General features: G+C 38.7%; 11 protein-coding genes across 25 annotated transcripts; 7 read left to right on the forward strand and 4 right to left on the reverse strand.

Moving 5' to 3' along the window:
* The first annotated feature begins 9,747 nt into the window (after positions 1-9,747).
* On the forward strand, positions 9,748-10,635 carry LOC108954473. The gene is made up of 3 exons (XM_039300189.1): positions 9,748-9,756; positions 9,950-10,132; positions 10,465-10,635. Exons 1-3 carry the CDS (start codon positions 9,748-9,750, stop codon positions 10,633-10,635), a joined length of 363 nt encoding a protein of 120 aa, XP_039156123.1.
* Positions 10,636-15,064: 4,429 nt separating this feature from the next.
* LOC104415360 lies at positions 15,065-16,922 on the reverse strand. The gene is made up of 3 exons (XM_010026639.3): positions 16,772-16,922; positions 16,584-16,666; positions 15,065-16,465 (listed from the first exon to the last, which is right to left on the reverse strand). Exons 1-3 carry the CDS (start codon positions 16,856-16,858, stop codon positions 15,451-15,453), a joined length of 1,185 nt encoding a protein of 394 aa, XP_010024941.2. The 5' UTR covers positions 16,859-16,922; the 3' UTR covers positions 15,065-15,450.
* A 1,019-nt stretch (positions 16,923-17,941) lies between these two features.
* Positions 17,942-22,025, reverse strand: LOC104415361 (ankyrin repeat domain-containing protein 13C). The gene is made up of 3 exons (XM_010026640.3): positions 21,620-22,025; positions 19,443-21,358; positions 17,942-18,689 (listed from the first exon to the last, which is right to left on the reverse strand). Exons 2-3 carry the CDS (start codon positions 21,030-21,032, stop codon positions 18,303-18,305), a joined length of 1,977 nt encoding a protein of 658 aa, XP_010024942.1. The 5' UTR covers positions 21,033-21,358; positions 21,620-22,025; the 3' UTR covers positions 17,942-18,302.
* A 4,086-nt stretch (positions 22,026-26,111) lies between these two features.
* On the reverse strand, positions 26,112-37,517 carry LOC104415362 (serine/threonine protein phosphatase 2A regulatory subunit B''beta). The gene is made up of 13 exons (XM_010026642.3): positions 36,850-37,517; positions 32,565-32,807; positions 32,369-32,474; positions 32,202-32,301; positions 31,957-32,062; positions 31,685-31,775; positions 29,770-29,911; positions 29,308-29,455; positions 29,030-29,139; positions 27,815-27,971; positions 27,448-27,573; positions 27,186-27,336; positions 26,112-26,651 (listed from the first exon to the last, which is right to left on the reverse strand). Exons 1-12 carry the CDS (start codon positions 37,000-37,002, stop codon positions 27,196-27,198), a joined length of 1,623 nt encoding a protein of 540 aa, XP_010024944.2. The 5' UTR covers positions 37,003-37,517; the 3' UTR covers positions 26,112-26,651; positions 27,186-27,195.
* Positions 37,518-40,171: 2,654 nt separating this feature from the next.
* Positions 40,172-45,461, forward strand: LOC104415363 (protein prenyltransferase alpha subunit repeat-containing protein 1). 2 transcript variants are annotated; one of them, XM_010026644.3, is made up of 10 exons: positions 40,172-40,366; positions 40,543-40,848; positions 41,540-41,650; positions 41,878-41,968; positions 42,843-42,911; positions 43,134-43,211; positions 43,742-43,831; positions 43,917-43,967; positions 44,380-44,616; positions 44,808-45,452. In XM_010026644.3, exons 1-10 carry the CDS (start codon positions 40,284-40,286, stop codon positions 44,934-44,936), a joined length of 1,245 nt encoding a protein of 414 aa, XP_010024946.2. In that variant the 5' UTR covers positions 40,172-40,283; the 3' UTR covers positions 44,937-45,452. The 2 variants fall into 2 exon arrangements, with proteins under 2 accessions (XP_010024946.2, XP_039157028.1); XM_039301094.1 differs by lacking the exon at positions 42,843-42,911 and having other exon boundaries at positions 44,808-45,461.
* Positions 45,462-46,349: 888 nt separating this feature from the next.
* On the forward strand, positions 46,350-48,842 carry LOC104415364 (pentatricopeptide repeat-containing protein At3g04760, chloroplastic). The gene has a single exon (XM_010026645.3). The coding sequence runs from the start codon at positions 46,582-46,584 to the stop codon at positions 48,334-48,336; it is 1,755 nt and encodes a 584-aa protein (XP_010024947.1). The 5' UTR covers positions 46,350-46,581; the 3' UTR covers positions 48,337-48,842.
* Positions 48,843-65,919: 17,077 nt separating this feature from the next.
* Positions 65,920-82,388, forward strand: LOC104415365 (exportin-4). 12 transcript variants are annotated; one of them, XM_010026646.3, is made up of 32 exons: positions 65,933-66,107; positions 66,747-66,834; positions 67,400-67,508; positions 67,736-67,834; positions 69,041-69,083; positions 70,363-70,434; positions 70,538-70,633; positions 70,784-71,017; positions 71,306-71,489; positions 72,273-72,384; positions 72,473-72,559; positions 72,692-72,830; positions 73,167-73,263; positions 73,338-73,400; positions 73,530-73,639; positions 74,408-74,512; positions 75,895-75,968; positions 77,097-77,172; positions 77,566-77,802; positions 78,767-78,838; positions 78,964-79,035; positions 79,114-79,178; positions 79,261-79,363; positions 79,478-79,609; positions 80,123-80,266; positions 80,505-80,612; positions 80,721-80,771; positions 80,836-80,913; positions 81,013-81,126; positions 81,351-81,547; positions 81,628-81,697; positions 81,812-82,388. In XM_010026646.3, exons 1-32 carry the CDS (start codon positions 65,997-65,999, stop codon positions 81,998-82,000), a joined length of 3,531 nt encoding a protein of 1,176 aa, XP_010024948.2. In that variant the 5' UTR covers positions 65,933-65,996; the 3' UTR covers positions 82,001-82,388. The 12 variants fall into 12 exon arrangements, 7 of the variants coding, with proteins under 7 accessions (XP_039157076.1, XP_039157075.1, XP_039157074.1 ...); XM_010026647.2 differs by lacking the exon at positions 65,933-66,107 and having other exon boundaries at positions 67,411-67,508; XM_018861412.2 differs by lacking the exons at positions 65,933-66,107; positions 66,747-66,834; positions 67,400-67,508; positions 67,736-67,834; positions 69,041-69,083 and having other exon boundaries at positions 70,360-70,434; positions 70,857-71,017.
* Positions 82,389-82,599: 211 nt separating this feature from the next.
* On the reverse strand, positions 82,600-86,987 carry LOC104415366 (RNA-binding protein 42). 2 transcript variants are annotated; one of them, XM_010026649.3, is made up of 6 exons: positions 86,548-86,987; positions 85,982-86,159; positions 85,119-85,216; positions 83,885-83,981; positions 83,007-83,092; positions 82,600-82,919 (listed from the first exon to the last, which is right to left on the reverse strand). In XM_010026649.3, exons 1-6 carry the CDS (start codon positions 86,818-86,820, stop codon positions 82,866-82,868), a joined length of 786 nt encoding a protein of 261 aa, XP_010024951.1. In that variant the 5' UTR covers positions 86,821-86,987; the 3' UTR covers positions 82,600-82,865. The 2 variants fall into 2 exon arrangements, 1 of the variants encoding a protein (XP_010024951.1); XR_005546054.1 differs by lacking the exon at positions 82,600-82,919 and adding an exon at positions 84,982-85,031 and having other exon boundaries at positions 83,047-83,092.
* Positions 86,988-101,601: 14,614 nt separating this feature from the next.
* On the forward strand, positions 101,602-105,225 carry LOC104415368 (cucurbitadienol 11-hydroxylase). 2 transcript variants are annotated; one of them, XR_005545422.1, is made up of 9 exons: positions 101,602-101,965; positions 103,103-103,430; positions 103,539-103,688; positions 103,773-104,021; positions 104,108-104,197; positions 104,285-104,363; positions 104,443-104,615; positions 104,704-104,782; positions 104,887-104,941. XR_005545422.1 is itself a non-coding variant. In XM_010026651.3 (9 exons), exons 1-9 carry the CDS (start codon positions 101,766-101,768, stop codon positions 104,978-104,980), a joined length of 1,425 nt encoding a protein of 474 aa, XP_010024953.3. In that variant the 5' UTR covers positions 101,602-101,765; the 3' UTR covers positions 104,981-105,225. The 2 variants fall into 2 exon arrangements, 1 of the variants encoding a protein (XP_010024953.3); XM_010026651.3 differs by having other exon boundaries at positions 104,443-104,549; positions 104,655-104,782; positions 104,887-105,225.
* Positions 105,226-132,995: 27,770 nt separating this feature from the next.
* Positions 132,996-134,691, forward strand: LOC120287404 (cucurbitadienol 11-hydroxylase-like). Its single transcript, XM_039300190.1, has 2 exons — positions 132,996-133,218; positions 134,421-134,691. The coding sequence occupies exons 1-2, from the start codon at positions 133,019-133,021 to the stop codon at positions 134,689-134,691; spliced, it is 471 nt and encodes a 156-aa protein (XP_039156124.1). The 5' UTR covers positions 132,996-133,018.
* Positions 134,692-134,834: 143 nt separating this feature from the next.
* Positions 134,835-136,348, forward strand: LOC104417598 (cucurbitadienol 11-hydroxylase). The gene is made up of 7 exons (XM_039300191.1): positions 134,835-135,048; positions 135,133-135,381; positions 135,468-135,557; positions 135,645-135,723; positions 135,811-135,917; positions 136,023-136,150; positions 136,255-136,348. The coding sequence occupies exons 2-7, from the start codon at positions 135,154-135,156 to the stop codon at positions 136,346-136,348; spliced, it is 726 nt and encodes a 241-aa protein (XP_039156125.1). The 5' UTR covers positions 134,835-135,048; positions 135,133-135,153.
* Positions 136,349-142,441: the final 6,093 nt, after the last annotated feature.

The raw sequence follows: 142,441 nt of genomic DNA on the forward strand, positions 1-142,441 counted from the left end.
TGAACTATCGTTCTTGATGTGGAATAACGACGATCCAAACTTAAGAACTTTTTCTCTATTATCTTTTGTATCACTTGCTCAATGAGATGACCATTCGCTCTTAGTGCTTAGTAAACGCTCATTTGTGAAGATAATTGTGTGTGTTAGGGTTAGAGGAGAGATTTGAGCACTTCTAATCATGCCATCTCATTATGGCCAGGCTCAACTCAGCCAATACTAATCAACCTCATATTAGACTAATTAAAAAACATTTTATCTCATCTTAAACCAATTTCGTAAAAATGTAAATTACAATATTAATTAATATAATATACATAAGAAAAACTCTTATAATATATATATATATCCATTAATCTATGAAATAAGCATATAAAACTTGCTTTTAATCATATCACGTGGCTCAACTTCAAGTGAACTTCTTATTAAGTTCTTTTCATTGTTTATGCTTTAGGGTATTCTAGAACAAACCTATGCCGATGAATTAGAATTCTTAAATATTTTATGGATTTAGATTTTTAAAGATAGTAACTATTTGGAGATATATGAATGACCATGGAGTTAACCGGGCCTCGAAAATATGCTAATATATAATTTGGTGCTTAATTTGATCTACAAGATGAAAAACTAAACCAACATAAACGAATACACATTTGACGCAGTTTTCTTTTCTTATTTTAAGGAAAAGGTTCTAATTCCTAAACGTCTCCGAAATTAATCGAGCACGTTCTCTTCAAGTCTATCCTCCCTCTTTTCCTTCCCGTTGCTCCATCTCTCGATTTCAGTTTCTGGTTCAAGCAGAAATTCTGCTCGAACATCTTCCTGAAGAAGGAAAGATCGGGGCCATCGTTCCGATGTGGAAACTGCTCGATTTCCTTGAAAGCGCTCGCACAATTTGAAACCTCGGAAGCGAAAGTCCTTACCAACGACCCCGCCTTCATTGTCCCCGAGCTTAGTGAAAAGTGAGTACACAACGAATTCAATGAACTCGGCTGGCAACTGCGCGAATGGCGGTTCCACGAGGAGGTCCGGCCCGATGACCTTGAACTACGCTCTTCTTGCTCCGCTGAAAAGATGTAGGGGTTACCTGGGAAGGCGAATCTGGAATTTTTATTTTTATGTGACATTTCGTCAGTGAAACGAACTAAGTTAGAATTTGAGAAGTTCTTTTGGATTATAGGGCACGCTATTACTAATCCTACAAGAAGTAAATAGTAATCAGTGTTGCTCTCACGGCCTCAAAAGGCTTCTAATCCAGTATCTTGTTAGTTCCTAGTCCTAATTAGTTTTAACAAAAACCTCAAATTTTCATTTTTATTCTTCAAAAAGTATATCTTCATTTAACTCCGCAATAACTGGATAAGCTTTGCATAGAGTATATCTTAACAAGCTGAAGTTATAAGATCACAACAAGGGTCGATCTTAGTAGCTTCAAGCAAGGTTGGCAAGGTGGAGCCTCATTTGAATCTAGTAAGGTTGCCCCTCATTAGATCCAAGCGAGGGGGAGCCTAGCTTGAAGCCAAAAAGGTCCACCCTCGTTGGCCTCTAGCAAGGGTAATCCTCACCACTCATTGCCATTGGCCAGTTGCCGGCCATTGTTGAGGCCTAGTGACTGACAAAGAAAGAATAAGAAAATAAAAGAAAAGGAAAAAAATGCAAAAAGTAATCTGAAAAATAATAAAATTCAATAAAAATAGTCAATGTCAATATCAATTATGCACATAGGATAATCAATATCCATATCAGCGATTTTCAGCTAAAATTGATGAAATTGACTATATTGATAAATTATCAAAATATTTAAGATTTAATTGGTCAAATTAAAAGATTTAGTACTAAATTAACACAAATATAAGAGGCTTATGACTTTTTTTGGTATTTTTCCAATTTTGTCCATTCATCGATTAAATCCAAAGCATTTTGATTAGTATGGAGAATAGCCCTTTGAAATAGGTTTGACCAGGTCCTAACATCACCGCCGAGGGCAATTTTTTCTTGGAGAGTCGTTCCACTTCAATTATCACAAGCATGATAACATATCAAAAGGATGAATTATCAAAATCTCCCATCTTTTCGTCTAACAAAACCGATATTTTTCAATAGATTAAATCGTATTCAAGTAATCTCCATTATGGCCGAAAGACCATATTAGCTAAATCTCTTTAGGAGAATCTTTCAAAAGGCCCCATTAATTATTGATATTGTGAATTTTCTAATCATGAGATAACATTTACATATGTTTCTCTAATAATGTTCCAGTTTCGAAGATATTACTAACCGTAATTATACAACTACGCTTCCGATTTTTGTCCTTAACTCTAAAGAATGAAAGCATCCAATGATGCAATTATTCAACAATGAAGCTATAGGGAGAATGGTAAAACTTGCTTGCTGGTCTCCTACGCCAGCAACCCCTTCCTTATGATGAGACCTTTTTGTCAATTTTCAGATTGAATCTTTAAATATTCTCTTTTGATGAATTATAATGCTTCGTTAGGATTCTTGACAATGCAGGTGAGAAGGGAAGAAAAAACAACACCGATCCGACAAATCATTATGAATCGAATCGAATTGAATGAGATCCGGACCAAAAAGACCCGAAAATTTCAGTTCGGCTATTTTTAACGCTCCTAAATAATAATGCTGATAGTAAATTGTCAACCTCCATATATAATGATTGTGATAAGCATACCGTTCGAATATTTCATTGTAAACAGATCATTTTTTCCATGTATGCGTATATGTGTGCATTTTTCTTTTATTAAAAGAATGTAGGCATTTATTTAGCTTTTTGCAAGCCGACACAATTGTGGGACGAGCACCAATGCATACTTTAGGTGAAATATAGCAGTTGCACAAATTTATATCGTTAATTCATTTGATATTCTCAAAGCCAAGAAACTATAACCTAAATTTGTGGTATCCAAATCATCAAATAATCAAACATGTGCACATATAGATAATAATTTACGGTTGCAACTTAACCCATGACACCCCTACCGCCTCTTTGGCAATCTTTGTCTTCACGGCATTTTTAAATTCTCAGCATGTGTTTAAATAAGGTAATTCAAACTGGTGTGCGCTTATGGAAACTGAAAAATGAAAGTTTTTCAGGGTGCAAATTATAAGGAGAACACGCTTTGCCTAGTACCAAGAAGAAGTCAAAGTGAAAATGCATAAACATTCTAAAGCTTGTAAAAAGTACCAAAAGTAAATGAGCACCGCCTCACTTCTTCCAGTCGTTATTTTGTGTCGGAAGGGATACGAATAAGATCAGATCTTCTAAATTCATGACTCTTTCAACTCTTCTGCAAGAAGAATCAATCTGTCATACTGGTAAATATAGTAGCAATCAAGTCATATCTAAACTGAAACGATGCTCTTCATGACAGTGACCATATCGCATGTCGTCGACAATGGAAGATTTGCAAATTGTCTCGTGATCGGATTCCAAGAAACTCGTCCTCCACCATCTATGTCCATGAAAAGCTCGCCATTTCTCATGAAGCCATGAAATCCCATCACTAATCCACAAGCCTCGAAAGTATATAACTTAGTCCAAGACTCAGGCACACCGTAGTCGCTCATGACCCAAACAGAACAAATGGAATGCAATTCGGGATGCAATTCAGGATGCAGAACTACATCCCTGCGATTAATTAACACAGCCAGCGAGTCATTCAACACTGCTACAGACACTCCTAAAATGACAGCCTCGTGCAAAAGTTCTTTCGCCTTGTGCAGAAGCTCTTTCGGCGGAGCCATTTCTTCGAATACCTCACTGGCCACATTGAACGTGACTATTGCTCCGTGTCCACCCTCTTCCCGCGGATCACCGATCCTAGAAACAAACCAGTGCATATTCCCATTCAAGAAGATTGCGGGTTTATGGTTGCAGAAAGTAGGAACCCTGCATTTTAAAGTCCTCCAGGAATCTGTATGGAGTGAATAGATCTCGACTTGAGGTTTTATCACGCCGAAGCATCGACCGCGAACATCTGGAAAATGGAGAATCCTTACAATCTTATAGTCATGAGACCTAGCGTCAAAGCCAAACCCTGAAACTACATGAGCAGGTCGATGCTCCGGACGCCGTGGTCGAACTGGCCTGTACTTTCTGGTGAACAAATTCCACAGATACATCGTCTGACTATGACCACTTTGGGAGATTTCTGTGATCCAGATCAATCCATTACACGAACCCATAAAACCGTAACAGTTGGGAGGAGCAACGAGGGGAATTTCGATTCGACACTTGGATGGCACAGTAAGGGACCCGTTGGAAAACAGCGAGCAGCACAGGCTCTGGACAGGATCGAACCGATCCAGACACACGAGATACCAATTGGCGGCATCGGAATGTTTCAAGTGGAGGGCCACGAAACAAGGGTGATTGATGATGGTATACCACATCCGGGAAACGCACCGGAATCGGAGGAGAGATTTCACCGGCAATCGCTTCATGATCTCGAGGACCACAATTTCTTCAGGAAGCGAACACGAACAGATGATCATGGTTAAGGCACCCATTCTGAAGCTCCAAAGAGTGTTCGCCCCAACAAATGTTTCCTTATAGATTACAGTTTCTCTAAAGTAAGGATAATATTTTAAAACTTAAGATTAACCTTGAAGATATGGACTTATCCGCACAATTAATTCGGACGGCCTAGAACGAATCTTCCTTTTATCCTTCCTTTTAAAAAAAAAAAAAAAAACCTTTAAAGGTAAAGACTAGGGCAACGAATGCGTATTTCCATTTTCAAATAAATTTTTAAAGAGTTCTTTAACAAAAGTAAAAAGCCTACAAGAACAACTTTTTGATATCTCAATCTATAGATGAATATTTAGTTTTGCTTCTGATATCTCAGTCTATAGATGAATATTTGGTTTTGCTATAATTTCTATATAGATAATAGAACGACAATGTAGAATAGTTACGGGGCCAAAAAATAAATATTTCAAAGCATCTAAATCAATCATGATTATTAATATATACATAGTACATTTGATTCGGTTATAGACAATAGTACTTATTATACAGTTCTTATATTAGGTCTATGTATCATGTTAGATTAATGTCTACCGTTTGAATTCAGATAATGATTTTACCAGCCGAATTTGTTAAGAAAGATTTTCTTAGACAGATTTAAATCTCATGCATGGAGGAAGTCTTTAACTAGAGATGAAACATTGGACGCTATAAGATAAAAGATTTGGGCTCATCTATTACAAATTTTATTATATTTTGTTTATGAAGGAAAAGAAAATTGTGTAAGAAAGTAAAACGAAGGTTTTCTTTTCCTTTCACTGCAAAGGTCAAATCCTTTCTGAAGAAGTGGGACCAGGGTCAAAATTGTTGAACTTGATCCACACATATGAAAGCAAAAAAACGAGGGTTTCTTCCTTGCTGAGCCCCACATGGGTTAAAATAGAAGGAAGCTACATGTCCAGAAGCCCACGCGATCAAGAAAGAAAGAACACGAGTAAAAAGTCAAACGCTGGAGTTCTTCTTATTCTTGTTTTTTTTTTTGGTGTATGTAGAGTGTTTTAATTTGAGGTTAAATGCGGAGTGATTTTATGCCGTGAGTTTACATTCGATTGTTTATTTATAAACACTGTTGGGTTTTGGCTTAAATCTAGATGCAAGAAACATTCGAGCGTTTAAACGATTGTAAACTCTGATTCTCCAATTATAATAGATTATTTGCTGTCGGCTTTCTCTGTGAATTTAGGTTATGAATTCTCGAGCATATGAATGATTATAAATTCTGATTCTCCGATTATAGTGAATTATTTATTACTAGCTCTGGTTCTCTCCATAAACGTAGGTACTGATATTTGGATTGAACCACATAAATCTAATTTCCTTATTATTTTTTATATAAAAGTATCCCCGTGTTAATGATCTCTGTAAGTTGATATGTTGAAGATGGATCGAGGAATTGATATCATTCCTATATCCTCTTGCTATTTATGTCCCCTGTGAAAGCAGATACAAGCATTTACATTCTATGACTTTTTATTTATTTATTATTATGTCAAATTATTCAAATATATATATATATATATATATATATGACATTTACTATTGCGGCTCCATAAATAATTTGATTAGATTCTTCCCTTTGTTTGATTTTTATTTTATTTTTTATATATAGTTTGAGAATATCGTTTCTATTCACTTGCAAATAGGGCTTGAGGTATTTTTTTCTTTTCTTCATCATCTCTACAATTGATCTAAGTATTTGCATCTCGATGATTGCATACCTATAGTACTTGGATAAGTTCATCTACTCTTCAAGCATGATGGAAAATATCCTTCGATTTTTCTTTTTTATCCATAAGTTGCAAAAGACTCGACATTTGTTACGTCCCTCTTTGATAGGTTTTCCAAAAAGGATTAACATGTGCCAAGGGATGTTATTTTCTTCTGCTTTATATACTCAAAGAACTATTGTTGCGATTATAGGTCCTCCCCATCATGTACTTTCTTTTGTGAAATATTCTCCCGTCGATATTGAGTAAGTTGAATCGTTAACCACACGAAAACAGGAAAAAAAATAATTTCAAATTCATACCTGCCTAATATTGCTTAAAATGGAATTCGCTAATTAAGCTAGAAAACGAGGACGACAAAGTATCAGTATATCAAAACCATCATCGCTTAGTTTTCTTTATTAATAGAAGTTTCCAAAAAGTGAAAAAATAATCTCACTTTAGTCTTGCTCAACTCACTCTATTAGCATATAAATATTTGATCAATGACTTTTCAAGCATTTAACAGTGTCAGCACTCTCATGTCGACTTCTTCGATAAAAAAGAAAAAGGAAAAAAATATGGCACAACTAAAATACTTGGCGTACCGACAATACATTTCAAGAGAAAAAAGATCATGAAACATATCTTATCTTATCTGTTTTTTTATTTTAATTTTAATCTAGAATATTTCAATGATTTCCCCGTTACAAAAAGCTAGTGGTGTGAAGTATATATTGCCAATAAGGAAAACTTTTAGTTGTGATACCCACGGTGGTGATTATGCTATCGGAGATTTATTTTGCTACTGTATATTTTGCTGATTTAAGAAAAAAACAGTGCAACATAGGGGATGATCAAGTTAACCGAATAGAAATCAACAGAAAAGATACGAGAGCGCAAAAATTAGACCTACACGTCCAAGCTTTCTCGGAAAATCTGACCTTTCATTTTCCATTGCCAAATCTTTATTTCCACATGAATATTCATCCAAGAAAATCGAGTTCACACGAAGGCTTATGCACGAAGAGAACCAACTAAGGAAGTGCTTAACAAAACTCTAAACGAAGAAAAAAGCCCGAGAAAAGAAACTAATCATCGTCCTTTGCGAGAGAGAATCCCAAGAACATACTGCATCATTGCTAAGGAGTTGGTGGTCTCTCTCTCTTCCGTCTCCTTTCTTCCTTCTTTTGCATCTTGGCTTTCTTCTTTTCCTTACCTTGCCGTGCTAATACCTCGAATGTTTGTTCCCATTTCGTCTCCCCCGATCCGCCGGCAGCACTCTCATGCGGGACAGCATCATCATCACCCCTCCGCGCCCACGATCTTTTCATCGATTCTTGACCTTGAATCGCTGCACTTCGATCTTCAGCTCCAGGGTTGGACCCGAGTAGTGGCCACTCCCTCGAACTCGTGTCAGTGTTCTCTACCGGTTGCACATCTTCCATCCTCGTAGCTTCACTCTTTACAACTTGATCAGAAACTTCTTCGGTCAATTGGGATGATCTTCCTGCTTCCGAAGCATTGGTGATTCCGCTCTTTTCGCCCGCGACAACACTGTCGCTTTCCATTCGAGGCGATCCCTCTGCCGACTCTTGACCTTCAACAGTCGCTTCTTGATCAGGAGGAACGACATTCTCTCGCTCTTGTCCAGAGTCAACCCTCGCCATTTGATCATCAACAACATGACCGCCGCGTTCCCTTTGATGCGATCCTTCAGTTGATTCTTGATCTTGGATTGTCGCCGTCTGATCATCAGGAACATTCTCTTCCTCTCGTTCAGGGTCGACCCTCACAGTCGAATCGCCTCCATCTGGATCAGCAGCGCCACCTCTTCGCAAGCCAAGAATGTTCTCTGAAGCTTGCGTATAGTAGGAAAACCCCGGTACTGAAAAATTAGGCTGTGGAGGTGACTGCGGCGGTGTTGACGTTCCTCCAGACTCGTCGCCACTCCCGCTTGCCCCTTGCGAATCTTGGGCTCTTTCCATGGGATCAGAAGTGGGAGGAGAACTCACTGGGTTCTCTAAGGAAGAGAAACTCGTGGGGCTCCTACGGCAAACTTACGCTCTGTGTAGTGGTTTCTCTCTGAAACTCTTGGGAGTATAAAATATAGAGAATGGCTTGCGGAGATTTAACGGGCAAAGTGTCGATCTCTTTATATAAGCGCCAAGTTCTTTGAAAAGCCGTTGGAAATACAGTTTTTTTCGTTCGTTTACAGTTAAAGAAAAAAACACGTTTTTCGTTCGTTTTCATTCATCAAGAAAAACGAAGCACATTTTACTCAAATTTGTCAAGAAAAGCACATAGTAATCATTATCTCTTGAATATTTACAATCTTAATACAAAACCCATATTTTTTTTTAATGAAAAATAAAGAGAGTTGGCTAATAATTTCTCGGTTTCACCAATGATTGAAACCCAAGTAATTGGGTGGTGTAAGTCACTAATAGTGTAAATTTGCTAATTTACTCAGTAAATTAAAAGACTCCAAATCCAAACTACATCTTAAACGATGTTCTTCCGAGTCCCGGGCGTCAGGTAGCTGCAAGCGAACAACAACAGCATGGATTAGATGGGATTTTTGGAACAACGTATCTCAGAAATAGGATCGACCTTATCTTTCAAGACCAATGCCCCATTTTTTGAATAATTTAAGCCAAATATTTCCAAGATTCCTTCAAATTTAAATCAACAACCCTCCAACCCAATCTTTTGAATAATTTATGCCAAACATTTCCAAGATTTTTTCATATTTCATTGCTACGCATCTGTCGTGCAGTTCTTCATGCATCAATAGTTAAATAACGAAAACATGAAAATAACTTCAATAATGAGTAAAATCGAACTACTTCAAAATTCCAAAGAAAGCATAAAAACAGATCAATAATCATCAAATTCCGAGTTATTCCTAAACACTTTGCAAATCAATTGGACAAGGGATCGACTTTTCCTCCTTCTCCTCGACTTTATGCTCCTTTCCTTCTGACGGCGCTGCTCCGTTGGTCGATTTTGGTTTCACGGTCAAGCCAAAATACTCCTCCGGTGATGTCATGAAGTAGGAAAAATTAGGGCCATCATCTCAATTGTGAATCTCCTTGATTATCTTGAGAGTAGTCTTTCCACTGAAAAGCTTGCAAGAACTCTCTCTCTCCGCTGTCGTAGTCTTTCCCATGTTTTCACGTCCCTTGTGCTCTTCAAACTTGCGCATATCTTGAGCAGGGAACAAGTATGACACTCGAAAATCTGATAGACGAGTCTGAGTTGACATTGCTCATGCACGGGGTTCCCGCCACTGCTTTTGCGATAGTTGTGGCAAGCATTGCCAGGGTCCAGTTTATCGATGCAATAACATTGTGCTCCACAAATCATGTGCTGAAGCGCTATCGAATTTAAACCCCTCTCACCATCAGCATCGACTTATTCTTGTCGGTGAACCTCCCTCGAGCGATTGCATTGTCTGTGGGGAATTAATGACAGGCAGGATCTGCTACCGCTATGAAGACTGTAGCTACCTCAAACTGCATCTTTCTTGTGTCCAAACGCCAACTCTAAAGCATCCACTCCATGCGCATGGTCTTACTTATTTTCAGAGAAACGCAACCCCAACTTACATTGCAAGGCCTGCGGCACGACATGCGCGGTTGACCTCTACTGTTGTGAGTTGTGCAATGTCCATATTCACTACGATTGCCTTCAGATACCACAAACCATCAAAAGCGACCATCACATTAATGTGTTGACCCACCACGAATCAATTGTTGAAGATGATTCTGGGGAGTACTACTGCGACATTTGCGAGCAAACAAGGGATCCGGAGCTATGGGCTTACTATTGCAAAGTGTGCGACTTGATTGCTCACGTTATATGTGCAGTATCTCCGGTAAGTTGATCCTCTGGGTATGCAATGCCGGAAATGGATATGATCAAAAAAGGTTGTAAGCAATAATCTAATGCATCAAATAATGGAAGATGAAAACAGATACATCTCCTAATCATTAGCTCATGTTGAATATAAGTTTATAAGAAATTAGGACCAAGGTCAGTCGAAGTTTTAGTGTATGAATAATTCAAAGTACATGGAATACGTATTATCTGCAGCATAGAAGTCAAGAGCACATGCACATAAACTATACTCTCTCGTAGGAGTCGCCGTTAACCATTTTACGATCATTTCAGATACAATAACTAAAGGAACTTAAGTCAATTTTTCAGGTGAAAGAGAAACCTGCCCTTGCAAAGCTGGATGAAAAAATTGAAGGCGTACAGCAAGAAGTGGACGTAATGAAAGCCAATGTGGAGGAACTGACGGTGAATCTGGAGCAACTGACAGCAAAACTGAAGGCATCGCGGGAAAAACTGAAGGCTTTGAAGAAAGAGAGCTGAATTAAGAAACATGTAACTTATTAAGTGTTTTAAGTATGCGTAGAAGCGTAGGCTGTCACAATCGTAAAAACATGGGACCATGTGTTGCATTGCCCATGTTCCTCCGGTGAACTCGAAGGTCCTGTGTTATGCTCTGCAGGTTACCGTGGCAGTCAGTGTCTAATTCATCAAATCAAGTTGACGCCTAAGCCTGAAGTTTACCATGGCATTTTGTATCTAATTCATCAAATCAAGGTAACACCTAAGCCGTCACTAAAGAAAGTTGTCCGAAGTTATAACTAAAGAACGTAAAGGGAAATTTGAATTTTTTTTATTTTTACTTCATATCTCTATTGATGTACCAGTTAAATAGATACACAGTTACATGATGAAGGCAAAATTGATTCATTAATTCAAGGAAAGTATCCTCAAATTGAAGAAAAAATTTTAAATTCAAAAATTAGAATTTTTGAGAAAGACGGAAGAGATCCAGTTACTAGGTTTTAGGATGATATGTTATCATCCCCCCACAAGTTGAGCACGGTAGACTGAAGGTGAAGCTTGGTCTGCAAAAATCTGATGCAATTAGAACTCGGAACCTTTTGTGAACAGATCTATAATTTGATATTTGCTGGAGATAAATTGAACAGTGAGTCTTATGCCCAACTAGTTCCCTGACATAATGAAAATCAACAGCAACATGTTTCATTCTTGAATGAAAAATTGGATTGTAAGCAAGCAAGGTTGCTGAAACATTATCACACCAAATAGTGACCGGCGTAAAGAATGGACTATGCAGTTCACGTAACAATGACCATAGCCAAACTAATTCAGCTGCAGCGTGAGATAGACATGGGTACTTAGCTTCAGATGAAGAACGGCTACCGCTGCCTATTCTTAGCACTCTAGGAAATGGGGTTGGAACTAAATAAAATACAGAAACCACCAACAAAGCATTGATCGATGGGGCAGCCTGCCTAATTGGCGTCGTGGTAGGTAGTGAGGTGGTGTTAGCCTGGACGAAAGTGAAGACGGTGAGTGATTGTACCTTTCGAATAACACAAAGTGCATTTGAACGCCACAAGGTGATCCTTAGTTGGAGACTTTAGGAACTGACAAACTTGATTGATGGTAAAAGAAATGTCAAGATGCGTCATGGTAACATACTGCAGCGCTCCAAGTGGGATCCCACTGATAAATAGTGGGATCCGATAGTGGAGGGCCATCACCTTGACCAAGTTTTTGAGACATTGTAAGCATTGGGACTAGTTTTTGTCCGTCCATGTTTGTATGCTCCAGAACATCCATAATTTACTTCACCTGATTAAGTTGTATGCCTTTGGAATTATGTGTCATTTGAACACCAAGAAAATAAGAAAGAGGTTCGAGGTCCTTCATGCGAAAATGATGGCCAAGATATGAGATTAACTGCTGCAACGCTGAAGTATCATTGCTAGTGAGTATGATGTCATCAACATACAAGAGGAGATATAAGAGTATATGCCTTTGGTGGAAGATGAACAATGATGGATCAGAGTTGGAGGCGACAAGTCCAAACTCATGGAGTTTTGAATTAAACTTTTCATATCAAGCTCGAAGGGCTTGACAGAGGCCACAAATGGATTTATTCATGTGACAAACATGATTAGGTTTGCTTGAATCAACATAGCTTGGAGGCTGGACATGAACATTGTTTCCTACAAATCAACAAGAAAAAATTCACACTTGACATCTAATCGTCGAAGTAGCCAATTGCAAGAGACCACAAGAGATAAAATAATTTGAATGGTGGTAGGTTTTACCATGGTACTGAAGGTCTCAACAAAGCCAACACCTAGCTATTGATGAAAACCCCTAGCAACAAGGCAAGCCCTGTAGCAACTGATGGAGTCTTCGAGATTTCGTTTAATTGGAAATTCCCATTTTCAGCCCACTACATTCATAGCAAGATCATAAGGGACCAAAGACCATGTTTATTGTTGTTGAAGAGAGGTAAATTCTTAATAAACGACATGACGCCATTAAGAGTCCTTAACCACTTGAGAGTAACATGATGGCTCAAAAATATGGTTGGTAGTAAGTACAAGCGGAAGTGGGTGAAGGATGTATTCAGACCTTGTTTGCATTGGGTGAATGGATGAAGGAGGGACAGGTTGATTGTCAATAGGTGGAGGAAGGGGTTGGCCAGTGGTCTAGAAGGTAGGTTCAGTAGTTGATGAAGAAGGCACCAAGGAAGTGTTATTAGATGTGAGAACGATCTGTGAAGTAGTGGAAGGATTGCAATGAACATGCTCGATTTGAATGACTCTAAAGAAATCGATACGATGAGGTGGAAGATGCGAGCAATGAGTGGGAGTGAGGTGGGAGTAATGAAACTTAGTTTCATGAAAGACAACATAATGAGAAATGTATGCTTGACCATATAAGAGATCCATACAATGATACTCTTTATGACTAGAGCTATAGCCTATAAAATAACAGGGGGTCAATCAAAGTTGCAATTTGTTAGTATTGTTAGGTCAGAGCCATGGGAAGCAAGAGAATCAAAGGTTTATAAGTGTGAATAATCAGGAGGGGTGTGAAATAAGGCTTGATATGGGGAAAAGTATGATGTTGAAGTATGGGCATACAATTAATTAAGTAAATGGCTGTGGTGAAGGCTTCTTACGAAAATTCAGAAGGTTTGTGAGCATAGGTCATCATAGCTAAGCCAATTTCAACGATGTGGTGGTGCTTGCACTCCACAGCACAATTTTATTTTGGTGGATGGAAGCAAGAATAATGCCATATAATTAAAGAAAATTGTTAAAGGTATTAATTGTGAATTCGGCACCACTGTCTAAGTGAAATGTGGTGATAGTGTGCAGCAAAAGATTTTCAACTTGCTTTTTAAAATTAAGAAATATGTCATAAAAATAATATTTTAATCTCATAGGAAATAACCATAAATATTTGGAAAAATCATTGACAAAGATAACATAATAGGATAACAAGAACAAGATAATTGGGAGCATGGCCCCATACATCACATTGTAATTATTCTAGAGGACGATTAGATGTAGAATGAGACTTGGAAAAAGAAAGCTTGTGACTCTTCGCTCGACTCTTCGCTCGCTAACATGAAGAGGAAATGCAAGAGCCCGATTTATTGGAAACAAAAATGATTGAGAAAATGACCCATTGAATGTCATGAGAGGGGTGACCAAGCTGAGCATGCCACTAGTTCGTGGTGATGGAGGAATTGTCATGAACCTTTAAAGCGGTAGATGATGGTGGAGTACGAAGTGGGTATAAGCCTTTCTCAACTAGCCCGTATTACAGTATCCTCCTCAAGTCATTGTCCATAATATAAAAACCGAAGGCATCGAAGTTAAAGAGACAATTGTTATCTTTGGAAAAATGGTAAATAGACAGTAAATTGTGTCAAGCTATGGGTAAAATATAGATTTGAGGTGAAACGGTGAAGAAGATGATGAGATGATGGTGGAACCAACATGTGCAATGACCATATCATGGCCTTTAACTATCTCAACAGTGTCCTTACTATCATAAGCAGTTGAAATTTGGAGATCTTCGAACTTCGGGGTGAGATGATGAATGGCTTGCAAAATTGTAAGGAAAAAGAGGTTGAGCAAAGCTCTTAATGAAGTCCATAGGCATTATTAGTAACGTATTAAACTATAGAATACACTTGATGAAATCATTTATGTAAGTATGGAGTGAGGCGGCTCCTATGAGAATTGTTGATGGTAATTTCTAAAGCACTCATGAATAAACTACGCACTCGCATAACCTATTTATGCAAAACTGTGCTAAATAACAAATTTTGTGGGAGCGTAATGTAATTGATGAAAATTATTATTCATAAAAAGCAATTCTTTCTATGATTGGTTTATAGCCTAACAAGCACTAGTTTTGACGCAATACTATCCAATAACCCAACATTATTTCTTTCATTTCTTTTCAAAACCCTTTTGAAAATTGTTGGATATTTCAATAGTTTTCATCATTTCTTTCATTTCTTTTCAAAACCTTTTGGAATATGTGAAAGATTGTTAGATATTTCAACAATTTTGAAATATAAGCCACTAACTCTATAACGATTTTTTACCATCATCAATTTGTAATAGGTTTTCTCCCACCATTAATGTAAAACGGCTTTGTAACGTTTTATAACGGCTTTATAATAATGGCTTCATAATGTTTGATTTATTTTCATAAACCCTCCATTATTTTGTAACGATTTTATAACGATCATCATTTTAATTATCAATTGATTATGGAAAATGGCTCTCTTTTTTTTACTTACAAATTATTATTTCGACGTACTTGGAAAGTAATATCGATATATTAAAATGAGAATACTTTTTTTTTTCGACTAAGTCTCCTAATTGGGCCATGAGTTTGCCGTTAGACCAACCAACTTCAAACAGATTTTACAAATTGAAAACAGTGTGAATACAAATATTCATTGAATTTCGCAGAAGTTGAGTTCATCGAAACTGCCACCAAAGAAGTTCACACAGATACATATGGGAATGAAGAATAAAGCAATCTGAGGTAAACTTCAACCGTGTCAATGCATCTAAATGTGAATTGAAATCAGGGAATACGTTGCCAGATGTTACATACAAAAATAATAAAGGATAGCCTCCCAGAAAGCGTGCCTCCTAGCTACATGCCATTCTACCTCCCCTCTAAAGTACTCTCCAACCCGGCTGCAATTGGAGTATTCTGCATAACAAGAAAGCTTGTTAACAAACACTGCCAATTATCCAAAATCCACAGGTACCTCTTGTTCACATAACAAGAAACCTTGCACGAAGAGCATGAGTCCTACTCCACGACTTGCCCAGTGTGGCTCCAATAACTCCCCACGGTACCTAAAACAGGCAGTTCGTCAGGAGTCCGGCCTCTCGACCACCTCGGAGATGCACAAACAGAGAACTGCCCGACGTCTTCTACCGTAGGCACTCCAACTGGCTGGCCTCTGTCACTCCTGGGCGTGCTAGCTCTTTCTGATGGTGAATTTCCGACCGAGTCATTGCTACATTTGGACTTGGGTGTGGCTTCGGAATCAACCAACCAGCTCGAAAGGCTTGTATCAACTGCAATTTCTAGGCCAGTGAACCTAGAATTGTTTGAACCTCGTTTACCAAGGTGATTGGCTGGCGTGAAAGTGGGCTTTGGTCCAGTGGACAAGAGAACCCCTTGCTCCTTGTGGACATTCTCCTTGTCCTGGTTCTTTGTTGGAGAATTTGCTCTTGCTTTGACAGCTTTCTGCCGAGGAAGATTTTCAACTGGTTTTAACACCGAATCGGCGTGCTCGCTCCCAAATGGAACACTCTGGTTGAAAGCAGGCGCCTCGAGTTCATTCCGGCATGAACTCTTCGCAGGGAATGGACTGTTAACCTCCTCCTTTTCCCCAGCTTCAGCGACAAAGAAATGTTTCCTAGAATCTATCGACAGAGAAAACAGAGACTCGGATGATTCTTCTTCTGCCTCAAGCTCTCCATCACAAACGCCAACTCCGTCGTCTTTGACGCCGTCCTCTTCTACATCGGTGTCTTCAAGGTCAGTGCCTCCAAGCTCATCGTCACTGCTTGCGCAATTCGTGTACCTATTGCTCAAAGCGCAAGACGACCCATTTGATTCTACTAAAGTCGAACGACGAACCGATTCGCTTTCTCTCTCTTTCGCCTCTTTTACACCAATCCAAACATCACCAACCCCAACTTCTTCTTCTTCTTCTTCAACAGCAGGCAAAACCTCATAAGTCTTGACATTCAAATCAAATGCAACTTTCTTCTTGCCATGGTTGGGCTGCTCCAACTGCTTCTCATCACTCACACTGCAAAAAAAAAAAAAACAAATGACCCCAACTCCTCAAAAGACCGAAGTGATATTCACCAAGTAAAACGCCAAGAAAAATCCCAAGATGAAATCCTACACCCCACCAAACCCATTACCTTGAATCTGTTTTGATCTCAATGAGAGCTTCGGTTTCTGTTTTCTCTATGGATCTAGCGGGCAAAAGAGCTTTGGCCTGGCTCTGCGATGCGAAACGAGCCAAAAAGATCAGAGCTTTATGGCCAAAACAGAAGGGAAAGTAAAGAAGACAGAGAAATTACAGAAGAAAATAGTGAAAGAACCATACTTGAGGCTTGGAAGGAGAGATTTGAGCTGATCTGGAGCGCCGGTGATGCTTGGAAGCATTAAAACAACCCAAAAGGCAACCCATCATAAAGGGTCGAGATTCAAACGGCTGGTTCGCAAGCGTTCATTGACTTCTGTGAGAGAGAGAAGGTGGAAAGTTTGAAGGAGGAGAAGTAGGCGGCCCAAAAAGTGACCGTTAGAGATGCAGAAGCTATTTTTTTTTTTTTTTTTTTTTATTCCATTTGATATCTTCTCCAGTTGTGACTAGTCAGAATAAATTACGATTTATTTTAATTTCGATGTAAATTGCCGTGGGACATTCTTACATTTGACATCTATTATTTGGGATCCAACAATTACTCGTAAAAACATAAATTCTCTCTTAATTTTGTGGATATGAAATTTGTCCGATTTATCTTTCCAACAAATAAGAACAAAATCCCCAATACCTACTCTCTCTCTCTCTCTCTAGTCTCCCCCCACTTTCCATCTCTTCAATTTTACTGAATTTCCTTCTCTTTATTGCCCTTTTGTAGTTCGCCTTGTCGTTTTGCTATTCCTCGAGTGACCTTATAGCTGGCGAGATGTCAGGGTTCAGTGCCAATTCCATGATGGGATTGGACTAGCCGTTTTTGAGCATTCTTAATACAAGTTGAGATTACTTCGTGGTGATCCAGGAGCTAATTGGTTCCTCTAATGACAACTTCAGGATGAATTGGAAAGACCCTTGACGAGGTGCGATCCAGCTAGCTACTCCTCTGAGCAAACCCAGTTTGGCAAATCCATACAATTTGGATAACATGAAAGTTATCAGTATAGCTAATGCATTATCATTTATTCAAAGCGAACTACTGAGTTGTAAAAGTTCATTATAAGCTGCCGAACATATAATTAGATTGAATATGGTTAGACAAACAGGAGCAGAAGACCTCTAAAAATATCTAAAAAATGTAGAGAGGATAATTGAATATAGAGAAGCCAAGTCACAACACTTCCTAATAAGCTGCAACCTTATCTTTGTACCTTTAGAACAATAGAGGACTTATGAAACTAAAGATATCCCCACTCTTTTGAATTAGATTTACTGTCAATTCCTGCAAAAACCGAAACTACCCCCGGTCATTTTTCTCAGATCGAAAAAAGAACACTAACAATCGGGTTTTGCCCAAAAGACAGTTCAAAAAGAATACTCATCAATCATCATGACATGTTTATGGGGAACAATGGAAGATTTAGATACAAAGATCGTTGTTTGGCAACTACAATAGAAACAGACAGTTAAAGCAATGTGAAGATCGAATTCCATCACCGGCTCCTCATCACAAGGGCCATACAACAATTAAAAAAGATCCTGCTCTTCTTCTCGAGCAACCACTGATCTTCAACTCTTCAGGCAGACACAATTGCCCCCCAGAAATCTCTCCCATAATCTCTGAGATGAATTCCAACCAGAAGAATGATGTTAGATTTCAGACGCCATGGCCTTTTGCTCTCATTCCACACTGAGTTTGAAGCTATGAGTAACAAAGAAGCTATTGTTCTTCCACGTGTTCACTCCTATGTTGCCCCGCGTCCCCACTTCTGGCAGCCGCTGGTTTCTTATGCTTCCTGGTCTTAGCTTTCTTTGCTTTCATGCGACGTTTCTTCTCATTCGCATCAACCCAGGTGTAGTCTGATGGAATGTGGAACGGCTCAAAGTCATCTTTGTAACGATGACTATCGCTGTCACTAGATTGCCCACCACGACTCCCTCTCATCCAAGAAATCCATGATGTGGACCCTTCAGATTCTTTCGATTTCGCATCCTGGAAATGCGCTGGGCTTGAGGGAGGGGTTGAAAATTCTTCCAGGGGTTGAAGTTCCTCAAACTTTGTAAATGTGACAAGAACTCTGATGGTGGGAACAATAGGTATAGCAAGCTGCAACAAATATGCCATATTCAGTTAGGTGATCATCTGATGATAGAATGCAAGTGCCAACACCGCAACCACTGCCTTTTCTAATTTGTTTCCAAGTAATTTTCCATGGCAAAGTTTCTAGTTGTTGTAACCACAAGTTGTAAATCTGTTTGTCAGACATTCTTTGATGTCTTTGGAAGTTACTCATAACTTTTCATCATATTGTTTTCGAGAACAGTGATCTCCAACAGCATTTTATAACCTTAATCCAGCAGAAAAGGACAACCATCTAAGAAAGAGCGCAAGTTACAAGAAAGACATGATAGTTTCTGAAATCACAACCCCACAAATGCCAAACCCAGTTATGTAACAAGCAACAACAACATACGTCTCTTTAGCTTGACCATGATAAGTCTGGAATACACCAATCTGCAAGGTTTCTTGACTTTTTTTCGATTACAAATACCATTTGAAAACCAATCGCACATTAAAACTCATGACATGCCCCAAAGCAGTTTTACCACATTACTATTATGTACTGAGTGCCTCAGCCTCATGCACATGTACATCACACACGTACACTAGCAGATAACTGTTCTTAGAGATATAAGATTGCAACATGGCAAACCATGAGTTTGGTGTAACTGAAACACAGAAAAACATAATAAACTGCACCAACCCAAGCCATGATAGATCTGCCCTACCAGCCAAAACAAAAGGCTGGAAAAGCCAGTACAACAATAAAATTAGAACCAACAGATGCAGAAAACTTACCTTGACAGGAAATGTGCCCGATGGAAGTTTTGTAGTCAGAAGCTCCCTGAGTCTCCTAATAGCCTTAACTTTGTTGGCCAAGATGTCAAGCAAAGGTAAGAGCTCATCTGTTTTCAGAGGGAAGTCTGGGGTCAAATAAAGAACAGGTCTCAGACCCTTTTTATACTCACTTTCATGCTTAAATTCACCATTGGCCACTTTCTTCTTCTTTTTCTTGGAAATTTTCTCCTTTCCCTTCTTAGAATCTACCAAGTCATCCTTAGCAAGCTCGGAGGATGCTTTTTGATGATCCATTGACTTCTGATTGCTACCTTCCGGAGCCAACTTCGAGAACTTCCTTAATATTTTTGTATCATCAGAATCATCAGTTCCACTCTTTGCCCCCTTCTTCCAACCAAACCAGCTCTTCTTTTCCTTAAGAGCACCATTGGATTCACAATTTTCATGAGCACCCGCTGAACCATTTTCATGACAGTCATCCATTGCATTATCGTCATCCTCTACACCATCAGCATTTCCCATGTGGAGCGCAGATTCTAACTGAGCCCTCTCCTCAGCGGTCAAGACATCATCATAATCATCATTTTCACCACCATTAACCATCCTTTCTTCATCTTCCACAGCAAAAAGCTCCTCATCTGTCATAGCACCAGGAACCCTTCTCGACTTCACACTGACCATCACATGGAGCATATCATAGACTTTAGCTTTCCAATTCCCAACCATCTCAGTCCTTTCTTGCCGCCTCCAATTTAAATGCGGGACAAGCTCTGCTTGAGTAACATCAATGCCTGGCCTATACATATTCGTTTGAGACATTAAGGCTACCTCATGTGCAACTTCTGCTTCACTTGGTTGGGCACCAGCTCCTTCCAAAGCATTTGTGATTTCTTTCTCCTTGTGTGCAAGAACAATTAAAGACCCCCTGGGCAAAGATATGTTACCATCCTCAGAAGAATAGCCATCCCCAAGAAACAGAAAAGTCTGATCCGATCTCTGGATTCGAAAACCATCAAAACCGGCCAGAGTCATATCAGCTCGAAGGTTGGAACCACGCTTCCAGATGCGATACGTATCCGATGGAGCAATGCGACCAATAAATGGAATCACAGAGCTCTCAAAATGGAAAGTTATCTCCATATAGAAATCACGTATACGAGCCGCTGAAGCAACTATACGAGGAAGTCTCCGGCACCATTTGGCCCAAGCTAGGGGCTGGTAGTGGCGTGCAATAATCATAGCGATTGATTCCTCTCTAGTGCATACGGCTTCTTGCAGAGCGCTCCAGCCATTCTCATTCTGGAGACTCCAATCTGCACCAGCTGCCATCAAAATCTCCGCAGATATCGGATCCCGGATACGCACCGCAAGGTGGAGTGGGGTCTCCCTCCCGGGAACATCACGCCGATCAATGATGGCTGAGACAGCATCAGCCCTCTGCTCGGCCTCGAGGGATTCGGCTTCAGTGTTAACCTCGCCAGCCTTCGCAAGCCGCGGGAGGGAGGAAATAATGCGCTTGAGGGAAGTGTGGTCACGACGCAAAACCGCCAAGTGAGCAGGACTGTGGGCATACTTCGAGTGATCTTCCATCGCCTCTCTAGAATCCTTTTCTCCCCGTTCTGATTACTTCTAACACACACACAGCACCATTTCCGCAACAACCCAAGCTGCAGAACTAAAATCTATCCACCCTCCTTCAGTTTCAATGCAAATTCTACGACTTCCTATTCACACATCTAGACTTACAATTAACCACTTCCCATTCATCTCGAAAGTTTCAGACTTTCAAATCACCAACAGCAAAAACTCGAGCTTTCGCCGAACGCAATCGACCGCTCCAGTTCTACCCATCTCAGATCCTTCGGAACCCAAATTACGCCTCCGAAAGACCGACCGGCAGCATCACCCGGCGAGCACTGTAATTAAAACGAAAAACAAGAAAAACCACAGCGTAAAGCTCGAATCGCGCAACAAAATCCGAATCTTTTTTCGTTAAAAAAAAAAAAAAAAAAGGAAGAAAGCCTCGACATCATCGCGCTCACTTCGAACCAGCAGCTCTCGCACTGACGACAGCAATCGACCCTCTAAACAAACCGCTTTCAAAATCGCCTCTTTCCGAATCAAATCGAGCCCCGGAAAAGGACCCGAAAAAGAAAACCAAAGAAAAGGGCGATCACCTGCGGACGCGAGGCCAAGAACTCCAATCGAAGAGTCCCCTTCCCCCCCACACCTTCCCCCCGCGCGCGATCGAATCACGCGGCGTGGCCACCACCGATGCTGCTGATGATGATGGGGGAGAAAAAAAGCACCCGCCAGTCAGGGCGGAGACAGAGAGAGAGAGAAAGAGAGAGGGGGGGGGGGCCGCGATCCGTGCGGGGGCAGATCCAACGGTGGGCACGCGCTCTCTTCCCCACGAGGACCCTGAAGAAAATCCCCCGGGGGCGACCTTTTCCCACTGTTCGGCGGTGGCCCCGCAGGCGGACTCGGTCGTCGACTCGCCCCGACTCGTCGTCCCGCGACTCAGATCTCTCTCGCTCTGCTCTGCTCCGCTCTGCTGCTACTGCCTCGCGTATTGTTCAGGTGTGGGGGATGTGAGTAGTTTGTAGAGAAGAAGGAGAGAGGGGGCACCGTTTTCGCCAGTACGCCCCTGGAGTTGGCCCCGAATCACGAGACTGCCATTCGGAACCCGCGTCCGGAAGTGGGGCTCGAGTTGGGGCGGAATTACGAGAGTGCCGTCCGGCGGATTTGAATTTTTTTTTGTTTTTTTTGTTTTTTTTTGGGGGTAGATGCAAGGTAACGTCTTAAGTCCACAATGTCAATTTAAGATAATTCTATAAAAAGGCTTCGGATTTGAATTTGTCTTTTGGGGAAAGTGACGCGAATGGTCCGGCACTTTGATCGACATGCAATGCGATTTTTGAAATTTTAATTTGTTCGACACAATCCTGAATTTTAGCTTAATATGCGAAATATTCACTATTGTTTCTGAATTTAATGAAATGACAACGTTGAATTATTTCATACATTTTAGGAGTAAAGTTAGCGTAAACAAATTAAAAATATAGAGATTGTATTAAATATTTGATCGAAATTCATAAATTATATTGAATAAATTAAAAATTCAAAGATTAAACTATACATTGGGTCAAAATTTGGGAAATATCTTAATCAATATCTCTTTGTTTTTTTCGCATTAATTAAATTAATCGATTCGATTGATCGGGGTCAATTTGACTTTTTGGATGGAGATGCCGGACCCACCAGCGGGAGATCCAACGGCGGTGGAGCGACTTAGGTGGGGTGCGCGGTCGCGACCCAAGCATAGAGAGGGGACAAAAATCAAAATTGGAAAAAACGAGCGTGGGGGCTTTGCCAAAAGACCCTTTTGGACGGTTCCAACTTAATTTCTTTTGGAATTCTTCACCAACCGAATAAGCAAACTCCCTAAGATATTTTTACCCGCCGCATGACACGATGATAGTTTATACCCAACAATGTCAGAATTATCATATATCGGCGATGTAACGTCAATGTGTCATTTCATCCGGATCTGCATTTGCCGACTTGCTATCAATGAGATTCGAGTGTTTAATATTGTACAGTTTATACCGACACCAAAGATTATCCATGCTCCGTGAGATCGAAATTTTCTTCCCTTTTGAAACGCCCAGCATTGAGCACGTTGGCAAAAATTAGATCTATGCTTGGAATCCTTGAGGAAAAGGTAGATCTCATTAGAGAGGGATTGGATGCTAATTAAAGCTCGTAATTAATTTCCCTGCTAGGCTGCTACCGACACTTCTGATGATGAGGGCTGCTTTGCTGTGGTTTGCTATCTCTACCTTGGCTTCGAACCAAAGCCAAACGTGGCCTTGAAGAGTCCACGAGAGCATCCAAAAGGACTTTATTTTATTGCCAATCTTCTTTGTCCTCGTCGAGACAGCTTTGAGGTTTTGAGGAGACCGAGAATCGATATAATCATAGGAGACGTCTAAATCCCCTTGTGGAATCTAATTGTTTTTTGAAGTTTACTAATAGGGATGATGTGCGCATCAATTTAGATAAATTTCATCGAAGGACAACGACACTGGGTTGACAAAACCCATCATTCATCATAATGTATCAAGATTCTCTTCTCTTTTCTCAAGTCGGATTAAATTCACTTAGATAGCCCATTTTGACGGTTTAGATTATTCATCGTAATCACGAGCTTTAGAGGGGATGACTTTAGACGATCACGGGATTAGGGCTTGCCGTTGTCTGTTTGTGAGGCATTTTGCATGAATCGGAAATTCAAAGTATTTCCTGATGATTACTTTACACTTGACCATAGAAAAATTCAACTTCCGAAATGTCAAAATTGAGCAAACTACGAGACAATTCCGTGCACTCTTAGAAAAATTATCTATATACGGAGCAAAATTGAAACTTCTTTATGGAACAAGGGCTATCGGATGAGCAATGCGGACATTTATTTGGAAAAGAAGGTGTCCGGCACTACAATCGATGGATGACACATTCCAACTCGTCGCAATATGTCGAGTCACCATCCTCGAATCAAAACGAGCAACGTTTATACTTTAATATCGCTTTGGTCGCTTAACGTCTAATTAGGTATATGATGAAATAAGGGACTTTGGTTGTCGAAGTAGATCTCGAGGAACAATGAAGATGGTACGGTGGATTTCTTTTGTAGCTTTCCTATGACTTGGATCGTACTGCACTCAGCGTGAAGGGGGGTCCCAGCAGGGACCACCCTACCCAACAATCTTGCAGTGCTTCCGCTTCCGATTCCCATTCGATGATTTCTCCATCTCGGATCAACCTCACAGAAAATTGGGAAAGAAGAAAGGGAAAAATCCTGAAGAAGTAGGAACGAGCGTGAGGCGGCTAATGCAATCCTCTGTTTTTCGTACGTGCGCGATGCATTTATTGTTCTCTCTCTAGACCGATTTATACAATCCGTTGACAACCGAAAACGATTACTTCTCTCCAAGCGGTAATTTTTTTTTTTATTTGCCAAAAAGGAAATATGGTCAATGGATGTGAAGATCTTCTATTTAAGGCACTCATATTTATTTATCATGACATAATTTTGTAATCACGATCACTCGATGTTATTAAAAAAAAATGTATGAATGTATCGATCAAATCTAGGATCCTAGGTTAAAAAAAAAAAAAAAAAGATACCATTTTCCCATTCAATGTGACACCCCATGATTACTCGGCCCGAAATTTCCCCTGGATACACAAATTTTCCCGGAAAGTTTAATTTTCGTATTAATGAACTGAGAATTTGAAATATCCATGAGCAAAATGAGGTGTGAGGGTAAGCATAAAGATGGCAGGGAAATATGCGATGAGGTGTCTTTGGGTCAACCATTAGAAAGATGTAAAAAAGTTGGGAGGGAGCAACATGTCAAGAATTGAAAGTACTACCCTACTCTCGAAATAATGGAGCGGGATTGTGCCAATGAGAGGTCACGTTAAACGCTCCCCAGCCATTACTGCAACTTGGGGGCATGTTGGCCTCTGAGAACACATGCCCTGTTCTTCACCGTCCCTGGTCCCCTCTGGCCTCGTCTGCCAAACACTACCGAAGCCCCTCTCTCTCTCTCTCTCTCTCTCTCTCCTGTATTCAAACATTTCTTTTTATTTTATTTTCTTTTCTTTTCTTTTGGGGTTTTGCTCCTAAGCTTTGTCAGAGGAAAAAGCTTCCAAAATTCGACCTGAAAAAGATGGGGGCTCCCCTCTGCTTCCGGTCCTTCGCTCTGTACCCAACGAGTTTTAAGTTCCTAATCTCATCATGTCGTGCTCATTCCTAGACGACGTTATCAGGTATCCCAGATTTCATTATAACTAGCGAATCCTGCGAAATGCTGCCGTCATGGAATGGGGAACGAAATCCTGCGTATCTTCCTCTGATACGCCTACAGTCCGTGTTCCCGAGTAACCTAATCTCGTCCCCGGTCGGCGTAGTTTCTGAGGCCAGACATGGCCTGTGTCTCTGCTTTCACAGAAATCCCATTCGAAATTTGGCCAACGTATTGTTATCAAATCCAATCTGGACGAGGCCCCTCGGGCGAACATCATTCGAAGCCATGTGTCCTCACAACCAGAGAAAGAAGTTGATGTCGATGATATGTCGGCTTTCTATTTCCAATTAAATTCGGCGGAATGTCATTGCTAGGCTTACGTGCTCAAATCTCCGAGTGAAGAAGCGCAATAGCTAGAGGTACTCGGTAGCTCGACATGCATTGAGCAAGAATTTGGTTCCGCCCGCATCCTGTATGATCGGGACTTGCGAGTGCCACTCAAAATGATTCAGAAGACGAAATAAAATCATGATGTCACGTGATGAGCATCGACAACTTGAGGACAGGTCTTCTAGTAGCACAAAGAATTTCGACAGCATGAAGACAGGTCTTCAAACTGTCTACCATGGTTCAAGACACGGGAGATTTCTCAGACACTAGATACGCACAAATGTTGCTTTGAACACAAGTTCGTCCAAAGGCAAACGATAACATGATTTTGCCTTATGATGGATGGATCAGGCGAAAATTTCGGTCGATCTGTTTCATCGGCACCAAGTCAGAAAAATCTCCTCACAGCCACTCCATTAAAAACCATCAAGAAATATATCACTCTGAACAAGAGCCGAGGCGATTCAATGAAAACTGTCACATCAACTATTAAGGTATAAGTTATCAATATATGAACAAAATTTGCTAAAAGATAGGGCTCTAAAAGAAGACAAAAATGTGCCTACACAGTTTTTCTTAAGGGACAACCTACACACACAGTTTTTCTTAAGGGACAACCTATGTTCAAGAAGGGATGACCAACCCGCTACCATAGGGGAAAAAATGACATACCATACACTTAAGAATAGAAACTCGATGTCTCCCGAACTGCCCCTTTTGGGCCTTGACGCACTTAAACTCTCTCTGCTTACACCTTCACAGAAACTTTGCCCTCATGCTACGGTGGCTCTGAAACATTCCACTGTTAGTCCCTCCCTATCAGTCAGCTAACGCAAACAAATAAAATCAAAGGCCATCTTCTGAAGGAAATCCAAGATAAGACCAAACAGCTGTCACCAAGTTTGAGTTCTGATGGATGCACAGCCACTTCTGGTCAAATTTCTCAAGGTGACTTCCAGCCCACCAGCTAGCACGGAGAATGATCAAAGCTTCTATTCATAATCTACAGGAGGAGAAAACAACTACTTATAGAAGAAATTCCATAAGAACAAGTTCAAGAAAGAAAAATGGGAGGCAAATTAGTTAGGATAGATGCATCTCGGACAAAGCTGTCCTGCTTTTTTTATTGGTCATTAAATATTAAAAACAACCGGACCAAGAAAGTGGAAGTGTAAGTATTCCACATTAACACTCTACAGATATGAGCGGGGCATATTGTTGAAACTTTGCTTCAGCAGAATCTCTCGAGAAGGCAGCATTGAGATCTAACGAGTAAGTTGCACAGAAAATGACATGTTTCAAGAATGAATCATAAACTTCTATCTCATTTTTTAATATTTTTTCCTGTCACAAACCTTTTCAAAGGGGGCTTTTCAAGGCAGTGAACTTAAAGTTTATCCTTGGATGAAGTTGCATTTATCTAACTAGCCACAGCCTTAAAGGGATCCATTAATTTATCAAATTTCAATGTTCCATTCCACAAACCTGAATGATGCCCATACTGGTATCTCAACATAATTGTAGGAAATCAACTCACCAAGGTGGTCTCAGAAGGGAGCCTCAAGTGATTCATCCCAAACTTCTGCACTTCCATTGGATGCATCTTCGACATCTTCTTCCATCGACAGCCTAATATATTCTCTGTGCGCAAAGCGATCCCATTCAGTCAAGGTAGGGTTCTCCCTCTCCTGTTTCATGTCAAGATAGGAAATTATCAAGCCGCAACAAACCTGGCCAAGAAGCATGGCACTGCAATTTTCCCATCATTGACATACATCAAAATGAAAATAAGCAAATACCTGACGAATCAGAAATGGATCACGAGTTTCAAAGGCCATAAATTTATTGAGGTTGAATAGGATATTGAAAACACTTCCAGAGAGTTTACAACCTTTGAGATCATGTAGTGTAATATAACTCTCATTCTGCAAGCAAGAAAATTTCAGGGGTTAATGCATGAATGCATTCAGAAACAAGCAAGAGATGGACTAGTGTCTCCATGCTGGGCAGGAAAAGACCAACTACAGCATGGTTCAAATAGTCTGCGGAAAGAATTATTATGAAATAAGGATGGAAAACCCACAGGCAGGGAGGGGGGAATTCCATATTTGATCAAGTCATATCCTTCGAGTAAACTCAGGAATTAAATAGAAGAAAAAGGTTAACCTCAGGTCCAATCATGTCAATGATCTGGCACAAAATATCCTCAAAAAGCACTGGTTCTTGTGCCATGCATTCCATTCGATGCAACTGCTCCTCATAAAAGAACTGCATTTCGTTCCTTGTCAGAACTCCATTCCCATCCAAATCTATGCACTTGAACCTACACAAGAAATTCAGCCTGTAAAGGTGTATTGAGGTAAACAAGATGGTTCACAAACAAATCACAATAAAGGATATAACTTGCTTTTTCCCAATTTATGTAGCTTACTCATGTTAGTAGCTACAAAGGATTACAAAAGGACAAAAAATGAAGTTTAAACATTGCACCATCTAATTAATGCTTTTTTGGTGATTAAGACATCTCAGCAGGAACCACTACTCTCACTGCAATAAATGAAATTAATTGAACCTAAGCACAAAGAAGTGAATAAGCATCAGGTGGAGAGATAAAGCATTCTATTTAGAATATTAGGGCCAGTGCACCAGCAAAAGGAACTGCCATTTGACCGGCTCTCTTTTTTTACAATCTAAGTTAAGTGCAGGAACCTCTAATTGTAGGATCGAAAAAGTAAACTTAAAGACAATGAAGTAGAAAGTGTCAACCAGGACATGGACCAGCCAGATATATTCTACAGTTGCCATATCCAAAGGTCAAATCTCTCAATAGAAATCAGAAAATAACACTTTGCTTTCAACATCTTCCATTTGATGATTCAACAGCTTCAACCTGTTGCTTCCCACAGCAATTTAAGGCAATCAGGCACTTTACAACCTCACCAATTTACATGAATCATTTTCATTATCTAATTTCAATTTTTTTAAAGCAATAGAACAAATAATTCCGTTGCATTGCGAAGAAGTCTTTAAGAAAATTCAAGCTCACAGCTACAAGTTACCTTGCTGCTAAACAAGTAATGGCCTTGAGAAAACCATAAGATTATCCAAACACCAGTTCGCAAAAGATAGCTTCTCAAATCCTCACCATAACATTAAAAGGTTACCATGATCTGAAATTTTTTATCCCCCACTGAATTTGGAGCCTTTACTAAAATGATTTTAGGATGATTACAATATTTTACAGACAAGTTAACATAGTAATATTTCCATCAGATGACCTGAGTGAATAGTAATAATTAGATCCCCAACATTATTACCAAGACCACAACTTTTTTATACTCAACCATGATATCTTATTCAAAGGAATTCCAGCCGCAATACCAATATTCGAGACTAGGCTCAGATGACTTATCCTCCTCAGATAATATGAAGTAAACAAAATCTTCATATCCCATTTTTCCTTCAACTTTGCTTGTAAACTTCCTTGGAACCTGAGAAGATAAAACAAAGCTATCAAAGAGAAAATCTATGATAGAGAGAACAAAAGAATACAAGTAAGAAAGCACAGGACTAAAAATCAATTGAAGAGCCATCTCCTTTGCGAGGATCAAATAACTTTTCTACAAAAGAAAAGGGCAAGTGATCCAGCTAACACAAACCTGAGAAAATATTCTGTCGACAATTCGGTAAGTCAATGCATGATTACCATATCTGATAAGGTTCTCCTTGTCTATTAAGAAATCATGATCCGTGTCCAGTTCCCACCACTTGCAGTATATTACATAGAAATGCTCATAAGAGAAGTACCTGATGTGAAGAATAATATAAGTACCAAACACCACAAAGATGCTATAACCAGAAAGTTTCACAACATCAACTGCTCTAACTTTTTAGTCACTACTTGAATTCATAGTTAAAGATGCCTGACTGAACATGACTAAAAAAAACTACTTCATTTCTGATGTAAACATATTAAATCTTTTGAGCACAACTTCAAAAAGTTATGTTTAGATGGTACTTCTCTGCATTTAATACAAAACTTGACAAATCATAAGCCCTGTGTATGAGGGAAGAATTATGACATCTTAATGGAATCATCTTTAGTTAAAAAATCAATCTACCTCAATACTTTGTTGATATCTTCTTCTTCATCAACATGTTGCGTTGCATCTATTAAGTTTCCACGTTTCAGCTCCCTCAAGGTAAGTTGCCCATTTCCAGACCTATTTATGTAGTAAAATATTCGGTATATTACAGTATCAGCTGCAAAGAAAATGAAGAGTTGCATCAGATAATGAGGAACGCCTTCAGTATATCTGAAAAAGTAATTGAGCTTTACAGTAATAGTCAATATCTGCATAGGGTTCTGTGTTCTATACGCCTCATGCAGTAGCTCATACATTAGACTAAGCAAATATATAAATGAGCAACTCAAATTCAGGTAAAGAATGACAGATACCAAGCAAATAGCAAAAGGTCATTACACTGAACGGAGAATGAAAGTGCTCTGATTGCGAAACCAAATTCCATACATATAAGTTTCTTCTTCAAGATATATAGACAGCTAGTTGCAATCACAAGGATGGAAAAGAAGAGTTCTGTCGCCAATCAAGCCAATTGAAAAGCGGAATAAAAGGATCAGTATCAGTTAACAGTACTGCCTTCTAAAGAAATATGGGGCAGAAACGTCAGTTCTACTTGTCTTTTCTTTGCCAACGCAGATATCACTATGCTGAATTTCTCAAAGTTGTTAGCTATATGTACCAAGTTACCTAAAAGAAAATCAGCAGACATATTAACCAAAACAGTCTCTTCGTTTATACAATTTCCACGGGCCAACTGAGCTTATATTAAGCATTATATCATTTATCTTACAAAACACATGAGACTAGAAAGTGTTCCATCGTCTTAACCAAGTGGATGAAGGCAATAATTAAAGGAAAGCCATCCTTTTTTTGTTTTTCGACCACCAAGGATAGCTGTTGATAAACACATAATTTAAAAGAACCAGATAACCAACCAAATATTGACTGTAAAAGGAGGAGAAATTTCGAGAGTGTGTGTATTGGCCATTAACCAAGAGGAGCTCCAGTATTGAGTTCAAGTAGTTCAAACGTCTACTGCGAACCTTGATCTTGAAAATAATTCAATTGAGTGAGCCTAATTGGTTAATTAAATTTTTCCACACTTTAGATATCTTAATAAGCTTCACATAATTATATTCAAATTATAATTGTCACTTGAAACTCGAGTTCCACTCCAGCTCGACTTCAATTATTTCTCAAGCTTAACATGAAACTAAGTTTTTGCTTATTGAGGCTGAGCGCATTACATGCTTTAGTGAGCCCATCTCAAGTCATGTTTTGAGCTTGGAAGTTTTGTCTCAAGAGAAGTTTGAGGAACAAATCGCGTCAACTCAATTTGGCCCAACTACATCAATATCATAAGAATGAAAACTTTAAATTAGAACCTGAAAAGAAATAAAAGACATAAGGAAAATCCACAAATATACAACCTATATTTCCACTTGACACATGACAGTTTAATTAATCATGCAACTTCATCCACAGAGCTTGAACTCATACCTTTTTTTTTTTTTTTTTTTTTTTGGGTCAAAGCTTGAACTCATACCTTTACTTGCTGGTAGACTGCACCTTTTCATTTCATTTCATTTCTTTTGTTTTTTTTTTCCTCATATGCTGTACTGAATTAAGGATCCTAAATTCATGGCTTTCACAGTTGAACACTTCTGTGCTTCAAGACCTCCATGAGTCAGTGAATGTCTAGTAATTACGCTTTACAACAACAAACTCACTCCAACAGGAAGGTATTTAGTGGATTCCTTAAGTACTGCATGCAGGAATCTTTTTTTCCCCCCGCAATAATTAGATAATATCCAAACATGCAACAGTGTTGCAGAAAAAGTTGAGCTCCAAATTTGGTCAAACACATTTCATTTGGCCAGTATATATTTATAACAGGAATTAACTTTGACCAAGGAACTAAGAAAGCTGATTGGATGGTTTTAGAACGAACCATATCTATCCTGAAACTCAGGCGTGCTCTGCAAAAACTCCAGACCTGGATGAGTGGCCAAAAGTTCTTGAAGCACAGGTCTAAAGTCATCCTGTTATAAAGAAGGAAAATTTTGTAAGCAACAATTTATGAGCCTAACAGTGTAACAAAAGTAAATTCACAGTAATCTCAAAGCAAATATTATATAATCACCAATATCAATCATAAAACACCTATTCTAATAGCCAACAAGGACTACAACATATAAGCAGGAAACAGACAGAGCAGCAAACCTGAGTAAGATATCTGAGCTCTGGTTGCTTCAAAATTGTATATATCTGAGAAGCTATATCCTTTGTCATCATATTGCCATTGACCCAATAATCAATAAATGCATCCCTGAAGAGCATTTAATAGAAAATTTATACCAAAAACATCTCACAAGTTTTGCTAACAAACCAATATCTTGCGTACTTCTGGTGAAGATCGTTTGGAAGGGCGTCAAATAATTTGTATTTGCCTGACTAGGAGTGCATACCTCGTCACAAATCCAGTACCGTTACAATCAATTTTCCGGAACAGAGATGTTGAGAAGAATGATGGCAGCTTGCATATTTCCCGAGTTACAAGCTTAAACTCTGTAAGACCAACAAACAATCAAAAGACCACTTCTATGCATGTCACATGGATTAAAGAAGGTCTCACCATTTATCTGCAATCCTTCTGAACGACCATAGAAAAAATGATTGATTCTATACAAACATTGTTCTCTCAATTCAACTGGAGGGGGTGGCCCATTCTGAAAGTAAAACTGCAAAGCAGAAGCACAAAAAAATGCATCATCAAAAGGAAAGAGAGGATTAAAAGCTTACACAATACAATTTATAAGAATAAGGAGAACCTGGGGGATTATTTCTCTGACTGGCTCACTCACTACTTTCAAGGGAGAGCCTAAATTAGAAGGGCCAGCCCTCTGTTTTATCGTGCGAGGAGAACCAGAAGTGCTTCTTGGAGAAAGTGGAGGCGTACTGCCAGCAGGAAATAGTGAAGGTAGTGAATTGCTTGCAGAAGTAGTTGCAGTAGAAGAGTTTCCAAGGGCATTCAGAGAATGACCTGCCTTTGCATCATTAAGCAATGATGTCACCTACATCCATCAAAATAGCAGCATCAATAAACACCTGATAAGGAGAGCTGGAAAATAAGCAAAGATGGATATCATTATTGTGTGGCACGCTAAAATAATATCAGTTCCATGCGGTTAACGGTCGATGGCTAGATCATAAACATAATTCTCAAAACAACTGACAGTCAAAACTAGAAGAAATTTGTAAAATTTATGCTTCAGACAAAAAAAAAAAAAAAAAATGAAATGCACTTATGCTTAATAGAAAAGTGAGATAAATTATCCCAGAACACTCATAGAGAATGAAGACCAATTGAGCAGTCCAAAAAGATGTTTTGGTTCACAAGATTCAAGAGGAAAGAAATAAAGAAAGCAAAAGCAGCACATTCCAGCACAAATACCACTCAAACTGAAACGAGAGTATAACAACTATGATAAATTTTACGGCGCTTTGTGTAATGGATTCTCCAAAAAGGCAGTTGGAAGTTAAACCCAAAGTAAAATTGGTTTATCTTAGATGAGAAGTTCTCATGGGGCATTGAAGGTAAGGCCGATTTAGATCTGAGTTGCCATGATAGAGGACAAGATACAGGATTTGTGTAGTCAGCTGCAACAGCCTACTATCGAAACTTAGTGTTTAGCGGTATGCAAAGTGATCAGACTAATATCCCCAACAACTCTAGTTCCCCTCCTACCAATGGCCATCATCTTGCAAAGTTTCCAAATTATCTCCTTAGGGAACAATCCTACGTCATTAAATGGAAACCATTTCCCCAACTTATCATTTAGCAGCGTGCAAAGTGATGTTCGAATATCCCCAACTCCAGTCCCACTCTTAAATATGACCATCACTTTGCAAATTCTCAAAATTATCTTCATACTCAAACAATTCCAGATCTTAGAACGGAAACCATTCCCCCACCCCCACCCCTCCAAAGAATTTGACGAGAATTTGACGATGAAAGTCAACATCAAACAGTTCAAATCCAGTTCTCTTTCAATTGCACAGTTCACATACCAATCCTTCCAATAATCAGAAAGGCAAGGAGAATATGCTTGCAATGATGAGCTTCAACAACCCTAAGAAACCAAACAAATGGAGATGGTAATCTTTTGTGCTGTTGAAAACTGACTCGGCAAGTATGTTGCACATCACTATTCAGTGCAGAATTTATATCTAGGAAAGTCAAAAATCTTAACTAAAGAGCATGAAGGGTTGCCCCCCTTTACCACATATTGAAAGAGATCCAAAAATTTCAAGAACTGAGCACCCAAAGGGCTAGTGCTGAAGACACAAATTTAAGGGTGCTTAGTTATCAATCTTTTACAGAAACCACAGGAACTTCTTTGTTTCAGGGAGACTTCCTATTTCTTTATCCAAATAACCCGAAAACATGATATTTCCACATTTACAAGAAGTCATCCTTGACCGCGCTGCAAGTTCCCCTCTCATAAATCCCAAAATGGCCCAACTGATGTGGAAAGAGTGGCATGGCTTGATTCCAAGATTATCAATCTCTTAGTAATGTTAAAGAAGATGAGATGTGAGTTGTAAATTCTGCTTATTGAAGGAATGCCTATTGGACAGCAGTAGCACCTGACCTGGTTTCTTTAAATTGTCTTTAGTCAGGAATCCAGGGCAAGCAATCTTTAAATTAGAAAGCTCATCCTTCCAGTGTTGTAATTTCCAAGAAATAATCTATGGAAAATGAAGATGGTCAGCTTCTGTTTTGTTTAGGAAATAGATCCCACAAGCCTATATTACTGTAGAGTTCCCATCCTACTGTGCAGCCATTAAGCATGTTCAGTTTCCCAATACTAAGCTTCCTGGAGAGGTCTAGGTCCCACGCCATCCCTCCATCTACATGTAATTTTTATTCGCCAAAGCATCCTCCAATCCTTCTAGCCAAAAAATAAAAAAATAACCAAAGAACTGCTATCCTTTTAATTTAATTTGATCCCTCTAGAAGAAATCATATACCCACAGTGCACTCTGAGTTCTGTATATGCCAGGGGCCCTCCCATTCCCTACTCAGACATCCATCTCAAATGGCTCAATTCAATGCTAACCCCCCTCAAGGACATCTGGCATCATAACAAGCACAAACTTTCATTGCCCAAAAAGTCCCTCCAGAGTGGCAGATCACCCTTTGCCATTAAGCAAGAACAGCATTTCTGGAACTTCCATGACTAAACCTCTTGGAAGTAATCAACAGTACTTCCTATATGGCCATTTCTTCATGGACAGTTTCTAGTCTGTAAACAGAATTTTTAAGCAAATTATTAAATGTAGGTCTCCCACCCTTTGAACTTAAGAATCCTTCTAATGGGCAAATCCTCTCGAGAACCTTTCCATTGATGAGTTCCCATGAGCTTTCTCCCTTCCCTTCGCATACAACAGAAGCGTATCAAGCACACCTGATGCACTAGCATGGACAACTTGATGGATACCAGTAGCCAGAGAGATGCACTCACCATTATACAAATTTATTTAATATCTGATCATACAATATCACCATAGACGAGCATCTGGTCTTGAGAAACTAGTTGAAACCCTTGCCCAAAGCAAATTATACATTTTAATCAATCACGGAACAGGAAGAGGAAAGACTTCACAAAAACCTCAAGTTGTTTAGTGAAATCTGACATGAAGCCCGTGTTTCTGGAGACCTCGGCTATACTCCCTTTTAAAAATATGGGTCCTACCTATTCAGCCTTAAGTATTTTTTTTTTTTTTAACAGAGCCTTAAGTATTAACTATACATGTACTTTAGCGAAATTCTTATTAAAGCAAGGGTTGTCAAATTTACTAACAAAATTTACATGATAGATTTTTCCTAAATGAATGGATAATCATATCAAATTTTGCCATTAGCATGTTTGCAAAACTAGCATATAAATAAGAATAAAGTGAGGTTAAATTCCATGAACATGTAATCACATCCTGTGTTTGCATAATCCAACCAAGGTGAATTGAGATCCCAGAATAAATACTGATATCTAGATCTAAAGTCTGAGATTTTCTTCTATTGTATGAAAGCAATCTTTTCATCCTTAGGTAAATATGTCGGAGAAGAGCTGCCCATCCGTACTCTGCAAAGTCAGCATACAGTCGAAGGGCGATATGGAAGTTAATTCCACATCAGTAAAGCAGGAGGTTTAATTGGCATTAGAAGCACAATTAGTCAGGGTGGGCACAACTTCTTGAATCGTCATGGCAGATACTTTTTCCCCTCGTTAATGTTCCTCCCATAGTCACACATGGTAATACCATAAGTGCTTTCCAAGCTTAAGAATCCTAAAGCCACCGTCTACCCACTATAAGAAAGCTCAACCATTCATCTTTTCTCCACAACCATAGACCCGCAGGATCTAAGGATTAGATTTATTACTATAAAAGCATGATCACTTTGCAATGTGCAGAATAAATCTGCCATTTTATCACTATTTCTACAAGGAAATTGATCATGTAAACCGTTGTACAATCACCCACCTTTGCAACCTTCAAATTACTCGATTAATACTCCCGTCTATTCTTGCCGGCATGCATTAGATTTGCTTAATGGCCATGGTTCTTCATACTCAAATGCATTATGTATTAACCTCAACATTACCATGCTGATGTCCAATTAATGAATCAAACACAAGTTCGAAGATTAAAACATTACGAAAACCTGACCCTATTTACATCAGGTGTCAAATAAATTCTCATGATACCAAAGAAATGCACGGTGGTTTAAATGCACAGAGCAACACCGTTTGCCCATTCAACCATCAGGTCCCCCACTATTGCTTCTCCGCTACCAAAACATGATGATCAATCAAAGAAACATTCAACTTCAGCAACAAGATTAACCACGCCATCAGTCATGACAGCCAAACAAACTAACAGTTTGCCAAAACTTAAAAATGAGCCAAATCCAGCTGGTCCCCGCAAAATCACCACGAACGAGGGCGGCGACAAAGACACACCAACCGAAGTAGAAGAAAAACGCGAAAGCAGCTACTTTAAACGCGCGCGCGAGAGCATACTCGAACGACAACAGCCACGAGACGCGCGTACCAGGCGATTGCTCTCGGGAAGCGAGAGCCACTGGTCGAAGATCCTCTCGACGAAGCTAGGGTTCGATTTGAGGGCCACGGGGGACAGCTCGCCGAGCTGCAGCAGGTCCGCGTCGAGGGACGCGACGTCGCCGACCGCGATGTCCATGTTCATCGAATCCGGCACCAAGCTCTCATCCACGGCGGCTCGCGCGGCGGCGCGAAATCACGCACAACACACCCGCTCGCCCGCAACGCGAGATCGCCAGCCAAACCCTAGAGATTCGAGAAAAAAGACGGAGGAGCTGCCTCGAAGTTGCACCCCTCCTCCCTCGAATCGAGCTTCGGCGGGCCGAGGTTTCTATATATGCGCGGGCGCGCGCGGGCGGAAGCGAGGTCGAGCGCTGCGAGGCGGACGAGAGGAGCGATCCGGAATGCGGCTGCCGCCGGCGGGGAGGGAATCTACGGAATCGAAGGATTCATCGGCTGTCGGAGGAAGGGACGGGGAGGGGGAGGGGGCGGTGGGAAAGTGAGCGAGAAAACGACGGGAAAGTGAGGGAAAGGGGAAGGAAAATCGCTGGCCGCGTCGGGATTGATGCGGTTTATTAGAGAGAGAAAGTTCCAATTTTGCCGAGAAAATTTATTTTTTCGGGAGAGCGAAAATCGTTTTGGTTTCGTAGAGATAGAGAGAGAAAGGGAGGGAGGAGTATGGCCGGGGAAGAAGATGAGCTCCGGCTCGCGCGTGACCCGTCACGTGCCGCGGCCACGTGGCGGGGATGGGGATGATGTTGATTTTTATTATTATTATTATTATTAATTATTATTTGCGTGATTTTCCTCGTATTTTGGAAGCAAGGAAAGTACCTGTGAACTTTCTAAATATGGGGTAGCTCCAGCCTTTGCCTCTTTCCCCGCCCCATGCTGCGGAACTTGCTAAGATTTTCGATAGGAATATTATTTATCCTGTCGATTTATATTTGAGAATCTAAATATGGTAAATTATGAAGCATTAAATGCTTATCCTATAAGGATCTAACTAATTAGGTGAATCGAATATGGGTGTAGGATAAGATTTGTTAAGTTAACCTTAATATGATGGACATTGTAGTATTGGTAGCCTTTCCATTTTTGTGCATGAATACCGATTTGATAACAATGTCTATGCCTTACAGAATGCGTGTCGATGGGCCTCGAGAACTTACTAAATGCTCAAGTTCTGTCGAGCTATTTCATATCACATTTTCTCTTGTTCAATTCACATTGTATGTGTAACGAGCCGAATCATTAGTCGCTATTTGTCAGTAATAGAGTATGACAAATCTGCAAAGCTTTTCTCTCTATATATGCCCCTTTTAGTTTTTCTTTTATTAGATTTCTAGTTCTTTTTAAGGGTACCGTCCCTCATTTTTTTTTCAACCGAAGAATAATATTAAGGCCCTACATGGAAACGTTTGTTTCCTCCTGTTTAGGAACAGAAATAAAAAAAAAAAGTGTTTCTATTCCAAGGAACAGTTTTTGAACAAAAGAATGCGTTTGGTAACGTTTGTTCCGGAAATAAAAAATGAATAGAAACACGCTTGGTAAATTTTTATTCTTTTTTTGTTTCTTTTAATTTTTTTATTCTTTTTATTTTATTTTCCATTTTTTCCTTTCTTTTTATTTCTTTCTTCTTTTGGTGAGCCTCGCCTGTACCACGATGAGGCTTAGGCCCTCGCGAGGCCGAGCCTCGCCGTGGTTGGGCGTGGCTCGACCTCGGGGGATCTAGGCGAGCCCGAGCTCGCCCGGCCCAAGGCGAGGCTCGGCGTCGCCGTGGCGGCGAGGTCGAGCCTCGCCACCCGCCGTCGGAGCCGAGCACCTGCGCCTCGAAGCCTGAAGCCCGCAGCTCGACGCCGTCCCAATCTCACCATGCCATTCGCGACGTCGTCCGCCAGTCTTTGTCTGCGTCGCCCCGTGTCGATCCCGAAGCCTCTAGTGCCGCGCCGCCATCGCACCGTCCTCCAAAGCCCCTCATTGGAACCCTAGCCGAAGATCTCCCCTCGAGCGAGGCTGAGCCTCGTCTTGGCTGGGCGAGGTCGCCGACCCTCGACGACGTCGCCGGCCATGGCCGAGGCTAGCGACCGGCCAAAGAAAAAAGAAGAAGAAAAGAAGAAGAAAAGAGAAGAGAGAGAAGAAGAGAAGCGTTTCTTTTTGGCTTTGAAGAAGTGTTTCTTTTCTCCATAAGCAACTTTTTGTGTTTTTTTTTTTTGCTCCAATTTTGTTAGAGAACAAAAACAAAAAAAGAATGCATAAACGCAACCGAACGTTTTTGTTCCTTTTTGTTCTAGAACAAAAAAAGTACAAAAGTATTCCAGAAACATTTTTTTGGAACGTTTCCATGCAGGGCCTAAATAGTTTGGACAATATGTTGTAGCAATTATTTCTTAAATGAAAGGAAAATGTCGCATTGATGGCAGTTGAGATTTATTTTCTAGTAGTTTAACTCCATTTATTAACAAAACGAGTAAATACTTGGAATGCGTTTGTCAATGCACACAAATAAAGAAGTAATATTAAACTTTGTCCAATTTAAACAATGGGAATTTGTGAATGGATTCAAGCGATAGTGAATTTCAATGTCCATGCGTTTTTACCAATTTGAAATGCTTTAAAATTACAAATAGAAAGTGAAAAAAAAACTGTAAATCTGCAATAAATTCATAATTTGTAATTACGAAAATGCCATAATTATTGTGTTTTTCACAGTTGATGATTTGGCTCGATGAAGTCTAAGTATGCAGTACACCATACATTGACTCTCAGAAGCAATTTGCAACCAGACAAATATATAATGATTACAATTTGTAACTAGATAAATATGGAATGATTGAACTTATGAAATGTAGTAATGTCATAATTGTACAAACTTCATTCATTTTTTAGCCATTAGTGATCACATGTCGCTAATCACGCCATGAGGTTGATTGATCAAGCATCGATAATTTCAATGGTCAGTTCATAATCATCAGTTTCTTTCCAAAATTCTTCACTTAACATTCTAGTCTAACCTAGTCTAATTATTAATTGTCAATGAGCTCAATTGGGTTGTAAAAGTCAATCCAGAATTCAAAAGGAAAAAAAGTAATTATTTTCTCATTGCCCGTCACGTTTTTAAATTCCACTAAGTAAGAATAAGCCGTATCTTAATTTTTTTTAGCAATTATCGAAAATTCTTAGACGACTCCGAATCATACTGCATAAATCTTTCTTTTCTTTCTTTCTTTCTTTTTTTTTTTAAATTAAAGGTCTTGGATATTCCAGATGGCAAATAAATACACCTCATTCATAATTTCCTATACGTATCGGAGATCCGATGCGAACTGTCCCGGAGCCCCACGCCCGGGTTGTCGGATCCATTCGGGTCAGTCGTTCCCAGCAAGTTCTTCGTCTCCGACTGAGAGAGAGAGAGAGGCACTGCAAATGGCCGACCACCGCCCCGTCGACGGCGCCGGCGAGAATCCATTGGCCGAGCTCGAGCTCATCCTGGAGTCCGATCCACTCATGTGAGCTCGCCAGTCGACACCCTTCTCTCCACCCATCGTTTCCTTCTGAAAACGCAAAGAAAAATTCAATCTTTTTTTTTTTCTCTTTTCCTCGCGATCCCGTCGATGGCGCGATCTTGATAATGGCTTTTTCTTGGTGATATCTCTTCTGGGTCTTGGGTCTCTCCCCGTTACAGCGACGAAGTTGGGTTTATTCACCCGACCCAGCTCGCGTCGCTCAGCGAGGAGGAGGGCGTTGATGCTCCGGGTCCCAAGAATCCGAGATTTTGGAGCAGGGACGGGAAGCTGGGAATCTCGACCGAGGTGCTCTTGCCGCTGTACAAAGAAGCGAGGCGGGCGTTTTTCGATGCGGTCCGAGATTTTAGGACGCGATGCGGCTCGGGCGGTGATGGTGGGGGTGGAGGGGTTGGATGCGAGGTGATGAAGCATAGCAGGGCTTTGTTGTTGGTGAGCTCGGATTTTGGTACAGCTTGGAATTCGAGGTCCGTTGCTGGTCTAATTGTACTTTGTCATTTTGCTCTCTTTGCTTGAGTTGATCTGTGCTTCGGAGTGGCGATGCCATACGATAGACTTCATGGTTGGAATTGCGATGCTTTCCTAGTCAGTCTGGTTTATGTATGTTATTGCGAAGGGGAATCTGTAATCCTTGTTGTATGTGGGTTTGTACCGTTAACATGGGTTTAGATCATTTTGGTGAATTTATGTAATGGGCAGGATAATCTTGCCTTTCCATTTCTAGAACGGACAAAAACTAGTACCCTTACAGTAAGTCATCGGAAGCAGTAGTTTGGTGAAAAACTGCTGATGAAGTGGATGCTACGTCATGTTTTGTGCTAGCGACATCTGCACCGGTGCATTTTTGCTTCCCGTGAATTTTTTAATCTGCAAATCCCTACAGAAATGGTTTAGCTGGGCAATTTGGTGATTAGTACGCTGCACCGAAGAACCCGTGAAGTTACGTGCGCCAAATTTTGTTTGATAGGATGTAGTCGAGGGCCTCGAGGCCTTATTGTGCTTCTTTCCTGCCTACTAATCTTGGTTTGGAGTGATTGAACACTATGATTATGTTGCTTTCCCTGGCTAGTTTCCATTATGATGCTGGTAATTCTTTGTCCTTGTCAAGCTGGTAACCTTTTCCTGATGCCTGGTTATAGTTTCTGATTTCTCAAGCAGAAAGCTAGTTGCATCAAAGGAGGAGTCCTTCTCAATGTACATGGATGAATTACGCTTATCAGAACTTATCCTTTCTTATTCTCCTAAAAGCGATCAAGCATGGAGCCATAGGTAATGTACCTGACTTTCTTTTTCCTATCATTTCACAAAGCAACAATATATGCCTGACACCTTCTTTTAAAAGATTCTATCCTTGAAGGAATGTTGGACTCTTGATGATATTGTCGGTCTACTATTTTCATAAAAGGATAGGTTTAGCCAGAGTTAGGTACAGTGATGCCTATGGTTTGCATTCTACATATATATAAACTCATTGTAGCATTCCACTTACTTGCCAGGCGTTGGGTGATCGAGAGGATTGCTGGACAAACTTCGTCTCTTCCGGAGATTATCATGAAAGAGTCTGAGCTAGTGGAGAAGATAGCCGAGGTTTAATCCGAGTCCAGGAACTGGATACTATTTGATAATAAAGGTTCAATAATATTCATATGCTGTGATTGTCGTTTTTGTTTTTGCCAAGTGATGTGATGGTCTTATTGCAGCTGTTTGTAACTTATTTGACGGTAGACAGGATATGACAAAATTTATACACACTGCATATGTCAAGGAGACAGCATGGTTATGCAATATAATAACTCTCTGCAGGTGTTCATGTGTTGCTTAGTATAGCTTCACTTTGTCTTTTGAAATGTCAAAATCATTAACGTCAGGGTAGAGGAATGCCATAGGGAGGAAATAGTGAATGTGTCAGCAGCAGACTGTCAGCTTTGTACTTGCCATGGTTCTTGCTTTCATTGTGATGCCTGTTGCTAAATTACTTGTGTTATTGTATCATTTCTTGTACTAACCTTACATATGTGGAAATGTTAGATGTGCCCTTTTTTTATGTCTTCTCCGTAGTGGATGCATGTTTGACATAAATTATGTTCAACTGGTTGGTCTTCTTTGTGTTTTGGATGTTTAAAATCTGCTCGGATGAATGTTTTTAAATTTTCAAAATATTTACCCAATTGTAGCAAAATAGACTTCACGATTTGACACGTGAGCCTTTGACATCAAATGACGAGACAATGATGGAATAGATATCCAGTGGAAGTTTTCTCATATTATTTCTGTGAATTCTTCTGTAGCCTTTCTTTATTCTTATTGTTTGAATCGGTGTGATGTAATACCTTGGGAGTTGAGACACACCTTATACTTTTTTTTCTTTGGTAAATTGATGGTCTTGTGCTTAGAAGTTCTATCATGTGAGATATTGATGGAAGTAGTTTCTTCTTATTATTTGTTACTTGTTCACGTACAGAGATCAAAGATGAATTACCGTGCCTGGAATCATCGCTGTTGGTTGGTTTCATACATGACAAAGGAACGAGTAAGCATATGGATATATCAATTAAATGAAACATGCAGTTGTTGTATGTTGAAGATTGAATAGAAATGCATTTGCATGATGGGGGAAGTTGACTGAGTTCAAAATAGTGTCTCTGCTTCTCATTGAGGAGCCGATGGTTTGATGACGCTTTCTTGGATTGACTTCAATGTTTTCAATTGCATGCAATTATTTACCTCTAAGGTGTTGCATGTTTACTCTCAGGTGATGTATGAATTGAAGGAATCCAAAACTTGGGCTGGATTGCATGTTGCTGATAGTTCATGCTTTAATTATCGCAGAGTGAGTTCTCTGTCAAAGTATATCATACTGTCATTTCACTTTACCTGATATGATAATTGATGACAGCAAGAATTTGAAGTATTTTCTTCACATATCAAACAGCATAGAAATATGTATGTATTAATTTGATTATGAGCGAATAATGAGCACTTCAGAATTGATTGTTGGACCAGTTGTTGATATTGCCTGCCCATGCTGAAGGTATTTTTAGCAAAGTGACATCCCAAACCATGGAGTACTCAATAGGGTTCCACTCAACGATATGTTTTTAGAACTCACTTTTATTCATTACTACAAGTCATGCCTGGAAGCTTCTATGTTGTTGCGACTCTTTAGTTCTTGCTGCTTTGCTGCAACCAATTCTGTTGGTTGGGTTTGTCAGATGGAAGGAATGTCTAGTTTTCTATTTTAATGATAAAGTGATAACAGCATGATGAAAGGCATTTTACAGTTTGACAATCACGCATAATTATCAATGTCTATATGCTGCAAAAGGTCATCAATGATCTTGAGTTTTGTATATGTGGTAGCGGCTTATGACGAGGATCCTGGAGGACCTCTGCTGCAAGGATGGAGTTTCTTCTGTCGATTACAGTTTTGAAGTTTATCAATGTTGGAAGGTGTGACTCTGTAAGTTGCTTTAAAGTTTGCATTATGTATGCATTTCAACCACGTTTTTAATTTCACTCACTCGAATTGTCACAGGATGAGCTTGACTGGGATGAAATTTTGATAAAGAGATACATTGGCAGAGAGGTAGAGTCTTCATTCCCTCCTTTTTATCATGTTTTATGTGTCTGTATTACCGAGGTTGGACTCAGAGAACAACTAGAGTTTCTACTTCTTTCTAATTGTTTTAGGAAAATGAATGCCCGACATCTGTCATGAAATCCAAGGTTTGGAAAGATCAAAGAAAGAATTACCCAACAAATATAGGCTATTTCATATCTAAAAGTAGTTGTGCAAGTCGTTTCTATGCACTTGTCTCGGATTAAACTAACGAGGGGCTTATTTTTGCTAGAAGGTTGATTATACTTGTCTCACACAAGCTAAAAGAATGAGGCCGGATCCAGAATGACATGCTCATAATTCATTTCTTTGTGCTTTAAGTTCAATGTTTAAAAAGATCCTTTGATTTCCTGAGATCGCAGTACTTAAACCTTTACAGGGTTTGTGGCTCTACCGTCGCTTCCTCTCCCTGTGCTGGATAAGACATTTCACGACTCATGCGCATTCTACATCCTGCAATTCCAATTACATTGCTGAACAGACCACGGACCCCAGCTTCTTTTTGGATAAGGAACTGGACCTTGTTGGCTCCAGTTTGGTTGTCCAAGATGATCACTTTGATGATTTCCAAGCGCAGGCACTATATTCCACTACTTACATCTTATGGTTGGCAAAGGTAATAGTCAGTTCACGTGCACAATGCTAGTTCATGCCAGGTTCTGTAGGAACTTTAATAATGAAATTTTGCTTTTCATACCAAGAGGAGAATTTTCTAGTATGCATTTTCTTCTTCATCTTCTTCTACTTCTTCCACTTCTTCTTGGTTACAAGACAACGGTTGTATGCTGATATTCCTTTCTTAATCAGCAAATGCCCAGTCCTCTTGAGATTGAACTGCGACAAAGGCTAACAGCAAGGAATATGAATGACTTGCTGAGTGAATTTTGCCCCAATAGTTCCTTCCTCTGTGGGTCTTCAGCAGAAGATGCAAAATAACTGGAGCTGCGCATGGGCAGAATCTGTAGGAGCCATAAGCAAAAGTCAAACTCAGCGCCATTGCTCTGCTCGTTTACTGTGTTAAGCTGTTTTACATATTCAAATATGGGCAAGACATTTTGCAGATATGGAGCTCCAATACTTCATCCCTCAGTATATGGAAGGCAACATCAGTGGTGACAAACATAACAATTGCGTTTTTTTTTTCCTTCTGTTGGGTCTTAACATATTTATCTGATGGAGAAGATGGCATTATGGCAGCTGCTGTTGCTTTCTTCGTAAATTTCACAAGTTAATTCTGCTACTGTGGTTTGGAGACTCACATGCTGTTAGTTAACTTTAAGTGAATTGGACATCTTGTAGTTCTGTATAATGAAGCCAATGGTTCTTCAAGCCATTAGGGGATGACGACTGAGTGATTACTTTAGCCGTTTGTTTTCAGTTATTTCAATTTTGCCAAGCAAATCATTTGCTCAAGTGATATCAGTGTATATATCCCAGTCTGAAATTGATGTGCGGATGCCACTTGTGCTTTGAATATTTGTCCAGCTTACGATGGTATCCGGTGAAATGACTGTGTGGAGAAGATCGAACTATTACTTTTTGAACTTCACACCAGCAGAGTAATCCATCAGAAATTCTGCTGTACTAATCCCATCAAATTAACCACTATAAACTTTGGAAAAAAATGTCACAGAATAATTTGGTATGGTGATTGTATGCGAAGTAACACATTAAGGATGCAGATTAGCTCACTAGGAACAAGTAGGAGCAAGTTTTCAATCATGTTGAGAATCAAATGAGTATGCACAAAACTGGGATGTCTGGCAATTGAAAAAGAAGAGTAGAGAATTGCCAGACATGAACAGGTAAAAGAGGAGAGTGGTTCTTATTGATCTAGGAACACAACAAGATCCCCCAAGAGGGATTAGACTCATTATAGAGTGGAAACCATATTTGGTCTCACAGAAACGCGCCCCGACATATTTTGTAAGTTGCAGTTAGAGCTTCCTACCACGTCAATCATGCGGTATATATGATACATTACACATCAAGATGAATATGTTTCTGGTTGTTTTTGCTTGTACTCAAACTCAAACATGCAGCATAAATCTAAAAATCTCGACCCAACCTCAAATTCGGAGAGGGCTTGACGGGTTACATTATGATATGGCCTGTTAAATCTGAAGAATTCCCTGTAATTATCGAGTTTCTCTTGGACATCGATCAAGAAAGGGGATACAAGGGAAGGAAAAACAAGGACAACAAACGTTAGTAAATAATTCGACCAACATTGAGAGTTCGGGTTCAGACAAGCAGCCATGTCCAGTCAAGCGACAGCGTTTTCGTTGCCACTTTTGTCCGCGTCTTCCCTTATCTCAATCGTCATCATCATGTCCGCTCCTCCAACGAGATTTCATTTTTGGGTCACCACCTCTCGACCGCCAAAACTCCTTCCTCTCTTTCCCTCTTCAGTTTCTTCATCCGCGGACGAGAAGGGAGAGCAGAGCACCAAACCCAAAACACCGAGGTAAGTAAGCTGTCTCGTTTCTCTGTCGTCGTCATCTCCTTCTTCCTCTAGATTATATGACACAGAAGTCATCACGTTAGAAGTGGGGAGGCCAAGAAGAAGCGTCATCACCTGATGGCGTCGCTTGGCTCGCTAGAGCTCTTGCCTCAGGCCCTCCCCTTCGCCTCCCAACCAAAACCCACTTCACGTTCGCACCAAGTTCGCACCTTTGTTAGGTGTGGACATCTCAATCAACCGAACGAAGCTAAACCCTCCTTGAACCCACCAAAGATCAGTGCTTTTGCCGACACCAGGCTGACCCATGTCCAGTCCCCTGATTCCAAGGACGCCCATTTGATCAAGCTCTTCGGTAGGTCCTGCAAAGTGGGCAAGTTCACTGAGGCCCTCTACTTTCTCGAGCGCATGGTGACAAGAGGGTATAAGCCTGATGTCATTCTTTGCACAAAGCTCATTAAAGGGTTGTTCAAGTTGAGGAACTTCGAGAAGGCGGTCCGGGTCATGGAGATTTTGGAGAAGTATGGCAAGCCGGATGTGTTCTCATATAATGCGGTCATCAGCGGCTTTTGCAAGGCGAATCGGGTCGAATCCGCCAATCGGGTCCTTCAGAGGATGAGCAGCCAGGGGTTCTCGCCAGATGTCGTCACGTATAATATCATGATTGGGAGTCTTTGTAGTAGGGGGAAGCTCGATTTGGCTCTCAAGTTGTTGGATCAGTTATTGAAGGACAATTGCCAGCCGAGTGTGATTACATTCACTATATTGATAGAGGCGACTATTATGGAGGGCGGGCTTGATAAATCTCTGAAACTTTTGGATGAGATGTTATCGAGAGGGCTGCGACCAGACATGTACACCTATAATGCAATAATTAGGGGATTGTGCAGAGAAGGGATGGTGGATCGAGCTCTTGAGTTTGTTAAAAGCTTGAATTCTCGGGGTTGCAAACCCGATGTTATATCTTATAATATCCTCCTGAGGGCACTTTTGAATCAAGGGAAATGGGATGATGGCGAGAAGTTGGTGGAAGAGATGATGGTGGAAGGGTGTGAACCGAATGTTGTAACCTACAGCATTTTCATCAGTTCTCTATGCCGTGAGGGGAAAATTGAGGACGCAATGAGTGTCTTAAAGGTTATGGTTGAGAATGAGTTGACTCCAGATGCTTATAGTTATGATCCGCTGATCGCTGCATTATGCAAGGAGAGAAAATTAGACATGGCGATAAAATTTCTAGATCAGATGATATCTAACGGATGCTTGCCAGATATTGTAAACTACAATACAATCCTTGCCACTCTTTGCAAGAATGGAAATCGTGACCAGGCTTTGGAGATCTTCGCAAAGTTAGATGAAGTTGGTTGTTCTCCTAATGTTAGTTCTTATAACACAATGTTTAGCGCACTTTGGAGCTCTGGAGATAGATATAGGGCTCTGGAAATGATATCGGAAATGGTAAGCAAAGGAATTGACCCCGACAATATCACCTATAATTCGCTCATATCTTGTTTGTGTAGAGATGGTATGGTGGATGAGGCTCTAAGTTTGTTGGTAGACATGGAAAGGAGCGGGTTCAGTTCAACGGTGATCAGTTATAACATTGTTATACTTGGGTTGAGCAAAGTGAGTAGGATAGATGATGCAATTGAAGTGCTTGCTGTCATGGTCGAAAAAGGAATCCGACCAAACGAAACCACTTTTATATTGTTGATTGAAGGGATAAGTTTTGCAGGATGGAGAGCCGAGGCGATGGAACTGGCCAATTCTCTTACTGCCATTGATGCTATTTCTGAAGATTCATTTAAGCGTTTGAAAAGGACGTTTCCCATGCTTGGTGTTTTCAAAGAGCTTAGTTACTTGGAAACTAAGTAGCAACATGAGGTCTAGGAGCAATTGTCCCATTTTTAACTGGTAGAATCCCCTGGATTACGGTTTAATTTTGTCTGGAGGACTTCGTGCTGTTCTGCAGTACAATTTTGTCAGAGAGTCAGGTCTTTAGACACACAGCAATACGGTTGAAGGTAAGAACTTCGTTGGAAAATCAGCAGGCACAAGACATGGCTATAATAGTATCTGCTGTGATAGGAGAACTGATTGGCAGTTCAACATGTGAACCACCGTATGCTCGATGCTTGATGAAAAATGAAACCTCATGCTGTTGCAGATAAACCTTAGTTTTTTCATTCAGACAGTACAGGCAAATTACAACAAAAATTGTTTTGCCATTTTCTTTTTCTGTGTTTCTTGTCATTCATTTTACCAAGAGAGAGCAACATGGCCTTGCAGCACACGAGCCTTTTCCAAGATTACTTTTGGTTCTGTAGCTGTAAATTGATTGGAATGAGTATTGGTTTTCTTGTACTTTGCAGTTTAGAACAGATCTCTATGCAATTTCTCTCTACGTCCCCTCAACCAAAAACGTTGTTTTGCGCAACCTCGAGTTTATCTGGGTTGCCTCGAGGCATCCGTGTTGTCAGTTGTGATGACTCCCTTAAATTTGCAAGTTTGGTATACAATAAACAGAATGAGGGAAAAAAAGTTGAGACCACCTTCTGTCTTTTGCTAAAGCCTCCTCAGGGAAGTCAGCATAGGGCAAAGGCCGAAAGCAGACAATGTCTTGTGTTGGAATTGTTCCTTGAGGTGCTAAATTCAGGATCTCAACATGTTTTCTTTGAGGGGCAAAAGTCACTCAATTGCCAGTTTCACGTCATTCCAGCTTTCAAATGACTATCTCCTATCTCCTCCTGAAGAAGGAGGATGTCAATTTTATGAAGTGAGTGTGGAAAAAGATTGAGGTTGGCCTGCTTTCGCTCTTTACATTATTGGGTACGAGGTTGGGCCTACGATGAACTTACAAAATACTTTTTTTTCCCTACTTGGTACTAGGCTCACAAGAGACAATAATGTTAAATGCATAAATATTTACAATTGGAATTTGTAATCAATTAATTAGGTTTATTTTAGGAGAGTTTTCATCACTGGTGCTCAGGAACTCTACAAAAAATGAAGGACAGGGTCTCACTGAATAAGATCATCTCGGCTCTGACTTATTGCATGGCAAGAAAATATCATGTGCAAATATTAGCGTCCGGACAGCACCATAAAAAATAACAACTTTCCATTGCATGATAACTTTTATCGAGACGACTTTCCATTGCATGGTAGCTTTCATCGGGGCATTATGATACCATTTTTTTGTAATGCAATACGGAGTAACAAATGTAATACTACCAAACATGCAAATTACAAATCTTCATAGCGCAACACCATCTCAATTAAAAAAATTATACGTAATCAACTATAAATTTCCATACATCAGTTAATAATTTACCTTCGTTTTATTGTGTTCCGCAATATTTGAAAAATTGAAGGCATCCCTCATGCGAGATTTTTTGAGTCACAAATGTATGTGTAATGGGTCGGTCGATTTCGAAAATCTACACCTGTGCGGATTTAGAATTTCTCCCACGTCAACCTTACACAAACTTGAACACAAGGATCATATGGAGTGAAGCAGCGTAGTGTTATTACTTGTGAACGAGGTGTTCCACTGAAAGGGGAGGATCCCCGGGGTTAATCCAGACCAGACCGTTGATCACCTCTTTGATCCAAAGGTGGTATTCAAACTCATAGAATCACTACGTAGCCGTACAAGAAGCTCAGGAGGGCCTAGAAGCGTGGAGAAGCTGGATTTTCAGAACACGAATGGCTAAGCTGGCAACTCAATTTTCTATTTTAGAAAACTCTCAGGTGGCAAATGCAAGGTTTCAAGCTGCTGGAGAAATACTAGATGCAGCTATCAGAGGATGGGCTTTTCTCACTGCTGAGGACAGGAGAAACTTGGTAAGGTATATTTCTTGCTAGATTTACTTTAAACCTCTGGAGAAATTCAAGATTGGTAGCGGTTCCCTTGTCAATTTTGTAACTATATTAGTATTACGTTTTCATTCGTCTCCTCTTCATAAACGCGGCACCTAGTGATATCATACTGTCATTCTTCTGATGTATTGTCCATTTTTCATCATTTCTCAACTTAGTTCTCCTCACATTGAGTTGCTACTTTATTTGTAGTTTTTATCTTGGCTTTGCCGTGCAACATGCTGGTTCACCCGAGGGCTATGTCCTAGCAAAGGTTTCTTCAGTGGCTGCTCAGTTGCTTAAAAGAGGCTGTTAAGTTGAACATGGTTCTTATTCAGAAGGAATATCTTGGGTTTGTGCTTGGAAGAAAATTAAGATGGTCACCTCTTTCTTGTTGGCTGACCACCTTAAATTTCTTCTTTCGGGTGTCGAGTAGAGTCCATTGCATGTGTAAAGTATAGGTAGCTAACTGCTTAATTTTTTTATTTTGGGTATTATGGTGGTAGGCCTTTGGATATTCTGTCCCTTCTGAACTTTTTAGGTCTTTAATGAAGTTACTTATCACAAAAAGGTAGAGCAAAGTGAACATCGCCTCGCAAATACAAATGTTGTCTTTTGCAAAAGCAAACTTAACCTGTTCATCTCACTATTCTCGTGGGCCACCTTAAACGCCGTTGGCCCATTACCCATTTGCTCCAGCATTACGTATGGCTGGATTGTTCACGTAGCACTCGGTCCTTAATCACCTATGTCAGGCTTGACTGTCGGTATTTGGTGTCATAAGTGGGGATGATGTAATAATGACATATCACGTCATATCCTGTTTATTTGAAAGTGTGGTCCATATGAATTTGCTATGCACTGTTAGTGTCGCCCTCGATACACTGGCCATTATTTGTCAAATATGATGGGGATTGTGTTGGATTTGGAAGCAATGGATTGCCATGTAGCTTCAAGGGTCTCAAGCCACAATGTCGCCGATTGGGAGTGCATGTGGATGCTTCATGTAAAACCTTTCTAACAACTTGACATTAATCATAACTGTCAGCCAAGCTCGAAAAAGTCGCCCAAGATACTTAAATTGCAAGTAATTGTCTACATTCCACCAAGTATGAGACTTGAATCTCATAGCCGACAACTAGAATGAGGAGATGGAGATAAGAGGGTTGGGGAAAGAAAAAAGGGGCGTGGGGGTTGGGGTGGTGGGGCTAAAGTCACTGAGGCTATAGTAGAGCCGTCCTCGATTAACTTGAACAAAGGAGCTTGGGCTTGAGATGCATCTCTTGATCAGATAGAGACATTAAGCTCCTATAGTCATCTTTGGCGTAATGAAGAGCAAGCATTATTCTACCCCGAAAGACAAGTTACATGCTTTCCTTGTGTCCAACCTAGTGGAGTACATTTGTCTAGTAATATTGCTAGTTTTCTTCCGTCACTGATGAGTGCCATATATCCATCACTAGATGCATCCTAACAAGATCACTTTACGCTATGCATGTAAATGTCCCGCAAAGGCATGATTTCTCCACAGCTGAGAAAGAGACCTTTTTTCACCAGGTGTCTTTCCTCTCTGATATCCATATCTTCGAATATACTTGCATCAAGCTATTCTTGTGCTATTCTCCTGCCCTTATTATGCATTTGCTTATCAGATTGTAGCTCGTGTCCTTGTGGATTTTTATTTTTATTTTTATTTAATAGATAGAAGACTTGATCAATTACTATTTGGACGACAAATAGTAATGAACTAAGACACCTAATAAACAGTTATGTCCGCCCCCTTCCCTATGCTTATGTTCTTCAATCCTGTGGGTACAGATTCCAAGTGGCTCCATTAGCTGTAGACGGATTGTGCTTCTAATGAGTTCACAAGTTTTGTAGCCATTAGAGATGTGTTTAGTGGGCACCGTGTAACTAGCTTCTTTTTCCAGTGGAGTATGCCTGTACGTTGGAGGCAACAAGTATCCATGAGACTTTAGAAGCATCTCTGAGGAAGTGTTTATGCGACAGTGTGTTCTTTTTTTTCTTTTTTTTTCAACCTCTGATAAATTCATGTTTCTCTTCCTGAAATTGCTTGCTAGCCCCTTTCATCCTTTTCCCTGGTTTTGGCCTTCTTTTAGAAGTACTTAAATCTTCTCAATCTTTGGTGAATCACACTAGTAACTGCTGGGGCAACTGTCTTTGCTACATTCTCCTTACATCTACATGAGCTTTGTTGTCCCTTTTCCTTACTAATGGCGTACTCCTGAAAGATGTATAAACTACTAAGATTTGCATCGTAGATTACTATAGTTTGCTGTTGTCTTGTTCTGTAGGTGACATGTTCTTTCTCTTTGTTTTGTTAGTTATTCTTCCCCTTAATGCATCAACGTCACCATAATGCTTTGAGGTGTTATGTCTTCTGTTTTGAAGAACTTAAAATAGAAAGAAAGGAAAAGTGCCAAAAAAAAAATCCTAAACCTTTTGCCTTTGTGCCAATTTAGTCATAAACCTTTTTTTTGGTGCCGATTCGGTTCTAAATCTTTTAAGTTGTGCCAATTCAGTCCTTTAAGGCCAATTTTAGCCGGGATTTTGCTGGACTTGACGCCGGGCCGACGTGTGAGAACTTTTAATAATATTTTAATATTTTTTAATTTTTTTTCTCCACCCGGTCGCCGAGGTCCGGCGATCGGCCGTAAGCGACCGCCGGCGAGCTCGTCGGCCCTCGCCGGCCATGGGCGAGGCTCGCCGCCAGATCCGGCGAGGCCGGGCGAGGGTGAGCCTCGCCATGGCCTCGATCCGGCGAGGCGGCCATGGGCGAGGCTCACCTCACCGGATCCGACGAGGTCGAGCCTCGCCGGCCCTCATCGGCCATGGGCGAGGCTCGCCTCGCTAGATCCGACGAGGCCGGCGAGGGCGAGCCACCCCATGGCCGATTCGCGAGGTCGGGCGAGGGCCGGCGATGCTCGACTCGCCGATCCGGCAAGGCTCGCCTCGCCCATCGCCCATGGTCGGATTCGGCGAGGCTCGCCCTCTGGATCCGGCGAGGTTCGCCGCCCTCGCCGGCGATCGCCTCTGGCCGGTCGCCGGAGGAAAAGACAAAATATATATATATATATATATTAAAAATAAAAATAAAAAATATTATTAAAAGTTGTCCATGTCACGGGACATCGGCCATGTCACCGGCAAGGCGTCCAAAGCAAAATCCGGTCAAAATTGTCGGAAATGACTGAATTGGCACAACTTAAAAATGTTTATGATTGAATTGGCACCGAAAAAAGGTTTAGGACTAAATTGGCACAAAAGCAAAAGGTTTATGACTTTTTTGGCACTTTTCTCAAAAAGAAAACTGATTAGTCATATTGTTAGGTCACTGTTTTCAGGGATGATTTAGAAATAGGGCTCCTCTCTCTCTCTCTCTCTCAATCAATCAATCGACGTTTTCTCTTGATTTCACTTTGTCATTGCTATTATTGGAGGAACACTACAACTATTACCGAGGATTCCATTTGCTTTGTTGCTCTAAACACTTAAAAGTGGGAAAGCATGGGTCATTTCAACCTCGAACAATCTGCTTCCATGACGGTAGTAAATAAAAAAAGTGCTTCGTATTATTACCGAAGAACAAAGCTTTTAAAATTGTTCTCTTTGAGCTTTACATTTTGCAAGAAATTTGGTTTATGAGAGATTATGTTATGATGCATAATTTTACAAGGATGCGTTGAAATTCACATTCCTATAGATCTTTCTTTTGTAAACTTTTTCCTGTCCCACTCTTTAAACCAGCATGCCATGCTGTTTTAGGATACACTTGGCTAATATATATTTTTTTCTCCCTTTTTTGTATCCGACAATCTTCCCTCTCTGGATTAAACATGCTTCTCTGGGGATTCATGGTATCCATGCGCAGTTTATAGGAATCAATTTTTTGGAATCCTTGGCATGTAGGGGTTTTTGAAATCATATGTAGTTTTTGGTGCATAGTATCTGAATGGCCTTTTTGGCTTGCTTTCGCCCTTAGGATTATTTTTTTGTCTCCCTCAGGTATCGGAGTTTTCTCCTTCTACATCGAGTGCTATGGGCCTTCCTGTGGAGTTCCATGAGCAATGCCGAGTGTCACTAGAGCTGGACCATTTGAAGGCACGTGTCCCTATTCATCACCTCTTTTCTCATTCTTACTGTGAGTGTAGCTGCCCATGTAGAATGGCTGGCTATTCAGACATGTTCCTGCAAATCGTGCATCATGTTATATGATGCCCTATTCATATGTTCTTCACTGTAATTTATGGTAGGTATTCTATTGTTAGATACGCAATGCTGCTCTAAGGGCCCGTTTGGTTGGACACTCCCAAGGGGCTTTGGGCCCCAAAAGCCTCTTGGGGAATTTTTTTTGGTGTTTGATAAAGTTTTTGAAAGTTCTTTTGCCCAAATATGAGCATTTCGAATGCTGAAAGCTGAGGAGGGACAGATTGAGCATTCGGTATTTGGGAAATGCCACGCATACTATTCATCTTTCTCTTTCCCGATTGTCTTCTTCTTCTTCTTCTTCCCAGCCACCGGGCTTCTCCGGCAGCCATCGCCGTCGCCACCTGAGGGTCGCACGTCCCTGGTGACCACCGTCTGGGGGTGGCGCGACTCACGACCCAGGCGGCGCGGACCTCAGGTCGCCAAATTTGGCCTCTACGATCTCAGGTGCTTGAAGTCGCGCCTCCAGGCAGCAACAACGTCGCCTGAGGTCCCGTTGCCTGGGTCCACGCAACCTCAGGTCGCCAGATATGGCCTCTGCGCCTCTAGGTGCCTGAGGTCGCAACCTCAGGCGGCCAGATCTGGCCATGCGGCACCGCGCGGCCGCTGGATTTGATTTTCAGATTTTTTTAAAAAAAAAATTAAAAGTAAAAGTCCATTTGTAATAAGTTTTGCCAAACGCTATTTTTACACAAGCCACTTTTCAATGCGTAATTTGCCAAACGTTCGAGTATTCCCGAAAACCCCTTTACTATTTGCATTTGGCCAAAAGTATTTCCCCAAGGCCGAACCAAACAGGCCCTAAGCGTTGCAAATGAAATAACTGGGTATGATTTTGCAGTAGATGAGGTTAAAGTTTGTACGGCTGCACTTCGTCTCATTCTCCGAATTCTCAATTGGGAATTCAGTGCAACTCCAATGGCAAAAAAAGGGGTGAATGTTTTCTCAAGTGAAGTTAAACATTATACTACGTTGTCCAACAGGACCGAGTGCATCCTAGTGCAGGTTTGTTTTCTCAATAAATTCCCATTATGTGCAACAAGTCTTGCTGGTGTATTCAGATAACTGACTTTAGAACTGGGAGAAGAGTGAGGAAATTATTGAAGAGTTATAGGGCCAAAGTGAGATGAAATTCATGTTGGAATAAGTGAAGGTGGTACCAAACACAAAGCAGTTTTTTTCTATTTTTATTATGGGGATTTTGATTGGTAATTCATTGGTATTTTGGGTAAGTGATTTTTGTGCGTGATTTTTAAGTTTTGGGGGCTAAAGGCCTTTGGGCCAAAATGAAGATGTTTGGGAACTACTTTTCAAGGGGCATTAAAGCAAAGCTGGCATTTGCAAGGCTGAAAGCCCATGGCAAGTCCTAGGCTGCCTTGGGCTTTTAGCATTCTCGAAATGCCCATGCCACTGTTCATGATATTGTTCATCTTCCTTCTCCAGTGGCATGAAATGAGCTTGAGAGGCCGGCGAGGTCACGGCTAAGGTCGGCAAGGTCGTGGCAACCGTCACTAGCCAATCGCGATGATCGCTTGCGAGTCCCGACGACCGCCCGCAAGTTGTGTCGCCGCGACCTAGCTCTGGGTTGCGCGACCTCAAGTGCGACCCAGATTTGGATCGCCAGAGGTTGCGTGACCTTGCGGCGACCGGCGCGACCTAGATTTGGTTGCAACGAGGTTGCGCGACCTCCGACGACCAGATTTGGTTGCGGAGAGGTCGTGCGACCTCAAGCACGACCCAGATCTGGTTGCGACGAGGTCGCGTGACCTCCTACGACTAGATCCGGGTCGCGCCGTTCTTTCGTGAGGTCAACCTCCGAGGGTTGCCCGAGGCCGCTAGTGGCCACTTGCCTCGGCCGACGGTGCCTGCCTTCTCCGGCGAACTCTTTTGTTTTTTTGATAATTTTTTTTTCTTTTTTTATTAATCACCAAAATCCTTTGTAAATGTTAATCTTTCCAAACGCTATTTTTTTTGTGAAAAAAAAAATAGAATTCCAAATGCTATTTTACTCAAAGGTGCTTCACAATGGACTTTTAAAGTACAATTTACCAAACACAATTTGCATTTTGAAAAAAATCTTTAACTTAAAAATCTTTGCATTTTCCTAAAAACTTTCTCCAAAAGCCTTCCCAAACGCATCCATTGTCTTGCTTGGTTTTTGTTAGGACATGACATGATATGTAAAGAAATATGCACAACGTTTCGCTAGTGAATTAAGGGATCGAGATATCTCAATCTGTAAATTTATTCAAACTAGCTCATAGCATACCCTATCTTCTTCTGCACACATCACTTTCCTTAAAAATTCCAAGGACATATTTTTCTACTGCGCCTACTGTTCAGGTGTACCCGAGGATGAGGCCGGGTCATTCAATGCACTTGCGGACGACAGGGTGTTTGCTATGCGCAGCACATGTCGTATTTACATGTCGGTCATAATCTCGTGAATGATCGTCATTTATTGAACGCTCCTTGTTCTTTCAATTTTTTTTATTTCTCTTTTTAAATTTATTCCTCCCATTCATTGTTTTTCATTGCAATTTATTGCTCTCGCCGTTGTTATCACACGCACGCAATTGCCACGGAAACCATTGCAAGAATTTCCTTTTGGCCATCATTTAATGTCTGGCTTGGGAATCGGAGATTTAAATTTTAAACCAAGTATAGGCCTGGCTCGACTCATATAGACCTTGGTGATTGATTCTCCAGTCGAACCATTAATTCCATGGGTTTAACTCGTTCCAACTTTTTGAATCCAGAATTGGACCAATCTTCTTTGAAACTAGACCAACCAATCAAATTGATTTCGACTGATTATGATCTCGAGTTAGGATCTATTACTTGATGCAATGATGTCATGTAACCTCTCGCACCATCGCTAAATTGATAACTGATATTTCCAACCCATTTGATTTGTAATAACGAAGTAAGGCTGTAATGCAATAACAAGTACACTTACGTAATAAAGCTATAATAGTCATCACGCTACATGGGTTGAGTAATATCACACCCATTTTAAAGGACGTATGTAACGATGGCAATAGAATAAGAATTCTCAAAATACCCCTAAGATAAAGATTTGAAGGAATATCAAAACTAATTATGATTCATTAGTTTAGTTTCCTATATAAATTATTATATGTAATATGTTATATTAAATGTTTATTTATACTTTTAATAATTTATTTATTGGTTATGATTAAAAGTTAAGCATATGGCCGGGAATTGCATCAAAGTAAATACTATGTCACGGTAGTTATTACCTGATACCGCTAATGAGTGTAATACTCTATATATATATCATCAAGAAATTGCTATATAATACATAACATTAATAAATAATTTAAGGTAATAAGTTGTACTTAATCATATAATATGTGATTAAATTTATTTTTATTACATAATTCACAGTATGGTTGAAATAGTAATTACATTTAAAATTCGAGCATCGATCGATATAATTTGAAATCAAAATTATGACATGTTACAGGTTATATAATTTGAAATTATGAAATTTAGATCATCATCCGAAATAGTGGGTGCGTATTTATGCCGACTATTATGTTCACGTATTTTATTATTCAAATAACATAATCATCATTCCTTCAGTAATTTACCTATTATTTGAGATATCATTTATTAATCTAAATATGACCAAGTCAAAATAGTTATAATTGGCATCATCATTTTTAAATCAATCTTCTTGCAATTAATACATAATTTTAATTATAATTAACAATTTAACATTGGTAGAGTGAGGGAATTAGTCAGCTCGTACCATGCGTTATTGCTCCGTACTCCGTAGCCATCTAAAATTAAAGCACTCCGAAGAGAAAAGTCATTTTTCTTCTCTCTTTCCCTCGTCGATGTTCGAGTCAACGCCTTAACGCATTGGTCGTACGTTGTCACGAAATTTATTTTCTTCGGTCCGGCCTCTTTGGTTTCTGCAAACGAAAACACACTCCGGGAAAGACTAAAGAGCCCCCGAGCCCCCTTCATTTTTCTTTCAATGAGCAGCAACGAAAGCACAACTTAAGGTTTTTCAAATTTTCTGAAACCACCATAACCCTCTCTTCCGACGCGAAGGTCTCTCTCAATAAGGATCGAGCATCTGTAGCCGCCGCTTCTTTGGAGGTCGCTATTTTCATGTGCCTGCGCCTGTGGTGCTGTGGTGGTGGTGCCATTATGGAGCAGAAGATTACGTACAAGATGCATATTCTCTAGCATGAGAAATATTTGTTGAAGAGCTATATGGTTAGAGTGAGATGGAATTCATGTTGGAATAAGTGAAGATGGTACCAAACACAAAGTAGTTTTTCTATTTTTACAATGGGGATTTTGATTGGTAATTCATTGGTTTTTTGGATAAATGATTTTTATGCATGATTTTTAAGTTGTCGTGGTTGGTTTCTAATAGGACATGGCATGATATGTACATAATATGTATAGTATTCCACTAATGAATTAAGGGATCGAAAAATCTCAATTTGTGAATTTATTTAAACTCGCTTACAGCGGACACCCATTGTTGTCTATCATGCGTAGTTTGTGAGCTGAATTTATTCGCGCTGTAACTTCCTCCACTAAACTTGGTTTCAAGCGAACTTACGATTTATGAAAAGCGCTTTTGATATACTACAAATCCCTTAATTTAACTAACCCAAAATCTACCTAGAAACCGAAGAAATTTAGCCCCGAACGAGGATGATCCAAAACAATATAACCAATTCTCTCTCTTCTCTCTCATCAGTGTCGTCAATGCTTCCAAGGAGGATGATCCGGGATTTGACAGCCATTCTCAAGCCTCGTCTCAACTCGGTTTGGCAATTGCCTGGCTCATCTGTTAACCCACTCTCCTCTTGCCCCTATCTTCTTCTGCACATATCACTTTCCTTATAAATTCCAAACAACATATTTTTCTACCGACGCCTACTACTCTTGTGTGCACGAGGATGAGGCCGAGTCATTCGATACACTTGCAGACGACATGGTGTTCGCTATGTGCAGCATGTCATATTTACATAGTAGGGGTCACATACGATAAAAAAGCGAGTCTAGTGAAATTTCAAGCTTTAAATTCTGATATGTGTACTTTTAATGTTTGTGCAGTAAATATAACATGGTTTTGACTGCAAAAATCATGCAAAAAGTGAAGGAGTTATTAATATCTTCAAACACAAGGCGTTTTTCTATTCATGCTACATTTGCATTTTTTTTTTTTTAACTTGTGTTCCTTGATCAAGTTTAAGAAACGTTTGAGTGAAACTTGTTTCTTTAGAATTATGCGACGATCGCGACTATTTATGTGGTGATCCCGTGAGCGAGTTTTGTGCCGCAAACGAAGAAGCAAAAAAGTGGCGCATAGGTTACACTAGACGATCTCCCCTTGAAGGTATTGCCTTCTTTTCCCTAGTGTTGTTTTCTCAATTTAGTTCATACTCAAATTCTATTGCTTCCCTCTTCTACATGACTGCTGCAGCGGAAGAAGTTAATATACGAAAATATGTGATCATTGGAAAAAGCGGTGTTGATGGGGATATCATCTTCATATGAAGTGGTAAGATATATTGCATTAGATCTCATCGAAAATATTTATATCACATTGGTGAAATTTCTATTTTTCTACTACAGAAAAATATACTTTAACGTATTCCCTGGCGCGAGAAAAATATTTGTTGATGAGTTATAGAGCCAAAGTGAGATGAAATTCATGTTGGAATAAGTGAAGGTGGTATTAAATGAGAAAAATATGTGCGCAATTTGCTAGTGAATATAGGGATAGAGATATCTCAATCTGTGAATTTATTTAAACTTGTTTATAGCAAATACCCATTGTTGTCTATTATGCGCAGTTTGCGAGCTGAAATTGTTCGTGCTATAACTTCCTTCACCAAACTGGGTTTCAAGTGAACTTACAATCTAGAGAAAGCACTTTTGACATACTACACAACTCTTAACTTGACCGGCCCAAAATTTTTTGCCTCGAAGGAGGATGATCCAAAAAAATATAACCAATTTGCTATCTTTTCTCTCTTTTGTCAATGCTTCAAAGGAAGAATAGAAGAAATCATATTTTTATGCAATATATTAACTAAATTATATGCAATGGTCAACAAATTCAGCTTCATTGTATATCTGCACGTGTCAAAACCCTAGGAATAATAGAGTCCATAGATATTTATTTTTAGATTGGAATTGACAAACAATAAAAAACAATAATACTGTTTAGTAGCATTGAACACATATTGAAATGGGGTGTGGCCAAGTGGTCAAGCAAGGGGTTTTGGTCCCGCTATTTGAAGCTTCAAATCCTTCTGTCCCCAGAAGTACCTATTCTATATATAAATAGAAATATCTATTATCAGAATAAAGAAATGTTTTCTTTTTGAACTACCTTCTCTAATCTTTAAGAGTTAAATATTGGATATTATGTGATTTTTGTTTCTAATTTTTAATGATTCTATTCTTCTTTAAATCATATTTTTTCGCAAATTCAATTCAACTAAGATACATATAGATGAAACTAAATCGAGTTGTGATCTAGGAACATAGAATTGAATAATTGGAAACAAAGAGAAAAGGGGGTTGCAAAAGAGGTTGAATGCTCTTTTCATTGTATGTCCATCCTTTTATACTTTAAATATTGAATATGTGTGGTATATACAGACAAAAATATTCGGTTATTGGAGAAAAATCAATATACTTTTAATGTTGAATCAGTATCAACTAGGACATAAATAAAGCATTGGGCTGAATTCTTCTTTGATGTCAAGGCAAAAGCTACTGACAATCATCGACTCCCGAGAAAGGGTCGAAGAATGGGGACTCATGATTATTGATACGGGCCCTTTCCACATAAAAAGGGAATCTTTTGTTGTAATAGAAGCAAAAGCGATGTGGATTATTCAATAATCGAAGTTGATTTAGATACCAATGAACTTCTATGAAATGGTTTCATAGGATTTAGCTAATTGTCTTGATTGTGGGATATCAAAATAGGAATCCATATTATCAAAAGATTTTCTGTGATTATTTCTAATATGTAATTAGTCAATCATCCACTTTGGTATCTTATTGAACAAAAATGTTGATATTGTTCCTCCATTAATCAATAATTTCAACTTTTGGAAAGTATCATGATCATCCAATAATAACCAATTACAACAAAGGATAAGGTCAATACAACGAGAACTACCCTTGTAACCCAAGTTAATTCGTGATGTTTTTTTAAACCAATAGTAAGATATCCATGAAATATGTGTAGGATCATCATTAGGACCATCATACTTGCCAAACAAAAGTTTGTTGAGTCAAAACTATGGGACGGAGGTAAGGACTAGTGTCGAGTGATGGTAACGGCTCTTTATTTTGGAGGCATATATGACACCTAGGCTCTAGAAGGGGGAGATGTAAACAAAATTACCAACTTGACCTATAGCCCAAGTGTTGTATTTGGTTATTTATTATCGGCCAACTCAATCAACCATATTGATGCTTAAACCGATAGATCAACCTCATCAATCAAAATTGAAATTGGAACTGCACGATGGGGAGCCCTCTTTTCTAACCATCCAATTAGGCATGGTTTGCCAAGAGGGCTTAAAAGCACCTAAGGATTTTCTGCCATAGTCCTTTGTTAAGTTACATACTTGTTTTAACATTAGGAGTATCTTAAGGCAATCTCGTGAAATCACTCTTATATTTACTTATTCATTGGGACACCAACCCTTGGGAAAGATGGATTTGAGGATGAGAAATTAGCATACCGATTTGCTTTCTAGAATTTGATAGCCATTCTCAGGCCTTGTCTCAACTCAGTTTGGCAATTGCCTAGCTCATCTGTTAACACATAATGCATTTGGTTAAGCTTTCTTAAGAGGCTTTCAGCTTTTAAAGCCCATTGGGGAAAATGCTGCTGTGTTTGGCAAGCTTGTCCAACGGGCTTTCAGTTAAATGCTAACTTTGGGAAAGCTGAAAGCCCAATACTGATAGAGATCAGCTTTGGGATTTTAGTATTTGGCCAAATATTAAAACTACTTTTTTTTTTAACTACTATCATAGATTTTTTAGTTTTTTGGTTTTACCACTCATTGTTCCAAAACTACCCTAACCTTCACTAGAGTCAGCAAAGAGTTTAATTTTTTTAATAAAAAGGAAAATTGAAATTCAAAAACCCTTTATAAAAAAAGATTTGTCAAAGACTCTTTACACCAAAATAACGTTGCAAATAATTTTTACCAAACACAATTTACATTTTTCGAAACCCTTTAAGCCAAAGATATTTACATTTGCCCAAAGCCCATTTCCAAAGTTAAACCAAACGCAGCCGCACTCTCTTCTCTTACCCCTCTCTTCTTCTACACAAATCACTTTCCTTATAAATTCCGAACAACATATTTTTGTACCGTCGCCCACTACTCTCGTGCACATGAGGATGAGGCCGATTCATTCGATAAACTTGCGGACAACATGGTGTTTGCTATGCACGGCACATGTCATGTTTACATAGTAGGGTTCACACATGATAAAAAAATGAGTCTTGTGAAACTTCAAGCTTTGAATTCTAATATGTATACTTTTAATGTTTGTGCCGTAAATGTAATGTGGTTTTGACCGCAGAAATCACGCAAAAAAGTGAGGGACGTTATCAGTATCTTTAAACCCACAAGTACAATCAATGTCATGGGGTCGTGGCTATCATTAAAGTTGTGTGACAATCCACGGTGAGGAGATTGATTGTGTTTCTCATATAATAGAATTTGAAGCACCTTCATTTTTTTTTTTTTTGAGTTTCTTTGCATAACATGGCTATCTCAACTTGCTTCTCTGATGAGATTTCATGGTACTTCTATCGCTTTCGTGATCGATGATTACCTGCTATAGTATGACTTTCAACCTACATCATTATCATTAGCTCTTTGTGCTGTGAGAGGGAAATTGCGGACGCAATGAGTGTCTTAAAGGTTATCGTTGAGAATGTGTTGACTCCAGATGCTTATAGTTATGATCGCTGCATTATGCAAGGAGGGAAAACTAGACACGGCGATAATTTTTTTAGATCGGATGATATACAACGGATGCTTGCCAGATATTGTATACTACAATACAATCCTTGCCACTCTTTACTAGAATGGAAAGCGTGATTAGGCTTTGGAGATCTTTGCAAAGTTAGATGAAGTTGGTTGTTCTCCTAATGTTAGTTTTTATAACACAATGTTTACTGCGCTCTGGAGCTCTGGAGATAGATATAAGGCTCTGGAGATAATATCAGAAATGGTAAACAAAGGGGTTGGCCTCGACGATATCACCTATAATTCACTCATATCTTGGTTGTGTAGAGATGGTATGGTGGATGAGGCTCTAAGATTGTTGGTAGACATAGAAAGGAGCGGGTTCAATCAGATGGTGATCGATTATAACATTGTTCTACTTGGGTTGAGCAAAGTGAATAAGATAGATGATGCAATTGGAGCGTCGGCTGTCATGGTCGAAATAGGAATCCGACTGAATGAAGTCACTTTTATATTGTTGATTGAAGGGATCGGTTTTGCAGGATGGAGAGCCAAGGTAATAGAATTCTCTTACCACCATTGATGCTATTTCTGAAGATTCATTTAAGCATTTGAACAGAACGTTTCCCATGCTTGGTGTTTACAAAGAGCTTAGTTATTTGGGAACTTAGTAACACGAGATCTAGGAGCAATTGTCCCAATTTTTAACGGGTTGAATCCCTTGAATTAGGATTTGGTTATATGTCTGGTGGACTTCATGCTTTTCTGTGGTACAACCTTGTCAGAAAGTCAGGTCTTTATACACATGGTGATATAACTAAAGGTAAAAGCTTCATTAGAAAATCGGCAGGCACGAGTCATGACTATAAAAGATAGTATCTACTCAAGTCAAGACTATAAAATATAGTATCTACTGCGATAGGAGAACTGATTGGCAGTTCAACTTCAACATGTGAATCACCATGATGCTTGATAAAAAATGAAACCTCATGCTGTCGCGAATAAAACCTGAGTTTTTTGTTCAAACGGTAAAAAGCAAATTACAACAAAATATTTTTTTGCCTTTTTCTTTTTCTGGGTTTAGTTTGTCATCCATTTCACCAAGAGATAACAAAATTGCCTTGTAGCATATGGCTCCTTTTCCAAGAATACTTTTGGTTCTATAGCTGTAAATTGATTTGAGTGAGTATTTGTTTTCTTGTACTCTGTAGTATAGAGTAGACCTCTATGCAATTTCTCTCTGCAACCTCGAGTTTATCCAAGAGCCTCGACGCATCCGTGACACAATGACTTCCTTAAATTTGCAACTTTATTATACCATAAACAGGATGAAAAGGAAAAAAAAGTCGAGACCTCTTTCTGTCTTTTGCTAAAGCCTCTTCATGAAAGTCAGCATGGGGCAGGAGCCGAAAGCAGACAATGTTTTGTGTTGGAACTATTGATTGAGGTACTAAATTCAAGATCTCAACATGTTCTTCCTAAGGGGCAAATGCCACTCAAATGCCAGTTTCATGTCATTGCAGCTTTCAAATGAACATCTCCACCTGAAGGAGCATGTGAATTGCTTGGAGTGAGTGTGGAAAAAGATTAAGAATGGGCTTGCTGTCACTTCTTAACATTATTGGGCATGAGGTTGGGCCTCAGATGAATTTCCAAAATACTTTCTTTTTTTCCCTTCTCGGTACAAGGCTCACAAGACACAACACTGTCAAATTTTGTAAATTCTTACGATTGGAATGTTTTTATTAATTAATTAGGTTTATTTGAGGAGAATTTTCAGCACTGATGCACAGGAACTCTTAGAAATGATGGACAGACTCATTCTCATTCCATGGTAAAGAAGATATAGCGTGTGAATATTAATCCCGTGAAGTGATAGCACAAAAAATAACAATTTTTCATTTCGTGCATGATAACTTTGATTGGGACGTTACAGTATTATATTTTTGCAACACAACAAATGACATCTTAAAAATTAATGTGAAGTAACAAATGTAAAATACTATCAAATATACAAGTTATAACACTTTACAGTACAGTGCTACTCTCAATTAAACAAATCTTATGTAATTAGTTATAAATTTCACGTTGCTCGATATTCCGAAACTTGAAATGAGCCCTCATGCGGGATTCTTTCGGGTTGCGGGTGATACGAACATGCGTATATATTCTTAAAAATTTCTTCTTCTTCTTCTTCTTCTTTTTTCTAAGCGGAGATATTTCCACTTGTGAATAGGTTCATCATTTTTCGAGCTTCTACTACCTAGAAAAACGGAGCGCCGCTAGCAAAAAAAAAAAAAAAAGAAAAAAAGAAAACGAAACCGAGTCTCTCCCTTTTCTACCAAGTTCAAGGAAGAGGAGCAAAATATAGTGTGCCGCTTCTCAGCTCCTTCTCTCTCTCTCTCTCTCTCTCTCTCTCTATCGATCGAGCGAGCGATGCAGGGATTTCCAGGCGGAGGAGACGGCGGAGGAGCCGCCGGCGCCGGCGAGCTCGCCCACCTCGAGTCCACCATGCGCGCCATCGAAGTCGCCTGCACCTCCATTCAGGTCTCTCTCTCTCTCTCTCTCTCTCTCGCTCGCTCGCTCGCGGCGCTAACCGCACCGCGTCGTGGCTTGGTGAGGAAACCGGGGCTGAGTAGCGATGACTCGTCGCCGGAAATTCTACACGATCTCTTTTCGCGCTGTTTTAGATTTGTTGAGTCCTTTTTTGATCGTTTCGTTCGATCGAGGCGCGCCTTTTGAGTTCGGACGCCGGTGAGAACGATCTTTTCGTGGATTATTATTATTATTATTTTTTTTTTTTGCTTCGTTTTGCCGGTACTCGATGTGTTAGATTGAGAGCAGTTGTGGCTTATTGGATAATGGCTCGGAAAGGGAAATGCCGTGCCTTTGATCATGATGCCTGGTGGCGTTATCTTGTTTCTGCAGGAGAGTAGACTGATCGAGTGTGTTTCTCGGGGTTTCGATTTGTTATGCATCGCGCGTATGATCCATGTGGTTTGCCGGCTCTATACTAGGATTAGCTTATGTTTTTCTTCTTCTTCTTCTTCTTTTGTTTTTGTATTTTTTTTGGTGAAGAGAACTAGGATTAGCTCGTGTGCGCGTAAAAATTGGGGCTATTCGAGTGTTTGTGGCACATATGATCTGGAACTTGGCTCTAACAACCAGCGGTCTTTGTCCTGCCAGATGCATCTAAACCCGGCAGCAGCTGAAGCTACTATATTGTCTCTGTCTCGATCGCCTCAGCCATACAAGGCGTGCCAATTTATTCTTGGTAAGTAAAAGTCTTGGTCATATTTAACACTAGTTGTGGATAGGGGATTTATTTTATCTTTTGACTTGGTGGTAAAATTTCTTTGAAGAGTTATTTGGCAAAGAAAAGCTGTTGAAAGTTGCTGTCACTTGGGAGAAAACTGGAGAGTAGACTCAGAAATGTGTAATTATTTGATTTTACTGGAGAAGAAATCTCTTGACACTGTCGAGGCTGTCTGCCTCCACACAAGCCAAAATTTTTCCTCATTCTTATTTTTAATTCTTATTTTATTTTTTTTGTTGCAAAGAATAAGAAAGTATTGCTGGAGGGGTACCAGCAAGTAATGGCATTTCATAATTCTTGTTTACGTATCAGATCTGTCCTGAGCCTAACTTAATAGCATAACCTCTTTCTAGAGAATGCTTAAAAGTCCCAATGAAGCATTCCGTAGCTGTCTGATCCTGGGGTAGTGGATTTATCGGCAACTTTATTTGGATTCAATGTCTGTTGTTGCTAGTTTAGATTTGTGGATGTTAACAATTCAGAACATGAATGGCTGTGCTGGTAACTCAATTTTTTATTTTAGAAAACTCTCAGGTGGCAAATGCAAGGTTTCAGGTTGCTGGAGCAATACGAGATGCAGCTATCAGAGAATGGGCTTTTCTCACTGCTGAGGACAGGAGAAGCTTGGTTAGGTATATTTCTTGCTAGATTTACCTTAACCCTCTGGAGAACTTCAAGATTGGTAGCGGTTCCCTTGTCAATTTTGTAACTATATTGGTATCACATTTTCATTCCTCTCCTCTTCATATAAGCGGCACCTAGTGATATCATACTGTCATTCTTCTAATGTAATGTCCATTTTAAAGCATTTTTTGACTAATTTAGCTCTCCTCACAATGAGTTGCTACTTCAATTGTAGTTTTTGTCTTGGCTTTGCTATGCGACATGCTGGTTCACCTGAGGGCTATGTCCTAGCAAAGGTTTCTTCAGTGGCTGCTCAGTTGCTTAAAAGAGGCTGGTGAGTTGAACATGGTTCTTATTCAGAAGGAATATCTTGGGTTTGTGCTTGGAAAAGAATTAAGGTGGTCACCTCTTTCTTGTTGGCTGACCACCTTAAATTTCTTCTTTTGGGTGTCATGTGAAGTCCAATGCATGTGCAAAGTATGGGTAGCTAACTGCTTAATTTTTTCTTTTAGGTATTACGGTGATAGGCCTTTGGATATTCTGTCCCTTATGAACTTTTTAGGTCTTTAATGAAGTTCCTTATCATAAAAAGGTAGAACAAAGTGAACATCCCCTGCAAATACAAATTTTGTCATTAGCAAAAGCAAACTTGACCTGTACATCTGACTACTCTTGTGGGCCACCTTAAACGCAGTTGTCCCAATTGCCCATTGCTATAGCATTACATATGGCTGGATTCTTCGGGTAGCACTTGGTCCTTAATCACCTATGTCATGCTTGACTGTCAGTATTTGGTGTTGATAATTGGGGATGATTAATCATGATATATCATGTCATATCCTATTTGTTTGAAAATCTGGTTTAAATGAATTCACTATGCACTGTTAGTGTTGCCCTCGATACTCTGGCCATTGTTCATCAAATGTGATGGGGACTATGTTGGTTTGGAGGCGATAAATTGCCATGTAGCTTCAAGTGTCTCAAGCCACCATCTCGCCATATGGGAGTGCCTGTGGAGGCTTTAGCTTTATATAAAACCTTTTTTAACATCTTGACATTAATCATAACTGTCAGCCAAGCTTGAAAAAGTTGCCCAAGATTCTAAAATCGCAAGTAATTGTCTACATTCCACTGTGTATGAGACCTGACGCTCATAGTCGACAACTAGAATGAGGAGAGGGAGATAGAGGGTTGGGGAAAGAAAACAAGGGGTGTTGGGGTTGGGGTAGTGGGGCTAGAGTCACTGATGCTATAGTAGAGCTGTCCTAGATTAACTTGAACAGAGGAGCTTGGGCTTGAGATGCATTTCTTGATCAGGTAGAGACATTAAGCTCCTATAGTCATCTTTGGCGTAATGTAGAGCAAGCATTATTCTATCCCGAAAGACAAGTTACATGCTTTCCTTGTGCCTAACCTAGTGGAGTACATTTGTCTAGTTGTATCGCTAGTTTTCTTCTGTCACTCATAAGTGCCATACATCCATCACTAGATGCATTCTAACAAGATCACTTTTTGCTATGCATGTAAATATCCTGCAAAGGCATGATTTCTCCACAGCTGAGAAAGAGACCTTTTTTCACCAGGTATCTTTCCTCTCTGATATCCATATTTTTTAATATACTTGCATCAAGTTATTTTTGTGCTCTTCTCCTGCCCTCATTATGCATTTGCCTATCAGATTTGTAGCTCGTGTCCTTGCAGATTTTTTTTTAATAGATAGAAGACTTGATCAATTACCATTTGGATGACAAATAGTTATGAACTAAGACACCTTATAAACAGTTATGTTTTCCCTCTTCCCTATGCCTAGATTCTTCAATCCTGTGGGTACAGATTCAAAGTGAGCTAATTGTGGCTCCATTAGCAGTAGACAGATTGTGCTTCTAATGAGTTCACAAGTATTGAGACTCTAGAAGCATCTCTGAGAAAGTGTTTATGTGATAGTGTGTTTTCTTTTCAACCTCTGATAAATTCATGTTTCTCTTCCTGAATTTGTTTGCTAGCCCCTTCTATCACTTTTCCTTGGTTTTGGCCTTATTTTAGAAGTACCTAAATCTTCCCAATCTTCGGTGAATCACACTAGTAACTACTGGGGCAACTGTCTGTGCTGCATGCTCCTTACATCTACATGAGCTTTGTTGTCCCTTTTCCTTACTAATTGCATACTCCCCAAAGATGTATAAACTACAGAGTTTTCCATCGTAGATAATTATTATTTGCTGTTGTCTTGTTCTGTGGGTGACAGGTTTTTTTCTTTTGCTTTGTCAGCTATTCTTCTCCTTAATGCATCGACGTCTCCTTAATGCTTTGTAGATTTATATGAGCAATCCATCCTTCGAGTTATAGGGAGGGTGTTGTGTCTTCTGTTTTTAAGAACTTAAAATAGAAATAGGGCTTCTCTCTCTCTCTCTCTCTCAGTTAATGTTTTCTGTTGATTTTACTTTGTTGTTGCTACTTTTGGAGGGAATGCTGTATGATTTTTACCAAGAAATCCATTTACTTTGTTGCTCTAAACATTTACAGTGGGGAAGCATGAATTATCTCAACCTTGAAAATCTGCTTCCATGACGTAGTAATCAAATAAAGTGCTTCATATTATTACTGAAGAATAAAGCTTATAAAATTGTTCTTTTTGAGCCTTACATCGAGCATGGAGTTTGATTTATGAGAGATTATGTTATGATGCATAAGTTTACAAGGATGCCTTGAAGTTTGCATTCCTGTCTATTAATCTCTCTTTTATAAACTTTTTTGTTTCCCACTTTTTGAACCCATATGTCATGCTGTTTCAGGATACACTTTGCTAATATATATACATATATTTTTCTCCCTTTTTGGTATCTGACAATCTTCCCTCTACAGATTAAACAGGCTTCTCTGGGGATTCATGGTATACATGCACAGTTCATAGGAATCAATTTTTTGGAATCCTTGGTATGTGGGGCTTTTGCAATCATATATAGTTTTCAGTGCATAGTATCTGAATGGCCTTTCTTGCTTGCTTTTTCCCTTAGGATTACTTTTTTGCCCCCCTCAGGTATCAGAGTTTTCTCCTTCTACATCGAGTGTTATGGGCCTTCCTAGGGAGTTCCATGAGCAATGCCACAAGTCACTAGAGCTGGACTATTTGAAGGCACGTGTCACTGCTCACACCTCTTTTCTCATGATTACTACAAAGTAGCTGCCCGTATAGAATGGCTGGCTATTCAGACATGTTCCTGTAAATCATGCATCGTGTTTTATGACACCCTATTTATATGTTCTTCACTGTACTTTATGGTAGGTATTCTATTGTTGGACACGTGATGCTGCTCTAAGTGTTGCAAACAAAATAACTGGGTCTGATTCTGCAGCAGATGAGGTTAAAGTTTGTACAGCTGCACTTCGTCTCATTCTCCAAATTCTGAATTGGGAATTCCGATGCAACTCAAATGGCAAAAAAGGGGTGAATGTTTTCTCAAGTGGAATTAGACATGATACTTCATTGTCCAGCAGGACCGAGTGTATCTTAGTGCAGGTTTGTTTTCTTGATAGCTTCTCATTATGTGCAACCAGTCTTGCTGGCATATTCAGATAACTGACTTAAGAACTGGGAGAAGAGTGAGGAAATTGTCTGATCATTCCACATATTATCAGTGCTTGCTGGTTCTTTTTTATTCTTAATAACTTCTGTAGTAGAATGTTTGACCTTTTCATCTGATCCTGTACAATGTTTTCCTGTGTCTGGTGGGATGGATTGCCATACTTGGAGATATCTCTGCCCCTGTATTGATGATGTTATCCTGGTTCTATTTGCTGTTAATAGCCTGGTCCTGGATGGCGTGACATCTTAATTTCTAGCGGAGATATTGTTTGGCTGTTGAACTTATACACAGCTCTTAGACGGAAGTTTTCCCATGAAGGTTTTTCGATAGACTGCCTAATTGCAGTTTCTGCTCGAAAGCTTATTCTGCAGTACTGTTCTTTGACAGGCACGATATTTCCTTCAGGTACATGCACAACTCAAAATTGAATGTTTAATTTGTCTTTAAAGCAACAAATTCTCGTCTCCTTTTTGGGTTGAAACAGTTTACAATGCCATTATCAGTTTAATCCTCCAATTGTTTGTTTTGCTTGAGTTTGGTAGCATATTATTTTCAAGCGCTTCTGAAAGACTGATCAGGGTGGAAGTATGCTGGCAAATCGTATATTCAATGTTAGCAATATACTAATTAATCTGGTGAAGGTGGCAAACTAACAATGTTCTGAGGTTTATTTTGGTGGGAGTAAGGACCAAGTAAATGCCATCATGAAGACTGATTGAAGAATGGATGTTGTGGTTCATTTCTGATGCAAGGCTGGTCGTCTAGTAATAAGCTGTATATCAATATTGCTGCTTGAGCCAGTACCTAGATTGCATTGTTATTCTGAGATGGCAAACTGATGTGAAGCCCTGAATTGATATTAGGAAATCACAGTATTCAAATTATAGAGCTATAAATTGCTTGCCACGGCAACTCCAATCATACCAGATACTTCTTCCTCCCCCCCCCATCAAAAAAAAAAATCCTCCAAAACTGAAAAAAGTGGCTCTTAATAGCGGTTCAGGATTAGCACTTTCCCTGAGTTTGTTATTAATGTCTCTTCATTCATGAAATTTAAGGAAATGCATTTCCTTCCATTAGCATTTATTAACATCAGTTCGATAAAGCTGTAAAAATCTGCCATTTTTCTGATTTCCTCTTGATTTTAAGAATTCATTTAGCTGACACCAGTCATCATTTAATATGCAGACAATGGACAACTGCAGGAGCATCATCTGCTACAACTGCTTTCAGGGATTATACCATGGATAGACCCACCAGATCTTGTTTCAAAACAGATTGAATGTGGAACAAGTGAAAGGTCACTTTTCTCTGAATCACATCAGCTGCTGGCTATTTCTCTCACTATGTTTAGTGATCCCTCAATGTCTTCTTTCTTGTTAATGCAGTGAGATGCTCGATGGTTGCCGGGCATTGTTGGCTATGGCAACTGTAACAAGCCCAACTATGTTTAATCAACTCCTTAAATCAATTAGGTTATTCTTCTGTTCATGCTTGGTTCTTTATGTCATGTAATGATGTGCGGAGCTCTTAATAGCTGGATTGATACTTGATAGCTGTTATCCACGTGTAATGCCTGAAACATGTTGACTTATTCCAATTGTCAGGCCATTTGGTACCTTTACCCTGTTATCTACCTTGATGTGTGAAGTCATAAAAGTCCTCATGACAAAGGACCCTGATGAGGAAACATGGAGCTGGGAGGCGCGTGATATCTTACTAGATACCTGGACTGCGCTACTCATGGTATACATTGTCAATGTTTCATAGATGCGTGCAATGATATCATTTGCTTCTAGAAACATAGAAAGAAAATACCCAGAATCCATTTTTTAGTAAGTTGCTTATCTCTACTCCATAGATGAGGGTGAGTGCTTTTCAAATAATTCAGGCGAATGGCTAAGCATTAGCTGTGTATCAGTAAAATTTCCTAATTTTAATGATCTTTGTTTGTTAGTTTGGGAAGGTTGACCAGTATAGCCTGAGTCCTTTATTTGGATAATCTGATTCTCTTCATCTTCTAAAGTTTCTCGTTTTGAACCATGAACCATCATTTTAAAACAACTTATTTTCTATTATTAGCCGCTGGGTAGTGCTGCTGGGATTGTACTGCTTCCACCTGAAGGTGTTGATGCTGCGGCCACCCTCTTCACATACATTGTAGAGTCTGAGTTAAAAGGTAATTATGTAGGTTGTTTGCAGCATCACTTTGTTTCTCTGCCATAAGCACTTGGCTAAATCTTTGTACCACAGCTGCTTCTGCTTCTGCGTTCAATGACGATTCTGACTCAGACTATATTTACACTTCCATTTCTGGTGAGTCAGTTCAATGTTGGAAGCTATTCATCTTTGCCTTTCCTTCATGGCTTTAGTTCCTTTTGTTAGCATAGTGTCTTCATTAGATTTTAATCCTTGACGGTTTTCATTGTCAACCTATTTTTACAGCAATGGATGAAAGGCTAAGCTCTTATGCTCTTATTGGAAGAGCCGCTATTGATTTTGCAATACCTTTGCTCACAAGACATTGCACTGAACGGTTTTCACGTCTACATCAGGTTCTCTTTGATATATTTGATGGCCTTTGCTCAAGGGGTAGCATTTTCTTTGGTTATTTCTTTTCCTGGAAAGTATCTGGATGCCTAGTACCTGCCATGGAGATTGATTGGTGAATTTAAATTTGTTATTCAAACTGCTATCCTATATTTGATGCAGTCACTCCCTTTGCCATATTAGGAACTGCTGACATTGGACATTTTCTTAATTGACTTATTTTACTCAATTTTCTGCTCATTCATTTGCAAGGTAATTGAAAGATTAGGTTCCCGTAGGTGGTTGGTTTTCTTGGTAAAAATATGGTGCTAGTGCACAAAAAAGGAAACAAAAGGCAACTTTAGGTGGAATTTTCCATACCTGTAAATGACATAGAGACTACGCTTGGAAAGGAGATTAGCAAATAGAGGGAAGGTTTTGGAGGAAGTGTCAGTAAAGCATCCAGGTTAACTTCCATGTTTCTCCAAGTTATTTAGTGATTGATTGTTTTCTTTTGGTTGATCTGGGGATCTCTCCAGAAACAGTTAAAAATTTTGGTGTATTTATAAGTACAGAACCTGGATGTATGCTGATGAGGTTGGTCAGAAGTATTAGTCTGTCATGAGCCAGTCAATTCATAGCTTACCATGCTATGGGTTGCTTTGATAAAATTCTTGGATTCTTCCATTTAAAATATTTCTTATCTGCGTCTTGCCTTCTCCTAATAGATTTTCATGTTTCTTCTATTCTCAATGTCCGTGGCTTATCTACTAAATTATATATGCAATATGTAGGGTGGGGGCTCTTTCGATCCAACCGAAACCTTGGAAGAACTCTATTCTTTGTTGCTAATAACAGGTCATGTACTTGCTGATGAAGGCGAAGGAGAGACACCCCTGGTACATTGTCAATGTTTGCCTTTAGACTGTAATTTTTTACTACAAACATGAAAATTATCATTGGTTAATTCTTTGAAGAAAATAACTGTTGCTTTAGATTAAATTGATTATTTTTCAGAATGATGAGATTTCTTGATTTGGCATTGTGCTGCGTTTGGGTGTTCATCATAATATTGTTTTTTAGAGAGAGGTATATGTGTGTGATGCAACAAAAAGTTTGAGCTTTGCCAGGAGTTTTACAGTCCGTTTGGCTAAACATCCACTAGGAAATGGCTACTTCTCTCTTTGAAATTGTTGGCCCTGCTTGTAGAGAAAAGAGACAAGCTCTCTGTGCTTGAAGGGTGTCTCATGATCACCAATAAAATGTCAGCTTCAAAACAGCCTTCTTGCTAAGCAATTTTTAAAAACACCCAGCTTATGTGAGCCTAACATGATCCATGTGAGCTGTTAGATGATGTGTGTCTCATGTGGGACCCAGCAAATTTGACAGCTCACACGTCTCACATGAACCTGGTGCAAAAAATGATTTTTGCTCCTTGCTTTTTATTTGTCAGTTCCATGAGATGCATGTTGCAGGCTTACTTTGCCATCTCTACTTTGCCATCTTGCAGTTCTCTGTTGTTCCTTTACTTACCCGGGAAAAATCCTTCTAATATAGGATCCACTCTAGTGCCGTGAAATCAATTGTGTTTGTTAACCTAGCATGCATGGATGGGGCCAAATATGTCTGATGTTAAGCATGCACAAGAGGTCCAAGAATCTCACTGTCAATTTTCTTCCTGAGAATGGGATGAACCAAATTTCACCAGAATGTTTGTAAAGAAGTTCACTGCAGAAAATGAACCTTTTCCCATGTATTAATCTTTGACGGCACTTCTGAGGGCAGACATGCTCGTGTCGTGCAATAGAAAGCAAAGATGAGCCAATGAAGAGAAGCTAGATTGAGAGAATAGATTTGACTATGTTTTAATCAATGATGGGGGACAGGCAATTGACGATAAGATGGAAGAAACTTGTTTGATGCGGTTTTGACATATGAAATCTGAGGTGTTTGGATGCTTTAAAAAGAAGCCATAAGTTTACCATCATGACTCCATACAGTAGGCATGGGTGAGGGCTGAGAACACATGAGATCTTCAAAAGGACCATAAAACAAGATTCTTCAGAATATGGTGATGGTAGAGCAAAGTGGCATAAGATACGTGTGCTGGCTCCTGTAGGGACAGAATGCTTGTTGCTCATACATGTTTGCCATGCAAACCATTTCCATGCTAAGATCTCTTCATTAAAGATAATGCAAGATATATGTTAAGGTTCAGGATGACATATTTAAGTAGTAATCCCATAACTTGATGCTTTGTGCTTATGCAATGTGATTGCAGGTTCCAATTGCGATACAAAGGCGTTTTGCGGACTTTGTGGAACCGGATAATAATCCTGTTGTCATCCTTTGTAGGTACTTTTCATTATATACCTTATGAGACAGCGGCACATACATCTATGTTTAGTAGATTTAAGATTCAAACAATTCCCTTGACAAGGATTTAGTCATAAAATGCATCTTCTTTGTACAGAAGGGCTTGCAAGGGCACAAAGAAAAGTGCTTTTGTGAAAACCTCCTTTTAACTTTTCCTACTGAAGCCTTCTGCTTCAAGTCTAGTTCCAGCCATCTGATAGCAACATCAGAACTTTCACTTTCTGAATTTCTTTGCTTCCATGGTACTGTCAGACTCTGCAGAGAATAACTCAAGTACGAATTTGTCCTCTAGTCGTGTCTTGTGTGTACTCGTGCTGGGTCATGACTCTTAACACGCTTGACATGTTGTGTTGCACAAACATATCATCATACCTGAAACTTTCAGGTATATGACGAAACATCTGTTGTGGTGTAATATTGGATTGACCAACAACGGATGATGCTAGATGAAGATGCTTGCTGATAAAGATTTTCATTGGACGTCCACAGTTAATTAATCTTTGTTAATTTACCAGTGGTTATAAGATTTGCAGACGCTCCTGTTCTTGTTCTACAATAAATTGATTTTGCTATATATGCAAATAACAAGAATCAAAAGAAATTCTTGTGACTGTTCTTTGTTTGTAGCTGAAGTAGTTGAAAATAGGCAATGTACACTTGTTCTTCTGCGTGCTTAATTTAATTGTCTGGCCTATTAGCTGTGCTACACGGCTTGGAGACATAGTCAGTCTTCCATTCGGTTGCAGTTGTGTAAGGATGACTAGTTTGCCAATGCAACCATGTGGTTTTTTATTCACCTTCATACTTTACCCCACAGGACAGCGGTAGGCAATGTACACTTATTCTTCTGTGTGCTTAATTTAATTTTCTGGCCTATTAGCTGTGCTACACGGCTTGGAGACGTAGTCAGTCTTCAATTCGGTTGCAGTTGCGTGAAGATGACTAGCTTGCCAATGCAACCATTTTTTTCTTTTTCTTTTTCCTATTCACCTTCGTACTTTACCCCACGGGACTGCAGTGCTACTGGAGCATGTTTTACTCTGTCTAACAAGAATGATTGATCCTTCACATGGAATATTTTTATCTGATTCTCCTTTGTTGTTGCAGCTCGATCATCAGGTTTGCCGAACAAAGCTTGAATCCGGAAAGTAGATCATCATTTTTCAGTCCTCGACTAATGGAGGTACATCTCAAGTTCATCCCCAGTTAATTTGGGTGCTGTTTGTTCCTATTTACATATAGAAAGAGATCTTCACTGGGAGTAAGTTGGTATTTTATATAACAATTACTTTAGGATGTTGTACAAGAGTTTCCTATCAGTCCAAACATGCAATTAGTAATATAAGCCACGGCATTTAAAAAAGCTATCTATTTTGACCCTTCTCCAAAACATTTTGGCAGTAGATACATAGAGAAATTGCATGTCATCATTTCTATTGTCACATATAGCACTCTTCATTGCATTCTTTTTCATTCAATAAACTACACATTGTTGGCATGCTTGAACTTGTCTGGGCTTTTCACTTTGCACTAGCGTTTCTCTTGATTTATGTATTGAAGCAAATGCCTTTTTTAGGCTATAATATGGTTCCTTGCGAGATGGTCCCAAACTTATCTAATGTCACCAGAAGAATCTCAAGACAGCAGTTACAGTTCAAAAGTTGATAATATGCACCAAGTTCAGTCAATAGGTTCTGGGCGAACTGTACTCAGATATTTCAGTGAGTATGATCATGGCAAGACTGTGCTTGACATCATTGTCCAGGTAGCCATAACAACATTCATGTCCTATCCAGGGGAGAAGTTCTTGCAGGTACAGTCACTGGTTAAGCTTCTCTTTAGCTAGTATTCACATGATTACTTCCTATCACAGAAAATTCTATTTCTATATGTATATTTCTGTTTTATGTGCTGTCATTTGCATAGGTTAGTGTGCCATGATAAAAAAGGGAGCTACTGTTGCTTTACAATTCTCCGCAGCTAAAATATCTCACATTTTCTTGCAATTCCTTTGGGTCCTGAAAAGTAACTACGTAATTTGTGTCAGGCCCTAGATGTTGGTATTTGGGTGTCGTTACCTACTGTTATAATACAAAGGTCACAAATAGAACACTTCAGTGCGCCCAGCCGAAAGAGGATAAAAGGAAAAAAAAAAAAAAGAGGAAGAATTATTTTCTGCTTCCTTCTGCATACCCAATTGAGGGAAGCAGATGAACTTGATGGAAGTAACTAAATAGATTTTAAGGAACAGAAGAAGGTGACAGGAATAGGTAAAAAGAATGAGAGGGAGAAATTGAGGAAGAAAAAACAAAAAAGTTGGAAGCATTAGAACTCATCACAGAAGAAATGAAATAGTGTTCAGTCAACAATCACGCATTAGGAAAAACAAAAGGGGACAGTAATAGGCAGAAAGAATGAGAGACAGAGATTGGAAGAGAAAAAACAGAATAAAACGACAGAAGCATTAGAACTCATTGCAGAAGAGAGGCATATTCTGCAGATCGCTCCAGCAAATTTCTGATGAACTGCTATTTCTGTTACATCTTTGGCATTACAACTTGCTTAAGCGATGCATATTTTGTTTTAAGTACCATATGATGCATTATCGTGTGATGGTTTTTTACATTTGTGCCGAAATTGCTCGCTCCTGCTTCAAGAATACTTCTGTTTCCCATAATTAGGGCATTGCCCCTGAACCACTGTGTTAATACTTTTTCAGGATTTTAGAAACTTTCTCAAAAGGATGGACTAATTAATACTTTTTCTACTTTTGTTAGGGCCTGACCTGTTACCAGCTGCTTCATGCACTAGTTAGGCAAAAGAACATATGCATCCACCTTGTAACGCTGGTAAGCTACCTAATTTTTGTCTTGTTATCAATAACCGTGAATATCTGGCAAGTAGATACTTTGAAAAACTTAAAATTCTTTTTATTTTGGCATAAATGTCAACTCTGTCTTGACGTATTTCACAGGAATCCTGGAGCAAGCTGGCCATTGCTTTTGCTAATGAGAAAACGCTGTTTATGTTGAGTGCATCTCACCAGGTAGGAGTTATAGTTTTCTCAAATGGCTTATGGTACTTTCTCCATTTTGCTGAACGTCGTCTTCTCTCTATTTTTTAGAAATCCTTGGCTCAAACACTTGTTCTTTCTGCATCTGGCTTTAGAGATTCTGAGCCAGCAAATCAGTGAGTGCAGTTCTCCTCTTTGTTCAGGAATAATTTAAAGCATTGATTTTGCCTCAGGACTAACACCAAGGTGTGTTCTCAGGTATGTGAGAAATCTTATGGGACATATGACAACATACCTAGTAGAGATATCCTCCAGGAATGACTTGAAAAGAGTTGCTGAACAGCCAGATATTATCCTGTCGGTAAGGGATGGATTCTTTTTACACCAATTTGCGTCAACAAGGTCCAATTGTTTAACTACACACCTGTCAGTTACCATCTTCTTCCTCATTTTTCATTGAAGTGGGCTCATGTAGGTTAGTTGCCTGTTGGAGCGGCTTCGTGGAGCTGCCAGTGCAACGGAACCTCGAATGCAGAAGTCCATATATGAGATGGGGTTTTCAATATTAAATTCTACTTTGATCCTTCTCGCAGTTTATAAACATGAGGTATTCATGTATAAACTTAGCACAATCCTTCCCATGTTAAGTTGTTATTCAAGTAAAAATGGAATCTGCATCACAGCAAAGAATTTAGGTCCAGCAAATCACTGATGTTGTTTATGTAATTAGAAGAATGTATAATTTTCTTTGATGGTGTTTACTTCTGGTTGCACAAGTTCTAGTTTATGCAGCTCTGTGAATCCCTTTGCAGTTTTTCTCAACAACCAAAGCTGAAATAACAAATTCTGTCTTTAAGGTTAAAAATAAAAAAATGCTATACTCGAACTCATAGAAAATTTCTTGACTTAGAGAATGATGAAAAAAATTTCCAATGTTATCATCAGCAGACTACCTAATATTATACGCACAAGCTTGTGTTCTGTAATGGGATATTTCTCTTAGATTGTGACGTCAATCTATATTATTATTCCACGTTTCAGCTACAGTAGACATGCTTGACTGAATTATCATATTGGATGCCAAAGGTTTATTTGAGACTAACCCCTTTTAATTGTGTAGTCTGCAGTTATTTACTTGCTGCTTAAGTTTGTTGTTGAATGGGTGGACGGACAAATTACCTACCTTGAAGCACAGGAGACCACAGTTGTTATTGATTACTGCATGCGCTTACTTCAACTTTACTCATCTCACAATATTGGCAAGGTAAGAAAACTATCTGTAGGTAGACTCTTCTTGTTGGCTGGCTGAGTTTCTCTAGAAGATTTTGAAGTAGTCTTAGTTGAAGCCCTTTTCTATCTCTTGTTTTGCTTTCATAGCATCCATAATTTACAAAAAGGACCTTGTGACAGATTTTGTTTATGTTCCAGCTGCCAGTATTTATGCTTCTTCTTTTACTATCTTATAGGTGACTGATTATTTTGGTTTTCTCCCTTCTTCCCAGATTTCTTTAAGTCTGTCAAGCAGCTTGCTTAATGATGCAAAAACAGAGAAATACAAAGATCTACGGGCTCTGCTTCAACTCCTTTCTAGCCTTTGTTCAAAGGATCTGGTATTCTTACATTTCTGTTCTTTGATTATTTCATGTTGTGCATTTCCTAATGTTTTCTGTATTTTGCTATCATAAATCATTTACTCCACCATAATTGATCAAGTGTAGGTTGATTTTTCATCGGATTCTTTGGAAGCCCATGGAACAAGCATATCTCAGGTGAATCTTATAATGCAAAGCACAAAGAGTTGTGTTAGATGGTGTCTAATTTTCGACTTTGCAGGTTGTCTTCTACGGTCTTCATATAGTCACTCCTCTGATATCTTTGGAGTTGCTGAAGTACCCCAAGCTCTGTCGTGATGTGAGTTGAGTCATCCACGTCATACAAGAAATGGACCTGGGAATTTTTCTCTGAGTTCTGCTTGATGTTTACTCCCCTCTTTTCTTTTTATCACTGCAGTACTTCTCTTTGCTGTCACATATGTTGGAAGTATATCCTGAAATGGTGGGACAACTAAACAAGGAAGCCTTTAGTCATATTCTTGAGACTCTTGAATTTGGTCTACATCATCAGGTAACGCATTCAGCTTTTCTTTGTGATAGTGGCTATAAGATGATGAGTCAGTCAGAAGAAAGTTGTTCCTTATATATATTTCTTTGTTGCTCATGGCTCCAGTAAATAGCACCATCAAAATTGGCATTCTTCTCCATGGTGCTTGGTTGATATGCATTTAATTTGGCCTGTGGCTTTATTTCTTTTTGAAATGTGAAAATGTTACTTTCTCCTCATGATTTTAGGATTCAGAAGTGGTTAACATGTGTTTAAGAGCTCTTCGAGCACTTGCTTCCTACCACTACAAGGAAACAGTTAGTGGGAAGATGGGCTTGGGATCACATGCCTCGAGTCTTAGAAATCCAAAGGGTGAACTACAGGAAGGCATTTTTAGTCGGTTCCTTCGTACAACATTGCAGCTACTTCTTTTTGAGGATTATAGGTAGGGAACTCATCGATTTAGTCCTTGTTAATGGAATATTATTGGCTATCTCGTCTCATGTTTAAACTCTGCTGTTTCAGTCCCGATCTGGTTGGTGCTGCTGCAGATGCGCTCTTTCCCTTGATACTTTGCGAGCAGGGCCTATACCAGGTACATATGCACGTGCATGTCAAGTTCATAGTACTGCTGGATTATTTAGTGCATAGTAACCAAACTAGCATGTTATTTTATGAAAAATGATCCACTGACTGCGTATTTTTTCAGAAACTAGGCAATGAGTTGATTGAGAGACAGGCCAATCAAACATTTAAATCGAGGCTGACAAACGCATTGCAATCTCTCACAAGTTCGAATCAGCTTTCTTGCACCCTCGATCGGATGAACTACCAAAGGTTTAGGAAGAACCTGACCAACTTCCTGATTGAAGTTCGCGGGTTCTTGAGGATAGTGTGACGCGTGCAGAAGATGGTATCTCGTGTGTGGTGAGTGCTGTGGATGATGGAAGTTGCAGCTCTGAGAGAAGCTATAGATTTTTCAAGTGGTGAGAGCATTCTTTTGGACAAATTGCATGCACATAGACACAAAGGTATGCCTACTCATGGACACCCATTGATCCAAAGCTGGACCTGGAGAAACTATGGAATCTGCTCATAAGGAGGCAATGCGGAAGGAAGAATTTGCTTCGGACGGGCGTGAAAAAGTCATCAATGATGATGTAGCAATTTTGTGCCCTACCGTTATCATTTGTCTGGTAAATGACCATTGATTTTGTGACCACTTTGCAAATAGATCGCTCCACCCTATGATTACTATTTACTTATTGCCGGCAGTTTTTGTTCGAGCTCTCTCTCTCTCTACTATTTACTCAGCGCTTGAGAATTCTGCCCCTGCTCAGTCCTGAGCCGCCACTAAGTATAATGGCGATTCCAAAAAGGCATTCCTAATGTAAGCATAGGGAACAGTTTCTACGCCAAATGTGCCATATTATAACAAACTATATACTGCATCGGAATTCAACTGAAAGAAGTGAAATGCAAGAAATGAAGCACGGATTATCATACGTCCGGCATTCCATGATAAAATAACGGGCATTGACAGTATGAAATGGCATTTAGGCATGAACATTGACAGTATGCAATGGCGTTTAGGCAGACGGCCTGAGACCGCTGAAACTGATGAGATGATAGAAATTGGGTGATTACATAATTTGATTGACTTCAATGTGCCCATGGATCACTAGATTTAATACACAGCGAGAAAAAACCCCGAAAATCTTAAGATCACGGTCATAAAAATGAGTAAAAGTCATGTTCTAAAGCTATTTGTGAAATATCCCCTTCTTTGAAAGCTTTGGCTTCTTCTGACTTTGATTCTGCCAGAATAACAAGAGAGATGTTAGCAGCGAAGGTGAGATCTGGGAAGGGAAAGAGAGGAACCAAGTTATGATTCGTAAGATAACCTTATGTCGTCCTAGAGCATCAAAATCAGTTCTCTCCCTCCAGTTGCTCTTTCGGAGCTTAATCGGACGATTCCCCACGTACTTACCTGAAATAGTACATGATTAAAAACAATTCAGTCCCTCACACATGTATGTCAGGGTCAAGGTAACAACACATAGGGAGTTCCACAGAGTAAAATTGATTACGATCACGGCAGACTTAAGGTTGAACCCAACTGCTCATTCTGATCCAAGGCCGATCACAATAAACCATTTCTCATCTTATAATATTAAATGAGCAATGAGCAATCCTAGACTAGTTGAGATTGATTTACAATATTGGTTTTACTAAATGACATGTTAAACTGTGAATGGCCCCATTAAGAAGTAGGCCATATTCAAGTACCAACACAGTTTGACAGTCATTTAGTAAATGAATTATATAAACCAGTTTAAATAATTCTAGCATTTTCTACGTTATACTCATGTGGCAGCGCTAGTAATTAAACATAAAAAATCGAGTCTGTTGATTAGCAATTCTTGTCATCTAGAAACCCAAAATGTTCAAATGGAAGCTAAAGGGTTTTCATCAGAGGCCTAAACAGAATATTTTAACAAGGAATCATCAAAGCCTCATTCAGAAAAGAGATCCTTAGAGCAGCAATCTTGAAAGTACAATCCCTCCTCCACGCTAGGTGCTTCATAAAGATAACGATCTATTGCCTCAGAACTGATGCCCATGGTAAAGATGTGAAAGATTGCCAAAAATGAACATTCAAAAGCTAACAAAATCAATGAACTAATACTTTCAACCACAAGAAATAGTCCAAGGTATTTCAAATGCCTATTAAACACTCCAAAATGGTAGACTCAGTAGTCAGTGAAAAAGATATAAATACCATTCATCTCCTTGAGTGCAGCAGCGAGGTCAGTTACGCTGGCAAAGCTAACAAATCCATAGCCCTTGGTTTTGCCTGTCCGCTTGTCTCTGACAACCTAAATTTAACAAATTTTGCGTAAGCATTTAGAACTTGTCTCCACAAGAAGGTTTAGCTAATGGGGCATTGAATCGCAAAAATACAATTGACCCAACAAAAAAAACAAAAACTTGAACAGTCCAAAGCATAGAAACAAGGTTCCAATAAGTTTATAAACTACAGTAAAGGACATTTACCCATCAATACAGCAAGGAAACAACTAAAAGCAAAATCAATCAACTGTGTGAAGGGAATTCAGTTATTTACTTTTCAACATCCATATATGTGCTTTGAAGACTAGCAGATGCAGGGAAGGGAGCCAGAAACTTAGTCCTCTTGAGGCATATATTAGCAGAGAAATGAAATCTACAAATTAACTATGAAGGATTTTAAGTATCCAAATGAGGTATACTCTGAAGGAGTTGTGCACATAGTACTCGACTTTTCTTTTGCTCATTAATTTGGAAAATCAGCTACATTTTCCAGGAATTTCACCCCAAAAAAGAAATCATGGAAAAGTCGTTAGCCATACACAGGAAAATATGGAAGAACTTGTGCGGTTAAATAACATATCTATCGTGGCATGTTCTACAAACACCATCTAAATCTTGCATTTGGATTCAATCATTGACATATCGCCCTATAAGTAGCCTATCCTGTCAAGTATCATTAGTATGATGCATTCAAGGCAGTGCTTCTAACTATAGCACAGCTAAAGCATACAGTGTGAAATGAGTCACCTATTTAATGAACCATATCAATTTTTTGTGGCAACACAGGGATGACTAATGCTGAGTTGAATATTTCAGTCATACTGCCTTATCAATTGATCTGTGTGCTTGAACTAACCTTCCAATGTACTCAGGATTACAAAATGCACCGATTTTGCAAATTGCTATAATTATCAATCTATTTACACTAATAGAAAGCACGGGTCATGGGGACGCCTAGTGAACTTCTACCCAGCATGAACTAATAGCGATGTATACTTGAGCAATGCAACAATGAGCATAACCTACCTTATAACAGTTAAAATAACAGAATTGCTCTGAGTTCTTCAAACAAAAATCTGAAGCAAGAAATGCAACATCTTCACTCAACAGGTAATAAACAACAATCAAAGGAAACTGAAATTATCAATCTTTCAGGAACGTACCCTGGCCATGTTAAAGGAAGGAAATCGCGAAAAGGCTTTTGAAAGTACATCATCATTCACCTCATTACCAAGATCACCACAAAACAATCGATAATCATCTGCAAGTACCAAGACCATAATGAAACGTTAGTATGTCACCGACAGAAAGAAATTGTATATCAAGAATCTGACTAAAAATCAATAACAATACCAAACAAAACAAAGCTACAGGCATTTAATTAATCCTATTATTGAAAAATACAGATTGAGAAATGCAGCGAGCAACAAATCCAGAACAATTAGAAGGATTACTTCCTGTGGATGCCATAAACTGGGACCCTCAGATGCTCTAAAAAATTCATGTGCTTTGCCTTTGAGGGAGTTACGAGGATATACTGGTTCTTCATAGCATGCAATATAAACCTACATTTACCAGCAGCTCATTCAAGGAGGTAAGCAAGAACTTTGCCAGGCTCAGAATTTTTCAAGAGGCTATGTCACAGGAAGCAGAAGCAAACTAAAATTATCCATCTGTGAATTTGTGTATTTAGAAATCAAAATTACTTTAACTAGATGGAACTCGAAATGCATAAGACCAAAGCACTTTCACAAACCAATCCCAAAGCATGAACAATCAATTAACCATTTCCAGTTTTTCAGAGGATAAATTAAGGATTTAGCTCCCCACCTAAACTCTACATAATCCAATTTGAAAGAAGCTCAAACCCTTCTCAAGAACTTTAAGAAATTGGAATTCTCTCTCAAGTTGACCACAGGAAAAGACTTGCAGGCAATGCAAATTACTAATGAATCAAGCCAAGCCACTCCAACATGTACAAGACAAAAGCCAATATCAGTCGAGAGGAAACGCCCATGATTCATACTTTCAGGCCATTCCGCAAGTGTTGGATCCTCCCACGACTGCCCAGCGGCTTTACGAGGTACTGCTTTCTTCTTAGCTTCCGCTTTGTGTTCGATGTCACTGCTGGCAAGAGCAGCTTTTACACTCTCGATTGCTTCGGGTGTAATAATCTGCGCATCCTTTTGAAACAATTGCTGCGCCTACACATGAAAAACGAAAAATTTAAAAGGGGATCAAACGTCTATATGGTGTCCATTGGTATACACCACTAGCATAAGAAATTGCTCAAACAAAAATCCTTCAAGTTCGATCAATCCTCAACAAAATCAAAACTTTCCCCCTAGAAGAAACTACGTTTATGCCTCTCCATAACCAACACTTTCCATCCACTCTCTACCAGCTAAAAGACACAAAAATTCAATGAAATGCAGCCACTTCTGGTTCCAGCTTATAACTCCAGACCCTAAAGCTAAGCCTAAACAAGAATCCCTCTCCACAGCTCATACCAAACAAATCAAGACCAACGGAATCCCCCAATTAACCCGCGCTTCAGCTCCGGCAACCACACAATCGACGGACGAACTTTACCTGCTGAAACTGCGGGAGGGCATAGACGCCGGCGATCGGCGCGGGCGGGGGAGCGGGGTAGACAGGCCCGGCGTAGGCCGTCGCGGCGGCGGCCACTGCTGCGGCGGCGGCGGCGGCGGCGGCGGGAGGCGGGGGAGGGGGAGGGGCGGCGGCGGCGGCGTACGGGGCGGAGGGCTGCTGGAGGTGGAAGGGGAGGGGGAAGTAGGAAGATCCGGTCTGGTAGGTGAACTGCGAAGAGGCGGAGGCGGAAGAGGAGGAGGGCAACGTCGACATGGGAAGGGATTTTGGTGGGGGAGGGGGAGAGATTTTCTAGGGTTTCGTTCTTCGATTTCTGGTTCTGGAATTGAGGAAGAGCGACGATGGAGATGGAGATAGCGATGGGAGGAAAGGCGCTTCTCGATTTCTCTCTCCTTTGAATCTTTTTGGCTGGAGATTCCGATCGTTCGATTTGTTCACGCAAAGGAGCTTGCTTTTCCCTTTATCCCCAAATTAGTATGACCGATATAATTTTTTTTTTTTTTTGGTGAAAATATGACCATGATAAATTTACCTTAATTAGTTTCATGAAATTTTATTGTTAAATTAATGAGTTAGATGATGTTTACCGATTTAAGATGTACCGGTTTATGGTAAAATTAACGTATGATAAATTTCGTCGAGATGTATTAATTTATAATTTTTAATGATCATAAAATTAGTTTTAGAAAATTTTTATCATAAATATATCAGTTTGAAATATTAACCTAAAATTTTAAATCGATACATAAATGCCTTATTTGTTACGATCTCACCATTAATGTCACAAAAAAATTTCAAACCGCTATGCTTATGCCACATTTACCATAATTTCACTATAAGATTTCATTAAATTTGTCATGAGTGTATTTCCAATGATGTGAAAAAATAATTTGGGATAAACGATAACAATGATATTAGTAGTCTCAAGCAAAATGTAATATAGATATACTGATTTGAGATTTCTAATGGCATTAGATCAATATAAAAATGAGGAAAGACATGTACTTTCTGAACTTCTAAAACCTATTTTTTAGGCAACGTCGGCAACTTTTTGATTTGAGATTTCTAAACTTCTAAAACCTATTTTCTAGGAAATATAAATTCTCTGTCCAGTAGAGTACTCTGTTGGTGTCTCGACTTATCTTAATCAATGAGTCGCACCTCTTTCATGCGTGTGTCGGCAACTTTTTGATTTGAGATTTCTAATGGCATTAGATCAATATAAAAATGAGGAAAGATATGTACTTTCTGAACTTCTAAAACCTATTTTTTAGGCAACATAAATTCCCTGTCCTGCAGAGTGCTTTGTCGGTGTCTCGACTTATCTCAATCAATGAGAAAGATATGTACTTTCTGAACTTCTAAAACCTATTTTTTAGGCAACATAAATTCCCTGTCCCGCAGAGTGCTCTGTCGGTGTCTCGACTTATCTCAATCAATGAGTTGCACGTCTTTCATGCATGTGTAGGCAACTGAAAAAAAGTTGATCGAGACACCGAGTGGAGCACCGTGCGGAAAAAGTAATTTGGTCATACACAAACGAAATCATTAAAAGTTCGTTGTGAAATAACTCAATGTCAAGTGGATCATCCATTTCCCCAATTTTGATAAGATGGGATCATCCACCTTCTAGATTGAATATGAGTGGGGCTTCTGATCGCAACCCAAGACTTGTTGGTGCAGGAAGTTTATTTAGAAATGAAAGGAAGGACTGAATTGGTGGTTTTGCTACATTCAGAGGAATATGTTTGTCAACACAAGCAAAACTTTGGGCTTTGTGATTGGAATGCAACTTCACAAAACGACTTGGATTTCATAAGATCATTGTTGAGATTGACTTTAAAGCCATTACTTTCTTACTAGCCCTGAGCACATGATTAATAATGATGGCCCTATGTTACTTAAAGTTATTAGAAGACAGTTGCACTCTCATTTTGAGTTTTTGTGCAATATAACTTTCGGAAAAGAAATTGCTCTGTTGACTGGTTTGCTAATCTTAAAATTGATAAGTGCTTAGATACTAATTTTTTTTTCATTACCCCCATTGCATCAAACAAATGGGGACCTGTTGTCAAGATAACGTCCTCACTAAATTGACAACTTTATTACTATCAATCAACAAACAAATCGGCACCATAAAAATGTCTGAATTGAAAGTGGGTCCATATACCTTGCAAGTCCTAGTTATACCATCTTTTTCACCACATATGAACATTCCCGCCGTTGGATATAATTATAGGATGGGTGCCCAAAGTTTGCTAGTCTACATTCCATATCGTTTATGAGCAATAGCTCTCTGATTTTATAGCAAATGATAGAAGATAATATAATACAAATACTCCATAAACCCCTACTCAACATGCAATTTCATCTTTAATAATTTGATTTGGATGTGGTCATTGAACCATTCAAAATTTTTAGCCTAATCCCTGAACTTTCTATTTGTTCAACCTATTGATACCTAAATTTTGACGATTTATTTAAACATTTATTGCATAGAAAAATTAGGAATCGACTCCAACCCCTAAACAAATATATTAGTTAAATTGCATGTGGATATTATAAGCATTTTAATTAGGCCCATAAGATAGTGTTGGAGTTAATGGAGAGAGATTATGAGTTTAATTGAACTAATTGAACTAAACGGATAAGGTAAAAATCAAATTGAGCCCATTAAATCTTCATGGTGGCTGAAAAATTGTAGATAAAGGGGTGCCAAGTTGGAATTGATTTATTAAAAATAAACTTGGAGAGCAGTTAAACTTGATGCTATCACAATTTAAATCATAAGATATAATAAGAGATTTTCCTATTGTTAAAGATAAGGTGCATCTCTTGGAGTTAAAATAGGAACGTGACCACCCCCGCTCGCATGGAAGTTCCCTTTCTCTATGTATGAGAGCCCTGTTCCTCAGGATGAGGTAGAAACCTTTCACTATCAAACTTCTTGGATAAAGAAAATAGATAAGGCCAAGCAAAAATCCTTATCATGGTCAACTACACCCGTCCCGATATTTTTACTACCGCAACAAATTTTACAGGGCAAAACATCAAAAGGGAATCTTTCATGGCAAAAAAACTCTTTTCTAGCACTTTTTTGTTTTTTTGATTTAGCATCACATTTTGAGCTTAATCTTCTTGCATCACCTATAAGTATGTGCTTTGGAGTTCACAGAGGTCGGCGATATCTAATAGAAAAGAAAAAGGACACAAGAGAGTAAAAAAAAAAAAAAAAAAAACACAACACGAGCTCTCTCACCCGTGGCCCTCGAAAAGATTCCAACAGGCAGTTGCACGATATCATTGAATTCACATTTGTTAACCGTTGGATCACGCTCAAACTTTGTGGAGAGTACTAAGATATTTCTCTTGAATTTATGAGAAAATATGAGTAACAATATTCTTGATGGAGAAAATCAAACCAATTGGACTTGTGGATCAAGCCGGGAGAGTTCAACGTGCGGTCTCGTGAAAATAGTGAGCTTTTATTCATTCTAAGTTGAAATATAATGGAATTTTAGGAGACCTCCATAGCCTCGCCAAAGGAATCAAGTATCAAAGATCTTTAGATTCCCTTATGATATTCATAGTCTCTAACGTTGCTACCCCACCTCTTGATATTCCTCGCCAATTACCATTATTGTGAATCTTCCTCGTGCTCGTTTGAGTCTATAATCCAATTCAATTAATTTTCTATGTTATATTTGATTCAAATATTCAATTGCCTAAATTGTGACTATTCAATTCTAACACGATTTGGTATGAGATTTTAGGCACATCCAAATGGGAAATTTCTTATTGAACCATGCATATTATCGAGAATTCAATCTTTAAAGCTTCAGATCGGATTCCGTATCACTTTTGTTTTTCTATTTCGGGTTAAGTTGAATGTGTGAATTATATGAGCATGTTATATTTGTACTACTAATTTAGGAAATTTTCCTATTATGAAAAATATAAAAAAAATTGCATTGCATATTAAGATAAATTACATATTTATGAGCCGCGTAGTAATTAGGAAATTGCCTAATTTAGAATAGGATTTACTTTAAATTATTTCCTAGTTTAAATTAGATAATAACAAATTTTAGTTAATTTCCTTTTTTAGCCTTAAAAGAAATTCATAAAAAAAAAACATACATATATCATGTAGAAGTAGTTGCATCATTGCCATGTCATCAATGCCGTGTCATGACATGCCATGCCATGATTCCCATGTCATCACATACATTTAGTTATTTCTTATTTAGGCTCATATAAACTAGATTGCATGTCATATTAGATTAGTTCATTATTTTTGCCTATCATTTGAATTAAGTTGCATATAAATTGCATGGGAGAAGTACACTATTGGTGTCATAAGTTGTGTACGGTGCTTCCTTTGGTGCCAAAAATTTTCATCGAATCACTCAAGTGCCAAAAATTTTGAAAAATGATCACTTTGGTGCCACCGCCGATTTGGTTGGCCAAAAATCCGACGTGGCAGTTTTTTATTAATTTTTGACGTCGACGTAGATTGCTAGAGAATACAATCAGCATACAAAGAACAAAACGACACTGTTTACCGTTTTCCCCCAAATAAGAAACCTTAAATCCCTAATTTCAACTAGAATTGAAAGTTGAAAACCCTAAATCCTCAATTTGACCGTTTTGAGTGCATACTTCGATTTTCTTCCAAAGTTATCAGCTTGCTCTTGCAAATGGAGGATAGAAGCTTCAGTAGCGGCTCACATTCCTATAAGAAAAGCGAATTAGATGGTGAGTGTTATTGTTATTGTGGGTTACTGAATCTGAGAAGAACATCGGGGACTCGGATGAATCCCGGGAGAAGATTCCATGGGTGCAGTAGATATAGAGAAGGCTCGAAGTGCCAATATTTCAGATGGGTTGATAGGAAATTCTCTGATCAAGCGACAAAGGTGATATTAGAGTTACTTGAAGGCCGAAATTAGCCTCCACCTACGTTAATGGACGAGTTGGAGGATGTCGACTCAATGCAAGTTCAAATGAAAGGTATAACATCTCTAGTGACCATTTGAAGAGGGAGGTTTCAAGGCTGAAAATTGAAAGAAACTTTTATTGAGCGTTGATTGTATTCTTATTCTCTTGGGTAGTTTATTCAAATGTAAAGTGAGTAATGAGAAGAAGTTTGTATGTCTACCATAGTCGAAGACGTGGAATATGCACTTGTATTGGATTATTTATAAGTAAAATATGTTTTTGGTTTGCTACGATTTTTGTATGGAGCAGAAAGTTTTGTTGTTGTAATCTATGGATAAAATGCAATGTTGGATTTAGAATACATTAGTTGTAAGCACTTAAAAGTTTTGTTATTTAGTTGTGTACTGTCAATGTTTGTTTTTGTTAGTTTTTGCTTCAAATATAATGGTTTGCTGCATTTTTTATTTGGTAATAGTTTGCTGCATTGAAAGCTTTTGGTAATGGTTTGCTAATTTGCTAGTTTACTGGTTTGTTGGTTTGCTAGTTTGCTGCAACTACAAACCATGACGAAATTAAATGATGGTAGCAAATTCACGATTGACCATTTCAGTGCCATAAGTTATAAATAGTGATTACTTGAGTATCAAGTTTTTATAAAAGTGATCATTTAAGTGCCAGTCGCGATTACAAAATGATCACTTATGTTGCACAAGTTTTTTAGTAAAGAATATGTTAGTGCTAAACATCACATTCCAAATGCACCTTATTCTTGCACCGGTTGGGTTGCTGGTGCATCTTCTTGCACCAGCCCATACAAGTGTTGATGCAACAAGATGTACTAGCACCCAAAATGTTTTTGCAGCAGCACATATAACTAAAACCCCACAAATTCATTATAATCCACAACTTCAACCAGTAACAACAACATTGCAGCAACAACAAAAATAAAATATAAGGCTTGCTAGCATTCTAGCCGAAATCAACACAAGAGAAAATAGTTATTCCAAGTACTTGCCATTAACATTGATTGATTGTTTACAAAAGAAAAGAAAAAGATGTCTAACTTTACTCCCCCATTACCAAAAGTTCAGCACCCTTAAAAAAAAAAAATAATGGCAATATGCAGACATCAACTACCATTAATAATATAATATCCAGCACTCTCATAAAAAAAAAACATGAAAAGAGACCATGTCTAGCACCACATAAAAAGAGACAATGTCCAACACCCTCCCATAAGTCAATATTGACAACACCCTAATCTCCTTTTCCTCTTGAAGTTTTGAATTGATTCCTAATCCGAGCACTCTTTCAAATTGGATGTGTAGACTCTTTAATTAGGTTTTTTGTCACCTCATTTTCCTTTTCCTTGTTTTTTACAGCGGCTATTTTTGTTCTAGCACGTGTCATGTGTTGGTCCATATCATCACTACTGCTCCCAATCGTTGGTTGAGATGGAACTGGTGCTGGGTTCTTTTTGGATGGCTGTTTCGTAGCTATACCCGCTGTCTTCTTCTTCTTTGGAGCACTCTTATTTGGCTACGCCATTGATTCTTGAGTTGGCCCACCTTGAAAGAGAAGTACCTCTGAAGTTTTCCTAGACTACAAGAACATAGTGATATTGTCAACCAAATGAATTGAAGTACAACAAATTAAATGCATGGGATCTATACATCTTGCTGTTGATGCTGCTTTTTCAGCTCACAACCTTTCTTATTATGCCATTCCTTGTAGCAATAGGAGCATTTTATCTTTGACCCAGTCCTACTCATCCTCTGACTTGATGCCTCTTCCTACTGCATTCTTCGTCTTTTTTTTTGCCTTCCTATTTGCTTCTTCAACGGTAAAGGTAGAGGGCTTTCATGATTTGTTGGCTTCTAACATTTGCTGCTTCTGATAGGCTATATTATGAATTGGTATAAAGTAAGGTATGAGTTTTTTTTTGTACCAATCATATAAGTAATCATCTGGGTTTTCTTGCTTCATTTGAATAGCAGAAATGGTATGGGCACAGGGAATTCCATTCAGTTGCCAAGCTCGGCATGAACACTTTCTTCTATCCAGGTTGACAACATACTTGTTCTGATTTTGAATAATCTCATATTCATTATCTCCATTCCAAACTGGATGGCAGAACCTACTCGCAGTAATGTTTGCATCCAATCTCTTCATAATCCTAGGGCCACAGTCTCTACTCCATTTCGTAGCATCATCTCTTTGCCTATGCAGTCTAGTTATAACCATAACTTGAATATCATCAAGCATACTGATGATTGGTTTGCACCTAGCCTCTAAAATTCTGCCATTGAAAGATTCACTGAGATTGTTATCAATGATATCGCATTTGAACTCTTCGCTAAAGAAGGCTCGATACCAATGTTTAGCTTTTATTTGGAAGAATGCATCAAAACCTTCCTTTGTCAGCTGCAACAATTCTTATTTGGCTAATCTTAAATCAACCATGTTCGTACTCTTTGCTATTTGCCAAAATTGCTTTTGCAGCCTATCTTCTTTGAAGTTCCTTGACCAGTTTGCATATATGTGCCTCACGCACATTCGATGCTTAGCATATGGCATCAACTCAGCCAATGCAGGAATAAGTCCCTACAAAAATTCAAACCAATATATACAAGTCAGAAAAATATGCAAGTGATTAATATTAAAAGGGAGTGAATTAATTGATAATGAAATTACCTTATGTTGGTCGCTCATGAATGTCCATCCTCCCCCATCGGTTATCTCAAGGTCAACCATTAAATATTTTAGAAACTGGGACCAAATATCCTTATTCTCTATCTTCACCACCGCCCAAGCTATTGAGAACATTTGATTATTGACATCTCTCCCCACAGCAGCGAACAACTCCCCATTGCATAAACCATTTAAAAAACATCCATCTAATCCTATAACTCTTCTACAACCAACCAAAAAGCCCCGTTTACATGCATCAAAACATACATAAAATCTATCAAATCTAGTCCCAAGATCAGGGAGTGACCTCTCCACAATCTCTATATATACAATACTAGATGGGTTTTGAAAAATGCATTTATACCTGCACATATTCTTCGTTATACCCACCCATCAATAAATTCATCACCATCATCTTAGCTCTCTTACATTGATTTCTCGACACATTAACCTCAACTTGCTCCTTCACTAACTGTTGAAATTGAGGATTCTTAATCTCGGGCATTGCTTTGATAGTATTGAAAAAATGCTTTGATAACCACACTTGTTACCCTTTTATTGTTAAAGATAATTGGACAAGTATGCTCCTTCTAAAAGGACATAATCTGGAATAACCCATTCTTACTCAGCGCGCCATAGAGTTTTCATGAACAATTGGGTTGTTAACACTTAGCTCTCACAAATTCCTTTGTGTTTCTAATGAATTTAATGCTCCTCTATTCACTAATGGAGTTCTTCACAACAACTTCCTTGAACTGTTTGGCATTGTCAAATCTCATGCCCACTGACAAAACAGGTTTATCAACAGTCGGATCATAGTAAGGGTACTTACTTTTTCTTCAACAAACAAGTTCTTCATCATTATTGTCAAGCTCATTTTCCGAACCAGCAACTTCATTATTGTAGCTTTCTTCATCTTCACTTATTTTATCTTCAGCTGGATCTCCATCTTTATTTACTAGTTCGGGCCTCTTTGCTGAAGCTGCAAGTTTTTTTCTCAGAAATTCCCTTTGCTTTTGTCTTGACTGTGCGAGTTCATCATCATCTTCGTCACTTGGGAAATTTACTAAAGCCAAACATTCATCTTTTGATTCACTGGATAAAGCAATTTCCTATTCTAATCCAATGAAGTCTTTATCGCCCCTATCTTCACCCAAATTTTTACCCAAGATTTCAGGACATCTCCCTCTTTGTTTATCTCTATCAATATGACTTCTCTCCCTCTCATTTTGCCATTCATCTAACCTAAACTCATCCCCAACTTGATTACTCGCTTGAACATGATCCCTCACTTCTCCTCTTTCAGTGGTGGTCTGCTTATCTCCATCCTTATCCTCATCCCCACCATCCTCATCCTCATCCTCATCATCACTATAATACTCAACATATACCTTAACTTCTTTACTGTGAAGATAATGGTAAATGATATTCTTAATACCATTATTGTCATTAAAAAATCTCAACCCATCCTTCAATTCCTTCCCAGGAATATAGTAATGTAGTTTTTGCACTTTGCATCGTAAAAAATACACAAAATCCCTTAGAAAATCAATATATAATGGCTTCCAAACATTGAGTACCTTCATTTCCACCATTATATTCCCAATCTTTAGTGCCAATAACAAACTCTCCACCATAGCAAACAATGACGCCTACCTGATTCGCGTCCATGTCGATTCTGCACCCAATGAAAAAAAGAAGAAAAAGAGTCATTGTCATTTTGTTAGGACCAAATGACAAAATCGGCAACTTCACATGCAGGTCCTTATTGTACAAATGCGACTAAAATCTCCCAAATTCGGTGCATTTACAGAAATAAAAGAAACCTTATTAAATAAACAAAGTGAGGTCCCCACCACCAATTTTTCAATTCAATCACATTCACATTCGGTCCCCCACAGAAGCGGTCTAATTAATTAAACAAACAAATTCGGTCCCACCACTGTTTCCCTTAGAGTCAAGCCCCTCCGCACCCCATTTTTCTATTTTGTCCTCACATCAGAAAGCGAACAAACGATGGAAGAATCAATTTTTCTATTCCGTCCCCATAAAGTGACATCCTCACCACTTTCCCTTGAGCCGAGCCCTCAATTTGCCCTCCGCGCCCTAACTTGCCTGTCGGAACCCTAAATTTTTCGCTAAATTGACCCATGTAGAGAACATGACAAATCTGAGTGAGCGAGAGTTGGGGAGTCAGCCAGCGAACGACCATGAACAACGGTGCAACTATAGTGGTGGCCGAGTGACGGCGGGCGAGCGAACGATGGTGAGTGAACAACGGTGGGTGAGCGAGCTACGGCCGACGTCAAGAACCGATACGAACCCTATTTTACTCCCTCTTCAGCGACATCGTTTTTTGCTATGAAGCAATGCGGCATCGTTTCTTATGTGAATTCACAGTGGATGGCAAGAAATGATGTCGCTTCTTACAAAGAAAGGAAAACGGCATCGTTTTATGCCATCCACCGTGGACAATCTTAAGCCATGTCAATTTTTTTTTTTAAATATAAAAGCTACATAATCATTTTTTGCTGGAATTTCTCGTGAGTGGCACCGAAGTGATTATTTTTCTCCGATTTGGCACTTAAGTAATCTGATGGAAACTTTTGGCACCAAAGTGAGCGCCGTACACAACTTATGGCACCAATAGTGTACTTATCCCTAAATTGCAATGTCATATGTCATTAATTATATTAAGATCACATAGACTTAGATTCAAAATTATATCTCATGCATTGCATATAGTTTGATTTTTTTTAAAGAATAAGAAAAATAAAAAAAAAGGTTAGATGTCATTACATGTGAAGATCATGTTTAGGACAAACCTGCATTTTTTTAATTAATATCTTGGAGTACATTCGATGCATTGCAATTAATGGGCTTTGCTTTAGGTATTTATGTTTATGCCTTTATCTCTAGCAATTTATATATTGCTTTGATTATTGATGGTTAAATTATTGTCGACGCAATGGATGATCACCTCCCGCATATTGGTGGCTTAAATTAAAATTAACAAACTCAGCCTGCAAAATATTTTTGAAATAAAGTGAACATATAGCAAAAGGGTTTTAAATTTATTTAACATAATCAAGTTCTTGTATTCATAAATATTTGGTTCATATAAGTAAAGTACTCTGCAACACTTAACTTAGGTGTCTAGGTGACCTACCGATAATTGATTAATGGCGGCTTTTGAATAAATCAATTTGCATGTTAAACTAATTAAATTAAAATCCCAAAAGTTGTAATAAGTATGGGCTTGATAGACTCCGCGTTAAGTCTTTGAGCTTGGTAATCTATTACACATCCTTTTGGTGATTCATTTTTGGGAATGTTGTGACACAATCTCGTTTCTCAAATTTCCATAATATAAATTCAAATTAGTCCTTTAGTACTATTCATAAGTATTCATGATTACACTATAGTTTATTTTATTTCAATCCAATTACTAAATAAAGATAAATGCTATGTTTTCATTATCTTTTTGTTTTTTTTTTTTAATTATATTGTAACTCCAGTTAATTTCATTTCAATTTATAATCTTGACAATCGTAAAACTAGAATCTCATTTCAAGTTAAATCGAATTCATATCTATTTTTAAAATAAGTGTTTTCATGAGAATGTTTGATTACAATTTTAACTTAATCTAAATGTTGTTCCAAATTTTTAGATTGATAAAATTTTCAGTTTTTTTGTGTTTCCTATTTTCTTATTTGAATCAAGTTGAATTTGCAAATTAAGAGATTAAAATGGCAGGAATATCAACTCGATACAACTTTGAATGAGATTTCAACTATATATAGATCATAAATTATAATATAATTAAATGGAACTATCATGGTATTTATAAACATAAGAAAGGTAGAAAAGTAATAGGAAGACGGGCATACTTTTTAGAGTGTGTTTGTTTCATGGAAAATGTAATATTTTTGAAAATGTTTTAAGGAAACCATTTTCCAGGAAAACGGTTAGTTTTCCTTTGTTTGGTGATATGTAATTGAAAATATTTTTTGATGTTTGGATTACATTTGAAAAATGATTGAAAGTGTAGAAGACGTTGATGAAGAGGAAAAGGAGGGAGCGAAGCCAACGGGAGTGCAGGAGGAGCTAGGGTTGGAGGAGGCGGCGGTGACGAAAGGGAGGGGGCAAAGGAGAAGGAGAGAGTAAAGGGGAGGAGGAGTTAGGGTTTACGTTCACAAGCAAAAAGTAAAAGAGAAAACAAGAAAAGAAAAAAAGAAAGAAGAAAGAAAAGAAAAGATATAATAATAACAAATTTTAAATTTTTAATTAGAAATTCTTTTTAATAATAAATTTTTCATTAAGCAAGGACCCTAAAACATTTTGGAAAATGTTTTCCGGTTCTTTCAAAAGGGAAATCGTTTTCCTGAATTTAAGCTTTAGAAGGAAAATATTTTCCGTCGACTAGGAAAATATTTTTCATCACTCATTTTCCTAAATGAACCAAACGCTGGAAAATAAGGAAAACATTTTCCGGAAATTTTTTTGCAAAACAAATACACCTAAATGTTGTTCCAAACTTTTAGATTGAGAAAAATTTTCACTTTTTTTGTGCTTCATGTTTTCTTATTTGAATCTAGTTGAATTTGTAAATTAAGAGATTAAAATAGCAGGAATATCAACTCAATACAACTTTAAATGAGATTTCAACTATATATAGATCATAAATTACAATATACTTAAATGAAACTATCATGGTATTTATAAACATAAGAAAGGTAGAAAAGTAATAGGAAGACAGTCATACTTTTTAAATTATTTAGGGAATTAATATAAAAATACAGGTAATAGTGTAATTATTAAAACTTTTGACTCTTTTATGAGAAGATGAAGAATAGATCTCGTGTCAACCACCAGACTAATTGGGACCATGATAAATAGGAATGAATATTGGGTCCACAAACCTTTCAATTCCTCATTGTACCAATTTTTTATAACTAAAAAGAGAAATTCGGTGGTAAATGACTTTTTTCTTTTTTTTTTGGGGGGTGGTTGGGGATCGTAGTCATGAAGCTGACGTGGTCGGTTGATGTCTTCTAGCTTCGTCGTCAGGATAGTGCATGAGTAATGAGGCTCTCTGATTTTTCGGTGGAGAATAATCAATGACTCTTTGCTTTACCCATCCTTAGTTTTCCTGATTTTTGCAGTAATTTCCTTACCGTAAACCATTTTTCATTCACTAGTGTGTTTGTCTCTGCTTAATAAAACAAAGATATAATTTTTTTATCTTCTCACAGAAAAAAACCTAAGACATTAATCATATTTCGGATGAGCTATTACTCATTGCATCCACAAATTTCCATTAATTATAAAAATTTTCAGGTACTTTGAAATAAAAGAAAAAATCGAAGTGCATATGCTCTCCCCATCTACCCAAAAAAAAATCGCATGTGACTTCTCTTTCTCTCGTACACACATGGACCCGTAGTTCATCTATGGCTAGACCGCCATTGCAGTTGTCATACTTAAGTGACTATCTTAATTGGTCGCACCGCTAGGCAACAACCACCATGGCACTCACTAATTTATTTGGTACGTGCTTAAATGACGGCTTGGTGTAATTTAATCAATTTGTTTTATGTGAAGAATCAGAACATACAAAGGAGGGAACTTGAAGAAATGATCATCGATTTAAATAAACCTGAAAATTGTACATTTACGTGGTGACAGTTTTTTTTTTTTTTTTTTTGGTAAATGTAATGGATATATAGCTAAGGACAAAAATACAAAAGCGGCACCAAAGACTTACACTCTAACTACAGTAAGTAGATAGAGTGGAAGGGAGCCGAAGAAAGAGCCAAAGGCAAAGAGAAACAAAAACAAGAAAAACAGAAAGCAACCAACAAGGTCACTAAAACAGAAGTCACGGCAGCCAACACGAAACCTTGGCAATTAAAAAAACGAAGAGACCAAGAATGAAGAGCTGAAGTAACTTGAAGCAAGAACGCGATCCAAGCAATCTATAGAGTCAAGTACGACCATTTACGTGGTGACTGTTTATTTAGGGATAATTACAACAACAACAAAAAAGTCGTAAACATATTATATAATTTAGTCTCAAACCTTTTAATTTGCCTAATTTAGTTATAAACCTTTTGACCCACTTTGCCTCGTGTCAATTTATGTATAATTTACATATTTAATGCACCTAATATTTTCTTAGTTGCACAAGCTTTGCGAGCTACATCGATAGTGACATGCATGAGTAATAATTGTGCGAGCTGCATCATCGGTGCCGTGCATGAGTAATAATTTGCTTTCTAACTTTGTAGCTGACCAGCAGCAGTCGGTGGTGGTGGTCAGACAATAGGTGGCGAGCGGCAAGAGGCGAAAAAGGAGAAAAGAAAAAAAAAGAAGCTAATTTCTAAAAATTGTTTCTAGGAACAAAAAAGTTACTTTTTTCTATTTCTTATTTTTATTCTAAATATATTTCTCAGCCACTTTTTTATTCCAAGGAAGAGAAAAATTTATTGACGTTACTAAATGGATTTCTTTTCTTTTTTTCCTATTTTGGGGAGTAAAAGAACATAAAAACAAAAAAAATAGAAGCATTAACTAAGAGACCCTAAGTGGAAATTTGGATCAAGCCCCTTCAAAGGATAATGAAATAATGAGCTTTCATGAGTGGAGTCTTACGTATGTATCCCTCAATAGTTAATTCTTTCTGTATGTAGGGGGAAATTGAGACTAAGTACTTATATTGAGTTACATGAGACACAAAATTCTCGTCCCAACTAGAAACCAAGCAACATGGTTTTTCTGAATACCAAGACCATCCCATGCTTTTTGCGTAAATTAATTACAATCTTGTCATTCGGTGAGTACATGATCATCAAGAAAACTACAAAAAAAATCTTAAATCTATTGCACAAATACCAATTTAGTCATAAATATTTCAATTTAATTAATTTAGTTTTAAACCTTTTGACAATTAATCAATGTTGTTTTCTTTTTTAAATTTTGATAAGAAATTGCTAATGTGAATAATTTTTATGATTTAAAAAAATCTGAATTTTTATTATTTTATAATTTTTTTTTTTTTGTGGCTGGCGAGGGCTGGTAACCCTTGTTGGCCACAATAAAATAACAAAACAAAAAAGAAAATAATAAAATTCAGCATTTTTTTTATAAATTGCTATAATTAATGACGTCAAAGTCGGGCATGTCATGTAATACAATTGATATCCACATCAATAATTTTTGGCTAAATTGGCCGAAAGGACAACATTAGCAAATCGTTGAAAATGTTAGGATTAAATTAATCAAATATAAAAAATTTAGTACTGAATTTATATCTACACTGCGCATCAAATATAAAAGTTTAGGCTTTTTTTGGTAATGATGCCCATGGTCATCCCTTTGGCCCTATTTAAACCAACCACTGCGCATTAGATCTCCATATGGAACCAACGAAAGTAGAGTTCCTCAAATTGAGAGAGACAGAGACAGAGAGGGAATAAAGAAATTCGAGAAACCCACCACAGATCACCCTCATTCAACATCCAACTACTACCAAAGCCTGGTGTTCTCTTGAGAAAAAGAACAAACGATGTGGGTGATTGGAACATGCGTGTTGGCATTGGCCATCGCATGGCTCGGTCACTGGGTTTACAGATGGAGGAACCCTAAATGCAATGGCGTTCTTCCTCCCGGTTCTCTCGGGCTTCCTCTCATTGGCGAGACCCTCCAGTTGATGGTCCCTGGCGACTCTTTGGACCTCGTTCCTTTCCTCAAGGACAGAATTCAAAGGTACTTGATGAGGGTAATCCAATATCTTTTTTTGTCCTTTTTCTGTACATTTTGGAAGGCACAAAACACAAGGTTTTTCACTTTTGAGTGGCATTTTAGGGTGTAAAGCCGCAAAATAAATGAAAATCACTGGATGATTAAATGAGTTGTTAGACCCCTAGACTGTCAAGTGCAGCATTTTGCCATCATTCCATGGGGATTATGTGCAATTTACTTGGGAAATTACCAACAAAGTTATAAACCTATTATAATTATGACAATTCAATTATAATTTTTTTTGTTAATTAAGTTCCAAACCTTCTTTTTGCAAATTCATTCCTAACCATTTTGTATTTATGCTAGTTTAATCCATCCGACTAGCCAGCGCCGACATGACATTTTTAAAAATATTTTAATTTTTTTGCATTTTTTCTTTTTTTTTTTCCTTTCCTTTCCCCTTCCCCTTCCCCTACCTTTAGCGTCGACAGGGGTCACCGGTTGACCCTTACCGACTGCGAGTGAGGCAACACGAGTGGGACCGTCACGGCCCTCGCCCAAACTAGGTGAGGGCATCACAACCCTTGCCTGTGGCCGGCAAGGGTCGGTGACGACCCTTGCTGGCACTAAGGTTAGGGGAAGGGAAAGGGAAGGGAAAAAGGTAAGGAAAATAAATGAAAAAAAAAAAAAATTATAAAAAAGTTCAAAAAATATTAAAATATTCTTTTAAAAGTCAGCGTCGATCGGCCAAAATTGGCCAGATGGACTGAATTGGAACAAATACAAAAAGTTTAGATATGAATTGACAAAAAAAAAACTATGATTAAATTGACATAATTATAATAGGTTGATGATTTTTTTTGGTAATTCTCCCCAATTTACTTTGATACCATGCTGTGTCATAGCAACAAATGTATTGATGCTTTTGAGCATACTAAATTTGGAATGCTTCAATTTTTAAAGCACTGATTGTACATAATATGAGAAGAATCAATACTTTGGAAATTGCGAAGATTACTAAACTAGCTACTTAATTAATGCCTAGATAATTATCGAATATGGTTGTCGGACGAGTTGTATGGAGCATCAATTATGTGAATTCTGATCTTACTTCGTAAGATCGGCTGTGAAAATGCCCCTTCGTCGGTTTTTTGGATGTAGGTACGGGACAACATTTCGAACAAGCGTGGCTGGTCGGTCGATAATAGTATCAGCCGATCCGAAATTTTGCCACTTCGTCCTTCAACAGCACGGCAAACTGTTCGAGTCATGGGCCCTAGACACATTTGCAAAGCTCTTTGCACAAGAAGGCGAGGCGAGCCTCAATGTCACAGACATTCACAAATATGTCCGAGGCACAGTCCTAAAGCACTTCGGCATGGAGGCCCTGAAGGAGAGGCTGTTTCCTTTGATGGAAGAAGTGTCGCAAGCGACTATAAAGAGATGGTTAGGCAAAGAATCGATGGATGTGAAATACGCTACAGGAACTGTAAACATCAAAGCCATGAACCGAAAAGGCTTTTGAACGATCTTTCCCTTTCTTGCAAGCAAGTTAATCTGTTGAACATAACGTTTTTCTTTTTGATGTTCTTGATAGATGGCAATCGAATTTAGTGCAAAGCTACTGTTCAGTCATGATCCTACACAATCATCGAAGAAATTGGGTGATTTATTCTCTTCGCTCGTCCAAGGCCTCTTGTCCATTCCTTTGAATATACCGGGTACAATATATCACAAATGCCTCAAGGTAAAATGAACCAATTTCTTGGTTAGAAGTCGATCTTATCATATGAAATCTAAGTTTCAATCTCTGATATATGAATTAATGCAGGATCGAAGGAAGGCGTTGTCAATGATTCGAAGAACCGTGAAAGATCGCCTTTCCTCCCACGGGAGACTTCACGATGACTTCCTTTGCCATGTCATGCAAGATATGAGTAAAGAGAAATTCTTGACAGAGGATTTCCTGGTCCAACTCATATTTACTCTTCTTTTCGTCACTTTCGATTCTGTTTCGACGACGTTAACTTTGGCTCTGATGTTCCTCGAAGAGAACCCTAGAGCGTTGCAAGAAATCACCGTATGAACTGCCAATCCTACATTACATTTGCATTTGGCGTCTTAACGAAAATCTTTGCCCAGTTTTTCATTCGCACTCTTTTCCAGGACGAGCACGAGTCAATAATAAAGGAAAGAGAAATTTCGAAATCCTCGATCACATGGAAGGAATACAAATCAATGCCTTTTACCCTTCAAGTATGCCCCCTAGCTAATTGGTCAAAGTTCTTTAGTACAGACAGTACACAAAACAGTCTTGTTGAACCATTGCTGTGCAAAAAACAGGTGATCCATGAATCCTTGAGGTTGGGAAACATCTCGCCGGGATTGTTTAGGCGAACAAAAACTGATGTGGAATGGAACGGTACGATATGTAATATTGACAAGTCGTCAAACTCCAACATCAGATCTAGCACTCAATATGATGATTAGAATTCTTGCAGGATACACAATTCCGGCACGCTGGGGAGTGTTGATAGCTACTTCCGCTCTTCACTTGAATCCCGAGACATACAAAGACCCTCTTACATTCAACCCATGGCGCTGGAAGGTGAGGTGCAAATTGAAAGCACTTGTCCATTGTTGTCGTGATCAATTTCAATTGAGCTCCATCGAGGTTGGTACACTGACTGTAGTTCTGCCTTTTCAATTCCAGGAATATGATTCAGATGTGATGCTGAAGAACTTCATGCCTTTCGGATCAGGGATGAAACAGTGTGCCGGAGCGGAGTACGTGAGGGCCTTGCTGTCGACGTTTCTCCATATCCTGGTCACGAAATATAGGTACTCGCCTTAACCTTCTCGATGCCAACGGCCTTGGTACGCAAGTTCAGCAATCTAAAGCAATGCGATTCCTGAAAGTTTCTCTTCTTTTGCAATCCGATCAGATGGACGAATGTGAAGAAAGGCAATATTCGTCGCAACCCAGTTCTGAGTCTCGGTGATGGCTTGCACATTAAGATCATGGAGAGACAGAAGTAGAAATTTGTTCTCGCCCTTTAAGGTGATCTTAACTTTGTCTGTAATAAAGGGCTGAAGCCGTTATAAAAAAAACTTCGCCTATAATTTGCATTGAAATTTAGGGTCACTTGAGATGAAGTTTTTCATTGTACGCGTGTCGTGCTTCTAGTAATTAGTATATGCTAGTCACAAGCCCGCACTTTACATAGGGCATACCTTGGTATAAGTGTTTTATCAGTATATATTGTCATTTCTATATGTTTTTATCTGTGTTAGCATATTACCGTTGTCACTTATAACCTTGAGGATGTTAACGCTTGGAGTATTTTTATAAATGTGTTGGACCTAAATCCGTGCCTAAATACTGAAAAGGAATTTTTTTTTTTATTTCACAAAAAATTTTATGGTTGATACAACAACAAAAATTCGAACTGGTACATTTATGATAAATTCATCCCAAATTATCTTTATTTATCACAAAAAATCTTCAAATTAGTACATCAATGATAAATTTACCTTAGTTTCTATGAAATTCTACTGTCAAATTGTCAAGATGGATGATATTTACCAATTTGAGATGTACCAAACTGTGATAAAACTAATATACGATAAATTTATCACAAATGCATTAGTTTAAAGTTTTTAGTGATTAGAAAATTAATTTTAGGAAAATTTATCACGAGTGTACTAATTTAGGGTTTTTTCGTTATATTAACCTAACACTTTAAATCTATGCATGCATGCCATATTTATTATGAACTCACCATTATGTCACAAAAATTCTTAAATCGCTACATTTATGCTATATTTAAAACAAATTTCAGTAAGATATTTCAATAAATTTGTCATGAGTGTATTTCCAATGACGTGAAAAAATAATTTGGGATAAACTCCAATGACGTGAAAAAATAATTTGGGATAAATGATAACAATAGTATTAGTAGTCTCTAGCAAAATATCGTATAGATATATTGATTTGAGATTTCTAGAGGCATTAGCTCAATATAAAAATGAGGGAAGACATGTATTTTCTAAACTTTTAAAACCTATTGTTCTAGGCACCATAAATTCCCTATCCCGCAGAGTGCTCCTGTCGATGTCTCGACATATCTCAATCAATGAGTCGCACCTCTTTCGTGCGTGTGTCGGCAACTGAAAAAAAGTTGATCGAGACACCGAGTGGAGCACCGTGCGGATTTTAATGCCTCCGTCCTTCTTTTACGGGGACGATGTTGGGCCGGCCGGTGGGCCTTGAGTGTTTGGGCATGATGTAAGTTTCTGGTGGGCTCGTTTATAGGGTCAAGTGTTGTGGGCTTTTCCTCAGACTATGGAGCTCGTCCATGCTTACGCTTTGGCTAAACTAAATTAAAGGTAAAATAGAAGCCAGTCCCTCTACCTACCCGCTGCTTCACTTGTCTTTTCAACCGTGGGAGCATGTAAATGAGGTACTCATCGACGGTCAATAAATGTCGAGACGTGCGTAGGAACAAAGATGTCAATGCATTGGTAGGACGTCGAGGCATGCTTATTTCGTCCTGACCAGGCAATAACGGGTTGATTTGACTTCATCGAAATTGGGTTTCGGTCATCACTTTATTATATCGTCCTTTTCACAGCTTGATGGTATTTTATAATAATAATAATAATAATAATAATAATAATAATAATAATAATAATAAGAAGTTATTTCGGTAATTTAATGCACTTTTTTTGGAAGTTTGTGCTTTACGCTTTAATGATTAAGGTGTGGCAACTATTTTATTTTTGAGAAGAATTTCTACTCAAAAATGATTTTTCTATTTTACTCCTGAGAACAATGTCTGAGTTTTGAAAACGTTTGGTTACCGTTCAAAATGTCATTCTCAAGACAGAAATGCGTTAGGTTGGATTTTAAATTTTTTTGTTTTTTTTTGTTGATACCTAAATTTTAACTATTTTTATTTTTATTTTTATTTTTATTTGTTTACATTAGGGTAACAATGATATTTAACTTATCTCTTAAAAGAAGTTGTTAAAAAAATATTTTGTGGAGGAAAGAGATTTTGAAGGATTTTTGGATAATGAAGCCATATCAAAAGTTGAGTGAATTATCTTTAAAAAAAAATCTTCATAAAGAATTTAGAGTTATTTTCTTGTTGAGCACATCTCTCCGCTTCGAAGGATGATCCTTAGTGATTAGGTCAATATCTGCAAATCTTCGTACGTAGAACAAACTGGGCTTTTCTCTCTATAAATAGGGGGGGGGCCACGCGGTTGAGAGGCTCGCAAAGGGGAAGAGAAAATGCGCAGGGTTCTCTTCGTCGAAAGGGAAGGAAGAAAGAGAAAAAGTGGGAGGTTCCCTGGGTACCAAAAAAAAAAAAAAAAAAAAAGAAGAAAAGGCTTCGGAAAATGCGGGGTTCTCTTCCGTCGAAAGAAGGAAGTGAAAACGGAGAAAGGAATTCTCTTCCGATTGAGAAAAGTTAAAGTCTCTTGCAGAAAGTACACATGGAGCAGGGGGAGAAAGCAGAAAGCAGAGAGAGACAGAGACGTGTGAAAGGAGGAAAAGCAGTTCACTTCATCTTCTCTTTCCCCCCTGCGTTCGATGTATCCATCTGCCTTCTGGAGCTTGCACCGCCGTGACCTCCGATCAGCGACCCAGGTCGCAAGCCAGGCGGACCCACGCCGCTTGATCTGACCTGCCGCTGCTGCTCTGCCTGAAGCCAGGCAGACCTGCGCTGCTCGCTCCCCCGACGTCCTGTCGACCTACGCTGCTCGCCGCCCCGAAGCTAGGCGGACCCGCGCTGCTCGCTCCCCCGACATCCTACCGACCCGCGCCGCTCGCCGCCCCGAAGCCAGCCGCGACTGCCGCTTCGCCCCGAGTCCCTGACGCCTGGGTCTTCCTCTGCCCGAGGGCCTGCCGGTTGCCATCCGCAAAGTCGACGCCGGTGGTCGTCCGCCCACACGTGATCCGTGCTCCGCATCCCTCTGCTGCTGCTAGTTCACTGGCTTACCTCTGCCGGAGTTCCCTTGCCGGACTGATCAACTAGCTGCCCTTGGAGACCCACGGTTACACGTGGGAAAGGAAAAAAAGAAAGAAAGGAAATTAGGTAGTTTTATTTTTTTTCCTATTAACTTTATTTTATCTATTTCTTTTAAGTTTAGTTGTTATTGTGTAAATTTGAAGTGATCTTCATTTCATGAATTTTGTAGGCATTATCCGTAGGGTCTTCTCCAGAATTATTGTAATTATTAATTTGATCCGTAAGATGTCGGATCATTTTTTTAATTATATTAATTTTTGGGGTTTGTCGATAGTATTTTAAGTGTTGAGTCAATATAATTATTAATTTGATCCGTAAGAACTCAAATAAGATTTTTAGTTATTTTGAACTCTTTGTCGTGATAATTAGGGTTATGATAATCATTAATTTGACATGTGAGACAACAAGTTATTTTTTCGATTATTTTAATCATTTATTTGATTGAATGTCCTGATTAGTTTAAATACAATGTTTATTTGATAATTGCTTGTTTTGGAAAACCACTAAAAAATATTCAAAAAATATTTGAATTAGGATTTAGTTTGTTTTGAAATATTTCTTGTTATCTTGCATATTTAGAATAGGGATTTTATTCGAATTTAGAAAAAATAAAAAAAAAAAACAAAAAAAAATGCATTCATTTAGGTTGTTAGTTTGTTATTTGGATTGCATGTTTAATTATGTATTAATTTTAATTTCGAATTTTCATAAAGAAAATCACAAAAAAATCATTGAGCATATTAGGTTAGAATGGCATGTTTCATTTTAAATTTAGATCATCTTTTTAGATAAATTGCATGTTAGATTAAGATAATATCTTAGTTTAAAATAGGATTTAATGTGACTTAATCCTTAGTTTAAATTAGATAGAGTTTTAATCTAGCTAGATCATTTTTGCATTTTTAAAAATAAAAATATCAAATGCACGTCATTTAGTTTTTTATTAGGTTCATTTAATTAGAACTTCCTCGTCATTAGACTAAGTCATTTAATAAATGTCGCATGACATATAACTCACATACTAAATTGTATGTTGTGTGTCATTTTAGTTAAAATAATTTTGTATGTCATTGCATCGCATTATCCGTCATTAGAATTAGGTCATTTGATTAATTTAGATTGCATTTCTTTAATTTCAAATTTCATGGAAAATAAAAAAGAATTAGAATGAATTCATTTCATGCTTTAGGATAGATTGCATGCTTATTTATGTCATAAAATTTTGGTCATGTTATCATATCATTTCGTGTTAGAATAGTGACATGCATTGCATAAGTCATGATTTTCATTAAATAAATGAAAACAAAAAATTAAAATTACGTGTTAATTAGAAATCATATCTAAGATTGCTGATGTGTATTCTGATTTAATAATACAGATGCTTTCGTTGCTTCAAAGTATGTTTTGCATTATTTAATTGCTTTCTTGAGTGTTAAATTGGTGGTATGCGCACATGTATGATCACCTCACATGTTAGGAAGTTAAATTAAAATCAATTCAATTGCCAAACATCTTTTTTTGAAAATGAAATAGAAAGGTACCGAAAGGGCACTAGAATAGTCTGGTATAACCAAGTCCCCGGACCCTTTAGTCTCTGGTTCGTAGGAGTAAAATAATGCTCAATTTATTTTACTTAGGTGTCTAATCGACTTACCCTAAACCGATTAGTGGTGACTCATAGATAATAATCTTTTGCATGTTAAAACTTTAAGTCGCGAATTGGTATGGGCTTGGGAGAGCTCGAGCTAAGCTTAAAAACTTAGTAGTCCATTAGCCTAACCCTAGGTGGTTTACACCCGAAAATTAGATCGCGACAGTTTGGCGACTCCGCTGGGGGTTTGTGTTAAAACACTTAGTGGACTTAGGCCAATTTTTCATTTTCTTTTAAAAATATTTTTGTTTGACAGCGAGGATCCTAGGTACGTCCCTAATTTAAGTGTTAAATGTTCTTGCAGATGAGAGGTATAAGGGGAGTAGTCTTTGCTAACCCCTGTCTTGCAGGTTGGAGTTAGGGATGAATGTTAGAATTAAAACTATAGAAGTGTTGTTTGTATTTAAACTGTTGTGCATGTTTTATTGCTTTTAGCACTACACTATTGCACAAACAACCTGCGGTCAGACCTAGGCTGCGTTAGGATTTTTAGGATGGTGTTGAGAATGATACTTCCTCCAAAGCGAGACTGCTATGTAGAGGTTGACATTCTCTTCCTTGAAATTTCTTTCATGGTGTCGAATGTGTTTGTCCATATCCGCGAGACTGCGTGGTTATTAGGTATTCCATTCGACTGAGCCGGAGTTAGGGGGACCTGACACGTTAATACGAGACTGCAACGGTCAAATCATCCTTTTAGCTCCACATTGTTAAGCCATCTAGACAGAAATCGAGCCTCACTTTTCATACATGTGTCTATGCGATTGTCATCCATTTCCAGTAAAAGTAAGTTGTTTAAATTCTTTGCAATTTATTTACTTTATTGTAATTTTGTCAGTCCATGACAATTAGGTTTCGTCGTCAGTCTTGTTTTATATGCGATGGGGAAAACCGACATACAATTCATTTCTACTATAAAAAAAAAAAAAAAAAAAAAGCTCAAGAAGTGGTTGGATCAGTTGGATCAAGATGGCCAGAGATATGTGAAGGCCAGGATCGTTCAACTTCTCCCACTGTTAGAGATCAACGTCCACTCTGGTGTGATTCAGGCACTTCCTCACTTCTGGTGTCCACAAACTTCCACCTTCATATTTGGTGAGTTTGAATTAACTCCAACACTTGAAGAATATAGTGTCGCCATTGGAATGCCCTTGGAAAAGGAACTTGTTAAACCGCCTATCGGTATAGATTCTATTTCTAAATTATCACAGTTTTTAAAAATTAAAGCCGAAAAAGTGAGGAAGGTTGTTAAAGCCAATTGCTATACATGCCCATTTTCATTTTTGGAATGCTGTTTTTCAAACCAACCAATGACTTTAAAAGCTAAGATTTTCATGTTAGCATTTTTTGGACTAATCGTTTTTCCTTATCGAAAAAATGCCATTAATCCTTCAATTTCATGGGTGGTTAATTGTGTTTGCGACGGGTTAAATTATGCCAATATGGTTTTAACCGAAACATTTTTATCATTAACCCGTTTCAAACAAAATGAGGAAAAGACCATGCGTGCCCTTCCCGAACTTTTGCAAATATGGTTTTTCTCCCACATAAGAGGGTTTGGGCACCTTATGAAACAATTTAAGATTGATGATTTTAGGCATCCCATACAAAAGTTTGCGGTCTTAGAACGTTTTTCCCCAAATAAATAGTATGCCCGCTGGATAATTTTTTGAAAAATCCTAATCCTAAGGCATTCTTATGGCATACTAAATGGTTTCAAGTTGAGGAGGCTCGTTTCTCACACAAGCATGATGAGCCAATTACGTTGTTGGGCTTTTCTAGTGCAACTTCTTACTATCCTATAGGGTGGCTCATTAGTACAAAGCTCTTCAAGAAATTCCTCTGCCACTCAAAACAGAGTTATTCCAAGTTCGTTTTATTCGAGCAAACTATGACTACTTCAAGGAGATCCGGATGATCATTGTTGCATGGAATGAATGCCACCTACAGAAGATTTTGGTGCCCAAGAGACTAAAAGGCGAGAAGGAGATTCACCATCCGTCGACATTCTACATCCAACAACATTGGATTTCTGCCGCCCTACGTCCAGTGGTCCCTGATGTGACTAAGAAGCCAACCCAATGAGCACAAATTGAGCATCTTAAGCGGAAAGTGGAAATGATTGAAGCGGAAAATAAGAAGTTTCGCAAGGCGTTGAAATCCCGAAAGCATATAAAATGAGACGTCTTGAATTTTGATTCTTAGTTCAATGTTTAGGGACTTTGATTTCTAGCTCAATGTTTTCAATTTTTAGATTAAATGTTTAGGGACTTTGGATTTCAATTCTTAGTTCATTGTTAGGAAACTTGGTTCAAATTTCAAATAAAATCAGGTGATTAGACCATTGTCATGAGCCATTTTTCCTATCTTGTCATTGGTTCTTACATTACTTTTATCCGATTAGGTGATAATGGATCCTCCACGTTCGCCCATCATTACACGATCGAGAGCAAAAATGGCCGACCAAGCCGAAATGCGAGATTGTATGTCTGTCGTAGAAGACCAACTCAAACAGTTGCTCACCTCTATGCAACTTATGACAACTCAAATGCAATCTCTCCAAGTGAATCAAACCCTTGCATCCGCTCTCCCCGAGATTGTAGTCCCAAAGCAAATGAACAAGACTCAAATTGATGATGACGACATGCCTGAACTGGAGGATGACCCACTGTTTGTCACTACCAAAAAGGTTAAGCCCGATAATATCCCTAAGGTGGAGCAGGATGAACGCTTCACCAAACTTGAAGAGAAACTGAAATAATTGCAAGAGTCGCGAAGTTCACTTCCATTTGACTTGTCAGTTTATGAGAAAGTCAAGATGCCGAAAAATTTTAAGATGTCGGAGTTCGAGAAATACGACAGTATTTCATGCCCAAAGGCTCATTTGCAGAGGTACCACGTACGCATGGCCTAGTATGTCAAGAATGAGCCTCTCATGATCCAATCTTTTCATGCAAGTTTGACTGGACTCGCTCTAAATTAGTATGTGATGAAGAATGTGAACCTCCTCGACACCTGGAATGAAGTGGCTGAGGCGTTCCTCAAACAATACAAGTTCAACACGAACATCGCACCTTCTCGAGAAGACCTGGAGCAAATGGAAAAGAAAAGGAGTGAGTCATTCAAAGAATATGCTATGAGATGGAGAAACCCGGCGGCTCAAATTACTCCTAAGCCTACCAATAAGGAGCTGATGAAGTTGTTCGTGAAAACCCTCCCATCCGAGTTTCGTAACAGAATGGCCAGTACATACGTCGAAAGCTTCAATCAGTTTATTCCTGTAGGAGAACAAATCGAGATGGGGATAAGGGAAGGATGGTTCATTGAGCCATCTAGTAAAAGATTCACTGCCAAGAAGGAAAAAGGAAATGGTTGTGGATGTGAATGTGGCTTATAGCCAAGAAAATGTCAAACGTGCCTCGGCCATCCAAATGAACCCAAGACAACCACAAACCACTGGCCGTCAATCATTTGCCCAAGCAAATAATAGAAGGCAATTTTCTCCTCTCCCTAGGTCTCCATCCCAAGTGCTGACAATCCTCCGAAAGAAAGCTTTGCTTACTAGTGAACCAAAACGTCCCAACCGCGAAAACATTCACGGTTATGACCCGACAAAGAAGTGTGACTACCATAACGGTGAATTGGGGCATTCAACTAACGAATGTTTCACCCTCAAGCACAAAATCCAAAATCTCTTGGACACAAAGGCCTTCTCATTTCAAACTGCTCGGCCAAACGTCAGAAAAATCCGCTACCGGAGCATGAGGGTACAATGAATGCTATCCTAGAACCTGAAGTTAGACGGATCAAGAACTCGAAGGTGCGTGTGGCAGATGCCTACAATGGACTGGTGAGAGCTGGATATTATCCAGATCAAGAAGATGTTTCCTTATCACTGATGAAGGAAAGAATTGCCAAAATGGTGGATGACGGCACCATCGTGTATGCTGACCATAACTGCGTAGTTTCCATTATTTCCCACATCATCATCGATTGGGAGGAGGAGCAGGCTGCTCTCGATGATAGTAAGGAAGAAGTAGATCCGTCACTCGCAGATATGCCCCCGCTAGAAGATGCAACTAATGAGGAGATTGTGATCGAGATGCCTCAACCATATGAGTATGTCAACAATAAGGCAGTGCCTTGGTCCTATGATTTAGATGTTGACCTCGTTACAAGGTCTGGTTGAACTTATACTCAAGTTAGTGCTCAACCTGCAAAGCCTATCACTGACGAAGAGGCTAAGGAATTTCTGACTATGATTAAAGCAAGTGAGTATAATATCGTCGATTAGTTGTGAAAGATGCTTGCTCAAATCTCTTTGCTCGAGCTCCTCCAAACCTCCTATGTGCATCAAAAGTTACTGATGAAGGTGTTAAGTGAAATTTGTGTACCCGAAACGGTTGATGCAGATAAGCTGGAGGATTTTGTAGGATCGGTCCTTCTCAATGACATGATTGCTTTTTCTGATGAGGAATTTCCTCTTGAGGGTAGGGGGCATAACAAATCACTCTACATATCGGTCAAACACAAGACTTCTCATGTGTCCCGAGTGCTCATTGATAATGGGTCCGCCCTAAACATATTTCCATTGGCCACTCTTCACCGCCTCAAAGTAGACCCGTTAAGGATACATGTTGCGAAGACTTCGGTGAGAGCTTTTGATGGAACGAAAAAGGAGGTGATCGGGGAAATCCATCTTGACGTGCAAATAGGGCCAGTCAACTTCAACATTCCCTTCCAAGTGCTGGATATCCCTACCGTATTCAATTTTTTGCTATGTCGTCCCTGGATACACACTGCTGGAGCAGTCACTTCAAGTCTACATCAAGCTGTGAAATTTGTGATCGAAAGGAAGTTGGTCACTGTGTATGGTGAGCAAAACCACCGGATTTATCACAAGATGGCTATCCCCTATGTAGAGTCGGATTTTGAGTTTGAATCAAGTTACCACTCATTTGAGTTAGTATCTACTATACATGCTTCTCGAGGTTCATCGCCGCTCACCCTTGAAGTTTCAGATGCCTCCCTTATGGTGGGAAGAGTAATAGTTAGGAATGGTTTTGTCCTTGGCAATGGTCTTAGAATAAATGGTCAGGGCATTCAAAGCCCTATTGAAGCCCCTCAGAGGTCTCGATTTGCTGGGTTAGGGTACCATGGAAGAGGTGGAGGAAGTTCTGGAAGGTCAAGACAGGGAAGGCATAACTCGCCACCTGAGAAAGGGCGAGGGAGGCAAAACCTACCGCCTCCAAATATTCATGAGACGTTCCCTGGTCCTCCAATTATGATGCAAGATGAAGCTGAAGTGATGGATACTCTAGGACAGCCAAGTGGGAAGTTTGACTATATGGTGAAGTATTTGGCTCCTCCCAGCTTTTACTTTGACGCCCGCAATATAGTTCCAAATGGATGGGATGGCATGGATGATTCGACGCCTTCAAAGACGGAAAACTCTAATGACACTTTGGAAGGAATTTCAAGTTTGTTTGATGACCTCTTCATTGGAGCCATTGATGGAGAACCTCTGGAAGAAACGGGCTCTGGCCCACAAGAGTAACCCATTTATCACTTTTGCACATTCCCCTCCGCGGGAATTTTTATTACTTTCTAGGAATTGTTTTTGATTTCTTCTTTTTCACTTTCTTCTTAGGATTTGAATTGCATTTTCCATTCAATAAATTGTAATTGATTGATAAATTTCAATGAAATTACAAGTTTTATTTTGAGGGCATGATGAGGTACACCAAACCAGCCCGGTGATGATATCCAGCCGATAAAACAAAAGAAAAATCCAAGGAGAACTCTGAGGCCTGGGCCTCATCATGCTTTCTCATGTCAAAATGTTTCAAAAAATTCTTTTGCAAAAAAAAATTAAAAAAAAAATGATTTACCCTATTTGTCTTTTTTATCATTCTATTTCTTATTTCGGGGACAATCATATAGCATGCAAAGGTGTGGAAATAGTCCAATCCAATGCAACAAGTGATGATAATGATGATTATGAAGATTCGATCGAAGATTCCATTGAGGTGTGGCAAAGCTAGGAACGATATGAAAAAACCAAGGTTCTCACATCCGAGCAGACTGTCACTATTAATTTAAGTGACACTGAAGAAGCCAATGAGGTGAAAATAGGGGCGAATCTCCTCAAAGATGAGGCTGAGCGCCTAATTCAGTTACTAAAGGAATATCAGGACACCTTCGCATGGACCTACGCCGACATGCCTGGGTTAGACCCGTCAATCGTGGAGCATTGTTTGCCTACTAACCCGAACGTGCCTCCTAAGAAGCAAAGGCTGCAGAGAACTAAGCCTGAGCTCTCGAAGAAGATAGAGGAAGAGGTTATGAAGCTTCTAAAAGTCGGATTCATTGAAGTCTCACAATACCCTGAATGGGTAGCAAACATCGTGCCGATGATGAAGAAGGATGGTCGGGTTCGAGTTTGTGTTGATTATCGGGATTTGAACAAGGCTAGCCCAAAAGATGACTTCCCGCTACCTCACATAGATGTCCTTGTTGATAGTACCGCCGGATTTGAACTATTCTCATTTATAAATGGTTTTCCTAGGTACAATCAAATAAGGATGAAGGAGGAAGACAAGGAGAAAACTGCATTTATCACCTTGTGGGGGACCTTTCATTACAAGGTCATGCCATTCGGGCTCTAGAACGCAAGGGCAACTTCCCAACGAGCCATGGTAGCATTATTCCACAACATGATGCATCAAGAGATCAAGGTCTATGTTGATGATATGATCACCAAGACTCGGCCTGGGAAAAGCCACGTTGAAACCTTGAAGAAGTTGTTTGATCGACTCTGTGAATTCAAGCTTCGACTGAATCCCACTAAATGTGTGTTCGGAGTAATATCCGATAAATTACTTGGATTCATTGTGAACAGTAAAGGGATTGAGATCGACCCGGCTAAAGCTAAAGCCATATGTGAGCTGCAACCTCCATCAATGGCGAAAGAAGTCCGAAGTCTTTTAGGGAGATTAAATTATATTGCTCGATTCATTTCCCAACTTTCTGAAACCGCCAAGCCATTCTTCAAGCTCTTAAAGAAGAATGCATGAGTCAACTAGGATGATGAGTCTCGAAAAGCATTCGACAAGTTGAAACAGTACTTGATGAATCCACCAGTTCTTGTCCCACCATCGCTAGGACATCCTATAATTCTCTACCTCACCATTCATAGTGAGTCGTTAGGTGCGATGTTGGCTCAAGAAAGTCCCGTTGATAAAAAAGAACAAGCCATTTATTACCTGAATAAAAAATTCACCATGTCAAAGCTAAAATATTCTGATGTGGAAAAGACTTGTGCTGCACTAGTGTGGGTATTGCATAGATTGAGATAGTATACACTGCATTACCAAACATTCATTGTAACTGAGAACGGTCCTATCAAGTACCTACTTGATCAGCCAGCTTTGGTGAGTAAGTTGGCTAAGTGGCAAATTTTGATCTCAGAATTCGATGTGCAATATATGCCACATAAGTCGGTTAAGGGTCGAGTGATCGTCGATTTATTGGCTGAGAATCCAGAAGTCTCAAATAATGATGATCGTTCCCTGGATGACCGTATCTTGAGTGTAAATGAAGACTCATGGACAATGTTCTTTGATGGAGCTGTGAACTTGTCTGGTTCTAGCACTAGAGCAATTTTGATATCCCCAGATGGACAACATCACCCGGTAGCTGCGAAATTGATATTCCCATGCATTAACAATATAGCTAAGTATGAAGCTTGCATTCTCGGGCTTCGAGCTACGATAGAGATGGGTGTAGCCAAATTAAAAGTGTTCGGGGATTCCACGTTGATCATACTGTAGACCATAGGTGAATGGAAGATTAAGGATGCTAAATTGCTCCTATATCACAAGTACCTAGAAGATTTGATCAAGGAATTCGATGAAGTTTCATTCGAATACTTATCAAGGTCTCACAATCAATTTGCAGATGCACTCGCAACTTTATCATCTATGTTGCAAGTCACTGACGGATTAGAAGTCGAGCCATTGAAGATAGAGGTTCTGCCAAGGCCGGCTTATTGCATGGTAGTGACTGAAGAGTCTGACGAAAAATCATGGTATTATGATATCATGAACTACATCCAAAAACAAGGATTCCCCAAGGGAAGTACTCCAGCTGATAGGAAGTACATCATGAAGATGGCCTCAAAGTTCTTCGTTAGTGGTGAGAATTTGTACAAGAAATCTTATGATTCAGTCTTGTTGCGGTGTGTGGGTGCAGTTGAAGCCACTCAAATCATGCAAGAAGTTCACGAAGGAGTGTGTGGCCCTCATATGAATGGGCACATGTTGGCTAAGAAGATCATGAGATTAGGCTATTATTGGCTCACACTAGAAGGTAACTGTATTCAGCATGTTCGAAGTTGTCATCGTTGCTAGGTCCATGGTGATAAAATAAATGTTCCTCCAACTATGCTGCACCAGTTTTCCGAGCCATGGCCCTTCTTAATGTGTGGGCATTGATGTGATCGGCCCAATAAACCCAAAGGCTTCCAATGGGCATAGATTCATTTTAGTGGTGATAGACTATTTTTCAAAATGGATCGAAGCTATGTCATTTGCAAGTGTCACTGCTCGCTATGGTGTCCCTGAAACGATTATCACTGACAACGGGACAAATTTGAACAACAAGCTTGTTGATGAATGGGCTTAATGAGACAGCCAATAAGAATATTAAGAAGATCTTGGGTAAGACAGCTGAGAATTATCGAGATTGACATAACAGATTACCCTTCGCACTGATGGCATGTCGAACATTGATTCGTACTTCTACCGGGGCAACTCCTTTTGCTTTGGTATACGGCATTGAGGTAGTTTTGCCTATGGAAGTGGAGATTCCTTCCCTGAGAGTATTATCCCAAGTGGAATTATCTGAGGCGGAATGGTCACAACAAATACTTGGACAATTGAACTTGATCGATGAGAAAAGACTTAAGGCTCTTTGTCATGGCCAAACTTATCAGTAGAGAGTGGCTAGATCCTTCAATAGGAAGGTACGACCGAGTCATTTTGAGGTAAATGATCTTGTTCTAAGGAAGCCGTTGCCAATTTTTCCAATCTTGGGGAGAAGTTTGCTCCAAACTACAGTGGCCCATATGTGGTAAAGAAGGTACTTCATGGCGGTGCTTTGATCTTAGCAGAAATGGATGGTCGTGTGTTTTCCACTCCAGTTAACTCAGATGTTGTCAAAAAGTATTACCCATGATAGAATTTGCCATGTCATGTTTTGAATTGCAAACATTTTATGATGAATAAATTGCCTCATTGAGTTGCAAATTCAATTGTCCAAACTTGTTGCAAATCTTGCATGTTTTCCTTGATTGAATTGTGTGAGATAAATTTAATATGTCAAATGGGATACTTTGGAATGATGAAAGGCAAACCATGTTCCATACACTGTTTCATACACTAACCCCCGGTGAGTTGTGTGGAAAAATTCCATGCCTACGAGGAAAATGGTGATCTCGCAAATGGGTACGTCAACCGAGGTGATGAGAGGCAGTTTCTTTTGCTACCCGAAACACTACAAGTATATCCATTGTTCAGCCCTTTGAGCCCACACACATAAAGAGCTTTTTAAATTATCCCAGTGAAGAATCACCCATACTAGGACAAGATTTGAAATGAATGATAGGAATTTTCTTACTTGCACTTGCATCGATCTTTGAGTATTGCTTTTACAAGTGTGACTTGTACGATAATTTAAAGTGCCTTAGGACGACAAATAGCAGTTCTTTCTCTATCCTATACAATTTATCCATTGCATAGCCCCTTGAGCCTATGAATTCGTTTCATATTAAACCCAATTGGTGATCATCCCCCACACTAGGGCAAGGTAAGAAAAATCAAAACACTCAAGTAGCATGATTTGCAATAAAAATGGAGACTTTGTCCAAAGAAAATAAGTGCAAAAAATGGGGCATAAAAAAGCAGTGCGCTTGGTAAAAGCAAGGCCAATGCCCATGAAAAAGAAATGAAGAAAAGTGAATGAAAACTAGGGCATGAAAAAGCGGTGTGCATGGTAAAAGTAAGGCCAATGCCCACAGATGAAAAAAGAAAGTCAATATAGGTGACTGTCAATTGCAAGAATTGAATCTCGATGGAGTAATACTCAAATAATTCAAATGCTGAGTTTTTATAATCAATGGAGCACTTCATGAAGACAATCCCCGATGGTAAAAGAACTGGTGGCAATGCCAAGATGATCATCAACTCTCAACTTTTACACACATTTTGAGCCTAATGATCCTTTCATTTCTCAACCCTTGAACCCAACCTATGTTACGTCCCTTATAAAGTCTCTTTAGATTGGGGCATTTGAATTAACGTAAAAGTTCATATGTTTGAAAGCATCGCTTGAAGAAGTGCGAGTAAGATAATTCCTGCTTCATTTCTCATGTTTCTTGACTTGTAAACCCCAAGACAATTGTGAAATGTCATTTTTTCAATATCTTCGACTCAAGTAGCCCCATTTGTTAAGCCATTGACCAAGCCGACAGTACGATCCCTGTTAAAGACCCCTTAGATTGGTAAGGTCGTACCACTTGCAAGATTGCTCAAACCCTTGTTTGGCATGATGATGGGAAGATAGAGTGATTGTCAAAATCCTGCATCAAAGGTCAGGATAAAACAACCCATTTTAATGAGGATGAGTGAAAAGTCCTTTCAGACCAAGAGATCCCCCATTTGGCACATCCATGACACTCATGTGTTCAGATTGGAACATTCTTTGTGAAATCCTTCCCAATGGAAATTAGGTAATGCGGGCTTGATATAAATCATATTGCATGAACCTCCCTTAAATTAATGCATATTTCTGATCACAAATGCATATTGCTTCTCCTATGACCATGTTTTGCAAAAACATCTCCCCCAGGAACAGAGATGATATCAGGTAAGTATATCTCTATCCATACCTTAAATAATTGTCATTGTGTAAGTATTCCCTTTTGAAAACACCGACACTCGATCGAGCCGTCCCCCAAAAGATTTTTCTCAAGATCCGTCTAATTAAAGCGACCGAAGGAAGGTTCGGGTCTTAGTCAGATAATCTATGCTGTAACGTTAAGCGACCGAAGAAAGGTTCGGGTCCTAGTCAAGCAAAACCTCAGTTTAGGCGACCGTAGAATGGTACGGGTTCTAAACAACATTTCTTGCTTTAGACAAAACCTATTTCCCTATTCAAGTGACCTTAGAATGGTACGGGTCCTAGACAAAACCTATTTCCCTATTCAGGCGACCGTAGAATGGTACGGGTCCTGGAAGGTAAATCCCCGTTTAGGCAACCGTAGAATGGTACGGGTCCTAGACACAATCAAACACTGTCATATTGGGCGACCGTAGAATAGTACGAGTCCTAGGAAAGCAGTCTCTTTACAAAGTCATGTTACTATTCTAAGCGACCGTAGAATGGTACGAGTCCTGGACATGTAACACCAACTATCTTGAATCACTCTACCCTCCTTGAAGGTAAGTTATTCTAGGTAAGTTCCTTTATCGTTTGCATTAGCATTTCCATGCATCATATAAATTGCAAAATGGGATTCATCTCCAAAAAAAAAAAAAAAAATCATTTAGTGTATGTGTATAGTCAAAATTTAGGTCTTAATCTGTCTTTGAAAGCAACCTCTACGAACTCACCTTCAAAGAGGGGCAGCTGTTGACACCTAAATTTTAACTATTTTTATTTTTATTTTTATTTTTATTTGTTTACATTAGGTAACAATGATATTTAACTTATCTCTTAAAAAAAGTTGTTAAAAAAATATTTTGTGGAGGAAGGAGATTTTGAAAGATTTTTGGATAATGAAGTCATATCAAAAGTTGAGCGAATTATCTTTAAAAAAAATCTTCATAAAGAATTTAGGGTTATTTTCTTGTTGAGCACATCTCTCCATTTTGAAGGATGATCCTTAGCGATTAGGTCAATATATGCAAATCTTTGTACGTAGAACAAACTGGGCTTTTCTCTCTATAAATAGGGGGGGCAAGGCTTCGGAAAATGCGGGGTTCTCTTCGTCGAAAGAAGGAAAAAAGAGAAAAATGGAACAAAAGGAATTCTCTTCCAATTGAGAAAAGTGAAAGTCTCCTGCAGAAAGTACACAGGGAGCAGGGGCAGAGTGACATGAGAGAGGGAGAGAGAGAGAGAGAGAAAAAGTAAAAAGCAAAAAGTAGAGAGAGACAGAGACGTGTGAAAGGAGGAAAAGCAGTTCACTGTTCATCTTCTCTTTCCCCCTTGCGTTCGTTGTCTCCATCTGCCTTCCGGAGCTTTGCACCGTCGTGACCTCCGATCAGCAACCCAGGTCGCAAGTCATGTGGACCCGCGCCGCTCGATCCGACCTGCCGCTGCTGCTCTGCCCGAAGCTAGACAGACCCGCGTTGCTCGATCCCCTGACGTCCTGCCAACCCACACCGCTCGCCGCCCCAAAGCCAGCTGCGATCGCTGCTTCGCCCCGAGTCCCCTACGCCTGAGTCTTCCTCCGCCTGAGTGCCTGCCGTTTGCCATCCGCAAAGCCGACGCCGGTGGCCGTCTGCCCACACGTGATCCGTGCTCCGCATCCCTTTGCTGCTGTTGGTTCACTGGCTTACCTCTGCCGGAGTTCCCTTGCCGGACTGATCAACTGGCTACCCTTGGAGACCCACAGTTACATGTGGGAAAGAAAAGAAAAAATGAAATTAGGTTGTTTTATTTTCTTTTCCTATTAACTTTATTTTATATATTTCTTTTAAGTTTAGTTGTTATTGTGTAAATTTGAAGTGATCTTCATTTCATGAATTTTATAGGCATTATCCGAAGGGTCTTCCCCAGAATTATTATAATTATTAATTTGATCCGTAAGATGTTTGATCATTTTTTTTAATTATATTAGTTTTTGGGGTTTGTCGATAGTATTTTAAGTGTTGAATCAATATAATTATTAATTTGATCCGTAAGAATTCAGATAATATTTTTAGTTATTTTGAACTCTGTCATGATAATTAGGGTTAGGATATTCGTTAATTTAATGTGTGAGACAATAGGTTATTTTTTCGATTATTTTAATCATTTATTTGATTGAATGTCCTAATTAGTTTAAATACAATGTTTATTTGATAATTGCTTGTTTTGGAAAACCACTAAAAAATATCCAAAAAATATTTGAATTAGGATTCAATTTGTTTTGGAATATTTTTTGTTATCTTGCATATCTAGAATAGGGATTTTATTCCAAATTTAGAAAAAATATATAAAAAAAACAAAAAAATGCATTCATATAGGTATTTAGTTTGTTATTTGGATTGCATGTTTAATTATGTATTAATTTTAATTTCGAATTTTCATAAAGAAAATCAAAAAAAAAAAAAAATCATTGAGCATATTAGGTTAGAATGGCATGTTTCATTTAGATCATCTTTTTAGATAAATTGCATGTTAGATTAAGATAATATCTTAGTTTAAATTAGGATTTAATGTGACTTAATCCTTAGTTTAAATTAGATAGAATTTTAATCTAGCTAGATCATTTTGCATTTTTAAAAATAAAAATATCAAATGCATGTTATTTAGTTTTTTTATTAGGTTCATTTAATTAGAACTTTATCGTCATTAGATTAAGTCATTTAATAAATGTCGCATGACATATAACTCGCATACTAAATTGTATGTTGCATGTCATTTTAGTTAAAATAATTTTGTATGTCATTGCATCGCATTACCCGTCATTAGAATTAGGTCATTTGATTAATTTAGATTGCATTTCTTTAATTTCAAATTTCATGGAAAATACAAAAGAATTAGAATGAATTCATTTCATGCTTTAGGATAGATTGCATGCTTATTTATGTCATAAAATTTTGGTCGTGTTATCATATCATTTCATGTTAGAATACTGACATGCATTGCATAAGTCATGATTTTCATTAAATAAATGAAAAAAAAAATTAAAATTGCATGTTAATTAGAAATCATATCTAGGATTGTTGATGTGAATTTTGATTTAACAATACAAATGCTTTCGTTGCTTCGAGGTATGTTTTGCATTATTTTATTGCTTTCTTGAGTGTTAAATTAGTGGTATGCGCACTTGTATGATCACCTCACATGTTAGGAAGTTAAATTAAAATCAATTCAATTGCCAAACATCTTTTTTTGAAAATGAAATAGAAATGTACCCAAAAGGCACTAGGATAGTCTGGTGTAACCAAGTCCCTGTACTCTTTAGTCTCTGGTTCGTAGGAGTAAAATAATGCTCTCTTTATTTTACTTAGGTGTCTAATTGACCTACTCTAAACCGATTAGTGGCGACTCATAGATAATAATTTTTTGCATGTTAAAACTTTAAGTCGCGAATTGGTATGGGCTTGGGAGAGCCGAGCTAAGCTTAAAAACTTAGTAGTCCATTAGCCTAACCCTAGGTGGTTCACACCCGAAAATTAGGTTGTGACACTTTTAATGTATTAATACTTTGATCATATTTTTATTATTTCTCTTATTTTCTTATTTTCTTTTTTCTTTTTTCTTTTTCCTTTTCGAATCTTGCTAGTAAGGGGTGACTAAATTTTTATCATGATTGGAGCATAACTTTTGGAGGAGATGCATGGCTTTTTGACAATGTAGAAACGAGTCATTTTTCCAAGATAACTTTGTTTTCTTTCAAATTCGATACAAGTAATTTGGTCATACACAAATGAAATCATTAAAGATTCATTGTGAATAACTCGATGTCAAGTGGATCATCCATTTCCCCAATTTTGATAAAATTGGATCATCCACCTTCTAGATTGAATACCAAGGGGACTTCTAAACACAACCTAGGACTTGCTGGCGCAAGAAGTTTATTCAGAAATGAAATGAGTAACTAAATTGGTGGTTTTGCTACATTCATAGGAATATGTTTGTCAACACAAGCAAAACTTTGGGCTTTGTGGTTGGAATGCAACTTCACAAAACGATTTGGATTTCATAAGATCATTATTGATATTGACTTTAAAGCCATTATTTTCTTATTAGCCCTAAGCACATGATTAATAATGATGACCTTGCTTTGCTTAAAGATATTAGAAGACAATTGCACTCTCACTTTGAGTTTAAAGTGCAATATAACTTTCAGAAAGGAAATTGCACTACTAGTTTGCTAATCTTAAAATCAATAAGTGCTTAGATACTAATTTCTTTTCATTTCCCCCACTGCATCGAACAAATGGGGACCTGTTATCTCACTAAATTGACAACTTTATTACTATTAATCAACAAACAAATTGGCACCATAAATTGTGTGAATTGAGAATGGGTCCATATACCTTGCAAGTCCTCGTTATACCGTCATTTTCACCACATATGAACATTCCCGCCGTTAGATATAATTATCGCATGGACACCCAAAGTCTGTTAGTCTACATTCCTTATCATTTTTTAGTAATAGCTCTCTGATTTTGCAACAAATGATAGAAGATAATATAATACTAATACTCCATAAACTCTTACTCAACGTGCAATTTCATCTTTAGAAATTTGATTCGTTTGATGTGGTCATCGAACCATTCAAAAATTTTCAGCCTAGTCCCAGAACTTTCTCTTTGTTCAATCTATTGATACCTAAATTTTGACAACTTATTTAAGTATTTATTGCATAGAAAAATTAGGAATTGACCCCAACCTCTAAACAAATATATTAGTTAAATTGCATGTAAATATTATAAGCATTTTAATTAGGCCCATAAGATAGTGTTGGAGTTAATGGAGAGAGGTTATGAGCTTAAAATTGAATTAATTGAACTAAGCGGATAAGGTAACAATCAAATTGAGTCCATTAAATCTTTATGGCGGCTGAAAAATTGTAGATAGGGGTTGCCAAGTTGGAATTGATTGATTAAAATTAAACTTGGAGAGCAGTTAAACTTGATACTATCACAATTTAAATCATAAGATATAATAAGAGATTTTCCTATTGTTAAAGATAAGGTATATCTCTTGGAGTTAAAATAGGAACGTGGCCACCCCCGCTCGCATGGAAGTTCCCTTTCTATAAGTATGAGAGCCCTGTTCCTCAGGATGAGGTAGAAACTTTTCACTATCAAACATGGATAAAGAAAATAGATAAGGCCAGCCAAAAATCCTTATCATGGTCAACTACACCTGTCCCGATAGTTTTACTACCGCAACAAATTTTACAGGGCAAAACATCAAAAGTGAATCTTTCATGGCATGAAATCTCTTTTCTGGCAATTTTTTATTTTTTGATTTAGCATCACATTTTGAGCTTAATCATCTCGTATCACCTATAAGTATGGGCTTTGGAGTTCACGAGATCGGCCATATCTAATAGAAAAGAAAAAGGACACAAGAGAGCAAAAAAAAAAAGAAAAAAACACACACACACACACACAAACGAGCTCTCTCTCTCCAGTGGCCCTCGGAAAAATTTGAACAGGCAGTTGCACGATATCATTGAATTCACATTTGTTAACCGTTGGATCTTGCTCAAATTTTGTGAAGAGTACTAAGATATTTCTCTTAAATTTTATGAGAAAATATAAGTAACAATATTCTTGACGAGAAAATCAAACCAATTGGACTTGTGGATCAAGCCGGGAGAGTTCAACGCGCGGTCTCGTGAAAATAGTGAGCTTTTATTCATTCTAGTTGAAATATAATGGAATTTCAGGAGACCTCCATGATACTTAGTTCTTTAGCCTCACCAAAGGAATCAAGTATCAAAGATCCATAGATTCCCTTATGATGTTAATAGTCTCTAACATTGCTACCCCCATCTCTTGATATTCCTCACCAATTATCATCATTGTGAATCTTCGTCATGCTCGTTTGAGTCTATAATCCAATTTAATTAATTTTCTATGTTATATTTGATTCAAGTATTCAATTGCCTAAATTGTGACTATTCAATTCCAACACGATTTGGTATGAGATTTTGGGCATATCCAAATGGGAAATTTCTTATTGAACCATGCATATAATCGAGAATTCGATCTTTAAAGCTTCAGATTGAATTCCGTATTACTTTTGTTTTCTATTTCAGGTTAAAATGAATGTGTGAATTATATGAGCATGTTATATTTGTATTGCTAAATTAGGAATTTTTCCTATTATGAAAAATATAAAAAATTGCATTGCATATTAAGATAAATTACATATTTATGAGCCATGTAGTAATTAGGAAATCGCCTAATTTACAATAGGATTTAGTTTAAATTATTTTCTAATTTAAATTAGATAATTACAAATTTTAGTTAATTTCCTTTTTTAACCTTAAAAGAAATTCATAAAAAAAAAATGACGTACATATATCATGTAGAAGTAGTTTCATCATTCCCATGTCGTCAATGCCATGTCATCATTCCCATGTCATCACATACATTTAGTTATTTCTTATTTAGCCTCATATAAACTAGATTGCACGTCATATTAAATTAGTTCATAATTTTTGCCTATCATTTGAATTAGGTTGCATATAAATTGCATTTTCATATGTCATTAGTTATATTAGGATCACATAGACTTAGATTCAAAATTACATCTCATGCATTGCATATAGTTTGATTTTTATAAAAAGAATAAGAAAACCCAAAAAAAAAAAAGGTTAGATGTCATTACATGTGAAGATCATGTCTAGGACAAACCTGCATTTTTTAATTAATATCTTGGAGAACGTTCGATCCATTGCAATTAACGGGCTTTGCTTGAGCTATTTATGTTTATGCCCTTATCTCTAGCAATTTATATATTGCTTTGATTATTGATGGTTAAATTCTTGTTGACGCACATGGATGATCTCCTCCCGCATATTGGTGGCTTAAATTAAAATTGACAAACATTGTCTGAAAAATATTTTTGAAATAAAGTGAACATGTAGCAAAAGGGTGTTAAATTTATTTAGCATAATCAAGTTCCCGTATTCATAAATCTTTGGTTCGTGGAAGTAAAATACTCTACCACACTTAACTTAGGTGTCTAGGCGATCTATCAATAATTGATTAATGGCTGCTTTTGAATAAATCAATTTGCATGTTAAACTAATTAAATTAAAATCTGAAAAGTTACGGTAAGTATGGGCTTGATAGAGTCCGCACTAAGTCTTTGAGCATGTTAATCTATTACACATCCTTTTGGTGATTCATCTTTGGGAATGTTTTGACACAATCTCGTTTCTCAAATTTCCATAATATAAATTCAAATTAGTCCTTTGGTACTATTCACAAGTATTCATGATTACACTATAGTTTATTTCATTTCAATCCAATTACTAAATAGAGATAAATGCCGTGTTTTTATTATCTTTTTGGTTTTTTAAATTTTACTATAACTCCAGTTAAGGTCATTTCAATTTATAATCTCAACAGTCGTAAAACTATAATCTCATTTCAAGTTATATCGAATTCATATTTATTTTTAAAATAAGTGTTTTCATGAGAATGTTTGATTACAATTTTAACTTAATCTAAATGTTGTTCCGAATTTTTTAGATTGATAAAATTTTCAGTTTTTTTGTGTTTCATATATTCTTATCTGAATCTAGTTGAATTTGTAAATTAAGAGATTAAAATAGTAGGAATATCAACTCGATACAACTTTGAATGAGATTTCAACTATATATAGATCATAAATTATAATATACTTAAATGGAACTATCATGGTATTTATAAACATAAGAAAGGTAGAAAAGTAATAGGAAGACGGGCATACTTTTTTATTGGGATGAGTACACTATTAGTGTCAGAAGTTGTGTACGGTGCTCATTTTGGTACCAAAACTTTCTGTCGGATTACTTAAGTGCCAAAAATTTTGAAAAATGATCATATTAGTGCCAACGCCGATGAAATTGGCCGGAAATCCGACATGACACTTTTTTATTAATTTTTGAAGCCAATGTGGCTCGTCGAAGAGTTGAGTCAGCATCCAAACACCAAAATGACATCGTTTGACATCTTTCCCCAAACTTAGAAACCTAATCCCCAAATTGAGAGAGAGAGAAGGCTCGTCTTCGTCTTCTTCTTCCTTGAAGACCCACACTAGCAACGGCACAGCAGCGGCACCGACAGCACACCAGTAGCGACACCAACAACACACCAACAACAGCAACGCACCAGCGGCACCTTTGACCCATCTTCTTCCTCCTCATTCTCTGCCCTCGCCTCCGATTTTTTCTACCACTTATTGCTTGAGCAACAATCTTAGTCTCTCTTCGCTCACTTGGTCGAGCAACTACAATGGTGGCTAAGCGACGGTGGCCAAGCGATGGTGGCCGAGCGATGGTGGGCGAACGACGGTGGCCGAGCGGCGGAAACCCTAATTTCAATCCCCATGTGAGCTAAACAACGTCGTTTCCGTGAGGGTGTCCATGTATAACGGCAAAACGACGTCGTTTCTTGAGAATGATGGAAAATGACATTGTTTCAAAGCCACCACAATTTTTTTTTAATATATAAAAGCTGCGTAATTAATTTAGCTGGAATCTCTCGTCGGTGGTACCAAAGTGATTGTTTTTTCTCCAATTTGGCACTTAAGTGATCCGATGGAAACTTTTGACACTAAAGTGAACGCCGTATACAAGTTTTGGCACTAATAGTGTACTTATCTCCTTTTTTATTTATTTGGGGAATGAATTTAAAAATACAAGTACTAGTGTAATTATTAAAACTTTTGACTCTTTTATGAGAAGATGAGGAATAGATCTTGTGTCATTTATTAATGCCACCAGACTAACTGGGACCATGATAAATATGAATGAATATTGAGTCCACAAACCTTGCAGTTCCTCATTGTACCAATTTTCATAATTAAATAAAGAAATTCGGGGGGGGAGGGCATATCGTAGTCATGAAGCTCACGTGGTCGGTTGATGTCTTCTAGCTTCGTCGTCAGGATCGTGCATGAGTAATGAGGCTGCCTGATTTTCCGGTGGAGAATATTCAATGACTCTTTCTTTGGGAAAAAATCACCAAAAATCTCAAATTTTGCACAAAGCGACAAATTTATTCCAAACTTTTTTTTTTGAAAGTGAAAAAGCCCGAAATTTATCAACTGTGACACATTTATCCTAAACTTTTTTTTCGTGACATAAAAAATCTAGAATTTCTATCAGTGTGACACATTTACCCTAAACTATAGGGCATTTTGGTCTTTTTACTTTTTAAATTTTTTTTTTTTTTTTTTCTTCTTCTCTCTTCCCTCTTCCGGCCATGGCAGAGGGAAGCTGGCATTAGGTGAGGGTGGCCCTCGACTAGGTCGGCGAGGGCCTCCCTCACCAAATCTGGCAAGGGCACCCCTCACTCGGTGCAAGCGAGGGCCATCCTTGCTCAACGCAAGTGAGGGCCTCCCTCGCCAAATCTGGAGAGGGCACCCCTTGCCCAACACCGATGAGGGCCACCCTCACCACGCCCCAGCTGAGGGCCACCCTCACCCAACCCAACCGAGGGCCGCCCTCGTCTGACACCAGCAAGGGCTACCCTAGCCAGCCCAATCAAGGGTGACCCTGGCCTGACACCGGTGAGGGCAGCCCTCACTGAACACTAGCTTCCCTCCGCCATAGCCGGCAGAGGGAAGAGAGAAGAAAAAAAATAGAAGAAAAAGACAAAAATGCCCTTAATGGGGGTAAATGTATCATAATCTATGAAGTTATGGGTTTTTCATCTCACAAAAAAAAAAATTGGGATAAATTTATCATTTTAGGTAAAGTTTTAGATTTTTAGTGGTCTTTTCCCTCTTTGCTTTGCCCATCCTTAGTTTTCCATTTACGGAGTAATTTCCTTATCATAGTCATGAAGCTGACGTGGTCGGTTAAGAATATTCAATGACTCTTTGCCCATCCTTAGTCTTCTAGCTTCGTCGTCAGGATCGTGCATGAGTAATGAGGCTCTTTGATTTTCCGGTGGAGAATATTCAATGACTCTTTGCTTTGCCCATCCTTAGTTTTCCTGATTTTCGCAATATTTTCCTTACCGTAAATCATTTTTCGCTCACTAGTGTGTTGTCTTTGCTTAATAAAATAAATAAATAATATTTTATCTTCTCACAGAAAAAAAAAAAAAACTAAGAGATTAATCAAATTTCGGATGAGCTATTACTCACTGCATCTAAAATTTTTATATTAATTATGAAATTTTCAGGTACTTTGAAATAAAATGAAAAATCCAAGTGCATACGCTCTCCCCATCTACAAAATAATAATAATAATAATAATAATAATAATAATAATAATAATAATAATAAAATAAAAATTCGCCTGTGACCTCTCTTTCTCAAGTACACACATGGACCCCTACTTCATCTATGGCTAGCAGACAACCGCCGCCATTGTGGTTGTCGTACTTAAGTGACTGTCCTACATTGGTCGCACCGCTAGGCAACAATAACCCTCGTACTCACTAGTTTATTTGGCACGTGCTTAAACGACAGCTTGGTGTAATTTAATTAATTTATTTTATGTGAAGAATCAGAATATACAAAGGAGGGAACTCGAAGAAATTATCATCAATTTAAATAAACCTGAAAATTGTACATTCACGAGATGACTGTTTTTGGGATAATTACAAAAAAAGAAGTCTTAAACATATTGTATAATTTAGTCTGAAACCTTTTTATTTGATTAATTTAATTATAAATTTTTTGATTCATTGTGCCTCGCGTCAATTTATGTATAATTTACATAATTAATGCACCTAATATTTTTTTAGTTGCACAAGCTTTGCGAGCCACATCGTCAGTGCCATGCATGAGTAATAATTTTAAGAGCAACATCATCGGTGCCGTGCATGAGTAATAATTTGCTCTCTAACTTTGTATTAGATGATATTTAGGATCTATTTTGTAACGTTTCTATTATGGGAAATAATTTCTTTCAAAAATAATTTTTTTATATTTCTATTCCATGGAACAATTTACGAGTAAAAACGTGTTTGATAACTACACAAAATTTCAATTCTCAAAATAGAAAAAAAAAACATAAATTCATTTAGTATAGTCCCCAATTTTATTTTATTTTTGTAACGTAGAATTTCTTTTAATTTTTTAATAATTTTTACATTTCTTTTCTTCTCTTCTTCCTTCTCGCTCGTCGCCCTTGCCCTACGACCACCATTGCCACCTTGACTAGCAAAGGTTAGCGGTGGTGGTCGGACAACGGGGAGCGGCGAGTGGCAAGAGGCGAGAAAGGAGAAAAGACAAAATAGCTAATTTCTAGAAATTATTTCCGGGAATAAGAAATTACTTTTTTCTAATTTTTGTTTTTATTCCAAATCTATTTCTCGCCACTTTCATATTCCAAGGAAGAGAAAAATTAATTGATGTTACTAAATGGATTTCTATTCTTTTTCTATTTTGGGGAGTAAAATAACATAAAAAAAAAAAAAATAGAAGCATTAACGAAGAGACCCTAAGTGGAAATTTGGATCAAGCCCCTTCAAAGATACTGAAATAATGAGCTTTCATGAGTGGAGTCTTACATATGCATCCCTCAATAGTTAATTCTTTTTGTATGTAGGGAAATTGAGACAAAGTACTTATATTGAGTTACATGAGACCCAAAATTCTCGTCCCAACTAGAAACCAAACCACACAGTTTTTCTGAATACCAAGATCATCCCTTGCTTTTGCATAAATTAATTACAATCTTGTCGTTCGGTAAAACTACAAAAAAAAATCCTAAATCTATTGTACAAATACCAATTTAGTCATGAATCTTTCAATTTAATTAATTTAGTTCTAAATCTTTTGACAATTAATCAATGGCGTCATTTTTGTTAATTTTGATAAGAACTTGCTAATGTGAATCATTTTTACAATTTAAAAAATCTGAAATTTTTATTATTTTATGATTTTATTTTTAATTTTTATTTTGATTTTTCTTATTGTGGTCGGCAAGGGCCGGTAACCCTTGTTGGCCACAATAAAATAACAAAACAAAAAGAAAATTATAAATTATAAAATAATAAATTTCAGCATTTTTTTAATAAATTGCTATAATTAGTGACGTCAAAGTCGGCCATGTCATGTAATATAATTGATGCCCACATCACATCAGTGATTTTCGGCTAAATTGGCCAAAAGGACAACATTAGCAAATCGTTGAAAATGTTAGGATTAAATTGATCAAATAGAAAAATTTAGTACTAAATTTATATCTACACAATAAGTTTAGGGCTTTTTTGGTAATTATGCCCATGGTCATCCCTTTGGCCCTATTTAAACCAACCACTGCGCATTAGATCTCCATATAGAACCAACGAAAGTAGAGTTCCTCAAATTGAGAGAGACAGAGACAGAGAGAGAATAAAGAAATTCAAGAAACCCACCACAGATCACCATCATTCAACATCCAACAGCTACCAAAGCTTGGTGTTCTCTTGAGAAAAAGAACAAACGATGTGGGTGATTGGAACATGCGTGTTGGCATTGGCCATCGCATGGCTCGGTCACTGGGTTTACAGATGGAGGAACCCTAAATGCAATGGCGTTCTTCCTCCCGGTTCTCTCGGGCTTCCTCTCATTGGCGAGACCCTCCAGTTGATGGTCCCTGGCGACTCTTTGGACCTCATTCCTTTCCTCAAGGACAGAATTCAAAGGTACATGATGATCCCAAGATCATTTTCACTTTCACATGAAAAATGCTGATTTTGGGTAATCAAATATCTTTATTTTGTCCTTTCTATGTACATTTTGGAAGGCATAAAACACAAGGTTTTTCACTTTTGAGTGGCATTTCAGGGTGTAAAGCTGCAAAATAAATGAAAATCATTGGATAATTAAATGAGTTTTTAGACCCCTAGACTGTCAAGTGCAGCATTTTGCCATCATTTCACGGGGATTATGTGCAATTTAGTTGGAGAAATTACCGACAAAGTTATAATTTTATTATAATTATGTCAATTTAATTCTAATTTTTTTATTAATTCAGTTCTAAATCTTTTTTTTTTTTTACAAATTCAGTTCTAACACTTTTGTATTTGTACTAGTTTAGTTCATTCAACCAATCTTACCTAGCTAGCGCCAACATGGCATTTTTAAAATAATATTTTACTTTTTGTGTATTTTTTTTCTTCTTTTTTTCTTCCCTTTCCGCTTCCCCAACCTTTAGCACGACCGGGATCACCTTTAGCACGACCGGGGTCACCAATTGACCCTTTCCGTGGCAGCATGAGTGAGGCCATTGCGGCCCTCGCCCAAACTAGGCGAGGGCGTCGCAACCCCTACCTATGGCCGGCAAGGGTCGGCTGACGACCCTCGTCGGCGCTAAGGTTAGGGGAAGGGGAAGGGAAGGGGAAGGGAAGGATAATAAATTAAAAAAGAAAAAAAGTATACAAACTCAAAAAATATTAAAATATTATTTTAAAAATGTCACATCAACGTCAACTAGCCAAAATTGGCCAGATTAACTAATTTGGTACAAATACAAAAAGTTTAGGATTGAATTAGCCAAAAAAATTATAATTAAATTGACATAATTGTAATAGATTGAGGATTTTTTTGGTAATTCTCCCCAATTTACTTTCATACCTTGCTGTGTCGTAGCAACGAGTGTTTTGATGCTTTTAAGCATACTAAATTTGGAATGCTTCAATTTTTAAAGCACTGATTGTACATAAAATGAGAAGAATCAATACTTTGGAAATTGTGAAGATTACTAAACTAGCTACTTAATTAATGCCTAGATAATTATCGGATATGGTTGTTGGACGAGTTGTATAGAGCATCAATGATGCGAATTCTGATCTTACTTCGTAAGATCGGCTGTGAAAATGCCCCTTCGTCGGTTTTTTGGATGTAGGTACGGGACAACATTTCGAACAAGCGTGGCTGGTCGGACGATAATAGTATCAGCCGATCCGAAATTTTGCCACTTCGTCCTTCAACAGCACGGCAAACTGTTCGAGTCATGGGCCCTAGACACATTTGCAAAGCTCTTTGCACAAGAAGGCAAGGCGAGCCTCAATGTCACAGACGTTCACAAATATGTCCGAGGCACAGTCCTAAAGCACTTCGGCATGGAGGCCCTGAAGGAGAGGCTGTTTCCTTTGATGGAACGACAAGTGTCGTAAGCCGACTATAAAGAGATGGTTAGGCAAAGAATCGATGGATGTCACAAACGAAATCCAAGGCACAGTCCTAAAGCACTTCGGCATGGAGGAACTGTAAACATCAAAGCCATGAACCGAAAAGGCTTTTGAAGGCGAATGATCTTTCCCTTTCTTGCAAGCAAGTTAATCTGTTGAACATAACGTTTTTCTTTTTGATGTTCTTGATAGATGGCAATCGAATTTAGTGCAAAGCTACTGTTCAGTCATGATCCTACACAATCATCGAAGAAATTGGGTGATTTATTCTCTTCGCTCGTCCAAGGCCTCTTGTCCATTCCTTTGAATATACCGGGTACGATATATCACAAATGCCTCAAGGTAAAATGAACCAATTTCTTGGTTAGAAGTCGATCTTATCATACGAAATCTAAGTTTCAATCTCTGATATATGAATTAATGCAGGATTGAAGGAAGGCGTTGTCAATGATTCGAAGAACCGTGAAAGATCGCCTTTCCTCCCACGGGAGACTTCACGATGACTTCCTTTGCCAAGTCATGCAAGATATGAGTAAAGAGAAATTCTTGACAGAGGATTTTCTGGTCCAACTCATATTTACTCTTCTTTTCGTCACTTTCGATTCTGTTTCGACGACGTTAACTTTGGCTCTGATGTTCCTCGAAGAGAACCCTAGAGCGTTGCAAGAAATCACCATATGAACTGCCAATCCTACATTACATTTGCATTTGGCATCTTAACGAAAATCTTTGCCCTGTTTTTCATTCGCGCTCTTTTCCAGGACGAGCACGAGTCAATAATAAAGGAAAGAGAAATTTCGAAATCCTCGATCACATGGAAGGAATACAAATCAATGCCTTTTACCCTTCAAGTATGCCCCCTAGCTAATTGGTCGAGGTTCTTTAGTACAGACAGTACACAAAACAGTCTTGTTGAACCATTGCCGTGCAAAAAACAGGTGATCCATGAATCCTTGAGGTTGGGAAACATCTCGCCGGGATTGTTTAGGCGAACAAAAACTGATGTGGAATGGAACGGTACTTTATCTCGATATGTGATATTGACAAGTCGTCAAACTCCAACATCAGTTCTAGCACTCAATATGATGATTGGAATTCTTGCAGGATACACAATTCCGGCACACTGGGGAGTGTTGATAGCTACTTCCGCTCTTCACTTGAATCCCGAGACATACAAAGACCATCTTACATTCGACCCATGGCGCTGGAAGGTGAGGTGCAAATTGAAAGCACATGTACATTGTTGTCGTGATCAATTTCAATTGAGCTCCATCGAAGTTGGTACACTGACTGTCGTTCTGCCTTTTCAATTCTAGGAATACGATTCAGATGTGATGCTGAAGAACTTCATGCCTTTCGGATCAGGGATGAGAGAGTGTGCCGGAGCGGAGTACACGAGGGCCTTGCTGTCGATGTTTCTCCATGTCCTGGTCACGAAATATAGGTACTCGCCTTACCCTTCTCGATACCAACGGCCTTGGTACGCAAGTTTAGCAATCTAAAGCAATGCGATTCCTGAAAGTTTCTCTTCTTTTGCACTCCGATCAGATGGACGAATGTGAAGAAAGGCAATATTCGGCGCAACCCAATTCTGAGTCTCGGTGATGGCTTGCACATTAAGATCATGGAGAGACAGAAGTAGAAATTTGTTCTCGCCCTTTGGTGTGATCTCAACTTTGTCTGTAATAAAGGGCTCATACTCTACTCCAAGCCCTTATCGAAAAACGTCGCCCATAATTCGCATTGAAATTTAGGGTCACTTGAGATGAACTTTTTCATTGTACGCGTGTCGTGCTTCTAGCAAGTAGTATGTGCTAGTCACAAGCCCGCACTTTACATAGGGCATACCTTGGTATAAGTGTTTTATCGGTGTATATTGTCATTTCTACATGTTTTTATCTGTGTTAGCATATTACTGTTGTCACTTATAATCTTGAGGATGTTACAGCTTGGAGTATTTTTATAAATGTGTTGGACCTAAATCTGTGCCTAAATACTGAAAAGGAATTTTTTTTTTATTTCGCAAAATTTTTTATGGTTGATACAACAACAAAAATTCGAACCGGTACATTTATGATAAATTCATCCCAAATTATCCTTATTTATCACAAAAAAAAATCCTCAAATTAGTACGTCCGTGATAAATTTACCTTAGTTTCTATGAAATTCTACTGTCAAATTGTTGAGATTGATGATATTTACCAATTTGAGATGTACCGATCTGTGATAAAACTAACGTACGATAAATTTGTCGTAAATGCATTAGTTTAGAGTTTTTAGTGATTAGAAAATTAATTTTAGGAAAATTTATCACAAGTGTACTAATTTAGGGTTTTTCGTTAAATTAACCTAAAACTTTAAATCTATGCATGCATGCCATATTTATTCCAAACTCACCATTATGTCACAAAAATTCTTAAACCGCTACATTTATGCTATATTTACCACAATTTCACTAAGAGATTTCAATAAATTTGTCATGAGTGTATTTCTAGTAACGCGAAAAAATAATTTGGGATAAACGATAACAATAGTATTAGTAGTCTTTGGCAAAATATGATATAGATATATTGATTTGAGATTTCTGAAGGCATTAGCTCAATATAAAAATGAGGGAAGACATGTATTTTTTAAACTTTTAAAACCTATTCTTCTAGGCACCATAAATTCCTTGTCATGCAAGTGCTCTGTCGATGTCTCGACTTATCTCAATTGATGAGTCGCACCTCTTTCGTGCGTGTGTCGGCAATTGAAAAAAAGTTGATTGAGACACTGAGTGGAGCATCGTGCAGATTTAACAACTTCGTCCTTCTTTTACGGGGACGGTGTTGGGCCAGCCGGTGGGCCTTGAGTGTTTGGGCCTGATGTAAGTTTCCGGTGGGCTCGTTTATAGGGTCAAGTGTTGTGGCCTTTTCCTCATACTATGGAGCTCGTCCATGCTTATGCTTTGGCCGAACTATTGGAAGATACGCGAGAATATTCCAAATATCATTCAAAGATCAATCGTGATCAATTAGTATTGGATCCAATTTGTAAAATATTGTAAAATATTTAGTTGCTTTTCTTATGCATGATTTGTATTATAACAATGGTAGTCCTGTACATTGAAACAGATATAGAGAATACAAAGAAATTTCTCACATTTTTCCCTCTCGACTTCTTCCCCTTCATCTTCTTTCATGGTATCAGAGCTTCTAAAGTTCTGACATAGCTTCCGCTCCTCTTTTTTTATTGCCTAAAGGAACTCTAACCTGCAAGGAGAGTTACCAAAGGAGTCACAATTTTTTGAAGGGGATTTTTGTTCATTATGAATAAACTAGAAACTCCCACCTCAAGTCCAGATGATCGGCCGGTGAGGGATATGACACCACATTCATCCATCGCCACTTCCATGGCTGAACAGCAGCTCAGTCAAGGCCAAATTCAAGCACAACATGCGCCATGGCAATCTTTTTCAGCTCAGTTTATTCTAGGGCAGCCTTTCTCAAGCTATCCTTACCAGTGGATGCCATACCCATGGATCCATGGATCAAATCCAATTACATCACAGCCGGGCTACCAGAGCAACGTGCAAACCGATGGAGGCCTACCAACCAACAGTGGGGCAGGCACAACCATCGGCCCAGAGCAGACAGGCGAATCAAGAAATTTGAATGCGGGAGCAATAGGTGGATTCAATCAAGGCTAGACTACAAACCCCAATCCGGGATTCCCAACTGGGTTTCTGCCATTTCCTTTCGTGGCCGCCATGGGTCACCCAAAACCCGGCGACGCGCTATACGTCTCCAACACCGACGGACCTGAGTTGCAGATTATCAGCCACCCTCTCACAGGATCAGAGAATAACTCAAATTGGGCGTGCAAGTTCTGATGAGCCCTCATAACAAAAGATAAGGAGGGATTTATCGATGGGACCATTCCGGTTCCAATTGACGAAAAATTAGGGCGACAATGGAGAAAATGCAATAAATTGGTCGGGACGTGGATAGGAAACTGTATTAGCCCAGAAATAGCTGCCGATTTGCCTCCCACGAAGGATTCCAAAAAAATTTGGGATAATATAAGAGAGATGTATGGAAAACTAGATCGGGCAAGAGTCTTCTTGCTGCATCAAGCTCTTACCGAACTGAAGCAGGGAAACATGTCTATGACGACGTGCTTCAACAAGATTTCAACTCTCTGGAATGAGCTGGAAGCAGCGGAAGAGAAGCTTGATGAACCCGAAGCCACCTTCCAGCAATACAAGGCGATAAAAGACAAAGAGAATGCGACACAATTCCTACTTATTCTTAACGAATCTTACCTCCATTTCAGGTCGCAGATTCTCGCCATGGAGCTTGCACCTTCGATCGGCCGTATATTTTAGCTCGCGATGCAAGAGGAAAGTTAGAGACTTGCCTCAATGGAGGGGAAGGGGACTGAAACCCTAGCTCTAGCTGCGAGAAGTGAAAAGGGACCGAAAACCCTAGAGAAGAGGCACAATGCGAACCTAGGGTTCGCGGAACAGAGACCATTTAAAGGGTTTGCATCCGACGGTCAGGATCGAACACAGCGATCCGGCGACTCAAAAAGGGTGTGTAATCGGGGATGCGGGACGGTGGAGATGGTTCCAAATCTAAAGGATCCAACAGTGCTCATTTTCCGAAGAATTATGGGCCGAATTCATACGAGCCAAATTATTATAGGCCGATCTCCTATGGGCCGAATTTGAAAAATAAAGGGAAATTGTATTGTGATTTTTGCAAACGGCCCCACCACACAATTGAAAATTGCTAGAAGTTGCATGGCAGACCTAGAGAAAAAAAGTGAAAGGAAATATCAACAGCAACATATCAACTTACAGGACCAGCAAATGCAAATCAACCAATCACTCATGGTGAATATCGGCAATTGATGTAGGCATTACAAAAATTAGACGTTCCAAAAAAAGGGAGCAGCTTTACAGGTATTTCTCATTGTCTAATAAACACTATATCGAGAAATACTTGGATTATTGATTCTGGAGCCAGTGATCATATTGCATGTGACAAGAGGTTATTTACCATTATTAATAAAGAACTAGATAGCCTTATTATCGTGCAATTACCAAATGGGAATGTTGCTCTTGTTACTATAACAGGGGCAGTTAATCTTAATTCTCAAATTGTTCTCACAAATGTCCTCTATATCCATGAATTCCAGTTCAATCTTATATCTGTGTCTAGAACCTCTAAGGATTAGGGATAAGTACACTACTGGTGCCATAAATTGTGTACGGCGCACACATTGGTGCCAAAAGTTTCCGTCGGATCATTTAAGTGCCAAAAAATTTGAAAAACGCTCACTTTAGTGCCAACGTCGATCTGATCGGCCGGAAATCTGACGTCGCCTTTTTTTATTAATTTCTTATGCTGATGTGACTCGCCGGAGTTTCCATTAGATCACTTAGGCCTTCAAACAACGTCGTTTTAGCATCCTAACACCAAAACGACGCCGTTTTGTGTCTTTTCCCCAAATTCAAAACCCTAAATCCCCAAACGATGCCGTTTTGTGTCGTCTTCTTCCCCGAGCAGATTCGTCTTTTTCCCCGAACAGATCCAGCAACACCAACAACACCAAACCAACAACACCAGCAGCGGAGAACCAGCAACACCAGTAATTTTCCAGAAAAGAAACCACGCATTCGCCTCAGCCCACCCCAGTAGTTTTCCCCCATTTTTGATCGCCTTATCAACCTTTCAAATCCTCGAATCTCAGCCTCACCATCCCCTTTTCCCAAGAAATATCGTTGGGTGCAGAGGAAACGCGAGCTCGAAGAATCCCTAGAAGCACAAGCGATCCGGCCAACGGTAGCCGCGAAGATTTGGAACGCCATGGAGGTTGTCGGCGAAGCCAGCTGCTACGAAGGCGGGGCTGTGGCCCCGCCATCCCCTCCTCCGTCCTCATCGTCGACACCTCCCTCTTTCTCGGGATTTTCTATTCATTTTTTTCTTTCTTTCTTTTGTCTTGCTATGGCAAGCAACTACAATGGAGGTTGAGGGATGGCAGCTGAGCGACGGTGGCCGAGGACGGCAGCCAAGTGATGTCGGCTAAGGGATGACGGCCGAGTAATGGCGGACAAAAAAACCCTAATTTCAATCTCCAAATAAAATTAACAAAACAACGTTGTTTTGTGAGGCTATCCACGTAGGATGGCAAAACGGCGTTGTTTACTTAAGGAAGATGGAAAACGACGTCGTTTAAAAGGCTTCTCGATTTTTTTTTTAAATATAAAAGCCACGTAATCATTTTGGCTGGAATCTGTTGTCGGTGGCACCAAAGTGATCGTTTTTCCTCCGATTTGGCACTTAAGTGATCCGACGGAAACTTTTGGCACCAAAGTGAGCGCCGTACATAACTTATGGCACCATTAGTGTACTTATCCCGGAAAATTCATATCAAGTTTCCTTCAATACTGATAGTTGTCAATTCCAAGCCCTTTCGACTGGGAAACTGATGGGCTGTGGTAATCTATCTGAAGGATTATTTTTCTGGAGAAGTTCATCCAAAAATCTAGATCAATTTCCTTGTAATAAACAATCATTGTGTAATTTAACTACCAATGATAAAAATTTCCTTTTCCATTCCAGATTGGGTCATAGTTCCTTATTTCCCTATTCTCAATGTCATATTTGTCCCCTTACAAAACAATCACGTACCCCTTTTCCATTAAGCAAAAGTCGTGCAGCTGATATTTTTTCTTTGCTTCATATTGATGTCTGGAGACCATATCATACACTGAATCATGATGGTTCTCGATTATTTCTCACAATTGTGGATGATCATTCAAGGGCCACATGGATCTTCCTTATGCAGTTTAAAGGTCAGGTTGTGTCACATTTAAGAACTTTTCTTTCTCTATCCAAAACTCAATTTGGGAAAAATGTCCAAAGAATTCAGATGGACAATGGGAAAGAATTTTTCCATCATGAGTGTACCACTTTATTATAATCTTAAGGGGTCTTACATGAGAGTTCATGTACATACACACCACAACAAAATGGAATAGTGGAAAGGAAGCATCGTCACTTGTTGGAAGTTGCCCGGGCTTTAAAATTTCAGGCCTCTATTCCGGATATTTTTTGGGGAGATTGTGTATTGACCGCAGCATATTTGATCAATCGTATGCCGACCAAGATTCTTAACGGTCGAAGCCCCTTCGAATTGCTTTTTGGGAAGAAACCAAATCTAAGTCATCTGAGGATCTTTGGGTGTCTATGCTACACTTTTATAGTAGGACCTAAGGATAAGATGGATCCACGAGCTCGTCGTTGCATATTTATGGGATACCCTACCTTACAAAAGGGGTACTGGATATTTGATCCCTCTACAGGAGAATTCTTCGTTAGTAGAGATGTTCAGTTCCAGGAAGACTTTTTTCATTTTGCTACCAAGGAATCAGGGATAGATAGCCGGGGATATTCACAAGGTCCTCATATCGAAGAATCCATTAATGATCCAAGATATGTTCTACTTCCGTATTCATACGATACAAGGATTGATCCTACATCTACTACGGACCCGACACCTTTCACAGCAATCACGGATCAAAATCTAGATCATGGAATTACAGTCAAGTCATCTCCGTGGAGACTCCACCAACTCAGCCATCTTATGCGGATAACCCACCAAGGTGTTCAAGACGAACCACATGTCCACCAACTTGGACCAAAGATTACATATGTAGAGTAAGAAATCAACCAGGTATTCTTTTCCC

This window comes from Eucalyptus grandis, chromosome 8 (genome assembly GCF_016545825.1).
Source record: "Eucalyptus grandis isolate ANBG69807.140 chromosome 8, ASM1654582v1, whole genome shotgun sequence".
NCBI lineage: Eukaryota > Viridiplantae > Streptophyta > Magnoliopsida > Myrtales > Myrtaceae > Eucalyptus > Eucalyptus grandis.

Bases quoted from the DNA above. Each gene is read 5' to 3' on its own strand.
- LOC108954473 (XM_039300189.1), top strand. The intron at 10,133-10,464 runs GTAAGTTGATCC...TCAATTTTTCAG, and splicing joins TTATATGTGCAGTATCTCCG to GTGAAAGAGAAACCTGCCCT.
- LOC104415360 (XM_010026639.3), bottom strand. From the start codon at position 16,858: ATGATGGGTTGCCTTTTGGGTTGTTTTAATGCTTCCAAGCATCACCGG. The intron at 16,667-16,771 runs GTATGGTTCTTT...TTCGCATCGCAG, and splicing joins TCTCTCCTTCCAAGCCTCAA to AGCCAGGCCAAAGCTCTTTT. The intron at 16,466-16,583 runs GTAATGGGTTTG...TTTTTTTTGCAG, and splicing joins GAGATCAAAACAGATTCAAG to TGTGAGTGATGAGAAGCAGT.
- LOC104415361 (XM_010026640.3), bottom strand. From the start codon at position 21,032: ATGGAAGATCACTCGAAGTATGCCCACAGTCCTGCTCACTTGGCGGTT. The intron at 18,690-19,442 runs GTAAGTTTTCTG...TATTTGTTGCAG, and splicing joins CGGGCACATTTCCTGTCAAG to CTTGCTATACCTATTGTTCC.
- LOC104415362 (XM_010026642.3), bottom strand. From the start codon at position 37,002: ATGAACATGGACATCGCGGTCGGCGACGTCGCGTCCCTCGACGCGGAC. The intron at 32,302-32,368 runs GTGAGACCTTCT...TTGGTCTTACAG, and splicing joins AGAAGGATTGCAGATAAATG to AGTTTAAGCTTGTAACTCGG. The intron at 27,337-27,447 runs GTATTTGCTTAT...GACATGAAACAG, and splicing joins ATCCATTTCTGATTCGTCAG to GAGAGGGAGAACCCTACCTT.
- LOC104415363 (XM_010026644.3), top strand. From the start codon at position 40,284: ATGGCCGACCACCGCCCCGTCGACGGCGCCGGCGAGAATCCATTGGCC. The intron at 41,651-41,877 runs GTAATGTACCTG...CTTACTTGCCAG, and splicing joins GATCAAGCATGGAGCCATAG to GCGTTGGGTGATCGAGAGGA. The intron at 42,912-43,133 runs GTAAGCATATGG...GTTTACTCTCAG, and splicing joins CATACATGACAAAGGAACGA to GTGATGTATGAATTGAAGGA.
- LOC104415364 (XM_010026645.3), top strand. From the start codon at position 46,582: ATGGCGTCGCTTGGCTCGCTAGAGCTCTTGCCTCAGGCCCTCCCCTTC.
- LOC104415365 (XM_010026646.3), top strand. From the start codon at position 65,997: ATGCAGGGATTTCCAGGCGGAGGAGACGGCGGAGGAGCCGCCGGCGCC. The intron at 71,018-71,305 runs GTTTGTTTTCTT...TGCTGTTAATAG, and splicing joins CCGAGTGTATCTTAGTGCAG to CCTGGTCCTGGATGGCGTGA. The intron at 78,839-78,963 runs GTAAGCTACCTA...CGTATTTCACAG, and splicing joins GCATCCACCTTGTAACGCTG to GAATCCTGGAGCAAGCTGGC.
- LOC104415366 (XM_010026649.3), bottom strand. From the start codon at position 86,820: ATGTCGACGTTGCCCTCCTCCTCTTCCGCCTCCGCCTCTTCGCAGTTC. The intron at 86,160-86,547 runs GTAAAGTTCGTC...TTTCATGTGTAG, and splicing joins CCCTCCCGCAGTTTCAGCAG to GCGCAGCAATTGTTTCAAAA. The intron at 83,982-85,118 runs GTACGTTCCTGA...TGTTAAATTTAG, and splicing joins CTTCCTTTAACATGGCCAGG to GTTGTCAGAGACAAGCGGAC.
- LOC104415368 (XM_010026651.3), top strand. From the start codon at position 101,766: ATGTGGGTGATTGGAACATGCGTGTTGGCATTGGCCATCGCATGGCTC. The intron at 103,431-103,538 runs GTAAACATCAAA...TGTTCTTGATAG, and splicing joins TGAAATACGCTACAGGAACT to ATGGCAATCGAATTTAGTGC. The intron at 104,022-104,107 runs GTATGAACTGCC...ACTCTTTTCCAG, and splicing joins GAGCGTTGCAAGAAATCACC to GACGAGCACGAGTCAATAAT.
- LOC120287404 (XM_039300190.1), top strand. From the start codon at position 133,019: ATGTGGGTGATTGGAACATGCGTGTTGGCATTGGCCATCGCATGGCTC. The intron at 133,219-134,420 runs GTACATGATGAT...TTTTGGATGTAG, and splicing joins CTCAAGGACAGAATTCAAAG to GTACGGGACAACATTTCGAA.
- LOC104417598 (XM_039300191.1), top strand. From the start codon at position 135,154: ATGATTCGAAGAACCGTGAAAGATCGCCTTTCCTCCCACGGGAGACTT. The intron at 135,724-135,810 runs GTACTTTATCTC...GAATTCTTGCAG, and splicing joins AACTGATGTGGAATGGAACG to GATACACAATTCCGGCACAC. The intron at 135,918-136,022 runs GTGAGGTGCAAA...TTTCAATTCTAG, and splicing joins TCGACCCATGGCGCTGGAAG to GAATACGATTCAGATGTGAT.